The sequence below is a fragment of the Pongo pygmaeus genome, chromosome 7, assembly GCF_028885625.2.
Source record: "Pongo pygmaeus isolate AG05252 chromosome 7, NHGRI_mPonPyg2-v2.0_pri, whole genome shotgun sequence".
Classification (NCBI taxonomy): Eukaryota; Metazoa; Chordata; class Mammalia; order Primates; family Hominidae; genus Pongo; species Pongo pygmaeus.
The window spans coordinates 121,602,267-121,746,445 of NC_072380.2; the positions used below are offsets into that span (position 1 = coordinate 121,602,267).

The window sequence follows — 144,179 nt, forward strand, 5'->3', positions numbered from 1 at the left end:
AGTGACCACAACGTAATGGGGCTAACGTCTTACAAATGTAGTGGCATTTATGCACCCCAATGAACACTACAAAATAACTATAAGGGAAGAAGACACAGCTAAGGTGGTTACCATGGTTCAAAACATTTGGAAGCTCATCTTTTAGAATTCCACTGAGACTGTGGCATTTTTTGGCACTCACATGTGTGGTTGCTTTTTTCCATCATGCTTGGTCAATGAGAAATAAATGGCTCAAGGAGTTGGAAGGATTTCAGAACGAGTCTCTTCTATGCTGTAGGCATCCTAGAGGCCCCAAGCATCAAGACCAAGAGTAGAAGCTCCAAGGACAAAGCATGCAAGTTCAAATCCCAGCTCTGCTCCACGCTAAGTGGGCAATGCTGGGTGAATTTCTTACCACCTGCTTGCCTCAGTTTCCTCTTCCGCAAAATGAGATACTAAGAATAGCTCTACAGCATAGGGTCTGAAGTAGGTCTTAGGTTTCAGGTAGGGTTTAAGTTTTTTTAGCTATCAGGTTAAGATCCCTGGGAGTGACCAGAAGAGAAATATGGTATTGGTGAACAAATACATACAAATGTTAAACTTCTAATTTTTTTCTCACAGAATATTCTTAAGCAATTAAGTCTGAACAGCAAACTACATGCTGTTAAAAAAAGGAGAGCACCTTTACAATTCACATCTTAAATATTTTAAAAATCATAAGTTCCCAATAATGTAAAGAAAGAGCAGAACAGGGCATTTCTAAACTCACACTGCTGCTTTGAAGACAAATTAAAAGTAACTGAACTATTAAAGGGCAGTCTCTAGTTCCTCTTTTCTTCAAGACTGTGCAATCCAAGCTCTATGTTCTGGAATGATTTTGCTGCTTTTCTTCAGTAATTCAATGTACATGGAGCTGTGTCAGCCTGATAGGTCAAATTTAGTTTGAGGGAACAAATTAGAAAAATAGAATCAGTTACTGGATAGTTTTAAAGGCCTTTAACTCGTTTAATTACAGGCCTTACTAAATTTATTAAATCCATCTTTATTCTCTGTTAAGAACTGAATGATTATCCCCAAACTGCCACGTACAAATAGGCCTGCCATCTGCTTTAGTTATGAAACCCTGGTTTAGATAGATCCCTCGGCTCCATGACTCACTCAGAGTTCAGGACAGAAGACTGACTAAGCCTGCCTGCCAGCATAGCGTGGGTCTTGCCATGAAACTGTTCACGAGCTTTAGAAATGTTAATTTGTATTTGAGGTTTTGCAGGAATATGTGAATGCACTTTTTGGGGGGTGGCTATAAAAACAACAGTTTAGACCAAAAGTATTTTTTGTTTGTTTGAATTCCCAGGTAGACTGCGATTTGAAAAAAATGCCATGTGGACTCTTGATGATCTGTGTAGGCACTTTACAACTCATGGCCATGGGTAGCATGTTCTGGTAGCTGACCTTGGCCATTGCCATTTCCTTCATTCTTCAAAAAGATACATTTGCTTTCAGACAACATATCCTTGCCTATACAACATGAATAGTTATTGTTATGAACGTATCTTTCTGGTTATGAACATTGTACAAGCATTACCTGAAAGTGAGCTTGAAGCAGGTAGAGGGGAAATCTTTATTAATGCATAAAACAGGATTCTTTCAAATCTGAGATGAAAGACTGATGGGAAGTATATATTTGCAATGGATTTCAACTATCACTTTTTTTCTTATTATTTGCTCTTTTTTTCAATTTCAAAGTGTTAATCTGATGCTTTGAGAAAGATTTCCTTTAAAAAATATTTTAAGATGTTCATGATTAACTCACTGTAGGAAGTTCAAAAGAAAATCTCTAGTACTGTTTTAAGGTCTAGAAAATAGGAAGAACATGTTTGTGTCTGGCACGATATTATATTTTGACCTTCAGAACACCAGCAGGGATGTTGCTAAGAGGCAATGCAGCAGACTTATATGAGTGTTAGATGAGAGTATAAAAAGATAAATATTTGAGCATCGTTTTCCAAAATGCGTTCTACTGGACAAAGGCACAGAATAATACACAGACAGAGAGAGAGAGAGAGAGAGAGAGAGAGAGAGCGCCAAAAAAGGCAGGAGGGAGAGAAAGAGGGAGGACCATGCTCAAATAAACTTGGGAAATGCTCATATTCTATCCCTGCCAAGAGACACCCAATACACTTTACTATCTTAAAAGAGTATGAAGTGCTCTGCAGTAAATAAATCTGTAATCCATAATTTCTCCAAGTATTTAAACCACAAAATCCTTATCACTTGAGATTAGCAGGACTTGTGTTTTGATTTTTTTTTTTTTTTTTTTTAAGGCAGAGTCTCACTCTGTCAGCCAGGCTGGAGTGCAGTGGGGCGATCACAGTTCACTACAGCCTCAATCTCCCAGGCGTAAGCAATTCTTCCACCTCAGCCTCCTGAGTAGCGAGGAATACAGATGCATGCCACCATGCCCAGCTAATTTTTTTATTTTTTATAGAGACAGGGTCTCACTACGTTGCCCAGGATGGTCTCAAACTCCTGGGCTCAAGCCATCTTCCAGTTTCGACCTCCCGAAGTGTTGGGATTACACGCGTGAGCCACTGCATCCAGCCAGGACTTTGTGTTTTTGATAAAGCACTTTGGGAAATATTCTCTTAATAATCACCAGTGGATTATTGTATCAAGGATTAGAAAATGCAATAATTATATATATAGGGGGCTTTTTAAAAGTAGATTTTATTTTTAAAGGGATTTTAGGTTCACAGCAAAACTGTGAGGCCAGTACAGAAATATTCCACATACATCTTGCACCGTCACATGCACAGCCTCCTCTATTATCAACATCCCCCCTCCCCAGAGTGGAACGTTTGTTACAATTGATAAACCTACACTGACACAACATTATTATCCAGAGTCCATAGTTTTACATTAGGATTTACTCTTGGTGATATGCATTCTATGAATTTGCATAAATGTATAATGACATGTATCCACCACTGAGGTAGCATATAGAATGGTTTCACTGCCCTAAAAATTCTCTGTGCTCCATCTATTTATCCCTCCCACCTCCCAAACTCTGGGAATCGCTGATCTTTCTATCTAAGTTTGCCTTTTCCAGAATGTCATACAGTTGGAATCATACAGTATATAACCTTTTCAGATTGGCTTCTTTCACTTAGTAATATGCATTTAAGTTTCCTTTATGGCTTTTCATAGCTTAGTAGCTCATTTATTTTCAGCACAGACTAATATTCTATTGTCTGAATGTACCACCATTTATTTATTCATTCACCTACTGAAAGAAATCTTGGATGCTTCCAAATTTTGACGATTATAAATAAAGCTACTATAAATACCTGCGTGCAAATTTTGGGGAACGTAAGTTTTTAATTCCTTTGGGTAAATACCAAGGAGCACGATTTCTGGATCATATGGTATGAGGATGTTTAGTTTTATAAGAAACTGTCAAACTGTTTTCCAAAGTAGCTGTATCATTTTACATTCCCACCCACAATGAATAAGAGTTTCTGTTGTGCCACACCCTCATGAGCATTTGGTGTTGTCAGTGTTCTGGAATCTGGACATTCTAACAGGTAGGTAGTGGCATCTCACTGTTGTTTTCATTTGCATTTCCCTGATGATGTATGACGTGGAGCATCTTTACATATGCTTATTTACCATCTGTATATCTTTTGTTGGCAAGGTGTCCGTTCTGGTCTTTTTTGGAGCCCATTTTTAATTCGGCTGTTTGTGTTCTTATTGTTTAGTTTTAAGAATTCTTTGTATATTATGGACAATTTTTTTTGTTATTTTCTTTTTAATTTTAATTATACTTTAAGTTCTAGGGTACATGTGCACAATGTACAGGTTTGTTACATATGTATACATGTGCCATGTTGGTGTGCTGCACCCATTAACTGGTCATTTACATCAGGTATATCTCCTAATGCTATCCCTCCCCCTACCCCACGACAGGCCCCGGTGTGTGATGTTCCGCTTCCTGTGTCCAAGTGATCTCATTGTTCAGTTCCCACTTATAAGTGAGAACATGTGGTGTTTGGTTTTTTGTCCTTGTGATAGTTTGCTAAGAATGATGGTTTCCAGCTCCAGCCATGTCCCTGCAAAGGACATGAACTCATCCATTTTTATGGCTGCATAGTATTCCGTGGTGTATATGTGCCACATTTTCTTAATCTGGTCTATCATTGTTGGACATTTGCGTTGGTTCCAAGTCTTTGCTATTGTGAATAGTGCCACAATAACCATACGTGTGCATGTGTCTTTATAGCAGCATGATTTATAATCCTTTGGGCATATACCCAGTAATGGGAACAATATCCTTTTTTTTTTTTTTTTTTGAGACAGAGTCTCACTCTGTCACTCAGGCTAGAATGCAGTGGTGCAGTCTCAGCTCACTGCAGCCTCTGCCTCCTGAGTTCAAGCAATTCTCATGCCTCAGCCTCCCGAATAGCTGGTATTACAGGCGCGTGCCACCATGCATGGCTAATTTTTGTATTTTTAGTAGAGACGGGGTTTCGCCATGTTGGCCAGGCTGGTCTTGAACTCCTGACCTCAGGTGATCCGCCCGCCTTGGCCTCCCAAAGTGCTGGGATTACAGGTGTGAGCCACTGCTCCCAGCCTATTATGGACTATATTCTTTTATCAGGTATGTCTTTTGCAAAGATTTTCTCCCTGTCTGTGGCTTGTCTTTTCATACTCCTGACAGTGACTCTTGCAGCACAGAAACTTTTAATTTTAATGAAGCTCAGGTTGTCAACTCTTTCATGGATTGTGCCTTTGATGCTGCAACTAAAACGTCATCACCAAATCTAAGGTCATTTAGATTTTCTCCTATGTCTATTTTCTAGATTTTATACATTTGCATTGTACATCTAAGTCTGTGTTCCATTTTGAGTTAATTTTTGTGAAGGGTGTAAAGTTTGTGTCTACATTAATTTTTTTCACATTCAATTATCTCCATAAGTTTATAACAGTAGAATGTTTAAGTTTTGTCTTTAGAAGCCAAGAGACAAGGCTTTATTTTTGTTACCTTCAACTAAGCACTGTCTGTACCCACCTCTGTCATCACAATGATCGCACTCTGGCTTAATGATCTCATTTACCAGTTTGTAAGTGGACAATGACAGCAGTTGTCCCCTGAAACCCAGAACTTACTACAGGACCTTGACACATTACAAACATAATAATGGCTAACACTTATTGAACAGTTACTATGTGTCAGCCCTTGATGTAAATGCTTTAAATGTATTAATTAGCACATTTTCTCCTCACACCAACACCATTAGGTACGTTCTCATTATCCTCATGTTACAGATGAGAAGCTTGAGTTTCAGGGAGGTTGAGCAACTTGCCCAAGGTCACACAGCTAGTAAATAAAAAGGGCCAATGCCTGAGCATTATGAGACACACGAAGTCAAGGCTAAACGAATAAATGAATGAAAAGATATAACATTTACTAAATTCTTACTCTGTGCTAGGCATAATTCTAGGAGTGTTATGTCTGTTATTTTTATTCTTCACAATATTTGTATGAGGTGGGTGCAATTATTACCCTCTTATTTCTTTCAGAGGAGGAAACTGAGCAAAGAGTTTAAATTTACCCCAAATCACAAAACTAGTAAGTGACGGGGCCAGGATTAGAATTGACTCCCAAAGTCATGTTTTTATGCTTTGAATGAATAATTAAGTGTTAAAAAATGAATTATAATACAACTTAGTAGAGAATCACACATCTAAAAAAGTTTTCATAGGAATCACAACCCTACAAAAATAACCTCAGAAAATGTCTGACACAACTTTCAAGCAGCAATAAAAAGTATGGTTAGTGGTCTCCACTATGAAATTCTCCAAATAGATGTATGTGTGGTCTACACTGGAGATAATATTTTGGTGCAACCTTTCTTTGTGGCTGGTATCTCTAAAGAAAAAATCCATTTGATTTGGCCTCTCTTGGGAAAACAGATTTGAAAGATTTTTAAAATCAATCATGTACAAAAAAGAAAGTAAATCATCATAGAAAAATCCCTAGATAATTTTCAAATTTCTTCACAAATAGAACATTCCTATCCTGTATCCTCCACACTTCCCTCTTTAAAAATATTCCTCAGCTCCAAACTTCCCTGAAGGAGCAGGAGCCAGAAATAAATGGGAGCAGTTAAATGAGGAGAGAAAACAAAAAGCATCATTAAAAAAAAAAAAAAAAAACTTTGTATTTTCATCGACAGCACTTAGAGGGCAGTTCTCTGCTACCCAACAGCTGCATAATGTTCAACAAAATTTTGCCTGTCTGGATTTATGAAGTATAAAAAATGGCCATCATAAGATCTGAAAATGATGAGACTAGTCCTGAAATCACCCTGCCAACATTTAGAAACTGCAGTGGAAAGAAAATAAAAATGATTAAATTTTTTGTGGCAGAAGGTGTCGGCACACAGAGCACAAGCAGCCATTTCCACAAGGAAGCATTTCTCATAAGTGCGCCATAGGTGGTGGCCAGGAGCAGGCAGTCAGGGCAGATGGGTGAAAGAAAGCTTGCATTACTTTGGTGCCTGCAGAAGAAAGGAAGGATGGTTATATCCTCACTCTACGTTACACTGGCTCTTTCCATGAATATCAAATCTTGCTACTGCAGTTAGTCTGAGGATGATCAAGCATCTTCTACAGTGAACAGAGGCACTCTGTGGATAATAATTACACCTATTAGTGAGCACACCATGTTAAGAACAATTCTGTTTAGCTGATATATATTCTCCTATTTAATCTCAAAAAACTCTGAGTAGGTACTATTACCAACTTCATTGTACACATGAGGAAACCAAGACACAGATAAATTAATTAGCCACAGTAAAACAGGTAGAAAAGAAAAGTCTGGGATTAAAAGAGAGACAATCTGACTCCACATACCATAGATACCACCCCTCCTTTTTTCCTTTTTTTTTTTTTTTTTGACAGGGTCTTTCTCTGTTGCCAAGGCTAGAGAGCAGTGACACAATCATAACTCACTGCAGCTTCAATCACCTAAGCTCAAGCAATCCTCTTGCCTCAGTCTCCTTAGTAGCTGGTGCGTCCGGAATTGGTGGGTTCTTGGTCTCGCTGACTTCAAGAATGAAGCCACAGACCCTCGTGTTGAGTGTTACAGTTCTTAAAGATGGTGTGTCCGGAGTTTGTGCCTTCAGATGTTCAGATGTGTCCAGAGTTTCTTCCTTCTGGTGGGTTCGTGGTCTCGCTGACTTCAGGAGTGAAGCTGCAGAACTTCGTGGTCAGTGTTTTAGCTCTTAAACAAACCTTCCACAGTGCAGAAGGGGACCCAAGTGGGTTGCCTCTGCTGGTTCAGGCAGCCTGCTTTTATTCCCTTATCTGACCCCACCCACATCCTGCTGATTGGTCCATTTTACAGAGAGCTGATTGGCCCATTTTGACAGGGTGCTGATTGGTGCATCTACAAACCTTGAGCTAGACACAGAGTGGTGACTGGTGCATTTACAATCCTTTAGCTAGACACAAAAGTTCTGCAAGTCCCCACTAGATTAGCTAGACACAGAGCACTGATTGGTGCGTTTACAAACCTTGAGCTAGACACAGAGTGCTGATTGGTACGTTTACAATCCTTTAGCTAGACACAGAGTGCTGATTGGTGCATTTATAATCCTTTAGCTAGACACAAAAATTCTCCAAGTCCCCACCAGATTAGCTAGACATAGAGCACTGATTGGTGCGTTTACAAACCTTTAGCTAGACACAGAGTGCTGATTGGCGCGTTTACAATTTTTTTAGCTAGACAGAAAAGTTCTCCAAGGCCCGCACCCAACCCAGAAGCCCAGCTGGCTTCACCTCTCAATGGCAGTTGCCGGAGGACTTTGCGGCCCTAGCCCAGGCACTCCGGCAGCCCAGAGGGAGCTCGACCCCCGATCAAGCCCAGCAGGCGCCTGCCAGACCGCGCTGAGTGCGGGGCCCGCCAAGCCCGCGCCCACCGGGAACCTGCACCTGCCCTCGAGCGCCGGCGGCGCAGCCCAGGCTCCCGCCCGCGCCTGTCCTTCCACACCTCCCCGCCAGCAGAGGGAGCCAGCTGCGGCCCAGGCCAGCACCGAGAGGGGCCCCCACAGCGCGGCAGCAGGCTGAAGGGCTCCTCGAGCGTGGCCAGAGCAGACGCCCAGGCCGAGGAGGCGCCGAGAGCGAGGGAGGGCTGCTAGCACGTTGTCACCTCTCACTGGGACTACAGACGTATGCCACTACATCTGGCTAATTTTTTTTAATGTTTTGTAGATACGGGGTCTTGAAATGTTTCCCAGGTTGGTCTCAAACTCCTGACCTCAAAGGATCCTTCTGCCTCAGCCTCCCATCTTGCTGAGATTAAAAGTGTGACCCACCACGCCCAGCTGAAATCCACCCTTTTAACATTCTATGCCAGAGGAGTGCAAACAGCAACAGGCTGACCAAATCAGTCCACTGCCTCTTATTCCAGTGGCCCATGAACTAAGAATATATTGTTTTTACACTACTGGTTGGGGGGAAAAATAAAAAAAAGAATATTTTGTGACACATGAAAATCATGTAAGTTTCACATCTCATTGTTAATACGTGGAGTTTCATTGGAACACACTGTCTCTGAATGCTTCTGTGCTACAGTGGCAGAACCAGTAGTTACAACAGGTAGAGGGCCTGCAAAACCAACAATATTTCTTCTCTGGCTCATTACAGGAAAAGTTTTCTGATGCCTTGTTTGTGCAATACTGAGCAAGGGCCTGAGAAGGATATTTCAAATATGCAGTACCCGAATGATGATCTGTCCTTCCACTGCTGTCCAGGTAAACCTTCCATTCCACCTACTTCCGTCGATCTCATTTTCATATCTTTGCTCTTGTGTGAGAATGTGGCACAACAAATTTCTGACCCACCACTGATAAGTTAGCTTATTTTGTCTTGAAACATATGGAGAGAAATATAACTATGATACACCAGCAAAGATGAATGAGGACATTCTCTGCAAAATTGAATTAGAAAGCCAAGTTTCCCAAGTACAGTTATTATGACTTGAAAAAATATTCGGGCCATTGTTCAAGGTGGAAAGGGGGCATAAACATCCAAAATTTTTCCTAATTAGATTTCTCTCATCAAAGAATAAAAGGTTAAGCTCTTGCCCAGAGAAGGCAGTATCTTTAGCTGATCCAGTCACTTAACTACCTTTACTGTAGCTCAGCAATTCTCATCTGAGAATAAGAAAATGCAAGTGAGTCACTCTTGCTGAAGACACCTGTGTGCATAAAACAGCAATCAAGGACAAGGAAAAGGTAATGGGGAAAGTAGTGCTTCAGCTTCCCAGATGGCTGTATTTTAAATATTTTAATAAATAAATTAAGTCCACGTTTAATTTAAACATTAGTTTGATAAAAAATTCAGCTGAATACTTCATGCCTTGCTTTTATCTCCCAGAAATCGCTATAGCAACAGCACAGGAGGCTGACTCAGCATTTCCTTAACCACAGTTAAGTGGGTAACCAATCAAAGATGTGAACTCAATGAAAAGACCATAAAATATACATCATTAAACTGGTAAAGCTCTGGTTTTCTCTTGAATTAATATGCATTCCATAAGAACAGGAAGCAAGTGGGTAAATATGATTATCTCCAAAGAGGAAATATTACCCCGTGCTCTCAAGGGGACTCATCTGAATATGTACAGTGGATTTAAAGGTCCACAAGAGCTTGATTCTTTGACATCATGTGGGTTTTTCTCTCTGTTCCTTTATGCAGCTCTTAACCTCCACAGACTCTCTACTAGCTAGCGGCATTAAATCTTCAATACAAAAGGTTTTTCCATGATGGAGTAAAGCAGCAAAGGAGAAGTCAAATAGAGCAGCCTTGTAGGCTGCCAGTAATGTAGGTAGTGCAGTTTTACAGAGGTGATGACATCCCAGGGGCACAACTGGAGGGTATAACTTCACATTCTTGATCCAGAATATAGCTAAGTCTATCAAGAGAAGAAACTGGCTTCCCTTATGGTTCCTTCAAAATAATTAAATAGGAGATATGGTATAGCATGACTGTGAGCTATCTGAACCTTTGATGGCTTTTTCCTTTGGTTCTCAAGAAGAGTCTAAGATGCCTTCAAAATCAAACATTTAAAAATCGAACAAATTCATTTTATAGATGAGGAAACTGAGGCTGTAAGAATTGAAGTACATGTCCAGGTTCATCCAGCTGATTTATGGGAGAGTGATGTGTTTATAGAGCCTCCAAGTATTTCATTTCCATTACGTTTACCACCCTGCCTCCCTGCTTTTCCAAGCATGGAGCCAATTGTTTCAAAAGATGATGCTGGAACACTATACATTCTACTGAACTCTGGGTTGCCAAAAGCTAGCATTGCTTGTTGAAACACATTGTTAAAAACATGTGTCTAGAATGGCAGAAGACATTCTCATGGCTTTTTCTGTCCTGGAGAGGTGGTGAACACTCAATGTAATATAATCGAGATAAGTGAGGCAAGTTTAAAGTTGCTGCCTACGGCATCACCCTTGAAAGGCAGTGAATCAATCAGTAGAAAATGTTTTGATCTTTGAAGTACACTAAAACTTTAGGTAAGCTAATTCAGCAGAATCTATTAGGAAAAGGCATAATATGGTAGACATTTTCTTTTCAACTACAATAGTATTCCATATACATACTAAATACAGTCTAGCAGAAAAGAGTTGTTTTGGCAGGGTTCAGCATTTCTTCAGTTATTAGGATGTTGTAGAAAAATAGGGAATGTTTATTTTCAAGGTCACTCTCATTACTAGGAAATATGGTAGTAGGGGCTAAATTGGAACAAATCCACAGTTGCATAAACATGCCCTGCCCTCCCACTCCTTCACTTTATTGCACACATTCCTTCCACAGCCTGAAAAAAAAAATCTCACTCTTCTACTTTCAAGATTCAAGTCAAGGACTGGCTCTTCCAGGAGCTTTTTTGATCTTCCAAACCAACTTGGAGGCTACTCATGTACAACTGAAGACCTCGCTGCTTTTCTTCATATTTCTATCACTGAACTTATAAGGTTATATTGTGACTCATATTTTGTGTTTTCTTCTGTCTCTCATTATACTATAAACTATTTGAGACCAAAGGACTCAATTTTATTTACCATTGTTCCCCATAATACTTAGAATATGTAGGTGTGGCCGGGCACAGTGGCTCACGCCTGTAATCCCAGCACTTTGGGAGGCCAAGGCAGGCAGATCACAAGGTCAGGAGATTGAGACCATCCTGGCTAACACGGTGAAACCCCACCTCTACTAAAAATAGAAAAAATTAGCTGGGTGTGGTGGCACGCGCCCGTGGTCCCAGCTACTCAGGAGGCTGAGGCAGGAGAATCGCTTGAACCTGGGAGGCGGAGGTTGCAGTGAGCCGAGATCACGCCACTGCACTCCAGCCTGGGCAACAGGGCGAGACTCCATCTCAAACAACAACAACAAAAGAATACGTAGGTGCACGGTAAATGTTCATTTTTTAAAATAATGTTTTGTGAATGATACTAATTTTTTTATGGTGGGCACATTCCAGCAGTTCACCAATCTCCTTCCTAAAGGCATGCCCTTGAAGACTTTGATATTTTATTCTTTCACATACATTGACATTATTCTTTCATTCTTAAATGAACTAAATCATTTTGCTAAAATTCAGAAGTAGCCTGAATGCTGAAGCTGGCTGTGATTGCCCAGGAGGTTGAAGGTCTCCAAAAGTAGTGCACTTTGCTAGGGATGCTGGGGTGGTGAGAGTTGCACATGTGTTCTTCATCATAGTGGTTTCAAGCTCTTTTGACCCAGATCCACAGTAAGATATACATATTACATTATTTTAACCATGTAGTTCATAGCTTTAGAGCCAGGCTTCTGGGTTTGTGCCCTGGATCTAGAATTTACCAACTCTCTGTCCTTGGGAAGCTGTTTAACCCCTTGGTTTACTCATTTGCAAGTTTGGGTTGGTAATAAGATCTATCTCTTAGGATTGTTATGAGTATTCTCTGAGTTACTATACATAAAGTTCTGACAACAATGTTGGGCACTACCTCAGTGTCAATCATTATATTATTCCTTATTTGCATAAGTGAAACTAGAAGTTTATAAAATAATACCCATATTATCTGAAATCTAAAAAAAAAGCATTTGTCATAAAACTTTAAATTGATTTTACAACCCAACATTGAGTCTCAACCTTCAATTTGAAAATAACAATGCTTATCAATTTCTTATCAAATTTCCAATTTGAAATTAATAATGCTTATCCTTCTCTCTTAGTATATTCATTTTGCTAGAGTTTGGTAAAAACTCATTTTGTTATAGAATGGGCATAGAGACTATAAAATTTCAGTGAGAAAGAGACAGTAAGAGTGGGTGCTTTCATCTCCCTGACTTATTTCAAGGATTTGATGAGCAAAAAAGGAGTTATGGAGCTGAGTGCGATGGCTCATGCCTGTAATCCCAGTGCCTTGGGAGGTTTAGGTGGGGGGATCGCTTAAAGCCAATAGTTTGAAACTAGCCTGGGCTACATAGTGAGACCTTGTCTCTACACAAAGTAAAAAATTAGCTGGGCCTGGTGGCGCATGCCTGTAGTCCAAGTTATTCAGGAAGCTGAGGTGGGAAGATCACTTGAGCCCAGGAGTTTAAGGCTGCAGTGAGCTATGATCACACCACTACATTCCAGCCTGGGCAACAGAGTGAGATCTTGTTTCAAAAAAAAAAAAAAGTTACCCTATTCATTCCCTTCATCATTGAATAGATTTGAATTCTGTGTTTTCCGTGTCAGTTCTCTGCAATACAATGAGCATGTAGCTTCCTGTAGATACCCTGCCACTTCTTGAAACCATTTATGAGGTGGGTACAACTTCAGAAGGCTATGCCTCAAAAACCAGAAGAATTAGAAAACAGTTATTTTCTTCTACTATAATTATAGTAACTGCTAACATTTACTCAGTACCTTCTTTGTGTGAGCTTAGTTCTAATAATTTTAATTCATATTATTCTACTTAATCCTAGAAAAAAATACACAACCCTATGAGATAGCTACTATTATTATTTACTTTACAATGGAAGAAATTCCGGTACAGAAAAGCTAAATGACTTACCGAAGTCCCACAGACAGTAGGAAGTGCTCTAGGACTGACTAATGGCCAGTCAGCCTGAATCAGGAACCACGGGCTTAGCATGTGTCTCTGCAATAGGACTCTGTGCCCAAAGAGGACTCAGGGCCTGCATGGGACATTCTCAGAGAAAGACAAGGCACCTACTGCTGTGTCCTCTGAATTTTCTCTGATGGTACCTTTCCTCTACCCCAATTGGTTGGTCAGGGGCTATTTATCCAACCCGTTAATTTTTTTCTAAATCCTGGGCCTGGCCCTGTTGACCTTCTCTCTGGTCTTGCAAAATTACGCTGTACCATTTCACATGGAATTAGTCACTTTTAACCCTATACACCCTTAAAAATGTGTACATACCTCAATTATGGGACATGACACACTGCAGTATAATTGGCACTTTGCGTAAGTCAACCATGCCAGGCTGGGGACTCCTCTGTGCTGTTCATATTCATATTTTTATCTGCAGTGTCTGGCATAGAGCCTTTGAAATAATTGGCCCTCAATAAGTAAGCACTGAACAAGCATGAATGGACGAACAGTTGACTCTTCACAGCGAAGGTGAGAAATCACTCTGTAATATCTCCTCATTCTTATTTCCTGCCATTCTTCTTCACAGAGGCTTTGCCAGCAGACTGGAAAGTTTATGAGAATAGCTAATAAAATATTTCAGAATTGTCTTGCTTTAAAGGAAATGACTGTGGCAATTTTATAAACTGAGGTGTTTTCCACACTAATGTCTCTTTTTAATTTTTTAATCATTTCCAATATTAAAGTGGCTTCTGATTCTGTAAGATGTTATACTTTTGACTTAGGCAGATCTTGCTTACCTCCTTCAAATAAATAATCATTTCCTATCATTGTCACTCTCAACAAGTTCCCACCACACCCACCTTCTCTGAGGGTGTGAGCCACTTCTGGGACTGTCAGAAAACATTTCCTCATGGAGATGTGGTTTGTTCTGCACATCAGTGCTAGAATAATCTCATCAATAAACCCAAATATTCAACTACTACTAACAACCTAAAAATTAAGTGACTAAATTTCTATCTGTAACTACTGTCCTTTTCTCTTTCAAAAAAATATATTCAGCTTCAATATTCAGTATTCTCCTTTCTGTCTTAAGGTACTACTTAAGCCAACAATTCTTAACAACTCAAACAAATATTTTATAAAGATTTTCTATCACAATTATAATTTCAAAAACATTGGAGCTGGGCACAATGGCTCACGCCTGTAATCCCAGCACTTTGGGAGGCCGAGGCAGGCAGATCACGAGGTCAGAAGTTCGGGACCAGCCTGGCCAACATAGTGAAACCCCGTTTCTACTAAAAATACAAAAATTAGCCAGGCATGGTGGCGGGCACCTGTAATCCCAGCTACTCAGGAGGCTGAGGCAGGAGAATCGCTCGAATCCAGGAAGCAGAGGTTACAGTGAGCCGAGATCACACTACTATACTCTAGCCCAGGCAACAGTGTGAGACTCCATCTCAAAAACAAAACAAAACAAAACAAAACAAAAGTTAGAAATGCAATTCTACAAATGCCCTCATTTGTCATAATTAGGGTGAATGAACAAATTCTTACATTTTTATTACTTTTTAGTCATGAATTTACTGAGGTTTGAACATTTAATGTTATATATTTTATTAACTCAGTTTTAGAAGAGTAAGTGTATACACCAATAATATGGGGCACTAGGATCTTCGTAAAGATATATCGTACCCAAACCACCAAAAAACCCAGCAAGTTTAATCATATTAATTTTATTTTTCATGATCCAAATGTGTTTATACAGTCATAAATATATTACGCTTTTATTATGTGCCAAGTGCTGCACTAAGTACCTGAGATGTGTATGTCATATACACACAACTATTCTGTGGATTATATTTTAAGTCAATCACTTCGGAAAACCCATTCACTCATTTATACAACATTTTGTACTATACACAAACCACTTTCTTTGTGTAGCGATGTGCTCTGTTACATGCTGGAGAACACACAAAATACATTAAGGAAAGTTTTCCCTAAACACAAAGAGTTACTTTCTGCTTTGAATTCTATATATGTAGTCCTTATGTAGATTTGTATGAAAACAAATTTGAGTTTTCTGAACTATAATTTCAAATGGCCTGGATAGCCTTTTGGGTGAAAAAAACAATCTGATGTATAGAGGTGCAAAGTGACTCTTTGGGACACAGTAGAACAAATTAAGTGTATAGATTTTGGTGGCTTTTAATTCCTGCTCTGCTACTCATCAGCTATATAGTGTTGAAGAAATTGTTTAAGTTTAATGTCTCAATTTCCTTATCTGAAATATGGACAATAATAATTCCTTTGTGGTGTCATTATCAGGCTTAAAAGTATAGTGCTGGCCGGGTGCGGTGGCTCATGCCTGTAACCAGCACTTTGAGAGACTGAGATGAGCGGATCACAAGGTCAGGAGATCGAGACCATCCTGGCTAACACAGTGAAGCCCAGTCTCTACTAAAAATACAAAAAATTAGCCAGGCATGGTGGCACGGGCCTGTAATCCCAGCTACTCAGGAGGCTGAGGCAGGAGAATCATTTGAACCCAGGAGATGGACGTTGCAGTGAGCCAAGATTGCACCACTACACTCCAGCCTGGGCGACAGAGCAAGACTCTGTCTCAAAAAAAAAAAAAAAAAAAAAAGTATAATGCATATACAGTGCTTAAGACTTAATAAGTGCTTAATAATCAACAGCTGTTCTTGATCATAATCATCATTATTAGAGATAATATTAATCAAAAATAGAACAAAAAGAAAAAGAGTTGACAAAGTATGCTAACATCTTAAAAAATAACAGTCTTTCTGTTGACACTGTATTGCATCTTTGCAAATGTTATCTTTTTAAATACAAGTGTATATTAGTAAAAGATAAGTTGAGATCTGTATCTTAAATCAAAATAGATGCCAGATGAATTAAAGAATTAAATTTTAAAATGAAATTGTTGAAATATTAGGAAATAAGATTTGAGGTCTGTAGTGATAGAAGAAAAGATTAAAATTTTACACTATGTAATAGTAAAAAGCTCCGTATTTAAAAAGACAATGATATAAAACCACAGATACATTTAATAGATAATTTAATGGATATATCTTTTATATAATGAGTTCAAACAAATAAATAAGAAAGACACTAGCTTCCAAAGGTAAACATGTACAAATATGTCACATAAAAATATTTCTAAAGCATTAAGAAATGTGAAGATAAATTGATTTCAATATTATTTTGTCTGTTCAACAAAGATATATTTAAGAACGGAACGTTTTGTGTGAGAAAGGATACAGCATATGAGGAAATAAATATAAAATAAGTAGCCACATGATAGATTCAAACCTAACCCCACTGATAACTACATTAAGTGAAAATGATTTAAACACTTTGATTGAAAGTCACATGTTATAAGATTGAGTAAAAAAGTAATATTCAACTATATGTTATTACAAGAAACCCATTTAGAATAAATATACAGAAAGGTAAAAGGATAGAAAGGAATACAAATGAAGAAAATAATTATAAGTAAGATAGAGTGACTATACCAATACCAGATAAATAAACTTTAAAAGAAGTTGTATTAGGGATAAAGAGGGACATTTCATAATAGTAAAGGGGACAATTAATCAAGGAGACATTGAATAACAGAGTTCCACAGGACATGGTTCAAGAAGTGACAGAAGTGAAAATAAGAAATAGGAAACTCCACAGTTATCTTTGGATACCTCTGCACAATATCTCTGTAATTGATAAAACAGAAAAATCAATAGCGATGTAGAATACTTAGCCCTATAATCCATCTTGAACTAATCGACATTACAGAATGGTCTACTCAACCAAAGCAGAACACATGGAGCATTCACAAAGGTAGACTATATGATAGTCTATAAAATAAATCTTCATAAGTGGAAAAGGACTGACATCATGCAGAGTATATCTTTTGTCCACAATAGAATTAAAGTTGAAATCAATAACAAAACCCTATATGGAAAATCTGCAAACATATGAAAGTTAAACAGCACACTTCTAAAGACTATGAAAGGAAAACTGGAAAACATATTTAACTGAACGAAAATAAAAATACAACATATCAAAATTAATGGAACTTAAAGTAATATTGGGAGGGAAATGTATAGTTCTAAATGCTTACATTTTAAAAAGAGAGTTATAAATCAGTGATCTAAGCTTTCACCATAAGAAGCAAATTGGAGGGTGGTCAGCGGAGGGAGAGGATCAGGAAAGATAACTATTGGGTACTAGGCTTAATATCTGGGTGATGAAATAATCTGTACAACAAACCCGTTTACCTACGCAACAAACCTCCACTTGTAACCCTGAGCTTAAAAGTTTAAAAAAAAAAAACACTGTCCCTTTAAAATAATTATTTCTCATATCTTTTCTACATGTATGCATAATAAACCATGTCTTCCTCATTTTATATTGTGTGTTTTGTGAACCAAATATTTTATAAGTATCTATTTTTTTAAAGAAGCAAATTGAAGCCAAACAAGAGAAATAATAATGATAATAGAGAAAATAGTAAACAATTAAACTAAAGGTTGATCATTTGTAAATGTCAATAAAATAAACCTATAGCTAGACTTATCATGAAAATAAGGAGATTGCATGAATTGCCAATAGAAAAAATAAGAGTGAACGTCACCATACATTGAGTAGATATTATAAAGAGGGAAATATTCTGAAAACTTAATGCAAATAAAATAGAAAACATTAGCTAAACAGGATAAATTCACTGAAAGACAAAGTAATCAAAACTACTTAAGAAGACATAGATAACATGAATAACTCCAAATAAAAATCACATTTCCAATTAAAACCCTTTCAACAAAGAAAACTCCATGCTCATATGACTTCAGTGATGAACTCTACCAGATATTTAAAGAGGAAATAATACTAATCCTGTAAAAATATTTCAAAATATATAGGAAGTCGGAAGACTTATCAACTTATTTTATCAGATCAGTGTTGACTTGTTACAAAAAACAGACAAAGACATTATAAGAAAAGAACTACGTGAACTGGGTAATTTATAAAGAAAAGAAGTTTAATTGACTCAGAGTTCCACATGGCTGGGGAGGCCTCAGGAAACTTACAATCGTGGAGGAAGGTGAAAGGGAAGCATGCACCTTCTTCACAAGGTGGCAGGAGAGAGAGAGTGAGAGGGAAGTGCCACACTTTTAAACCATCAGATCTCATGAGAACTCACTTACTATCATGAAAACAGCATGGGGTAAATCCATCCCCATGATCCAATCATCTCCCACCAGGTCCCTCCCCTGACATATGGGGATTACAATTCGACATGAGATTCGGGTGGAGACACAGAGCCAAACCATATTATTTTGTGCCTGGCCCCTCCCCAATTTCATGTCCTTCTCACATTGCAAAATACAACTATCCCTTCCCAACAGTCCCCCAAAGTCTTAACTCATTCCAACATTAAGTCAAAAGTCCAAGTCCAAACTCTCATCAGAGATAAGGCAAGCCCCTTCTGCCTATGAGCCTGTATAATCAAAAACAAGTTAGTTACTTCCAAGATACAGTGGGGATACAGGCACTGGGTAAATGCTCTTGTTCCAAATGGGAGAAATCGGCCAAAACAAAGAGGCTACAGGGCCCGTGCAAGTGCAAAATCCAGAAGGACAGCCATTAAATCTTAAAGCTCCAGCATAATCTCCTTTGACTCCATGTCTCACATCCAGGGAATGCTGATGGCAAGAGGTGGGTTCCCAAGACCTTGGGCAGATCCACCCCTGTGGCTCTCCAGGGTACAGCCCCCGTAGCTGCCTTCATGGGCTGGCATTGAGTGTCTGTGGCTTTTCCAGGTGCACAGTGCAAGCTATCAGTGGATCTGTCATTCCGAGATTTGGAGGAAGATGGTCCTCTTCTAACAGCTCCACTAGGCAGTACCCCAGGGGGGACTCTGTTGGGGGCTCCAACCCCACATTTCCCCTCTGCACTGCTCTAGTAGAGGCTCTCCATGAAGGCTCTGCACCTGCATCAGACTTCTGCCTGGATATTCAAGCATTTCCACACATCCTCTGAAATCCAGGTAGAGGTTTCCAAACCTCAATTCTGGCATTCTGCACACCTGCAGGCCCAACATCACATGGAAGCTGCCAAGACTTTACATACTGATTCCAGTGACCAAATCTTTGCCATGGTTTCTATGTCTGAATCTTAACTCACTCAATACACTGCACCACATTCAGCACTTCTAAATTCAGAAACCTGAATAGTTATTTCTCACAGGAACCAGAGTCTTATGCCAGTGCTCGCTGTTGCCAAATTTTCTACAGCTGTCACCTTTCTGAACGTTGGTGATTACTTAAGACCCAGTTTATTTCAGCTGCCTGGCCTTCCCGCAGCCTGGATTAGCCCATACCACCAATTTCCCATCTCCAGACACCAAATTTTATTGGCATGGCTCAGTGGTTCTCAAACATCATTGTACACACCAAAGCTTGGGCTTCACTTTATGACTAATTAGCTAAGAATGTCTGAGAGAGGGACCCACGTTTCCGTAATTTTAAAAACTCTCCAGTTGATTCTGAAATTCAGCCAGGGATGAGAAGCCTGAGAATAGAATGAGGTAAGTGACGGCACAAAGTGTAGGGAGCTCCAAACGACTCAGCTATCAAGATAACATTTTACTATTAAAATACCTTTAAAAATCAAAATCACCGGAAAATAATCCATAATAAACAAAACATCAAAAATGTAAGTAAGGGATTAGCACTTGGAGTCTGAGGCAAAAGGCAAAATTCATAATACTGATCCTGCCTTTTAAAAAAAGAAATGTTCTCCCATTTTTGTGCAGTTGTTTGCACATAGGAAGCATTTATATTATCTGAGTTTACAAATAGAAAACCTACCTTATGAAATCATTGAAAATATAATTTTGCAAAGAGCATGAAATTGATTGAAAGTTTATTGAGAAGATGAAAGTTGATTGATAGTACCGTACTGAATAGGCAAGTCTGGGGTGGTAGACTCAGAAATGCAGCCTCTCCAGAGTTGAAAGAACAAGTTTAGGGGTAGAAGGAAGCGGGACCAAGGAGAGTCTGAGTCAGTGCACAAGGGAGAGCGCCTTTATTAGAAAACCTGCCTGGTGGTCATCAGATGGTTGTCTCATCACCAGCTCAAATGCCTCATGGCCAAAGCTGAGTCACTGAGTCATAAAATCACTCCCCTGTCTCCACAAATCACTGGCCATTTTACACAGCTGACTCTTGTAATATTCTATTACTTCTAGTCAGAATGTCTTCACTTACCCTGCCTTTCAAAGGAAAGCTGTGCTTTTCTTCAAGGCTGTTCCTGAGAACAGATGTTCTCAGATGTTACGTTGCCTTAGAAGCCCTCTCTGTGCCTCAGCTGACTGCCCTGACCACCCACAAATGCCTTCCCTTCATAGTCCAAACCCTGTGATTGCAATTTTTAGTGCATATCTCACTGTAACTGTTTAAAAACCTGCTGCTCCCAATAGACCACAACCTACTTGGAGGTAAAAACAAAATTTTATGTACTAGCTGCCTGACACATAGTAGGAGCTTAATAATGTGTTAAAAAAACAGAGACACAGAAAAGAGGCTCCGAATAATGGCCTTGCCTGTAAGTGTTGAAGAATGGCAATAAGAAAAGAATGGAGTGGAGGTGGAATTAAGACAGCAGGTAGCAGTATATGGCTTCTCTCCTCTCATCTTGACAACTCAACTATAAGACTTGAAGTAAGCTGTTTTTAGGAGGCCTAAAGGCCAACTAAACTCCTTAGGGGAACAAGATGGGAAGATGGGCTTTACGAAGTAAGACTTTTCGAGAGGAATTTTGGTTTAGAAGTGGTGGGGATAGGGTGCAGTAAGGAGGAAACACCTTCATCTTAGAAAGCATTTTTCATTCTGAAAAGCAGGAGGCTAGACAAGAGACAAGCTTTTCAGAGTAATCTCTGTCCTCTAGGCCAGGGAGAAAGGCACAGGGGATATCCATTGTCCAGCCTTCTAAACCAGGTGGAGGAGAAAACTAAAACTCAGACAAAAATCCTGCTTGGGATAAAAGAATGTGCATTTGGCTGGTGCCCTCCCCTGTCTCTCTCAGGAACTTGGGTTTGATGTAGGGGTCAGAACTTAAATGGTGGCAGAAGGCAGGTATGCATGACTGAGAGGTGCTGGAGGTAGTGTGGAGTGAGGAACAGGATGCACGTCCTGCACCAGGGACCCCTACAAACTCCTGACCACAACACCCACTCAGCCACAAATGATTATTTCTGTGAAGAAATGCAAGCCCCTGGTTGCCAGACCTTTCACTTGTTTATGATAACAATCCCTAAAATTTAATACTCAATTTCTCAATTTTGAAAGGTAAAAAATAATAAATTGTGTTAAATCCCTTGGGCTTACCATGTACATGCCAAACAATACATGTCTGAAGGCTGAATGTGGGCTCACAGGTCATTAATTTGTAACTACAAATAATTGGGAAGGAGAAATGGGTATTCAAGGATTCCTCAATGGTTCAACGGGTGAAAGTTCATCCAGAACTTCACTTTCACCTTCATCTCATTGTTATCCATCCTTGTGCATGTTTTTGATATCCCTATGGTCCTGTCTACTCAAAATAGACTCTTCCATTGACCTCTTCTAGAGGTTTTGGTGTTTTTTGTTTGCTTGTTGTTGTTGTTTGGGTTTTTTTTGTTTTTTGTTTTTTCGAGACAGAGTTTTGCTCATCGCCCAGGCTGGAGTACAATGGAGTGATCTCGGCTTACTGCAACCTCTGACTCCCAGATTCAAGAGATTCTCCTGCCTCAGGCTCCCGAGTAGTTACGATTACAGGCGCGTGCCACCATACCCGGCTAATTTTTGTATTTTTAGCAGAGACGGAGTTTTGCCATGTTGGCCAGGCTGGTCTCAAACTCCTGACCTCTGGTGATCTGCCCACCTCGGCCTCCCAAAGTGCTGGTGGGATCACAAGCATAAGCCACCATGCCCAGCCTAGAGATCTATTCTTAATCCACCAGTTACCTTACAGGAAATTTAGCTAAGGGTATTTTTCATTGTCAGTTAATAAAATAAAAGTGGAGAAGCATCAGCATTTGATGTATTCAGTTGGTATCTTGAGAAAAGATACATGTTTTCTGAGCTTCCATTTAAAAAATACAGATTTAAGACCAGGCATAGTGCCTCACACCTGTAATCCCAGCACTTTGGAAGGCTGAGGTGGGTGGGTCACTTGAGCCAAGAAGTTCAAGACCAGCCTGTGCAAAATAACAAAACCGCATCTCTACAAAAAAATACAAAACTTAGCCGAGCATGGTGGTGTGCACCTGTAGTCTCCGCTACACAAGAGGCTGAGGTGGGAGGATCACTTGAGCCCGGGAGGTCGAGGCTGCAGTGAGCTGTGATCATGCCACTGCGCTCCAGTCTGGGTGACAGAGTGAGATCCTGTCCCAAAGTAAAAAAAACAAAAAACAAAACAAAACAAAAAAAACTATAGATTTGCCCACTGGCTACTTTAGAGAAATAATAACGCTGAAGTGTACTTTTCTTCAAAAGATGTGTCTATAAATTTTCATTTCAGAGGTTTGGTAACAGAATGGCACTGGTATAGATTTTTACTAGATGATTTTTCCACCTAGAAATAAAATGAGACAAAACATTGCTAGGTGGTTCTTGTGATTGGAAATCCAGAGGACAGGTGAAGGGGAAAAGCACCCAGGGCCAATAGAGAGATTCTACAAAGTGGTCCAGAAATAAGAGTTGAAAAAACTTAACAGACCCTACGCAGTTTAAATTGATGTTCTTAGCTCAAAGAGGCCTTTTAAAAATAATTGTTATAAGCATCAGAAGATTGCAGCTGAAATGGTTTGAAATCAACTTTAACTAATTTTCCATTCACAAAATATGAGAGGAGGAAGCCAATTGTACTGATTCACTTGAGAAAGAGTACAAGGGTTTTCATAGTAGAGAAAGAGGTTGATTTCAGCTCAGACAGATATTTCAAGCTTCAAGGGCCATGTCTAGACTGAGAAGGATTTGCTAACCCCAAAGTCCTATCAAGCAAGGAGTGTAAATGTATTTCAGAGCAGCTCAGGTACTAGAGTTTCTGCAGAACTTAGACGATAAGCAACGACAAAGCCAGCTGCTTCTAGACCCCTGGCTTATGATTTCAGCTTTCCAAATTAAAGACTGTCTCATCAGCACATTTAATAGTAAATCCTCCAAGAGCAGAAGACTCTGAATCAGTGAGGACTGACTGGCATCTGTGAGAGTGTGTGTGTGTGTGTGTGTGTGTGTGTCTCTGTGTGTGAGAGAGCGAGCGAGCGTGTATGTTCTCATTAGGGGACGATCTATGATTTGACAGCCTCACTGCTGCTGCTCCTGCTGCTGCTTCTGCTTCTGCTGCGGCTGTATGGTTTGTCATTAGTTGGAAAGGGCTGTGAGGGTTTGGAGAAACTGCAGTTTTAAAGATTGAGCACTGCTAAGTGGTCTCCCTCTCAAATAGAGTAGACGAGATTTTCTGCAAGATTAGAAACTTGGAACTATTACCACTTCATCTACCCAGAAAATCAGGCAGCGCTACAGAGGATAAGGTAAGAGAAGAAATTGTCCTCTCTTGAATCTGTGGGGCAGGGGGCATGGGGAAATGTCATCTCAAAGGCTTGCTATTTTATACCAAAGACATCTCACCCTCTGAGCGCAAAAGAGGCAACAGCTAAATTTGTAACAAGCTTGATTATTGAGCTTCTTGGCTTTTTCCTCTGGTATCTTTTTCTTCTTTATTATACTTTTGCCAGGCATCTAAGAGGTGTATTCGTATTTATTTTTCAGTTAGCAGATATTGTTTAGTTTTTTTCAATTGGGCACTGTTTCAAAACAAGGAGTTTATACTGTTTCTATTTCCTTAAGCATTTTATTCTATTAAGAGGGAACTGGTCCCTCTTAATGTGAGCTGGTCAAAACAACTACTCCATTCTACACTAGAGTTGCAATAAAAGAAGTTTTAAGAAGTACACATAAGCCCTATTCCCACAGAAAAATGGGAAGTGAAAGGAGTGGAAGTGAGGGTTATTTGTGATTGGGACTTGATCAGAAATTGTAACACCGTTAATGAATATGTACTATGACCCTTCACAGGGGGATGGAACTGCTGCAATAAAGGTGGGCGCTGGAAAGAAGATGTTTTGAGAAGTCAGTGTTTCCGAGAAACTTTAAGCCACTAAAGATGGAAAACGAGACAGTCAGTGAACTGAACCAAACACAGCTTCAGCCACGAGCAGTGGTGACCTTAGAATACCAGGTGGTCACCATCTTACTTGTGCTCATTATTTGTGGCCTGGGCATTGTAGGCAACATCATGGTAGTTCTGGTTGTCATGAGAACCAAGCATATGAGGACCCCCACAAACTGCTACCTGGTGAGCCTGGCAGTAGCTGATCTCATGGTTTTGGTGGCTGCAGGCCTCCCCAACATAACAGACGGTATCTACGGTTCCTGGGTCTATGGCTATGTTGGATGCCTCTGCATTACTTACCTCCAGTATTTGGGAATTAATGCATCCTCTTGTTCAATAACAGCCTTTACGATTGAGAGGTACATAGCAATCTGTCACCCCATCAAAGCCCAGTTTCTCTGCACCTTTTCCAGAGCCAAAAAGATTATCATCTTTGTCTGGGCTTTCACATCTCTTTACTGTATGCTCTGGTTCTTCTTGTTGGATCTCAATATTAGCACCTACAAAGATGCTATTGTGATATCCTGTGGCTACAAGATCTCCAGGAATTACTACTCACCTATTTACCTAATGGACTTTGGTGTCTTTTATGTTGTGCCAATGATCCTGGCTACCGTCCTCTATGGATTCATAGCTAGAATCCTTTTCTTAAATCCCATTCCTTCAGATCCTAAAGAAAACTCTAAGACATGGAAAAATGACTCAACCCATCAGAACACAAATTTGAATGTAAATACCTCTAATAGATGTTTCAACAGCACAGTATCTTCAAGGAAGCAGGTAAGCAAAACTGAAACTCCAAGTCAATAGAGGAAATGTGGGATAGAGTTCCTTGGAGATGGGAACAACTTTGCCCTGTTTAGCTGATGGTGAAACCAAAATACAATCATGCGAATGTTTCACAGTGTAAGCTTCTGCCTAACATATTAAATCCATCTCTAAAGCAACTGAAGATCTAAAAATAGATAGGGAAAATTTGATAGCACATCAGCAGGTATCAGTTCAGGTGCTATTAAGGTACAAAGAAATACAAACAGAAACTCTAGAAATTCACCTTTAATATGTTTGTGCTTCTCTGGAAATGTTATCAGAATATTTGGACAATTTCTGGCTTCTGTAGGAAAGAATTCTATTGCATGATAAAGAATTATATCTTTAAAAATTCTATTGCACAACAAATATTTGACAAGACAGTTTGAGAACAGGTTAATTTAAAAAAAATGAAACTTTCTTTGCCATTCTATAGTTACTCACAATGGAGACATATACCTGAGAAAGGTTCCTGGACTTATTTTTGGTAGTCTTAGTGGGGAAAGATTCTATCACCCTATCCTCCAGCTCCCTACACAGTGTCCCAGCATGCAGAAGCTGAAAATGCACTTTGCTCAGGAAATGTTCTAATAAAAAAGACAACATCAAGCTCAATTTTTCATAAAGAACGATTGAAATGTTTTTAAAATATTGTTTTTTTCCTGCTAAGCATACCTAAAAATTCTTTTATACTTTTAAATCGCCTGAATGCACATATAATTAGTTGAATAGTGGTTTTACTAGTGAACCAAGTGCAAAACTTTATTGCAGTATTTATGAAATGATATAGGAATAAAATACTTTTATCTCATTTACACATTTATCTATATTTACACAATTGTTCTAGGTTACTTACAAACTTAGCTTTAAGTTTCTTTTCCTTCTTTGTTAAACATAATGAACACATGATAAATATTTATTCTCATAGCTGAAAAAGAAAGCTAAACTTGAAATCAACATGCTGATACTTTTAAATGGTTGAATTTTCTCATATTTCTTGCAAGGAATATAGTTCTTTCTGTGTACATAGCTAGAAACTGAGTGTACTTTGTAAAAAAAAGTATACATATGAATCATTCACACTGTTACTTCATAAACTCTAGCTGATATATGCATTGTAACTGGACACAGTGAAATAAACTGCTAAAAAATTGAAGTGTTTTAGATATGCATGAAGTGAATAATGAGCCATAACTTAAAGGAAACATATACTGCATTTTAAATGGTGCTGTAATACTTGGTTTATATAATACTTATTATTAAAGATAACTAGATGACAGAAGAAAGACCTAAACAACTATTGTCAGCTCTTAGATTTCTTTTGCCTTGGATCTAGCAGTGACACCTAATATAAGGCTTATTTGGCCATTTATTACCCAAAACTTGATTAATGGAAATTTAGAGAGATCTATTGACTATCTTCCAAGACAAATGTTGACAAATATAATAAGAAAGTAAAGAATATGTACATCTCAATTAGACACCAAACATGGGTTAATGTCTGCAGCAAGGAAGGTCAGGGAGTAAATTCATTCATTAGACTCCAATTTGCATTCCTGTTATAAATTTTTAAAACTTGTTTGTCTTGTCTAATGTCCTTTCTTTCCATTACAGTCATTAGTACCTATCAGCATTAATATGCTTTAATTTGCTAATTATGTTACATGTCCACAGTCTCATTTCAAAGCTGTTACCGATAAGCTGTCCTTACAGAGGCTGTATGCCTCTGTAAGACTTGGCTCCAAACAACCTTGGCCTTAAATACCAGGATTCCATTCAAACTCTATAAACTTGGATAAGCAGAACTCTGTGGGCCTTAGTTTTGTCATCTGTTAAATGAGATAAATAGCAATATCCAAGATCAGTGTGAGGATCCATGAAATACGTCATGAAAGATGCCTAAAGTGGAGTGGTGATTAATGCCTGAGTGTTAACTAGGCTCCTTCTTAATTTTTAAAAATATATTGGCAACTGTGAGGGAACTACAGGTTTTTCCTTAAAAATACACATTCACTGCTTTAACAAAGATTACTTGTTGAACAAATGTGTATATGACATGGTAACTTCTTTAAGGAGTTTTTTTAAACAATTAGAGCATTTGGAAATACATTCTGAGCATTTGGGGTTGTCACATTAACACCACTGTCAGTTAGCCTCCAAGAATAAGGAATGAAGTTCCCTTGTTGCAATTACCAATAACACCCTAATTGAGAAACACGGAGTGACATATAAGCCAATAGGATTGTATTTAAGTAATGTGTCTTGTAATTCAACCCTGATTATAGATGGGATGGGAGTTCAGAGAAAAGCAGGAAAATTACCGGGCTACAGGGATCAGAGAAGTCTTCATGGAAGAGGTGGCATTTGAGATGGCTCTGGAAGGATGAAGATAATTTGAAAATAAAAGTCAAGAAGGATGGTATTCCATGCATAAAGGACAAGATGTAGTGGCTGGGATGAGAATGGCATGGGTTTGGAGAGGGGCCAAGAAGGGGCACATAGAGTGGGACTTATGGGATGGAGCGACTTAGTTGTCTGAAATGAATGATGTATTTGTGGGAGTGGTAAAAAGTAAGACTGGATTGATGTGTGAAAGTGAAAGAAGAGAAGGAGACAGACAGACAGAGAAGGCTGTGGAGGATCCAGACAATCAGGCAAAGAAAGGAATTTGAACTTAATGCAGAGGCAACAAAGAATGTGAGTGATGAGCAGGGAGCAGCAATGATGAAATGGTGTTTAGGGATGAGAAATCTGATAGCTGTGGGGGAGGCAGATTTGAAGAGAGAGAGATTGGTGGAAGAAAGACCACTTTGGAAGTTGTTAGTAGTGATACAGGCATGAGGCAGTAAGATCCTCTATCAGGAGAATTTAAAGTAAAGAGTATACCAGAAAGATGTTTCAAAGAAAGAAAGGGTGTGATGTGAACATATTAGACATAAAGGATGAAGAAAGGACAATTCAATATGGCCCCAGGATTCTGAGTCTGGAAGAATGTGGTGCCCCTGATCAGTGGGAATGAGAACAGTGAAGGGGAGCCAGTTTTGTACAAAATTAGTGACCTGCTTTTTTCTTCTTCCAAAATAGTTATTTTCTTAAACCTTTGAAAGGTTCAAACCTCCACCTTCTATTGCCAAAGGACTTTAATTTTAATATTTTCTCTGCATTTTTTTCTTTTAGGAAAGTTTAATTTACAGTTTAATAAATACTCATCTGGGTCAGGTCTTTCTAACCAAGTTCTTAAATTCAAATGTGCATAGCCTAAAAGAGCCACATTTAAAAAGGGAGTAAAAGAGCATTTACATGTAAGGGACAAATGTGAGTTTCTTCCTTGCTTGTTTTTAACTTACATTCTCTATGCAGAAAATCCAGGCCAAAATCTTTGTTTTCTTTTATTCAGAGATTCAATTATATTTTAGGAAACCATCTAAATGTTGGGTAAATTCAGTAAGATAAATTACCCAAACTTATGGCTTGGAATTGTGTAAACCAAAAGGATTATCTCACTGACTAAATATATTGCTTTTATAGTTGGTTGTTTTAATATAAAGGAAGCATTGTTTAAATTATCATATTTGTCTCATTTCAGCTCTATCTACACAGTGTCTCAAGAGTCCCTCAGTTCAGTCAATTCAGGGGTTCAGCATTATGTAGATACAATATCTCTATCATTGACTGTGTGTTTCTATGTAATTGATTGGATTTTTGGTATTTTGAAAGCACAGAAACACCTGAACATCTTAGTAAAATGTAATATCAATAAATACATTCAATTCAAATATGTACTTTCTATAGGATGCAGAAATATGCAGAATATTTTATAGATTTATAAAACAGGCTACCAGTTTTATTTCCAATGGAGTTGCTTTAATAATTTTTTTCTTAATTCCTACAGAATAACTAGTAGAGAAACCATGTAACATAGTCTTAATAGAAGCTCTAAGAGTAATGGCAGAATTTTTACTATGGAATTCACTTGACTCATCAAGCCTTTAAAATATCAGTCTTTGTTTCCATGAAACTATTAAACATCTAGAAGGAATATTGGTAGCCCAAGAAACAGAAACAACTTTCCTTTTTATTATTTATTTATTTATTTATTTTTGAGATACAGTCTCCCTCCGTAGCCCAGGCTGGAATGCAGTGGCGTTATCTCAGCTCACTGCAACCTCTGCCCCCAGGGTTCTAGAGATTCTTCTGCCTCAGCCCCTGAGTAGCTGGGATTACAGGTGTGCACCAACACACCTGGCTAATTTTTTGTATTTTTAGTGGAGACAGGGTTTCACCATGTTAGCCAGACTGGTCTTGAACTACTGACCTCAGGTGATCCACCAGTCTCAGCCTTCCAAAGTGCTGGGATTACAGGCTTGAGCCACCGCGCCCGGCACAACTTTCCTTTTTGAAGTAATGCACACCTTTTGCTGTTATTGGTGATAATGACAATGATGCTATAAAAGCAATCATGTGTATTACGGAAAATATAGAAAACTAGGAACAGGCAAAAGCCATCTCTTACCTCCTGACCCCACCTCTCAAAGACCAAAATCATCATTTTGTTATATTGCTTTTCTTATGTTTTCACTGGATCTTTTTTTAACACAATTATAGTCAAATGTATATGTAGTTTTGGCTTCCTGGTTTTCCACATAAAATTTTGGAAATAATATTCTCAAAGAGAAAGCACAAGGCAAAGCAAAAGAAAATGATCAGGATTAAGTTTGTTTCTCTGAGCCTCAGTTTTCTCATCCATAAAATAGGAAAAACAATGACCTTATAGTGCTGTTGCTGAAGTCATATGAGATATATCACACAAAATTCAGATTTGCTTTCCTCACACCTGTCCAGCCACCTACTCTTCCCTCTCTCCTATGTGTCTCAGTGATCCCCACCTCGCTGGGCACCCTCCTGACCCTCTCTTAAGCACTCCTCAGTCACACAATGCTAATGGAAAATGAAGACACTCAGATAAAGAACTGGCTTCCATGTGTCTTCCCTCTTCTCCCCTGCCTCACTCCAACTCCTACCTCTAGTGCTATTTACTTTTTTTTTTTTTTTTTTTTTGAGACAGAGTCTCACCCTGTCACCAGGCTGGAGTGCAGTGGCGCGATCTCGGCTCACTGCAACCTCCGACTCCCGGGTTCAAGCAATTCTCCTGTCTCAGCCTCCTGAGTAGCTGGGATTACAGGCACATGCCACCATGGCCAGCTAATTTTTGTATTTTTGGGAGAGACGGGGTTTCACCACGTTGGCCAGGATAGTCTCAATCTCCTGACCTCATGATACGCCCGCATTGGCCTCCCAAAATGCTGGGATTACAGGCATGAGCCACCATGCCTGGCCTATTTACTTTTTAAAGAATACATGTTTTGGGGTATGAATGAATGTTTAATTAAATTGGGGGAAGATATTGAACAATAATGACCTACTGCAAAATTTTACTTAATGTTGACCCAGCTCTAGCTTTAGAACTTTTGCTTTCCCTCCAACTCGTTTAAAAAAAAAAAAAAAAAAAAAGACTAAGAAGATAGTTACCGACCAGCCTTCACCTGTCTGGAACTTGGGGTATTAGTTTGCATTTTGAAGAATTCATGAGAGGCTACGTAAAACCTGTAAGACACATAGGAAAGGAGGCACAATGTTGGAATGTCAGGCAGTAGGGCTGGCATTTGGGACCATAAAATCTCATACATTGTAAATGTAAGCAGCTGCCAGCTCCACCTACATCTAAGAGAACCTTTACTCAACAGACTCATTCTTCTCCCCAGGTAGCTTAATCAATGGTTAAGCTCACAAGGCAAATTAATGATATTAAACTCTTCAGCATTAGGCCTAAATTAGAGGTTTCCTGAGAGTACTGAGGCTACAGGCTCATCTTTCATTTTCTTTATTTTTTCATTTCTCAAATTTTTTTAGAGATGGAGGCCTTGCTCTGTCATGCAGACTGGTGTGCAGTGGTGCAGTCATAGCTCACTGCAACCTCTACCTGCTGAGTTCAAGAAATCATCCTGCTTCAGTCTCCCAAGTAGCTGGGACTACAGGTGCACACCGCTGCACCCAGCTCATCTTTCATTTTTAATTGTGTTATTTATTCCAACGTCTGGGTTCAACTATATAATTAATGGTGTAAATATCTCTAAGTTCAGGAGAAAAATGTGTAATTTTTGTGACAGCTCACAGCTAAGTGTGCCATTTTATTTTTATTAAATAGTTTTCTATTTTCTAATTCACATTCTGTATAAGATTTTGTACATATCCTATAAATTGACTAATAATCTCCTAAAGTTGTGTGTTTTGTGTGCTTTTAGATAAGTACACATGGTTTATTCCTAATTTTATATTTGCATAAAAGCTGCAAATATAAAATTAGGAATAAACAATGTGTATTTATGAATAATTGAGCCATAATTTCACTAGCAGAAAAAATAAATTATTCTATATGCCTACAAAAAAGAAAGACCTATGCTCCTATAGAATTCAATCTGATCCACAAGAAACATCATAAAATCAGCTAAACTTGAAGATGACAAACTACTTTATACTTCTTTACATAGCCTCTCACTAATTCTTCAACATGCACACAGATACTCCAAGTTCCAGACAGATGAAGTCTGGTTGGTAGGTATGTTCTTAGTCTCCTTTAGGTTTTTTTTTTAATGAGTTGGGGGAAAAAGCAAAAGTTATAATGCTCAAGCTGGGTCAGTGTTAAGCAAAATTTTGCAGTAGGTCATTCTTATTCAATATGTTCCCTAATTTAATTAAATATTCATTCACATCCAAAAAGCTCCTAGCACTATCCTAGGTATAGAGGCTACAGGGATATATAAAGACAAACTCTGTCTTCAAGGAGCTTAATATGGGCCATGTACACAAATAATTCTGAGCATACCACTACGTTCTATAAGAGAGAACGTGGCGTCAATGAGAGGAGAAGGAAAATGGGCGGAGGCTTTTGGAGTACATGGTATTTGAACTGGACCTATAAAGGTGGGATGAATTCTACAAGCAGCAATAAAGTCAGAGAGAAAAGAAGGAAAGTTCAACAGAAAGGGGGAGGTAGATGGGAGAAGACTGGGCACGTTCAGGGAGGGAATAATCTGGTATTGTTGAAGCTATGGAAGGGAAGTGTCTAGAGAAAGAAGTCTGAGCCAGATTGTGGTCCTGCTACACCTAATTCCTGCCTCTCCTCCCCATCCTGTCCCTTGTCATTCTACATACTTTCTTCTATGCCCATGCTTACAACTTTCACCTGAGTCTTCAGTGTATAGCTTCAGAAAAGACGTCTCCCGACCCATACATACAGTTGCTTTTTGGACATCACATAATTACATCAAATCGAATAGGTCTGAAACAAAACACATTGTTTTGCCTTATAAACCTCTACCTCTTTCTTTCTTTCCTATGTTAGATTCCCAAACCAGAAACCTGGGGGTCCTTCTAAGTGCCTTTTTCTCCTGTTACCCCCCCCCCACCGCCCCCCATAGCTAAGCAATAGCCAGATCCTAGTGATTCCAGCTCATTATTCTCCTGCTGACCTACTTCTCCACTCGCACCGCTGCTGCCCTGGTTCACCGCCTCTCACTGCCCTATTTCACTGCACACCTTACCAACCTCTCTGGCTCCCATGGCACTCTCCTCCAAATCATTCTGCACATTGCTCACTAAGGGATCTCTCTAACACAGAGATACTATCGGCATAATTTTTACAGTCCCCTGAGCGCTGGAGTTTTAACTCCTTAGCATCACAAATAAGAGCTTGTCCCTTTCCTACATTTTCGGCTTCCTTTCACGTGGCTCTCCCAACTTAACACATTACGCTCCAGCAATTCTGAATTATCTGTAGTTCTCTGAACTTGCTGCGTTCTCTCAGCTGGAACACCCTTCATCTGGCAAACTCCCAATTATCTTTCAAGTCATAAATCAAATGATGCCCAGCCACCTCATCAAGCCTTCACTGAATTTCTCAGGTAGATTTATATAGCTACATTCCTAACGACATATATGTTAGGTGTTCTTCCTATGTTTCCACAGTACTTTGCATACACATGTGCTTTAGTAATTCTTGGTCCTCATAATTGGTAGCATGTCTTCCCACTCTCACTAACATCCCAAAGATTAGGGCCTTGTATTCTGGTACCCTCAGCCCTGCATTTGGCATACAGTAGGTTCCCCAAAGTGTACACCCTCAGTGGTGTGTAGCTGCCAAGGAGTACAGGCTTTGCAAGAGCAGGTGATTAGTCTCACTCCCCAACTCCGCATTCAGTGCCATCACACTGGGGGCTTAAAATTGGTCATGGTTGAATTACTTACTTTACAAAATCAGCAAATATGACAAGCCAGGGTCCCCTCTTTTTTTGGGAGAGATGATTGTTAAATACTTATCAGCACACTTTTGTGTTTGTGTGTATGTATATATACAAATATATATGTGTATATATATTAAAAAACATGTAATTTTACAAATGTAGTAAACGAAAGTGTGAAAGAATACATTCATACAGACTTAGGGGCTCGGTGAAGTCCAACACTCTATTTTGCTTCCTGAAAAATTATCCTTGACATGTGACATATTCTTCTCTGATTTTAATTAAAATCTCCTTGTCTTTTATTAAATCCTTTTTGAATTCCCAAAATAACAAAAGTGCAACTTGCCAGTATGATGGTGATTGTGTTAGTGGAGAAGATGTTTTAGGAAGATTTTCCCCCTCCAAATAGGACAGGCTGATTTGGAAACATGGCAAACTCAGATAATTGACTTCAGTGTACAAGAACCTGTTGGCTTTCCCATGAACCTTTAAATTCCCTCCACAATAAAGGAGCTACCTTGGACAGAAGGCATAGAGAGGCAGAGAAATGACCGCCCAGGGAAGGGAAACAAAATGAACAGAGGTATAAAGATGAGAACAAATCCATCTGAGTGCCCCTATGTGACTAATTTTCCCTGAACAGTTTTCACACATCATCTTCTTAAAAATATGTATATATCTCCAAGCTTCTCTGAGGGCTTTCAACACCCTTTAAAATATGACCCTTTCATCACTTTTCTGTCTTTGTTCATCCATTATCTCTTCAATTCAGTAAACATTTATTGAGCACCAATTTTATGCCAGGTACTGTCTAAAAAGAACCAATAATACTCTCTTCTGGAACATTCAGTAGAATATGAAAGATCTACATTAAAACACAAGGTTAAGCTGTGCAGTGTACAGAAGAGACAAGAAAGTGGTACTTATTGTGCGTAAGGTTGAAGAGCAAGCCCCCAGTGGGATACAAGTCACTCTCAGGCTTGAAAAATGAGTAGGCATTCACTAGGCCAACGTGAAATACAAGAAGACCTTCCAATCTGCAGAAGTAGTCAATGAGGCCAGAAAAACAAAGCCCAAGACCACCACCAACACCTGCCTTCTCAGTTTTCTCTTCAAGCTATTGAGCAATGTCAGTGGATATCACATTCTACAGACAATGGTTTCTTCACCTTTGGAGTTTCCATTCCAAATGGGCCCTCAGGGATTTCTGTCTATCCATTTGCAGAAGCATAATCAGTTTCCTCTTTTTATTCCTTAAATTCCTATTTCAAAATTCCCTACTGTCCTCATGTCATTATACATGCAATTCTTTCCTCTGAAATTCCTCCCACATCCAGTATCTCCCTTCTATTTTATGACCGCAGTTCCAGTTCCATTGTGTCCTCTCTGCACTGTAGGCAAGAAAGCTGATCTCCTGCCTTGCCACATGTAAAGAAGCCTCCTTCCAATCCCCCTGCCTTTTTTTTTTTTTCTTTTTTTTTGAGACAGTCTTGCTTTGTCACTCAGACTGGGGTGCAGTGGCTTGATCTCGGCTCATCGCAGCCTCAACTTCCTGGGCTCAAGCAATCCTCCCACGTCAGCCTCCTGAATAGCTGGGGCTACAGGCGTGTGCCACCATGCCTGACTAATTTTGTTCATTTTTATATAAAGACGAGGTCTCACCATGTTGCCTAGGCTGCTCTCAAACTCTTGGGCTCAAGGGATCCTCCTACCTTGCCCTCCCAAAGTGCTAGGAATACAGCCATCAGCCACTGCATCCCCCAACCCGCACCCTGCCTCTTGATTGCCCTCCTCCAGTTCTTCTTGCAGGGTGCTTGCTGCTGGAATCACCTAAAATGCAAACTTGCTACCATCGCTGTGCTGCCTGAAATCCTTCAATCTTCACATTTTCTATATGTTGAAATCCCAAGTCACTATCTTGGCATACTAGGACATTTATGATCTGCTCCCTGCTTACTTTCCCAAACTCATCTGCCCTCTGTCCCGCAACACACCCTCATACAGGCAATTTCCATCAGTGTTACACTCTCTCATGCCTGCCAGCCAGCATGCAGACTCCTCCAGTCTTGAGCACTCGGTAGCCCCTTATTTGACCTCTTTCTTTCTATCCTCCCTGTGGTAGGTCACCTCTCAGAGCAGGCTTTCCTGACCACCACTGGCAGGGTTTGGTGTTTCTCCCTTCCCTTTATATCACTTTGTGCATTCATCTGTATGGTTCACCATTTTGCTGTCAATAATTTTTTCAAATGCCCATTTCTCTCAGCAGATTGTGCATCCCACAATGGCAGAAACATGATCCTATTTATTATTGTGTCCACGGTGCCTCCATGGTGCCTAGGGACATGCTGATAAATTACTAACCTAGTAAAGCCTGGATATACAGGATAACAACGTGGAAGAATCAAATGTGACTCTAAAGATGTTTTTCAGGAAACAGAAAATTGTAGAATTATTGAAAGAAATGGTAAGGGAGACATATTAAACAGAGAGACATCAAGAGGAGGAGTTTTATGGAGGAGTTAGAAATATGGGATTGGAAGTGAGTGGTCAGGATCAGGTAAATTGGATTTGTGAATCAATATGATAATGGAAAGGTGTGGTGGGGGTTGAATTTAAAGCATGAAGAACAGACTGACAAACACTGAGGTCTAGAAGAATATTTACAAATAGGAGGCTAAAATGGGATGGGAGACTTAGCTAGAAATAAAAGGACCTATTTTCTCCTCTTGGACATGGCCAGAGGGCCAAAGACACGTTTTAGTGGATTCTCCCAGTTGGGAGTAAAATTAAAGAAAAATGAGCCAAGGAGCAAGGGAAGACGCAGTTAAAAGAATAAGTTAAAAGAGTAAGTGGATTTATCTAAAACAGAAGTCATGGTCTTGCCACTGGAGTCAAACACAACACTTGAGAGCTGCATGGAAGTACATGAGAAGAACTTGAATAAATTTAAAGCTAAATTAGCTCTGAGAATTAAACAAGGCCACATACATATGCACATGGATTAGGATGCATAATGTGAAACACTTGACAGCCATATTCAGTTGAAATAAAAATAGATAACATTTCAAAAAAGAAAACACTGCAACCTTTCATAAACAACACTGGTGACGACTTTTGGCTATAATCCTTGGATAGATTGCTCTGAACATAATTATATAGTAGCTGCAAGAAAGTAAAGCATCCTATGCCTCTCCATTCTGGGCCTTTGTTGTTTGAGTTTTATGAGGATTTATGACTATGGGGAAACTCAGCATATTTTCTGTGGTCAGCAGCTCTTAGCTTAGAAAATAAGGAAGTGGCTCAGTGAGAGAGGTGGCACCATTGTGAGAGTGAGAGAGGACAGAGGCAGGGTGAATGCAGAGCACCCCATGGATTTTTAAAGATCATTTTTGTGTAGTCAAGTGACTCAAGCCCCTGGCAATGTGCAGAACTGACACCCTGCCACGTTTCCTCTGATAGGAGTTCGGCTTTGTGACTAATTTTACTTGACAAACATTTGAAAGATTATGCACACATAGAATTCAGTAGGGGAGGGCAGGAGAAAGTAATTCACTGGTAGATTTTCTGTTTTATGAGGAAAAATAGGAATAGGCTCTGATTCAGAGTATATTTACAGAAGAAATATTTAACTAGAGATTATAAGGGGCTAGGATGGACCTCCACGGATTTCTTTAGGAATCAATTGGAAATCTCTCTGAATAAGTTAAAAGCAATCGAATCAATACGTTGGCATAAAACAACTGCAGTGCACAGTAGAGGTGCTATCCTGGAATTAAGCACGGTTTTTTTTTGAATTCCAAAATAGTAATTCTATTATTACAATCCCTTCTAGCATGTTATATTATATGGGACAGGAAAATGGTGAAAGTAAGGATCAGATAGATTCAGACAGATTTGCATCTCCTCACCTATGATTTAATTAAAAACATACTAAATGTCAGGGACTTTATTAGCCATTAGGATACAAAAATGATTAAAACAAAGCTTATGCTCACAAAAACGATCACAACCTAATACAGAAGACCGAATAGTAAGCTGATAAAGTCATAAAGAAACAAATGTTATCATAGTAAAAACACAAATTAGTGGCACCTGATCTACATGGCTTGGGGAGAGGCGGGCACCAGGAAGGCTTTCTGGAAAGGAGCACTCTTAAGCTGAGCATTGTGGATTCACAGGCATTTTGTAGGTGAAGGGAAGGAAGATGGTTTATGTACTAGGACCTACACAGGTGAAGACCAGAAATCTAGAAATAACACAATCAGTCCAGAAAATGGCAAGTAGCTCCTTAAGTCCGGGCAACAAAAGAGGAGCCTAGTGAGGTAAGCAGAGATCGGGAAATAGGGCCTTTATTTAGTGTATATATGAAGGATTTGGACAAGCTTCTAAAGGCTATGGAAAGATATTGGGAGCTGACAAGGCAAAGAGTGTTATAACCAGAGTTAAGTTTGGGGAAGACCACTCTGTCTCCAATGTGGCCAAATAATTGGACCAAAGTCAAAGCCATTAGGAGAGGACTGGAACAATATGGGCAAGATATGAATCAATCTGCAAGGGCCTAACGGAATAAGGTAAATAGCATTGAGGATAGGGAAGAAAATGATACATTTGGAATAGAATCAATAGAGTTGGTGTGAGAAGATGTGTAGAAAGTGGAATAGAAAGGAGTCAAAGTGACTTTACTTGAACCATGGAGAGAGAAAGCAGTGTGACTGTTGAGAGCCCGAATTCCAATTTCACCCCTTGGAGCTAGAGCCAGGGTTGGCTGCAGACTATGTGATGTGAACAAGTTAACTTACAACCTTGAGCCTCATTTGCATATCTATAAAAAAGAATGATAACAGTACCTATCTCACAAGGTAGTTATTAGGGTTGAGTGCAAAATTTCATATACAGTACTTCTCACAGTGCCTGGAACATGGAAATAATAAATGTTAGCTACTGTTATTATTAATTGAATAGTGTAACTTATGTAAATGTTGACAACAGTAGAGAAGAAACATATTTCAGTAGGGTAAGCATGTCAGGTTTAGTTTTGTCCATGTTGTACTTGAAGCGTCTATAAAATACCAGGATACAAATAGAAATATAGATTTAAGGCTCAGAAGAAACATATAGACTGGAGATATAGCTTGGGATTAATTAGTATAGAGATGGTTTGTTGAAGACACCAGAGTAGATGTGATCACTAGAGGAAATTTTGTAAAGTAGAAAAGAAACCCTGGTGTAGCTAGACTTCTGGGAGAATGAGATGTAGAGACTTTGAAATAAACAGAGAAGGAATATTCAGAGAGGGAGAAGGAAAACCAGGAGAAAGAGTCACAGAAATCAAAGAAGGAGACTATTTCAGTAGTGGTCAATGATAAATGTAAAGATAAGGACTGAGAAGCACCCAGTTTCTGAATGCAATTTCCATAAGGTGTTGGGGAAATAAATAAGATTGCATGATGTTGGTGAATGATGAATGGAGGAAAAACTAAAAAGAGGGTAAGAATATACTGCTGTTTTAACAAGCTTGATTATGAGAGAGAACAGTAATAACATGGAGAAACAAGGCAAGGTATTTTTTTCTGCTTTATTTTGCTTTGCTTCTTAAGATAGAAGAAATCTATGTCTGTTTAAATTTTGATGGGAAAGAGCTAGTAGAGTGGAAGGAATTATTTGTAGATGCACAAGCAAGACTTGATATTGATGGCGCGTGGTTCCTGAGGAGGCAAGAAGGAATAGGATAGGGCTCATCTTTCTTTTTCTTGTCAGAAAGGATTGTGTCTAATTCACTGATCTGTCTGCAGCACCTAGCACAGTATCTGGTACATGGACATATCCAATACATGTTTGTCAAATAAATAGATAAATGAGTGAAGTAAAGAAGAAATGAATGAGATGCAAAGAAAAGAGATAAGGATGATCGTGGTTGCAGATTAATTTTAGGTAATGAGGAAGAAAGTTGTGAGTTTAGCAAGTTGGTCTGTATTTTCTGTGAGGTAGAATGGAAATTCATTGATTGAGAATGAGGGTAATGGCAAGGAGAAAAGGCATGGCTGTTCATTGTGGGAAATGGGAGAAGTAGGGATGGGTAGACTGATAGGAAGTTCCGTTCATTTTTTTAAAAAAAATGAACTGGTGTGGTAGTAAATTACAGCTGATCTGAATTTCTTTGTGACATCTAAACACTTTCTAGTAAGTCTGTTCTGGGACTCATTCCCAATAAACCATATTTGGATGAGCCACTTTATTAGCCAGTGGTTAGCTGGCATGGTCCTCAAGGTTGTTTCCTTTGCTGTTGCAGCCAGTGACACACCCACAACAGGTACGATTTCATATTTAGCACTCTATTCCCCTTCACTGAGGCAAGGATCTTATAATTAGAGGCCAGACTGAATCATATTGGATGCATATCCACAAGGCAGGGATTTCTTCATTTGCCAAAAAATTCCATCTGAAGCCCTAATTCCAAATCAATAGAAGCCAAGTGCCTCAATACATCCCTTACTCAAAAACATGTGAACAAGGCCAACTTATGAGTAATAACTCTGTCCTCATATCTTAAACCAGGTCTTTCCTTTATCAGCATTCCCTGATGACATGTCTTATGTTCACAGTCCATTTTTTTTCTTTCCCTCAAATATCTTGGCTGTTTCCACTTTATCTTTAAAGAATTCTAGAAACACATTTAGAAGCAATTCAATTAGCCTTGTGACAAAAGCAGTGCACTCCATTTTGCACACAGTACTTGACTTTATTTTGCTACTGCCTTGACCTCAAAGGAATGTGATAGTGTGAGGTACAAGCGCTCTTAATAAACAGGATCGATCAAGGGTGCTTGACTCTTGTTGTTCATGTGCAAGTAGAGTGGCTTTTTTGTGCCTCACCAAAACCATCAAGAGTGCTAAAGGCAAAAGCCAGAAAGCCTTTCTCTATCAATCTACCACTCTTCACACTAGAGCATCATGCAGAATGTTTGGTTGTTCCTTAGGGGAGCTCTCCCAACTCAAGAAGTCTGTTTCAGCCACTCAAAATCCAATGCAGACCCAAAATTGAGGCAGGTGGAAAACTGCCTGACCATGGCTTTTAAACTAATGAATAACAGTTTCTGTTGCTGGCTCCTCCTCAACTGCATCCACTTCCTCAGGATAATCAATTGGGAAAGGTTATTAAATCACACCAGGCTCATTGTTCTCATCATTAACATGTTTTAAATCAGACCAATGCCTATGCATATACCACAGGTAGAGAAAGCAATCTTGATTTTTTAGAAAACATGAACACTGAGGCACCAGAAGAAAGAAAATTCATGTTCTTATATGCGTTGTTAGTCAAAAAACAGAAACTTCTGGGCTGTGATGAAATGAATTATCATCTCAAATAATTTTTCGTGCTCATTAGAAAGATCTTGGTAGACTTTAAGGAAGGTAGACTAGATTTTTGCAAACTGATTCCTAAATATAAGCCCACTGCCAGGTAGCCCGCTATCTTTAAAGAGTTACAGTGGAAAATTATTACAGTCAGAATTCTACATATTCAGTAAGATCATCTTTCTTCTTCAGCTAAAGTGACCAAACACAATTCCAAAAATTAATGCTAGAGAGTCAAGTTGCTTAGTAACACTGAGCAATATAAAATATTCTTTCAAAACCACCAAAAATTTATCATAAAGACAACTTGAAAAATGATGATTAGCAAGGACAAAATTCACAAAACCATTTTTCCCAAAGAGAAATAGAAATGTCTACGTTCAGAAGTCAAACATCTTGGTAAACTGTTATGTAGTACTGCTAGGGGAAATGCTATGCACAAAAGCCTTTGGAATGAGTAGTGATTTCCTTGTATACTACCTGGCCAATATTTTATATTTATTGCCATGTTTATAGTCATTATGAAGATTTGAATGTATTGTATTTTAATATAATACCTTGTAAATTTATATATTGCAAATTTGTTGTTGTCAACATTTATTTCACCCAAAACCCCTGAAGAATAGGACATTTTCCCATCAGTAGCAGAGGTACATCCCAAGACAAATTCTAAAGATGAGGCGACATTGCAGACTCTTCAGAGAGCATAAAGAGTTTTGAAAATCCCCCCAGGTGATTTCTACAACCCTCACAAAACTTCCCCATCCCAGTTCAAGCATCACTATTTAAATATTCTAGCTTAAATTCTTCAGTTAATAATCACATTTGGTAACTGGGCACTGGGGCTCATGCCTGTAATCCCAGCTACTCGGAAAGCTGAGGTGGGAGGATCGCTTGAGCCCAGGAGTTCAAGAGCAGCCTGAGCAACATAGAAATACCCCATCTCTTGAATAAATATATTTAATGCAACAGATTACATGTCTGATTATCTAACAATATAATCCAGAAAATAACCTGTCCCATTTTCATATATGTCCATGTGCTAATTAACCTTTATAATAGGTAATATTACTGAGCTGTTATATGTGCCAGGCATGGTAGTGCTAAGGGATTTTCACACATCATCTCATTTGTATCTATGACATAAGTGTAATTTATCCTGTCATTTTTAAAGATGAGTGCTATAAGATTTAGTGATATTAAGCTCATGGTCACCCATTCAAAAAATGGAAGAGCAAAAAGTGTAATTCCTAGAATCTAATCCAAAGTCTGATGGCAACACTATTCTCTGCTTTCTCCCACACTTGCCAATGGTTCGAACTCTCAGAAATGAGGTGCAGAGATAGAGGCTATATCTGCCCAAGAAAAAGGGAACATTGTCTTACATGTGTGACAATTAAATTCATTCATTCATTCATTCCACAAAAATATGTTGAATACTTGCACATTTCTGAATCCCGAGTACTCTTTTAGACCTTGGGAACACAGCAATGAACAAATATGACAAACATTCCTGTTGCATGGAGCTATCTTTCTAAGGAGAAATGGGGAAACATGGAATAAAAAACAAATGCCCATATTTATCAAGTTGTGACCTGTCAGACAGTGGAGAAAAATCAAGCAAATAAGGGAAACAATGAAATGCTGAAATGAGAGGGGTCTAATTTAAATAGGGTAGTCAGCGATATTAAATAAACAGCCCATTTTCAGAGCATGTTGTTGTATTGAATCCATGTTTTCCTAATTAAATTTTTAGTAGAACTTAAAAAGCCACGCCTGTTCCCTTATTTACTGACCATGGCTGCTTTCTCACTATACTGACAGAGCTAAGTAGTTGTGACATTGTATGTTGAGATTGTATGGCCCACAAAGGCTAAAATATTTACTATCTAGCCCTTTACAGTAAAAGCTTGCTGACTCCTGAGCCATTCCTAAAGAATTTATTTGTGAAAATAATTATATACTTAGTACATGTACTGGTGTATGATAATTGCTCAAAAGATAAATTATAAATACATATTAAAGAAATGTCTTTGCATTCCACAAAATTGCCAAATGCAGGAAAGATCAAGCTTATCACAGGCAGCCTAAACTAACAGCTAGTGCATCCTCTGCCTTCATTTTAACTCTTTATCTCCTAAAGAAAATGCTTTCTGTGTTATGTTGGAGCCTGCTTATTTCAACAGGCCCTAAAAATACCAATTTATAATCTAAAGATGCAGAGTGGCATCATGAGAAATAGCCTTCTACAACTTCATGAGTGAAGGAGGAGCAACAAAAGATTGAATGTGACAGCTGACAGATAGGACAGAGCAAGAATACCTGTCAAACTGAGCTTTGTATCTTTTGGAGGCAAATCCCATTTTAGGTTGGTATATATTAACATAATGCTGATCAATATTCAGTAATAGGAAATAAACTTAGCATAAATCATATTGAGTTAGCATTCCCTTAGCTCTTTATTTTTCCTAAGTTCTTCATAACAATATAGCCAATAATTCTTTATTTCTACAGAATAACAGACTGTTCCCCGAAAAAATTTTCTTCACCGTAATTGCATTCTGCTCTATCAATCATGTCCTTTTCTGAGAAGGAATCTTTACACATTGATTCTAATTTTTAAATGCAAGTATTTTTGATGCCAAACTTGTTTTAGAAGTTAGAGATGAAAATATGCAATACATATCCTGCGCTTTTATATACCAGGAAAGAAACCAGACACAATATAATAATGACATTTGTGATTAGGAATGGAAATGTAAAATGGCAACGTGGAATTCCACAGAGGCAGGACTTAGACTAGCATTCATGAACTATTTTTCTCATTTGTTTATTCATTCATTTCCTGAATGTTTATTGCACCTACTAGGTGCCAGAGCCTCATGTTGCCCCTTGCAGGTAGAGGAGTGGCAACCCTCAAGAAGGCATCATTCTATGGAATAATGGGAGACAATACATAAGTAAGCCAATGAAGGAACAGGATCCTTTCAGGTTGTGACTATTAGCACAAATGAATAAACAGGGAGACATGAAGGAAATAACTTGAAGAAGGATTAATATCTACCACTCTCCAGAATTAATGTCTCAGAATCTGCTTTTCTTCAATTATATAATAAAGAGAATGGAATACCTGCCTCAGAAATACTATAAAAGTTAAATAATTCAATAAAGTCCCTGGTTCTGTGTTTAAAATATAAAGTGTTCAATAGGACGTTATTATTATTTATTATCAAAGGCTTCATCTGTCATTTGGTTAAATACTACCCCTTTCCCCAGTGATGGGAAATCTCATCCCCTTAAATTATGGAAAATTAGCTGTCTTTTATTGAGAACCATACCCTATGCTGGTGCATTACCTAAACTACCTCATTTATTCTTCGTACCTCTTTGTATTTCACAGATGTATATACTGAGGTTTACAAGGCTGAAATGTCTTATCCAGTGCCATACAGATAGTAAGTGGCAGAACTAGATTTAGATTCCAGTGAGGTCTGCCTCCATAGCCTGTCCCCTTCATCACTATACTAATACTACAAACCAACCCTGACCATATCACCCAAAAGAGACTCTGAGGCAGTAATAATCTGTGTTGAATGTTGGAACTCATAGCCAGGGCCAGCATGGTTTGTAGGCTCAAATTATGTTTTTAGTCAAGTAGTGAAGAAGCAGATAAGTGCAAAGAAACTCCATTCGGTCTGCTAGGTTAACACAGAGTGATAAAGCTCGCACCTCTTATCAAGGATGCAGATTTCAAGACAAGATAAAGAATATCACAGCACCTTATATTAGAAAGGTATAGTACATATTACAATGTGTTTTTATATTCTCCTTGTAATGAATCCTCATGCATATATTTTCACACATTAAATGCAGACATTAAGGCTCAAAAATCTTTGAGTAGCAATGGTTTGTAAAGCTGAAACTTAAAATCAAGGCTTCTGATTTTGAGTATCATGTTTAGTTGATCAGAAAGCTAAAATCAGTGGAAAAGGTTGAATTTATGGTTTGCTGAAGGAAAGAAAATGTGCCTATCCCTTGGCTGACTCTGTGAGTTCTTCTAGGACAGCTAGAAAATTAGCTCTGTAACTCGAGGCCTGAGCATAGTACAGGCTGTCTCCCTTGGGAGAGACACAGGTGGAGAAGGAGTCCGATGCCTCCCAGGTGCTCCCAGCTCTAAGATGAGGGACTTTGTCCAAGATTTTTAGAAGCAAGACAACTAAGCACCCTCTTAGAAATCTGGCAGCTCTGAGAGTTTTACTTCTATTTAACGATCACCATCACCTCTCTCCTTCTCCATCATTTGCATTCTACATTTTAAAATATCCCCTTTGATTTCCCAGCCCCTACTGGGTAAGCAGCCGAGGAATCACTTATCTGTGTCTCTGTTTACAATGTCACCCTTACCAGGCTGTATAGCCAGAGAAGCACAACGGAGAAAAGAGGCTGTGAAATCTCTCTCCTGGGAAAGATCAGTGTCTTCAGAGAAGTGTTACAGCTAGCAGCTCAGAGCCAGCCAAGATGCCCAATTAGAAATTCCTAAAAACTAGTTCCAAATGAAAATATAACCAGGAGAGGTAACCATACCCTAGAGAGCAAAGTCAAGAAAATTAAAGCAAGCTATATTAGGGCAGACTTTTCCACAGGCTTAGCTATTTACCAGTAATATACCTAGAAGAAAGAATACTCAGAAAAGGTTAAATAGCAAACTCAGCCTATGGCAGATCAATGGTAGCATTTTTCCAGCATGGCTCATAAAAGAATTCAAAATTACATTTTATTTTCTAAATTTAGATGTTACTGTAATTTGAATCCAAATTCTGCCAGTTGAGTTTTTCTTTCTCAGTATGTTTCCAAATATTCACCTCCTGTGAACAAGAAAACATCCAAGCAATAGGAGAAAGGCCAACCTCTCATCATTCATGATTACCAGACTCCACAAGCAATACTGAAACCTCAGCACTACAATAGTTGCTAGTATTGCAGAAAGTGTTACATCTAATCCTCAAGTCTAGATGCAAATCTTACCTAGCACACAGCTGTTTTCCATTCTTTGAAGAAGAACCCTGAAATCAGAAACATTTAAAAAATATGTTCCATAAGGACTTAGTATCACAGTGTGAATAGGAATATCTTTGTTAGGTGCGATAGGCATAAACTCTTGTATAGAAATGAGTTAGTTTTTCATTGTCCCTGCTCCCCTCCCACATATGACCTCCACCAATTCCAACTTTTAAGCCCAAGTTTTGTTTTTAGGTTTTTCAAATTTCAGGAAAAATATTCCTTCCCAAAATTCAATGCATAATAGTAAAGAGAAAAAGATGATGTTGGAGTCCAATATATCACTTTGATATACCAATGCATCAAAAGTGTGACTTTTGATCACCAGCATATAAACTTTCTGACATCAGTCTTATCCTCTCTAAAATGCAGATAAAAAGTAGGGCCGTTAAGGTTAAGTATAATAAAAAAAAAAAAAGTAGGGCCGTTATGAAGAATATACCAAGCACCTTGCCTGGTGCATACTAAGTATTTCATATATTTTAATTATATTTCTTCCTTTAATCTGTGAATTCCTGTTACTTAGATTAGAATACCTTCAATTTTCATCTAGTTTTTTCCATTCTAAATTAAAATACGTTCAGAAAGCACTGCATAGTTCCTGTCTCACATAGACTGTCACTGATTCTCAGAAAGCAAGGCTCACTATCACTTGGAGCCTCTCTTACACTGAGAAATGTTGGTGCAACTTAGCATTGAACCCCAGTTCCACTAACCAGGACAGCTCAAAGTCCCATCACTTTTCCCACTCTTCATGTGTGTGTGCCTCTCTCTAACATTCTTCTTGAAAGAAAGTACAAGGCTTTGAGGGTTCATCCCACATCAGAGTGAGAAGCAGAGCTTTGTTGATTTTCCACTGAAGTACCTTCACATTTGCATTTGGTGATGCTAAGTTATTTTCCTAGAGAAATGAAGGTGTCACAGAGGAAGGGTCATGTCATGTTCCACATAGCTTTATGTCATTCTGTAACTCCTACTGTCATCTGTGCTATGATATCCGCCTGATGACAGCGTCAGCTCATGCGCCTACTGGTGCATGCAGCCCCCCCGAGATATAAAGTATAGTTTCCTGTCCCCTCAAATGTCTTGCTCGTAAAAGAACCCCACCTATCTTTCTTAGCACACTCTAGAATTGTGAATAAAAAACTTTTTTTTCCCATTTCACTGGATGTGCCACAATTATAAACTTATATTTTAAAAATCCTGTCTGGGTACAGTGACTGTCACCTATAATCCCAGCACTTTGGGAGACCAAGATGGGAAGATTGCTTGAGCCTAGGAGTTCAAGTTTACAGTCAGCTATGATTACACCACTGTACTCCAGCCTGGGTGACATCGATACCTTGTCTGTGAGAAAAACAAAAATAAAAATCCTATGTCACTTTTTTTTTCTTTAGCCCTTCTTCTATTTCCTCAAGCCTTATCAGATACAACCAAAGTTTCTCTATTGTGAATCCCTGCTAATATTTTCTTGAGCATTTTTAATCAGAATAGAGCCCAGAAAACACTCCATAATGCTTGCCAGAAAGGCTATTCTGAATGAAACATTTAGGTTCAGTACTTGACAAGCGAAGTCAAGAACCTATGCATTAGCATCCTTGTGTGGCTTCTTGGCAAGAAATCCATAAGTAATGCACAACACAGAGTATATCAGTCCACGGACTCCCCACCATGAATCATCACTCAGCCTTTATTCACTTTTATTACACAGTAACTGAGAAGTTGATGTCAAGCCCTTTTGTAGCCCCATCATTCAACTTTTAAGCCCCATCAATGATCTCACTCCATGCTATGAAGCACCCCACATTGATTATAACTGTCTTTTAAAAACTGAATGTCAGTTGGGTGCGGTGGATCACGCCTGTAATCCCAGCACTTTGGGAGGCCAAGGCGGGTGAATCACTTGAGATCAGGAGTTCGAGACCAGCCTGGCCAACATGGTAAAACCCCGTCTCTACTAAAAATACAAAAATTAGCAGACATGGTGGTGCATGCAAAGAATCCCCGCTACTTGGGAGTTGAGGCAGGAGAATCTCTTGAATCCAGGAGGCAGAGTTTGCAGTGAGCCGAGATCACACCACTGCACTCCAGCCTGAGCGACAGAGTAAAACTCCATCTCAAAAAAACAAAACAAAACAAAAACAAAAAAACAAAAAACTGAATGTCCAGAAATAAGTCAAAACAAAGCAGAATAATCTGCAAGAAGAAATTCCCAGAGCTTCCAATTAGTGTGGAAGCTTGGCTAAATTCAGATTTGTTTAATTATCATGTCAAGTTCATTCAGCTGGCCCAATTATTGTAACAAAATTTAAATAGTCATTGATCACTTTGCTGAGGGCCATCTGAGAGTAAAATATTCCCAGTTACAGGACACTTTGTTAATATTCACAAATACTGGAGAACATGGGCAGAGTCCAAGCACAGAATGTATTGTTACCCTCTGAAGAATGGCATTAGAATATTAAAGACTAAATGTTTTGTATTCATTAACAAGAAAATATTTCCAGAAAGTATATTTCTGAAAATGAGAGTATTCCAGCCAGAAGAAATACAAGAACTAGCATATTTTTGCTAATTGAAAGAATTCTAAATCGATGCATAACTCCATAATTATGTTTTAACATTTGTGAAAAATAAGTATTTACTCAATAATAATTTAACTGTGCTTTGAGTACTTATGTGCCAGGCATATGTACTAAAGACTTCTCCCAACCTTTTGTGCAGTAGAGATGAAGTGAAGGTTTTTTGTTGATTTACTTTGTGAATGAAGCCAAAAAAGGGTTTTGGCATTATACAAAGTGGGATCCAAAATTGATAAACAGTCTATTCACAAATTAAAGTTATCTGCTTATAATGCTCTCGAAAATCACTCATTATAAAAGAGATAGTCTTCAAATACAAGTTTAATGATAAGGTTGTCACCATCTGGTATATGACTTTGCTTTTTAGTACTAACAGGGCTTTTTCACAACTTAAGATTGCCCTGGAATTTAGATAAGATTCAGACAAAAGTCATATGACCTGCCTAGTGTCTTCAGAGGCAGAATAGGACTGTGAATCCAAGACGCTGAGTGCAAATTCCAACTCTTTCTTCTATACCTACTACATATTGTCATTCAATAACACATAGAAGGACAAAGCCACAGCCTTTATTTCCAAAGCAAGAGTATCCAGATACTAGCAAGACCCATGAGCATGCACAGAACTTTTTCTGAATCATATATAGACTCAAAATTCAGAATTTTTTCTGAATCAGTACAAAAATTTCGACTAAAACTTCTAGGGAATTGAGGTATGAATCAAATCCTTATGACTTCCTAGGCAAACTAATAAGCTAATCTCTGACAAATAATCAAAATGTCCCCAGATACTATGTAACCAGAACCTAATAAATGACATACTATTAACTAGGCTGTGGCCCAAGAAATAAAAGTTTTCACTTTTAAAACTTGATTATTTTTGCATTTTTAATTTTCCTTTTTACCCTCCCAGGAAATAGATGAGTATGAAGGAGTTCCGTCTCCCTTGTTATGAAATCTTTCTTCTTCCTAATCAGTGCTTTCTGAAAGTAGCACTCCTGTTTGGGGGCAAAACCCCCACGATTCCATAGTTACCAATGATTTCTGGCAACAATATTATGTCTTTCAAATAGTTCATAAGCAATATTTACAGTGATTAAAATTCAACTCACTATTTATGTTGATTTTTTGTGATTATCTGGAAAGAAAACGAGAGCTAGACTCAGAAAACCTTGGTTCAGTAGCTAGCTTTGATACTTATATGTATAAGCTGTATTGCTTTCTTTCTCTGCTTCTCTAAGCTCAGTTTTTACTTTCTCATCAATGAAATGGTAATGATAACACTTGTCCTACAAATTTCAGAGGAATATGAGCTCAAAATGGTTCAATTACAATAAAAGAACTTTGTTAATTTCAGAGAATTCAACAATTAACTGCTTTCAGAACTCCACTCAGGATTTGGAGCATTGATGAGAAAGGTGTCATTTTCTCATGCATTTTCTTGATCTCTTAAATGTGTGACTAAGAAATAAAAGAGGCAGATGTTTTAAAAATGATTTTGTGGATATGCTTAAGATGAGGGCACCCCCACACTGTGCACTGGACTATTCACTATTCTAGAACAGTTTCCCTAATTGTCCTCTTCCAGTAAAATTCTCAAAAGATTAATCAAACTAAAGAGCTTCTGCACAGCAAAAGAAACTACCATCAGAGTGAACAGGCAACCTACAAAATGGGAGAAAATTTTCGCAAACTACTTATCTGACAAAGGGCTAATATCCAGAATCTACAATGAACTCAAACAAATTTACAAGGAAAAAACAAACAACCCCATCAAAAAGTGGGCAAAGGATATGAACAGACACTTCTCAAAAGAAGACATTTATGCAGCCAAAAGACACATGAAAAAATGCTCATCATCACTGGCCATCAGAGAAATGCAAATCAAAACCACAATGAGATACCATCTCACACCAGTTAGAATGGTGGTCATTAAAAAGTCAGGAAACAACAGGTGCTGGAGAGGATGTGGAGAAATAGGAACACTTTTACACTGTTGGTGGGACTGGAAACTAGTTCAACCCTTGTGGAAGTCAGTGTGGCGATTCCTCAGGGATCTAGAACTAGAAATACCATTTGACCCAGCCATCCCATTACTGGGTATATACCCAAAGGACTATAAATCACGCTGCCGTAAAGACACATGCACACGTATGTTTATTGTGGCACCATTCACAATAGCAAAGACTTGGAACCAACCCAAATGTCCAACAATGATAGACTGGATTAAGAAAATGTGGCACATATACACCATGGAATACTATGCAGCCATAAAAAAGGATGAGTTCATGTCCTTTGTAGGGACACTGATGAAATTGGAAATCATCATTCTCAGTAAACTATCGCAAGGACAAAAAACCAAACACCGCATGTTCTCACTCATAGATGGGAATTGAACAATGAGAATGCATGGACACAGGAAGGGGAACATCACACTCTGGGGACTGTTGTGGGGTGGGAGGAGGGGGGAGGGATAGCATTAGGAGATATACCTAATGCTAAATGACGAGTTAATGGGTGCAGCACACCAGCATGGCACATGTATTCATATGTAACTAACCTGCACATTGTGCACATGTACCCTAAAACTTAAAGTATAATAATAATAATAAATAAATAAATAAAAGATATATTTACTATCGCTAACTTCACATCTTCTCCCATTTTGGCAAGCCTGTTTGGAGCAGGTTCAAGAGAGAATGGTTGATACATTATGTTGAGAATGGCATGTCACTCCTGTGGCCTTCTTCTCAAAAATTCATAACTCCAGTCTAACCATGAGAAAAACATCAGCCAACGTCAACTTAAAGTGCATTCTATACAATACCTAATGTATTCCTCAAAACTATCAAGACCATCAAAACAAGGAAAGTTAGAAAAACTGTCCCAGCCCAGAGGAACCTAAGGAGCTGTGACACCTAAGATAATGTGGTATTCTGGATGGGATCCTGGAACAGAAACGGGACTTTGGGTAAAATGTAAGGAAATCTGAATAAAGCATGGAGCTAACTAACGCCATATAAAAATGATTGATATGGATTTATTAATTGTGACTAATCTACCATACTAATGCAAGGGGTGAATAATAGAAGGACTTTGGTGTGGGGTATATAGAAACTGTCTGCATTGTGTTTACAACTCTTCTATAAATCTAATACTATTCTAAAAACAAAAAGGCAATATACAGATGTTAGCTAATAGTTTTTGAACTTGTAGTAAGAGTCATAGCAGTAGTTACAATAATAGTAGTTAGTAATAGAAGATTCATAACCATGCTAGAAGAGACAACCCAATTAGCCTGTTTCTTCCATGCAGCACATATACGCAGGGTTGAACTGCATATATAGCCCGCTTGAGGAACTATAATCTTAATTTTAGCAATAAGAAATTTGTCCAATTCACATTTATAAAAGATAACTCCCTGAATAGGATGCTTATCTAGAGGCTTTATAAAGATGACAAAAGGGTGTGTTGAGAAGGACTGAATCCAAACTTTTGTGAGAGGTTTATGCCACTTATTCTACATATTTAAATACAGTGGAGACTGAAAGACATATAGCAGAGTTTGGTATCAAAATTTCCAGCTGATATTCACAAAGAAGGTAACACTTAGCTAGGGTGGCCGAGGACAAGCCATCAAGCCTAGACCCTCCTGTTCTCATCTACCCTTCTCCTCAACTATCTCTGCCGGCAAACTCGCTCTCTAAATAGTAAATTTTAATCCATTAATTTTTGCAATTTCTTTTGCTTGCCTTCAATACATTCTACAAAAATGGCTGCCTGCTTCTATGTTGACTAAAGTGGCTCCACAGAACCGACATTTTCAGAACTCAACATGCCTGTACCCCTTTTTGCAGCTGTATCTCTCTTTCTGTAGGGAAGACAGAAGGAATGGAAGGCAAGCACTCCATGGAGTGTGACATCACCTTATCATATAAAAGTAATGGCTTTGTAGTGGTTTCCACAAGATTACTAGAAAAAGAGATAGTGCCACTTCATTACATGGTCTGCAATTGAAATTTGCACATTAAATTACTTCTAGTCCCATGATATACCCACTGTTACACTTCCAGATTGTCACACATACTTAATCTCTGCAAGAACAGTCTTCTCGTCTCTCTTTATCTTAAGATTTTAACTGGACCAGAAAGCCCCTGCTAATAACTTCTCAACCCCAAGTTTATATCAAGGGTTCTCTTAGAACCAAAACATTCCTCTGTATTAGCAGTTGTCATATTGTATTATAATTGTTCATCAGATTTAAGGTACATGAATGCATTGCCATGTCTCTCTGGATCACTGTCAAATTATCAAGAACCAGAACATTGACTGATACACAGTAGGGATGCAAATGCATAACTTAGAATGGATGGATAGATTCCTTCCCAATCAAAAGTATAGTATAAGATCATTTTTACTCAAAGATTGTGTCATGCTATTTCTCAAGGACCTTTAAATCTTAGGGCAGAGGCTGCTGTAAAGAAGCTGTCTTTCATATCACCATACACCCTATGCGCTACTCTGTCAAAAACGTCAATGCTTGAAAACAATGAGGTTCTTAAGATGTATTTCAAATCTACATTTTTGTCACATTCTCAGGATAAGGAATAATAGAGGAAATAAAATTTCAAAAACCACAGTGAAATGACATGAGTATAAAAGACAATCTTCAGGATATTTGTTTTCTAGGTGTTTGTTCTTACATTGAATGAGAGCTGTTAAAATCCAAGCTATAGATATGGTGAAAACTTGTGAACATTTAAAAAAGTGATTAAATAAAAAATTTGAAATAAACTATAAAAAGGCATGGGTAGGATTAAACATACTCTCTGTCACCTCACAGGAGGTATAGATTCCTCTGGGTAAACCCTAGAAACATCATTTGTTCGTTTTCACATCTCCTTAACATTTTAAAAATATATTTTAAACAAAAAATTGAAATGTATTAAGGACTCATTTTATTAATTGACCTAATCTCCATTTAAGAGAGTTTAAAAATTATTAAATAATATGTTTTTGCAAAAACTCTCTAACAATATAGCAGAGTATTAAAGCACAGCAAATGATCATGGTTACGTATTATTATTATACTTTAAGTTCTAGGGTACATGTGCACAACGTGCAGGTTTGTTACATATGTATACATGTGCCATGTTGGTGTGCTGCACCCATTAACTGGTCATTTACATTAGGTATATGTCCTAATGCTACCCCTCCTCCCTCCCCCTACCCCATGACAGGCCCCAGTGTGTGATGTTCCCCTTCCTGTGTCCAAGTGTTCTCATTGTTCAATTCCCACCTATGTGTGAGAACATGCAGTGTTTGGTTTTCTGTCCTTGCAATAGTTTGTTGAGAATGATGGTTTCCAGCTTCATCCATGTCCCTACAAAGGACATGAACTCATCCTTTTTTATGGCTGCATAGTATTCCATGGTGTATATGTGCCACATTTTCTTAACCCAGTCTATCATTGATGGACATTTGGGTTGGTTCCAAGTCTTTGCTATCGTGAATAGTGCCACAATACACATACATGTGCATGTGTCTTTATGGTAGCATGATTTATATTCCTTTGGGTATATACCCATAATGGGATGGCTGGGTCAAATGGTATTTCTAGTTCTAGATCCTTGAGGAATCACCACACTGTCTTCCACAATGGTTGAACTAGTTGACAGTCCCACAAACAGTGTAAAAGTGTACCTATTTCTCCACATCCTCTCCAGCGCCTGTTGTTTCCTGACTTTTTAATGATTGCCATTCTAACTGGTGTGAGATGGTATCTCATTGTGGTTTTGATTTGCATTTCTCTGATGGCCAGTGATGATGAGCATTTTTTCATGTGTCTTTTGGCTGCATAAATGTCTTCTTTTGAGAAGTGTCTGTTCATATCCTTTACCCACTTTTTGATGGGGTTGTTTTTTTCTTGTAAATTTGTTGGAGTTCATTGTAGATTCTGGATATTAGCCCTTTGTCAGATGAGTAGTTTGCAAATATTTTCTCCCATTCTGTAGGTTGCCTGTTCACTCTGATGGTAGTTTCTTTTGCTGTGCAGAAGCTCTTTAGTTTAATTAGGTCCCACCTGTCAATTTTGGCTTTTGTTGCCATTGCTTTTGGTGTTTTAGACATGAAGTCCTTGCCCATGCCTATGTCCTGAATGGTATTGCCTAGGTTTTCTTCTAGGGTTTTTATGGTTTTAGGTCTAACATTTAAGTCTTTAATCCAACTTGAATTAATTTTTGTATAAGGTGTAAGGAAGGGATCCAGTTTCAGCTTTCTACATATGGCTAGCCAGTTTTCCCAGCACCATTTATTAAATAGGTAATCCTTTCTCCATTGCTTGTTTTTGTCAGGTTTGTCAAAGATCAGATAGTTGTAGATATGCGGCATTATTTCTGAGAGCTCTGTTCTGTTCCATTGGTCTATATCTCTGTTTTGGTACCAGTACCATGCTGTTTTGGTTACTGTAGCCTTGTAGTATAGTTTGAAGTCAGGTAGCGTGATGCCTCCAGCTTTGTTCTTTTGGCTTAGGATTGACTTGGCGATGCGGGCTCTTTTTTGGTTCCATGTGAACTTTAAAGTAGTTTTTTCCAATTCTGTGAAGAAAGTCATTGGTAGCTTGATGGGGATGGCATTGAATCTAAAAATTACCTTGGGCAGTATGGCGATTTTCACAATATTGATTCTTCCTATCCATGAGCATGGAATGTTCTTCCATTTGTTTGTATCCTCTTTTATTTCATTGAGCAGTGGTTTGTAGTTCTCCTTGAAGAGGTCCTTCACATCCCTTGTAAGTTGGATTCCTAGGTATTTTATTCTCTTTGAAGCAATTGTGAGTGGGAATTCACTCATGATTTGGCTGTTTGTCTATTATTGGTGTATAAGAATGCTTGTGATTTTTGCACATTGATTTTGTATCCTGAGACTTTGCCGAAGTTGCCTATCAGCTTAAGGAGATTTTGGGCTGAGACAATGGGGTTTTCTAAATATACAGTCATGTATGTCATCTGCAAACAGGGACAATTTGACTTCCTCTTTTCCTAATTGAATACCCTTTATTTCTTTCTCCTGCCTGATTACCCTGGCCAGAACTTCCAATACTATGTTGAATAGGAGTGGTGAGAGAGGGCATCCCTGTCTTGTGCCAGTTTTCAAAGGGAATGCTTCCAGTTTTTGCCCATTCAGTATGATGTTGGCTGTGGGTTTGTCATAAATAGCTCTTATTGAGATACGTCCCATCAATACCTAATTTATTGAGAGCTTTTAGCATGAAGGGCTGTTAAATTTTGTCAAAGGCCTTTTCTGCATCTATTGAGATAATCATGTGGTTTTTGTCTTTGGTTCTGTTTATAAGCTGGATTATGTTTATAGATTTGCGTATGTTGAACCAGGCTTGCATCCCAGGGATGAAGCCCACTTGATCATGATGGATAAGCTTTTTGATGTGCTGCTGGATTTGGTTTGCCAGTATTTTATTGAGGATTTTTGCATCGATGTTCCTCAGGGATATTGGTTTAAAATTCTCTTTTTTTGTTGTGTCTATGCCACGCTTTGGTATCAGGATGATGTTGGCCTCATAAAACGGGTTAGGGAGGATTCCCTCTTTTTCTATTGATTGGAATAGTTTCAGAAGGAATGGTACCAGTTCCTCCTTGTACCTTTGGTAGAGTTTGGCTGTGAATCCTTCTGGTCCTGGACTTTTTTTGGTTGGTAGGCTATTAATTATTGCCTCAATTTCAGAGCCTGTTATTGGTCTATTCAAGGATTCAACTTCTTCCTGGTTTAGTCTTGGGAGGGTGTATGTCTCCAGAAGAAATTTATCCATTTCTTCTAGATTTTCTGGTTTATTTGTGTAGAGGTGTTTATAGTACATTCTGATGGTAGTTTGTACTTCTGTGGGATCAGTGGTGATATCCCCTTTATCATTTTTTATTGCATCTATTTCATTCTTCTCTCTTTTCTTCTTAGACCTATGGTTACATATTTTAAAATAATTCCTTCCATGCCTGAATGTATTCAAGTTTTTTCTTAGGGCCACTTTATGTCACATAGTGCACTAAATCCCTGAAAGTAGGGAAATGAAGAAATTTACCCATACCCTGAAGGAGTTTACTATTTATTGGAGAGATGAACAAGTATAGGTCGCTGCAATGAAATGTTTGGGAATGATGTCAAAGTATGCCTGGAGGCGCTGTGGAAATGCACAGGAGAGATACTAACCTTGAAACAGGTTGCTCTTCTCCAACACAATGAAAGTTGCTGCCTTCACTGTCATTCAGTGAAAAGAGACAGGTAGATGTTACTTGTGGATTCAACATTTTCCCTGACAGTTGTAGGGAAAGATAAAGGTAGATGAAATTCAACCTTTCTTCTGAAATTTAGCAGCAGTAAGTGTTGTTGGGTTTATAATTGAAGAAGTTAAGTGTCTGGGTGATCATAATGGAAATAACACAGTAGAAATGTTATCGAAAATGCAAGAAACGTTCATGGAAAGGGCAAAATATAAAGGAAGGAGCATGACCTTTGTCTTAAGTAGACAGATTTGAATCACAGCTCTGTCACTTACTACTCATGTGTCTGTAGACAAATCATATAAATTACCTAAACCTCAATTTCTTCATATGCAAAATGAAAAGAATACTAGCTTACTCATGGAATTACTATAAGCATTAAATAAGATTATGTTTATATGGCATTTTTCAGATTACCTGGGCCATCTTAAAGGACTAAAATGTGATGGTATAGTTCTAATTGTAAATTAAACTAGGTATTTCAATGTAGGATGCTTTACCCCTGACAGGGAGTGGGAGAATGTTGACAAGTGTGAAGCAGTGATCTGATTTCAGAGTGCCTGGAGTACCAAGCAGGGAATAAAGGCAGGGATGTGGTTCATAATGACGAAGATCATGGTGATGATGACAGTGAAGATGATAATCACTACATCTCCTTCCAAAGCTTAGAACATTTATCACTTTGATTTCCTATGACCAATTATTGACTTACACATATATTTTTAAAGTCTACTTAGGAAAAATCATGTTTCAGTTAACCCCTTTGCTAAGGAGACCCTCTTTGGCTCTAAAAGAAGTCAGAATCTCTGGAATGTCTTACTTGGTTTTATATGAACCAGTGTGAAATCACATATTCTCACTGAACAATTTTTCTACTCCTAGTGGTAAAATATGTAGCCTTAATATCCTACATGCATTGAGTCAGAATGAAGCTCAGTGACCAGTGAGCAATCTGGGATGTTGACCTCATCCTACCTATTGTCTTACTTCCTGTGCAATGCTTATACTTAGGAGTGGCTTCAGCATTAGGTAAAATTCCAGCATTTGCTTTCTCCCCCTTTCACCTCCCTTTAAACTGAAAGAGTGCAAAAGCTTTGAATTCAAGCTCACTTGGATACTAATTCCAGCCCCGAGACTCTACAGCTTCCACCAAAGTACTTAACAGCCTCTGTACCTGTTTTCTAATTTGAAAAAGTAGTGGGTACAATACCTATTTTAGGAGGTTTAAAACTTTTTAAACATGATAAATAACAAACACCTTGGATAGTGTCTGGCACATAGCAGTCAGTAAACATTCAATAAACACTGGGTTTTTTGCATTATTCTTTTCATGCACTGTTACCTCATTTGATTTAGGAGGGCAATGTTGGCTCCGTTTTACAGATGAGCTATAAGATAGGTTAAGATAATTTCTTAGGCCACCCATAGGGTAAGTAAAGAAGGGATTTGACCCTAAGTCTCCTAATGCTTGCCACAGACACTTTTGGTGCCCTGTGCTAATATCCTCTTAACAAGACTCTGATTTCAGCCATAGCTGCAGTAGATGGTTCCTGCAGTGGGAAATATCCCACTTCAGGCATCCACTGTACCATTTGTCTCTCCTCTTCTTGGTCTCAAGTGTCTCTCTAAAGGCCCTAGGAGTTTTCAGGCAAGAGAATCCTGGAAGTACACAGGAGTTAAAGTCCTTAACAATATCTTTAATGAATGGACACTGGCATTCATTCTTTTACTTCTGACAGATAATTCTCAATTGCATTACTTGAGCCAGAGTTGGCTATAGGGGGAGCTATCTCAATAACACACCCTACTTTGGCTTTTCCTTGTCTATAGCATTCTAATTAATAACCCTTAATCCTGCTTCCTGGGATCACCTCCCCAATAAATGACCTGCACCTAATTCCTTGTCTCAGACTACATTTTGGGAACTAAAGGTTTGGGTGAGAGAAGAAAGGGGGTTTTGTTTTCATTTGTGTTTGTACAGCATTTGTTTCATTTGTGTTTGTACAGCATTTCTCTCTATTTCTCCCTAGGTCACCAAGATGCTGGCAGTGGTTGTAATTCTGTTTGCCCTTTTATGGATGCCCTACAGGACTCTTGTGGTTGTCAACTCATTTCTCTCCAGTCCTTTCCAAGAAAATTGGTTTTTGCTCTTTTGCAGAATTTGCATTTATCTCAACAGTGCCATCAACCCGGTGATTTACAATCTCATGTCCCAGAAATTCCGTGCAGCCTTCAGAAAGCTCTGCAACTGCAAGCAGAAGCCAACAGAGAAACCTGCTAACTACAGTGTGGCCCTAAATTACAGCATCGTCAAGGAGTCAGACCATTTCAGCACAGAGCTTGATGATATCACTGTCACTGACACTTACCTGTCTGCCACAAAACTGTCTTTTGATGACACCTGCTTGGCTTCTGAGGTATCCTTTAGCCAAAGTTGATTCATGAATTAGAAGAAAATGGATGACAAAGAAAATGAGAATCTGTGCAGTCATCAACAAAAGGGAGAACATGGCCAATAGTCATATGTGAAGACAGAGCAGCAGATCAGTCTTTGTCAATGCTCTAACAAGTTCTGGCCCTAGATACTTTAACCCATGAGGATGATTCAGACTTTCCTTCTTACAAACTAGTATCACTAAAAATGGAGCAGATCTGTGAAATAGCTAAATGATAGAAACTTAAAGTTTAGCCCTTTTCATTTAACTTAAGAAATTCACTACATTTTCTGGACTTATAGAGTTTCAACAAAATCTAGACATCAATTTACATTATTCATAGTAACCTTATCAAATGTCACTTTTCAACTTCCCTAATTTATTTATACATTTGATAATTTGACAACATGCAGATTTTTAAATGTTTGCATTTAGTATTCATTTTAACATAGTACAGGGCTAGTTCATGAATATCTGAAATTAAAGGGAAAAATATTCCAGAAACATTTTATTTATTGAGTAAAAATAAGATTTCAGACATACATGTTAACTGTATTTTAAAAATTGCCATAATGTTCATAAAATTCTGAGATGATTTTTATATCTTAGACGGTAGATAATCATCATTCAACTTTAATGTAAAATAAACCTCAAAATATCTGAAATTATTAATTAAGGAGAAATGTAGATTTTAAGATAAATCCAACTCTTATCAACTCTTCCAGCCTCCCACATGTTGGGTGGAAAAAGGTAAAAACCCAGATTAAGTAACTGTGAAGATACAAACTAACATACAATTAAATTTGAAAAGTATAGTCAAGACAAAAGCAAGTATTTATAATTAGATTTTGCTTCTTCTCTGACGCTTTTAAGCAAGAAAATCTTTTTGAACATTCTTGTTTATAAACTACTCAGCCATGTCAAGCAAATCATTCAAGCAAAATCTAGCTCAAAAGTCTGAAACATTCTTAAAAGCTTCGTTGTTATTCTAAGTCAGCCAAAATCCTTGTATCCCTCTTCCAGATGAAGAGCTCCCACTGAGAATTGTAGTCTATGGATTTTACCTCGGCTGCAATTGTCTTTCCTTCCTATCTGCTTGTCATTTGTAGGTTCTTTTTTTGTTTTTCTCAAATGCTAGTGATATTTTGTATACAGATTCTAAAAGCAATGCAAAATTCTATTGGCTTTATTTTCAGCAGAGTTAAAACTGATTTCATCATATTATCAGTATGTCATCTTTATATTTGTGACTGACATCTGCTATTCCAGTGATTATTGGAGACTTGTGAATGAATCTGTCCAGGACACTTGTCAGTTCCTACCTGAATCTCTTACCTACTGAGATCTGGCCAACCAAAATCTCCAAGGGCAAACATTGCCCTTGGTGATGGTTCAGTAGTCACTAATTTTTAATGAGTAGATCAAAAAGTACCCATACCTTTACATGCCCACAGGCTGTCATTTCCCCTCTCCAGCCTATATCCCTATTTTATGGACTTTTCTAGAACCTAATTGCTAATGATAATTATACCTCCCCATCTTCTTAATGAAGAATATACCATTCTACTTCTGAAACTTGTTTTTATGTGCTGTTTCATGGAGACTATGCTATCCAGAACCTCATTCTAGAGTATGCTTTTTTTTGGAAAATTGGCCTTATCTACTCCAGCAAGACATTTTTATCCTGTTACTATAACAGTAAATGAACGCAAGCAAATATTTGCAGGAAATACCCTAAAACCCTACCTGCATGACAGTAAGCAATCTATGTTAACTGACTTTTCATTCTGGTGTAAATATTAATCTTGGCATCATATAAATAGAGCACCAGAGTGACCCAACCCCAAATCACACAAGCACATGTGTGTTTATAAACACATATCCACATGTTCATAAACTGGTGAAAAAGGGGATTGGAATATATGAGATTTTTTCATTACAGAAAGGAACTAATATCATTGGGCATCTACTATGTCTCAGGTATGCTGGTAAGTAGTCAATCAACATTATCTTCATCACAATTTCACTATAGCTGTGATTTCTCTGATGATTAGACCAGTATTCCTATGACCTAAGTCCTAATTATTAAAAATGTATGGATTTTGCAGAATGATTATATCAGGTGTTAAAAAATACAATTAGTTTAACATGATATACAGAGAATACAAAGACGCTCTTATCTTTGGAAATTTAATGTATGGGCTGAATTCTTCCACTTTAGTTTTTAAAAAAGTTATTTCTCAAAAATCTGTTAGTTTTAGACCACATGGGAAATTCGTAAGAACTCAGTTCATAGTGTTTTAACTCTAAAGCAAATGCCATTTTAAAATTAAATGTTCCTATGTAATGTCCAATAGATATTTGAATTTACACAGAAGAGAAATAACTTTTTAAAATATTCTTTATCACACTATACTCAATCATAAAATATTTCTATAAATAATCAAAACTTAATATATTACCAAATGAGAAATAAAGAGCTAGATTAAAATTTGCTGGTGAAATGAAGTAATGTTATTAAGAGCCCTCCTTAATAAAAATTCCCTGTGTTCTTTTGTTACTTCCAATTTCATTAATTGCTGAGGGTCTTTGGTTAGATCTCACACCTGAGGTAATTGAGTAAAGGGCACAGATCATGAATAAAATGAACAAACATAAATTCCCTCTTAGGACCTAAGGGCTGTGAGTATATTTCTAGACCTTAACATATGAGGCAAATATTCTAAATGCTGAAGAAAAATAAGACAAGTCCAAACTCTACAGTCATTCTTAAACAAACTGAATGTACAGAACAATACACCTTGATAATATACCAAAATAAATGGCTGATTTGGCTAAACAATTAGCAATGTCAAAGGAAAAGCTACAGCCATAAAACTTAGTTTAGTGCAACTAAGTCTTGATGGATATTTGAAGTGTTTTATTTTCAGAAGACTATGTTGGAATAATAAGAACAATATGTCTTAGTAAAAGTTGGGTCGACATAGTTCTGGTTGGCTCTTCAAGAATAAAAGAATTTATATCATTCTAAACTATGTTAAACCTGTAAACATGATAAAGAGAAAATATTAACTTTCTGAAGGAAAAGATTTTATGTGATTAACCCATCAATGTATAAATTCTATAAATATTATATTTAATATCATCTTTACTTCTCAATTGCAATTAAAACAGGGATTGGAATATTTATATATGAAGTAGGGAAACTCGATGTGAATGAGAGTATACCTAAGAGGAACTAGTCAGTTCCAGAGTCAAGAAAAAATGTTTTCAAATGTTTTAAGTCACTCATTCCCCTAGGGGGAAGCAAACATGAATATCTCCAGCAATTTATTTCTTATGTATCCTTAGCTGTCTACAATAAATAGCCATCAAAACCAAGATTTGACTGAGTCAACATAAGCTTTCAGAATAATACACATGAAGAAATCTTACAGAGCTCTGTGGTCATAAGTATTTTTCTCTCTCTTCCCTCTCCCCACCAAACTCTCATCACTCCACAATCATCACTTTCCTCATAGCAGGAAGATTCATCTAACTTCATTCAAGACTAAACCTGGACATGAAATATCTTAAGTAAAAATACAAATGTTCTTTCAAACATATTTATGTATAAAAATATGTCATTGTGTTGCTTTCATTTTAATGAAATCACTTTTAAACATAGAAAAACTGATGCTTTAAATTAGAGTTCTCTTTATGTCCTCATTGACATGGTAGGAATCATGTACAGAGTTGAGAAGTTGGCATTTTAGAGGTTTCGGTCAGAAACTAATCAAAGAACACTCAATATGTGCAAAATTGCTGCAGAAATTTGTTTCAGCAGACAAACTCTCCCCTTTCTTATGAAGCTCACAATCCTATGAGAAAAAGAAGACCAACATGTCATCACCTGAAGATATAACTGTTTGGAAATATTTAGAATACAAATCTGAGATGTCAGAAATATAATTTAAAGAAGCAATTGTTAATGGTCCATTTGAAATATCATAAGATGACTTTTAATACAAGGATCAATTTTACATATTCTCATTCTACTTTATGGACTCTAATGAGAAGTATCTGTTAACTTAATTCTTCACTGATTACACAGGAAAATAAGGTCAGATAAGACCCTGTACTATTTTTCTGATATGTTCTGTCTATAAGTATAATCTCATCACTCAACAGCAAACCTCATTTACAGAAGTTTCACACCGGAGAACAATTTTGTTACTGACATAGTTAACACCAAATGATGACAATGCTGACATAAACTAAGTCTACAGGGTTCTGCTTCCAGTATTCAAATACAGTGCTCCTCCATATCCTTTGGCGATCCATTTCAAGACCCCTAGTGAATGCCTGAAACCTAGTACCAAACTCTGCATATACTATGTTTTCTAGATCTGATAACCAAGATGGCTACTAAATGACTTGCAGCAGGCAGGCAGAGTGCACAGCATGAATACACTGGACAAAGAGAGGATTCACGTTTTGGGTCGGATGGCACAAGATTTTCACGTTTTGGGTCGGATGGCACAAGATTTTATCATGCCACTCTGAATGCCTCTCAATTTAAAACTTATACATTGTTTATTTCTGGAACTTTCCATGTAATATTTTTGTGTAGAGGTTGACTGCAGTTAACTGACACCGCAGAAAACCAAACCAAACTGTGTATAAGGGGCAACTATTGTAACCTCTTTTGACAAGAGGGATCATGAATGTGTGTGTACAATGTTGTCGCGTCTATTTCCATTCTTCTACACCAAGCACATTCATGATAAAGCCAATATAAAGTTATTAATTCATATTTTGGAAATGACATCTGGAAAAATAAAAGAGCTAAATGAAGTAGTACAGCTAAGACAGTACATTGTCCAGAATTTTCAAACCTGGATCCAGCAAGGAAACAAAGGATAGTTTTAATGGCCAATAAACAGTGAATTCACACGGATTGCCTGCCTGGCCTCATGAAGAAGCATCTGGGTTAAGTCCATACTACCGGTTCTCAACTGGAATAATGGAAATGAAAGTACTTCATAAATTATTAAAGTTGAAAGAGTGGGATAAAGAGTGGAGTCAGCTGGAGCTCTTTCAATGTATTTGAGCCCTGAAGCAGCACCCATAAGTGGCTATTTCATTCCTCACAGAATAATGAACTTAATTCTTGTGCATGTGGCTGTTCTCTGACTTCCAGAAACAAGAGAGTATGAACTTCCTCAAGAATGCTGTGGACTGATATTGATAAAGATGGAGGCTTTTGATAAAAACAGAAATAAATACAAGGCAGCAGAGTAAGACTCCATCTCACCAGAGATCTGAATTCAGAAGTCAATAAGAACATTATATTCCTGAAATGGCACAAAATGCCCTAGTAAGGAGACCAAATATTTAATTCCTAGCTAAGAATAATAAAACATTCCTGCTTTCATATACATAAGAGTTACCTGGGAGCTTATCTTAAAATGCACTTTCTTTTGGTCTTGCCCTAAGAAATTCTCATTTTTTAGATGATTTTGATGCCTATAGTCTTCTGAGCACACCTTGAAAATCACAGAGCTTAGGCCCTCAGATACAGCCTTCAAGGCTCTTATCACATAATTCTTAATAAGCAACTAAACGGAAAGATCCTTGAGGGTAATTCTACTTTATCTTTGTATTCCACAAATTATCTAAACTATTATTTAGTTAATTATTTATTATCTATTGGATGATATCCCTAAACATCTGTAAAATGAATGAAATCAATCCCAGCTCAGAAATACATTCTAAACTTTTGATAATACCCAATTTGCCTATAGATCTATCTTCACAATCAGATAACTCATTGTGCTTATTTTTTAAATAGTTTTCCTGGTTCATTGAAAGGCACTGCATGAAGTATGCCAGATGATAGTCAGAACAATCCCTTATGTATGTAACATGCATGACAATTTCAATGGTACTCTCATGTCTATCATCCAATTTAATAATGAGAAAAAGGAAGACTAAAACATTGTTTCTGCTTTCAAGGAGATTACAATTTAGTGATAACATATTAACACAGAAACATACCAGAAAAGAAAGAACACATAATTGGAAGTCAAATTGTATGATTTCAGACTATAAACAGCTGAGTTCTTCAGAGGGAAGGGGGCTTCCATGGGGCTTGGAGTCGTTAAGGAGGGCTTTGTAGAGAAGGTAAGACATCCTTCAAGGATAGATTTGATTTAGATAGTTAAAGAAAAGATGAGCCGTGTGAGAAAAATAAGATGAGTAAAGGAAAGGAGACATAAATAAATCTTAAAGCAAGGCTCTTGATATTAATAATGTATATCCAGAGCAAACCCAATTCATCAGGGATTGATTAAGGAAGGAAGCTAGTCCAAAAAAAAAAAAAAAAAAAAAACCCAACAAAGGAAGGGACCAACCTGTACTTATATTTGGTGAGGAAATGTTCACTCATACTCTACTATAAAGTAGAAATGTATATAAATCTGCTATGTTTATTTTCTAAACTTTGTGAATTTCATTATCTATAGAAAATACAGTATACTATTTGTCTTATGTTGTAATTCTATAAGTATTCTTATAGTCCTAATTTTCCAAGTGAAAAATACATGTATATATATTTATCTTTTTTCTATATTATATTGTCATCATATATTTAAAATATTTATATATGTGTATATTATTCAGGGGTCCTAAATGACTCTGGATTTATCCAATTATGCTACATATAGAGATCAGAGCTAGCTCAGGGACCTAGGCCCTTCATGAACCTAAGTTTCAACATTAAACTTGAAACTGAGAAACATGTAGTGATTAGCTTCAGGCTACTGTGATAACATTGTTGACTTGCATGTTGCCTATGACATGTCTTGGAATGTTTTGGCTTCCTTCTATCAGCTTTAGAAAGTTGTATGTTGACTCACTTCATCATTTGGGAATTAATCATTGTGTCCTTGTGGGGCAAACACTCTTTTTTAAGAAAGTGCAGTATTATGTGCTTTACTGTGAGAAACTGTGTGTCTGTTCCAATATTGTATGGTGAGCAATAAAGCATCAAACTGAAAGACCCGGCTCTTTAGCTTTCTTTTTCTTCCAAATTATTTCATTTTTGGTGTGATTGGACCTTAAACCACTTGCCCCAAAGACTTCATTTTAATTCAGTGCCACTCACATGTACCACTGGTGGTTTTTCGAAATAATGGTAAGTAATACACAAATAGACATTTTAAGTTTCATAATAAATTGAATGTGTCCATCCCATCCACTCCACTTAACTTCCCATTCTACTGATACATTTATTCTAAAAGGTGAGATAACGTAGACGAATCTACACAAATAAACCAGTGGGGTAGTAGCCACTTGCGGTTCCTCATGCCGCATCTCCTCTTTGGTCCCATGATTTCAGGACAGCTATGGTAGACCATTCCATATACATTGCCATTCTCCCATCTTCAGCAAACTAAAGTAGCAGAGTTCTCCCAGGCTGTGTTACATCACTCAGTATAAGCACAGGTAGCCAAGGATTTCAAGGGAGTTAATGCCGCTAGGGACACCAATCAAAAAGTGGGGAATAAAAACCAATAGAAAAATGTTCCAGGCTCTTACCTTCTAATGGAATATTTCTGAGGCATCTTCAAAATGATTCTTCAAAAGGTCCTCAGCATTACTGAGCCCCTATTCTTCATACTGGAAACCAACTCACATACCCTTCACCACTTTTCCTCCTTCCTTGTCCCACTGCTTGAACTTCCTCACTTTTACAAAGCTGAAAATATTGTAGGTTGAAGATGTATTTAATACACTAAACTAGTGAACACTGTAGCTTAGCCTAGCCTGCATTAACTATGCTCAGAACACTTACAGTAGCTTATAGTTAAGCAAAATCATCTAACACAAAGCCTGTTTATGAAAGAGTGCTGAATATATCATGTAATTTATTGGATACTGTACCAAAGTACAGTTTCTACTGAATCTGTATTGCTTTCATAACACAGTAAAGTCAAAAATTCATAAGTATTATGAGTCAAACTATGGAAAGTCAGGGAACATTTGCATTTCCAATCAGAAGTTGCTTTCTAAACTATTGAAGAGGTAACATTGCATATGTATGTCAGTTAGAATACTTCTAATATAGCAAAAATTTCATGAATTGCAGAAAAAAATAGTTGTTTCTCTATACTCCTGAACCATAAACGATCTTGTCATTTCAACTCAACTTTGTTCAAATTCTCCCGTGTGTAATTTATAAGTATTTTACTCTTAGAATATAATAATTGCATCTGTAAAATAGAGATAGAAACACATCTAATTCATGAATGAATTATGAGAATTAAATTAAATTACACTTAAAAGTAGTTATAAGATACAAGGCCCACAGTTTGCACTCAACATTTCCTAACCATTATTAATCAGACTCAATAAAAGGAATTGCAACCATCTGAAGCCATAAATACTCATGGAGAAACGCTGGGTACAAGGCACCTTCCTTAGAGCTACAATAAGACAAAAGAGGAAATAAGAATTTTCCTCAAGAATCTTACAATCTGGCTGAAGAGACCAAATACAAACATTTTAAATTTAGGTAACAGTACAAGGTTTAACTAGCAGTCTAAGACACCAAGAGAAGAAAAAAAGAAGTACCTGATAAATTCCCCAATCAGTAACATAAACAATAATGGTCATGAAATTTCAGAAGAGAGAGAGAAATTACTCCAGTCTAAACTAGTATCTTATTTTGTTACCTGCTACAACAAAATATCAGAGCAGAGTAGCTTATAAACAACAGCAATGTATGTCTCCCAGTTCTGGAGTCCGGAAAGTTCAAGTCCAAGTCACTAGTACATTGGCAGTCTGGTGAGGTCTGCTTCCTAGGTTCACAGATGGTGCTTTCCTGTTATGTCCTCACATGGCAGAAGAGCCAAAGGAGCTCCCTTGGGGCTATTTTATAAGTACACTAATCCTGTTCATGAGGGCTCCATCCTCAAGATTTAATCATCTCCCAAAGGCCCCACCTAATACTGGCACACTGGTAATTAGATTTCAACATATGAATTTGGTGGTGGTAAGGAGCCACAAATCTTCAGATCATAGCAGCTAGCAAGAAAAGACTTTGAGGAGGCAGTGAGATATGTGCTGAATGTTAAATGGTAGTAAAATATGAAAGGGCAGAGAAGGTATGGGGTGGAGTAGACAGAAAAGGAGACATTCAAAAAATGCCTGAGCTAAAGTAATGAGAAGGAATAAGATGGTGTGGAGACAGACAAGTGAGATAGAAACTGGAAACTTGTTTACCATAGAATATCAAGAGTGGAATAGCTCTAAAGTCAGGTAATGCTCATTCAAAAAAGGAAATTTAGGGCCAGATGCAGTGGCTTACTCTTGTAATCCCAGCACTTTGGGAACCGAAGGCTGGAGGGCCACTTTAGCTCAGAAAATTGACACCAACCTGGGCAACATAGGGAGATCCCATCTCTACAGAAAATTTAAAAAGTTGCCAGGTATGGTGTCATGTGCCTGTACACCCAGCTACTCAGGAGGCTGAGGTGGGAGAATAGCTTGATCCCAGGAGGTTGAGGCTGCAGTGAGCCATAATTGCACCACTGCACTCCAGTCTGGGCAACGAAGTGAGAACTTATCAGGAAGGGAAGGGGAAGGGGAAGGGGAAGGGAAGAAATTAAGAAAGAAAGAAAGAAATTTAGCTGGACTATGTCTTACTTTCATATGAAGATATTTTTTCTGAAAATATAAAGCATGATAATAATAATAATAACACTTTTTTGCTTAACTTTTTTTCTGGTTTAGAATAATGGTAGTAGTATCTTGGCAACTTTTCTGTAAATCTAAAATTATTCCAAAAGAATATGTTTACTAAATAAGTAAATGTTGGTAATAGAAGTCCAAAAGAAAAGTAGTTTGATCTAGAATATTTCTACTATAAGGCCCCAGATTATTTTGGCACTAAAGTTTTTTTTAATTAACCAAATGGCAAAATTATTTAAATTCTCTTTTCAAAATGACTAACAATGTTCGTAATTCTTAAATCATAATTTGAGTGCAGCAGGGCATTTATTGCAAGGATCTTTTTGAATGACTATCCCTTGAATCAGTCAGTTTCATGTTTTCTTATGTAGCAATATAAGCCAGAAAAGTCCATCTCAACTCCAAATACACACACACACACACACACACACACACACACAGCCAAATTACAGAATTTTCAGAAGTATAAATCATAGGAAGCACAGGGTCAACACAAACATCTTTCTTCACTTCATACACACATTTACTCACCAACTAAAATATATAACCTACCTACACTCATGACTTCGGTTATGCTTCTCCAATATGAAATGAACACCATTTGACTCCATCTTATTAGCAGTTTCTGATTTCATTTCATTAGCAGTTCCTAATGACTCTGGCTTTGCCAAGTTAACCTCAGAGAAACTCCATCACTGATAATTAAATGGATTTCAACTTTTACTCCACACTCCATACCTTGAATGTTAAATGTCTCATGCCCTTGGCTATTATGACAGGTGACATGGTTGTAACAACTTCTAACTTTTAAGGAAGACTAACTCTTGAGCTGAAAAAACTGTGAAAAATAGACAATAATACCAACAATTAGAATAGTTGTTTGGTTAGCTTCTAAATCCTATTTGTCATGGTTGGATAGATGTGTACAAAACTATTTTGAGACATTACCCCAACAGACAGATAAAGAGAAGAAAAATAGAATTTAAAAAAGATCAGTGAGAAGTCTTCCAAATAGCATATTCTGGGTTAGATTTATCGGGGGAATGGTTTTTAAGAGTTTAATATTAAATATTTCATGTGAGTACCATTATTTCATTGACAATCAGTCATTTTCTTGGGGAGGAATGCAATTGGCCACCAAAAGGATCTGAGACAATTGAAAGAATCTGTCCCTTTGCTTGGAATATTGAACACATTTTTTTAATGCCAAGATATGAAGGATGTGAAAACACTGATTTCCATGGCCAGGTGGCAAACTACAACTTGGGCAAATTGGGTGGTTGCTGAGTTTGCCATTACTTATTGATCATCTAGGCTATATCTCATAATGCCCTTCTGCTTGCTGATCAGAAATGGCAATGAAGATGATTAGTATAAAATGCTGTTCTTTAATTTCTTATGTCAGTTGCATATATTTGGGATTTTTATCAAAATTTAATATTGCCATGGATTATGACTGACATGATATAGTCAAATAGAAGAGCTAGAGGGTTTGGGACCTAGCATCAAAACTGCTACCTACATGAAGCAGACACTAAGAAGAAGGTTTTGAGGTGATGGTCATCTATCTGTGGAAGCAGAGAAAGAATTCAGTCCAACAGGGAAAACGTCAAACACATAATCAACTGAAGGCAACAAATAAGTCGTCAGATGGAGACCATTTATAATTCCAGGGAATTTTCCAAGACTGAACAGTGTCTGTGCTTAAAACAATTGACTGTGCCTTCTGAGAATGTAAAATTAGTAAGCATTTCTGTCTTGGTTTTATGTGCTTTGTATAGAGGTGATGTCTAATGGCCCTCTCTTCCTCTCCTCAGCCTTGAGTTTTATTCTCCTCTTCCAAACCATCTCAACCCCTACCTCATGCCCAATATACAACTCAAAGAGGTAAAACTTAAAGATGGGGGTGAGAATATTTGTTTCAAACATTCCTTGGTAATAAAATATACCAATCATTTAATAATTTTCTTTTCTTAGATTGAGTCAAAAGTGCCTGCTCCAAAACCTCTGGGACAAGCTGCTGTATCAAAATGTCACAGGAGCTACAAGCTTATTTACCATGATGGCCTCAAGGCAGCTTTAAAATGTCTTCTGACCTTTCTCATCATCTTTCTCTTTCTTCTCTACCTCCTTCTCTACCATTATTTTCTTCCTATTCATTCTCTTTCTGATCCTTCACAGAGCGTTATTTAAAACATGGTACTAAAACATCAGGGAGGGACAAAGTGGGCTTGTTAATAAGAGATTCTTCATACTTTAATCAAGCAATATTTTCCTAATTAGGGAATATTTCCCAGAAAAGATTCTAAAAGCTTATTCAATTTACCACTGCTTTGACCAAAAAAAGCAATCTATGTCAGAACTTAAATTTATAATTTTTAACATTAAAAACACATAGACATAAAGCTATACTTTCTCTGTATCTGTTATTGCAGAATGAAGTAAAGATCTTTATTCAATTAAAGATTGACTTTATATATTTAAGGAGGATTAATGGATAGATTGATGAACAGATAGAGAGATAGAGAAATAGATCAACCCAGCCAGAGAGATAAGCAGATATTACTTGAATATTTAAGTTGCTAAACAATGAATTAAATGCTCTTTAAAAATGCTTTTAGGGTTACTCTTGGCACACTTTTTCCTCCTACTATTCTCACTACAAGTTCACTTTCTAGAAGTCTCATCGAAACTTCCACAAGTTCACAAGTTGCCTTTCAGACATCCCTCATCTTCCACTCTCACCCCTTGTTAAAAAAAAGGGCAACTAACTCATTCCATACACTATTATCTGCCAGAAGCAATTTCTACATTTATTCTTTATTACCTCAGTAGGATTTCACATTCTGCAAGCTTCCATTTTTGAAACAACACAAAACAAATAGAAAGTTTTATCTCATCAGATTTTAGAAAAAGTCATCAGATGCAAATGTGCTGAAATAATGGAAATGCAGCGAAAAGAGTGATCTCTGCCAATAATTTGGCATTAATGCAAAGTGCCCTAAGGCAAAATGTAATGCCTGTGTTTTCAAGTGAATTGAAATCTGAAGTCCCAAATACATATTTGTACTGTGTGAAATAGGAGGAAATGTAGTTTGTACTCCCCTGGACTTCACCAGCCTATGGACACAAACTAAGTCACATTAGGGTTAACACGCAATTTCACTGGGTGGCTAACCTCCCTACCTAAAACAGAGAACCTCAGCCTCCCCTTCAGATATTTCCTGCAGGGTGGGTATCACGCTGCTCAGGGCTTATCTTGTTCTTCAACCTCAGCCTACTTTTTGACTCAAAGCCACAAAAGGATAGCCTTCTTGCTGCCATGGCTTCTGGTTCCCCTCATGATAATGCAGCTTTGCCCAAGGAATCATCTCTTCTGACTTCAAAAGTTGCAAAAATTTCCATTGTCATAAAGAACTGCACTTATTTCCCTGCTCCATGTAAATATCCCCTATGTCCTATGTCATATCATCTTTTGCCATAACCTTGGTTCTAATGTCACTGCTTTTTCACTGTGCATAAGAATGACTCCTATGAAAAATAGGCTGCCAGCTTCCACCTGCAAATGCTCTCTTGCTAGAAGATCAAATCCAGCCTGGGTCCACCCTGTCCTCTGCCTCCTCCACCTCTGCTCTCAGACACTCAATCACAAAAAACTTCCATCTCTAGCATATCTTCCCCCCTAATATAAGTCAACTCACAAAGGTAAATAATGGCAGGCACCGGCTCGCCAGAACAGCAGACTGAATTGCAGTATTGGTTCAGTGAAAATTACGATTGTATTGAAAACAGGCTGTTTGAGAAACAAAGTAGATGTGCTAGTTTCCTTCTTCTTTTTGGAACATGGAAGAAGAGTAAATGTCAAAGGAAAGAAAAACTCAAGGGATCCCTAGCTTACTTCAAATCTGAGTTCAACCCTACCCGAACAAGAAGTACTAACACCAACTAACATCAGATATCATCACTTATGGCTTCAGAATGTCTTTCAATCAGCAACAGCCTCAAGCAGTCAGATGACACGAGTGAGGCGCAGAGCCAGAATGAAACAAAACATATTTGGCTGTCATTAGACTATAAATGACTAAAAAGAAAAATAAACTACTTAGTGTGGCCAACTGACATCTGATAAAGCTGAGGTGGAATTTTGAAATCAAACAGGGAGATTTAACTGTTAAGATCCTAAAAGCAAACATATTCACTGGTCTTTATTCTGCCTTCAGCTGTTATTTTGAAATCCTGTAGACTGGACTGAGATTACAAAGCATTCTACCCAACAAACCTAGACCTGCTAACTTTTTTCTTTCTTTTTTTTTTTTTTTTAGTGCATTTGGAGGGAAGCCACAGAGTCCACACTCCACTTTCCACAGCTGTTAACTGATGGATTCACAAAATTCAATTTTGTGGTGAAAGGCTGCAGCCTTTTTCTCTCCATGTTTTAGAGACCATCAAATTATTCATTCCCTCCTTTCACAGTGATCTCAGGAGACAGTAAGGTCTAAATCTCCACCTGAAGGTAAATAAACAGAACTTTCATAAGCAAATGAAGAATGCAAACCAGAAGCTTAATCTTGGTTTGTACATGCAAATCAAAAAGCAGTAGCTCAGCCAGGCTTCCTGAACCCAGTAAGATCAGAGTCAAGTAAACATTCTTTAAATGGAATCCTGGAAGCTTATTTCCCTCTTTGTGTATTACCTCTCCTGGAGAAATTTCTCCAGCAATTAAAGGTGTCAAATTCATGCAGACTGCCTGTTACACAGAGGAAACTGCACACAGAAAATTGGGAGACACATCGCAGCATCAAGTACTGTAATTAAGAAAATTGTTTTTATGCTCTTCTATGAATATGAATGACTGAATAAATGACGGAGCAACACCACAGCCTCTTCATTACTAAGACAGCCAGAGACAGAAGAGGCTCCTGGGTCTTCAGGAGATCTGAGAAGGGTTAGAAGGAGGAATAGGGTCAGAAGCCAATTGATCTCAGTAAAACATACGAGCCTGTACACTTGCAAACAGAAGATAAAAATAAATGAAATGTGCAGCACAGGTGCAGGTGCTGAAACATAGCCTGAATCAGAGATAGGAAATAAACTGTCACAGCCGGAAGGTACCTAGGAAAGGCGTGGGATCTATACTGTGAAAGTGGACTGTCAGCTCCCTGACCTCAACACTGCACTTGATCCTGCTCTTAACTCCTACCCTACTAGCAACATTTACAAATTTCTCTGTGTTCACCTCTTTGTGCTTCTCCAGAAATCAGGGCTAGTGTAAACTGGAAGTTCTAAAAGGCCGAGAAAGAAGCAGAGAGGCACTGAACTGGGCTCTCAGAAATGCCCATGCCTACCTGGCAGAAATGGGGAAGGTCTTGGTCAAGAGTCACCTTTGGGAAAGCATGGAGGAGGAACTAAAGGCTGAAAAAGGGGATTTGAGAGGCAAATGGAATCCAACATACCAGGGGCAAATGAACAGCCAAGGAAGAGGAATTAAGTCCCCTTACTTGGGTATTGTTTGCAACAAAAAGGAATAGTTGCATGGTTCTAGCTCACAATTTCCCTGTCAGACTTGGTGACATATTCCAAACCAATCTTCAAATTTATTTTGCAATGTTCTGGATTTCCTTGAGTTCAGTCTTTCAGATTAAAGAGGTCTTTGAAGATACAATTAGGAGCATTTAAACTTATGCCTCTGGTGTTCATTGCAAGGAAATATTTATAATAGATAGCAATTAGAAATAATTTCAAAATTCAACATTAGAAGATTAAGTAAATTATGATAATTCTATAGATGGAATATTATGGGATCATTAAAATTATACGGTAGTAGTACTTAAGATATAAAGAGCATTTGTGTAATATTCTGATTTTATATACATGCATATGTGTGTAATTTCAACTTGCATTATTTGTATAGAAATTTTTAAAGCCCTTTATTTTTATCAAGCCGAGACTCACTTGAGTAGCCCTTTTGGTTGTTGCGGTGTAGGAAACCAAAACCTTTTGTAACTTGAGCAGGTCATGATCTCAGAAGTTACTTGGGATCCCAGAGAATTTCTGAAAGTCAAAGGAACACAGCCTCAACACTGTTGACTGAAAGAAGAACTTGGTCTGATGGGGCTTTCTGGAATTGCTCTGGTCAGGTTTCATTGGCAAGACTAGGAACAGGGCACCTGAAATAAATTTACCTTGACAAAAAGGTAGCTGTCTAGGCTTTTGACCCAGTCTTAAGAACACAGCCTAAGAGTATATGTGGAAAGGCTGGTTCTAACACTGCATGCAGCTGATTTTGGAAATTCTCTGGAACCACCCCTTTGGGATACAGTGGCTGTGCACTCGGAAACATTGACTTAGCTAAGACAATAGTCCTTGGGAATCCAAGTGTAGAATTTAGATGAAGCAAAATATGAAAGACATGCATGCCATCTGCCCTTTCAATTTAGGACTGGCCAGCTCCAGCATATGCGCCAATTGAACCAGTTCTGAATGACTCCACAGCTACTGCTTAAAAAAATTCAATAGTTTTTGGGGAACAGGTAGTATTTGGTTACATGGATAAGTTCTTTAGCAACGATTTCTGAGATTTTGGTGCATGCATCATCCAAGCAGTGTACACTGTACACTGCACCCAATGTGTAGACTTTTATCCCTCATCCGCCTACCACACTCCCCCCAGGTCTCCAAAGTCCATTGTATCATGCTTATGCCTTTGTGTCCTCAGAGTTTAGCTCCCCCTTATAAGTGAGAACATACAATGTTTGGTTTTCCATTCCTGAGTTACTTAATGGTCTCCAACCCCATCCAGGTTACAGTGAATGCCATTATTTCATTCATTTTTCATGGCGGAGTAGAATTCCGTGGTGTATACATATACATACACACACACACACACACACACACACACACACCCACCACCCCACATTTTCTTTATCCAGTCATTGATTGATGGGCATTTGGGCTGGTTCCGTATTTTCGCAATTGTGAATTGTGCTGCTATAAACATGCGTGTGCAAATGTCTTTTTCATGTAATGACTTATTTTCCTCTGGGTAGATACCTAGTAGTGGGATTGCTAGATCAAATGGTACATCTACTTTTAGTTTCTAAGGAATTTCCACACTGTTTTCCATAGTGGTTTACTAGCTTACATTCCTATCAACAGTGTAAAAGTGTTCCCTTTTCACCACATCCACATTAAAATCTGTTATTTTTTCATTTTTTAATTATGGCCATTCTTGCAGGAGTAAGGTGGTATCACATTGTGGTTTTGATTTGCATTTCCCTGATAATTAGTGATGTTGAACATTTTTTCATATGTTTGTTGGCCATTTGTATATCTCCTTTCGAGAATTGTCTACTCATGTCCTTACCCCCCTTTTGATGGGATTACTTGTTTTTTTCTTGCTGATTTATTTGAACTTCTTGTAGATTCTGGGTATTAGTCCTTTGTCAAATGCATAGTTTGTGAAGATTCTCTCCCACTCTGTGGATTGTCTGTTTAATCTGCTGATTATTTCTTTTGCTATGCAGAATCTTTTTAGTTTAATTAAGTCCCATCTATTTATCTTTGTTTCTGTTGCATTTGCTTTTGGGGTTCTTTCTCATGAAGTTTTTGCCTAAGCCATTGTCTAGAAGGGTTTTTCCAATGTTATCTTCTAGAATTTTCATGGTTTCAGGTCTTAGATTTAAGTCTTTGACCCATCCTGAGTTGACTTTTGTATAAGGCTAGAGAAGGGAATCCAGTTTCATTCTTCTACATGTGGCTTGCCAATTATCCCAGCACCACTTGTTGAATAGGGTATCCTTTCCTCATTTCATGATTTTGTTTGCTTTGTCAAAGGTCAATTGGCTGTAACTATTTGGATTTAGTTCTGGGTCCTCTATTCTGTTCCATTGATCTATGTGCCCATTTTCATGTCAGTACCATGCTGTTTTGGTGACTATAGCCTTATAGCATAGTTTGAAGTTGGGTAATGTGATGCCTCCAGATTTGTTCTTTTTGCTTAGTCTTGCTTTGGCTCTGGGGGGCTCTTCTTTGGTTTCATTTGAATGTTAGGCCTGTTTTTACAGTTCTGTGAAAAATGTTAATGGTATTTTGATGGGAATTGCATTGAATTTGTAGACTGCTTTTGGCAGTATTATCATTTTTACAATATTGATTCTACCCATCCATGAGCATGCAATGTGCTTCCATTTGTTTGTATCATCTATGGTTTCCTTCAGCAGTGTTTTGTAGTTTTCCTTATAGAGGTCTTCCACCTCCTTGGCTAGGTATATTTCTAAATATTTTATTTTTGCAGCTAATGTAAAAAGGGTTGAGTTCTTGATTTGATTCTCATCTTGGTCGTTGTTGGTGTATAGCAGTGCTACTGATTTGTGTATATTGATTTTCTATCCTGAAACTTTACTGAATTCATTTGTCAGATCTAGGAGTTTTTGGATGAGTTTTTAGCATTTTTAAGGTATGTGATCATATCATCAGCGAAGAGTGACAGTCTGACTTCCTCTTTACTGATTTGGATGCTCTTTATTCCTTCCTCTTGTCTGCTGTTCGAAGTGGTTGCTCATAAGATGGCAACCAGCAGCCACTGGAATAACATGGTCTCTTGTTAATATCCAGAGGAGGAGAGAGAGAGGAATCACTGTTCAAGAATGGAATATGTCTTTCACATTAGTCTGATTGAGCCAACTAAAGTCAGAAGCCCATTCCAACATCAGTAACAGTAGTGGTCTAAGAATTACCTGGGAGTAGCTTACATATCTAGAAAATTGCAGAGTCACTGTTATATTTGGTGCAACTTGGGAGAGCAACTTTCTAAAAGTATAAAAATATTTGTCATCAGTATGCAAGTAGTAAGACCAAAAAAAAAAATGGCTGTATTGAGTTTACAGATTACTGAATCAGTGTCAGTAGTGTTGAGCCAAAAGTTACACTCCTGCTAAATTCAAAATACTCCCAGTGCACTCACACAAAGATTTCATCTTTTAACTTTTCCTTCATTGTGTGTGAGCTGCCTACAATGAGGCATTTAGGCCTCTCCCTCATGAAAATCAATTGCTGGTGACTCTACCCTGTCACAGCGGCATGCCCATGAACTTAACTCCCCATGTGTACACAGATTTGGTTTCCATCTGGGATCCCCACTAGGTTAGCAGCCTCCAACATTAAAAATGGAATTGAATCTGAATGATTCAATAGACTGCATATAACCAAGTCTAAATGATTGTAAATGATTGTTCAAGCTAAAATTCATTTCCCAAATGGTCAAATTGATGTCATCTAATTAAAGCATGCCATGTTGGACTTTAAAGGCCAGTTTTTTATAAGACTTTGTGATTTAAGGCAATTAATTGAGTTTATAAATCTTTCAGACGTCAGTTGCCTGAGAGTATTAGCTTCTGAGGGTTAGTTTAGATTACACATTCTCCAGTTCATAGACCCATGCCAACTGGAGTCAGTGAATGTATAAATAATGAAAGCTCATTTATTAAGTAATAATTTATTAAACACCTATGATATGCCAGGCACTGTACTAGGACAAGGCCATTCCATTCTCAATTGTGAATTGACATATATTTAGTTAACACTGAAATAATTTTTTTTAACATAGAGATCTGCAAAGTGCTTTGGAGCCATGCAGACTAAGTGGTACATTCTTTCTGAAGATGTCAGGACAGCCTTTACAGAGAAAGCAACATTCAAGAAAGGTTTTTAACATGAGTAAAATCTTGAGAAAGAGAAAAGAACCAAAAGAAAGTATTTTCAGGAAAAGGGAATTTCATGGACAAAAGCATGGAACTCAAACAAGTATAACAATTTCACAGAATGTTAATGGGAAGAAAATTTGTTAAGATAATTTTAGGAAAGGAATAGATAGGTGACGTGGAAATCAGTAAGCAACTGGATTGAGATACTAAAGACATGTATCGGGCACCTGCCCCGATAATCACGTAGGTTCTTTTCTATTTTTCCTTAGCGTCGGCCGGCTTGAGAAATAAAGGGACAGAGTACAAAAGAGAGAAATTTTAAAGCCGCGCATCCGGGGGAGACATCACACATTGGTAGGATCCATGATGCCCCCCAAGCCACAAAAACCAGCAAGTTTTTATTAGGGATTTTCAAAAGGGGAGGGAGTGTGCAAATAGGTGTGGGTGACAGACATCAAGTACTTAACAGGGTAATAGAATATCACAAGGGAAGTGGAGGCAAGGTGAGATCACAGGACCACAAGACCGAGGTGAAATTAAAATTGCTAATGAAGTTTCGGGCACCCTTGTCATTGATAACATCTTATAAGGAGACAGCGTTTTGAGATCAACCCGTCTGACCAAAATTTATTAGGCGGGAATTTCCTCTTCCTAATAAGCCTGGGAGCGCTATGGGAGACTGGGGTCTATTTCACCCCTGCAGCCTCAACCATAAGAGACAGGCCATGCCCAGGGGGACTGTTTATAAGCTGATACCTCCAAGCGTGTATTCTCTAACTCAGGGACATTCCATGCTGAGAAAAAGAATTCAGCGATATTTCTCCCATTTGCTTTTGAAAGAAGAGAAATATGGCTCTGTTCTGCCCGGCTCACCAGCAGTCAGAGTTTAAGGTTATCTCTCTTATTCCCTGAACAATTGCTGTTATCCTGGTCTTTTTTCAAGGTGCTCAGATTTCATATTGCTCAAACACACATGCTGTACAATTTGTGCAGTTAATGCAATTACTACAGGGTCCTGAGGTGACATACATCCTCCTCGGCTGACAGGATTAAGAGATTAAAGTAAAGACAGGCATAGGAAATCACAAGGGTATTGACTGGGGAAGTGACAAGTGTCATGAAATCTTCACAACTTATGTTTAGAGATTGCAGTAAAGACAAGCATAAGAAATTACAAAAGTATTAATTTGGGGAACTAATAAATGTCCATAAAATCTTCACAGTCCATGTTCTCCTGTCATGGCCTCAGCCGGTCCCTTCATTTGGGGTCCCTGACTTCCCGCAACAGACATGGGTTAGAATTTTTATTCTGTCACTTAATATCTAGGTCTTTCTTCAACTGTAGATTATGGATGTTAATCTACCTTAACTGTTTCACAAAATAATTGCTGACCATGCTGCAGCAGGTAGAACCCTTGCCTTAAGATTTAGCAAATACTGATTCTCCAAACTGTGACACTGGCACCTAAGAGGGTACCTTGGTGGGACCAATCCCAGCCATCCTTTCATCTACTGTGAGGAGGGATTTGGACACTAGTCTGTATTTATGTGTTATGATACTCTGCACCAATACTCAACAGATACAAAGGCTGGAACATTTTTGGAATAGTTGATTTATTATTAAGACAAAAATAGGTAAAGGTAATACTTGACGGAATCCTAGACATGGTTAAAAAAAATCTGTATGACGGTTTGAGGCCACTTCAGAAAATTTGAATATGGAGTCAATAGTACTGTATCAACGTTAAACTTTTTCATTTTGACAAATGTACTGTGGTTATTTAAGACAATTTACGTTCTTAGGAAATGCATGATGAAGTATTTAGGGGTAAAGGAGCATGACGTCTTCAAAATACTCTCAAATGGGTACAGTAATTTCCTGTTCTCTTCTTGCAATGTTTCTGTAAGTTTTAAATGCCATTTTAAAAAGGAGAAAAGGTGATTAAGGTTTCATACCATCCAATAAGCCATTAATTCATTTGTCACATCCACCTGGGGACAATGATAATAGAAGTGACTCCAAGGGAATTTTCAGAAACTATGAAAGAAGACATCTCCTTGGGCAGGCAAATCTTTGATCCTTTCACAAGTTGATAGCTGCCCACAACATCACTACTACTACTAGTGTTAACTCTGTCTGCCTTGAAAAATTGACTGAATTTTTGATATAACCTAATTCTTACTGTGAATTGTTACTCACTCAGTTTGAACTGATTTTTTTTTTTTTTCAGAGTGGTCTAAGCATCCTTCTTTGAGTACACGTCTTCCCCAGATTCCTGGTGTTTGGCAAGTCTTATCACTTAATAAGAAATCATGAACTAATCTGCCACTTGGTAGGATAAGCTACTCAGATTTTTCATTCATTGAAGTCCTCTAATTTTCAGTTTCAGTTATAAAATGGAGATATTAATTCCTGCCCCCTTATCTTAAAGGACTGCGAGGAGCACAAATAGGAACAATGTGTATGTAGGTTTTTGCAAACTCTAAAATCTGACACGTTAGGAATTTGTATAATTTAATTGTGATGTCAGAATCAAAGGCTCACATGGAGTTTAACCCTTCCTATCCTCTACTCTGGATTATTCCTGGGGCCTGAACCGTATTGAATTTTGAGGTACCTTGATTCCTACTATTAAACTATCTCATGGAGCATTTTTCCTATACAAATATAACAAATGCTGAACATTTTCTGTCCACAGTACTACATGAAATGTAATGCAGATAAATTACTGAATGAATAAATATTTTAGAGCAAGCTAGAATGACACCACCTCAAAAAACTAACAAAGAATGTTTGACTTTCTTATGCACATTGATTTGAGTTGTACTTGGTTTCAGAGATCACTAATGAAAAATTCATTTTACATTTATGTATTTAGATTAAGTATGGCTTGGTCTACTTCTTAAATCCCACACATTTCATCCCAAGGTAAATTTTTAAAGATTAAAATAAATCCTATGATAAGAGGGTTTTTGTTTTTCTAAAATATTTTCATTTTTAAAAATTAAATAACAGCCTGGCATGGTAGTTTATGCCTATAATCCCAGCACTTTGAAAGGCTGAGGCAGGAGGATCGCTTGAGGCCAAGAGTTCAAGACCAGCCCTGGCAACACAGTGAGATCCCATCTCTAATTTTAAAAATTGGTTAATTAATTAAAGAAGTAGGTAAGGAACACAATATTATTGAAATAAATTTTTAAAAATCAGACTCATGTAGAGTAAAAAAAGGTAATTACTATTAACAGTGTGATATGTAGTTTTTAGCCTTTTCTATATATTCAGAGAGAGAAATAGAACAGATATATAGCTTGAGTTTGTTTTCTTAAAGAATGTTGTACTAAACATGCAAATCTGTAACTTGATTTTTCTTAAGTTAATCTTATAGTATCTAATGTCTGTACTTAAAGATAGTCCTCATGCTTCCTTTGGAAATAATTTTTAAAAATCTCTTAGAGAAGGTCCGTACATCATTCAGGTTGAAGAACATTGGTCAACTGCATATTATTCTATTGTGTGGATGTACCATGATTTACTTATATCCGTCTATCAATGACACATGGGTTATCCTAGCATTTTACTATCACAAACAATGCTTCAGTAAGCATTATCATGAAGTTTGTTGGGGTTTTTTGTTTCTTGCATTTCTTCCAGCAATCCTATAGGATATAAACCTTAAAAAAGAAATTGCTGAGTCAAACGGCATATGCATTTTTAATTTTATTGCTATATTGACTTCCAAAAACACTACATCTATTCGTACCCCTAACCAAGAATACATGAGAGTAATCATTCCTCTATACTTTCACCCATGCTAGATATTATCAGTCTTTCAAGATTTTTCTAAATGGAAGGTCAAAAGTCACATTACTTTATTTATTTATTTATTTATTTATTTATTTATTTATTTATTTTTTGAGATGGAGTTTCCCTCTTGTTGCCCAGGCTGGAGTGCAATGGTGCAATCTCAGCTCACCACAATCTCTGCCTCCCGGGTTCAAGCAATTCTCGTGCCTCAGCCTCCTGAGTAGCTGGGATTACCGGTGCCTGCCATCACACCTGGCTAACTTTTAAAAATATGTTTAGTAGAGACTGGGTTTCACCATGTTGGCCAGGCTGCTTTCAAACTCCTCACCTCAAGTGATCTGCCCTCCTCAGCCTCCCAAGATGCCAGGATTACAGGCGTGAGCCACTGCACCCAGCCAAAAGTCACATTATTTTAAATTGCAGCTTCTTTATTTCTCCCTCTCCTCTACTTGTATATTTTTCTGTAAGTTTTTTTTTCATGACCTTTGTCCATTTTTTTAATTGTTTGAGTATTCTTAAAACTTTATGGAAGTTTTTTATATATTTTAAATATCCCTTGTATATTTGTAGCATATTTTCTTTTATTTGGTAGTTTGTTTTTTAACGTGCTTTTATATCTTTTTTTTTTTTTTTTTTGAGATGGAGTTTCGCTTTTGTTGCCCAGGCTGGAGTGCAATGGCGTGATCTCGGCTCACCACAACCTCTGCCTCCCAGGTTCAAGCGATTCTCCTGCCTCAGCCTCCCTAGTAGCTGAGATTACAGGCATGTGCCACCACACCCGGCTAATTTTGTATTTTTAGTAGAGACTGGGTTTCTCCATGTTGGTCAGGCTGGTCTCAAACTCCTGACTTCAGGTGATCTGCCCGCCTCGGCCTCCCAAAGTGCTGGGATTACAGGCGTGAGCCACCACACCCAGCCTTTATGATATCTTTTATTGCACAAAAGTTTAATTCTTTAGTTTTCAGGTGATATTTATGTGAATGTGAGAAATTTCTAACCAAACACAAAGAATCAGAACCCTTAGGACCAGTGATCCTAGTAAATCATTTTACACAGACATTCTAATGGAAAAAGGCAAGATAAAATTCCCTTTAAATAATATCTTAATTTCTTCAAGTTTTAACATATGTTCTCTTCATTATCAGAAAAAAAAGTTATTTTTCTTTTTCTAAAAATATTAGCCCAGAACCAGAGCACAGATATCTATAATAATCCATTTTCATTGGAATCCATTTCATTTTGCTTTTTTGCAATTAGTTTGTACATATGTTGACCCTTCCTTCTTTTCCATTTTCCATTGCAATTCTCTCCCTCTTTGTACCTTTTCTAGAAATCTGAGAGTATTTTTCAACCATTCATGTGGTATGTCATGAATAAGCCCTAAAGGTTCTAGTTCAATGGCTAGTGAAATATTTCCAAATAGAAAAAAAGATAAAATCTTGCATGTTCTTACTCATATGTAGGAGCTATAAAAAGTGGATCTCATGAAGACAGAGTGTATATTGGCAGTTACAAGAGGCTGGGAAAAGGAAGAAGGGAGGATGAAGGGGGGAGTATATATATGTATTTATTACCAATGAATTGTACGCTTAAAAATGATAAAGATGGTAAATTATATATATAATAAATAAATATCTGCTTCTGCAGAAGGAAGAGGAATAAAGAGCTTCCAGTAAACTTATTAGACATAACTTATTTCCTTTAGATGGTACATATCTAAAATTAGACGGGTTTTTTACTCTTGGCCTGGCCCAGGAGTGCCACAACCACAGAGTGAACGTGGAAGAAGTATTGATCCCGTCTACCATGGTTCAGAGATGCATGTTTGTATTTTACACTATGTGTGTCACATGGTCAGAGCTAGTGACAGGCAAAATTAGGAAGGAGGCCATGTTTGTCTTAGCATCATTTTGCTATCTTCCTCCAAAAGTCCCGCCCCTCTGCTCCTTCCCTTTGCCCAGGCGAATAAAGGGACTCCAAGCATGGATATCCAACCAGGATAACTGATATGGTTTGGCTCTGTGTCCCCACCCAAATCTCATCTTGAGTTGTACTCCCATAATTCCCACATGTTGTGGGAGGGACCCGATGGGAGATAATCGAATCATGGAGGCAGTTTCCCCCATACTGTTCTCATGGTAGTGAATAAGCGTCACAAGATCTGATGGTTTTATCAGGGGTTTCTGCTTTTGCGACTTCCTCATTCTCTCTTTGCCTGCTGCCATCCATGTAAGATGGGACTTGCTACTCCTTGCCTTCCACCATGACTATGAGGCTTCCCCAGCCACATGGAACTGTAAGTCCAATTAAACCTCTTTCTTTTATAAATTGCATAGCCCTGGGTATGTCTTTATCAGCAGCATGGAAATGAACTAATACAATAGCTCTCTAGTTTCACCCTGATTCCTCTCTCTGACTAAATTTAAAAAATACTTATTTCAATCGGACTGTAAGCTCCATAAAGACAGGGATCAGCTCTGTCACTGAATACTCAATGTTTACTGTATAGCAGGGGCTCCATAAATATTTGTAAAATTAATGTTTCAGATTTCAGGCCTTTTTAAATGAACAGGGATTTACTCCTTGCACCACAAAGTCTATTCTCAGAATGATTTATTTCACAAAAGTGCTTTAGAATTCAACAACAGCTTAGTCGAAAGGAGAAAAACTTTAATATAGACATTTCAAATGTAAAGGCAATTAGACGGGCTCTCCAATGACCTATACCATATTTTAGACAATGATCTACTTTTCCTTCCAAGCCAAGCTCTAAACTCAACTATCCTTCTTTTATTTTTTATTTTTATTTTTTTGAGACCACATTTCACTGTTGCCCAGGCTGGAGTACAGTGGTGTGATCAAGGCTCACTATAGCCTTGAACTACTAGGCTCAAGCAATCCTCCCACCTCAGTCTCCTGAGTAGCTGAGACTACAGGCAGGCACCACAATGCCCAGCTATTTTCTTTTTCTTTTTCAGAGACAGGGTCTCACTATTTTGCCAAGGCTGGTCTCAAGCTCCTGGGCTCAAGCAATCCTCCTGCCTCAACCTCCCAAAGTGTTGGGATTACAGGCATGAGCCACTGCACCCAGCCAACCATGTATCATTTATTCATGTTCTACAAACCTGCTATTTTTTGGAAAGTGTCCTTTCATGGCACGATACACTTCAACACTTGTAAGCATACACAGCTGGAGTGCTTTGCTACATTTCTATACATACATGTTTGTACATGCATATGTAACATTTAATGGATCAGAATGACCAAAGGAAGGAGGGAAGGGAGGAAGAGAAAGAGGGAAGAAAAGCAAGAAGTAAAGAAAGAAGGAAGGGAAGGAGAGAGGAATATAACTTAGAAACATGAGTTTAGGTTACTTAGACATTAAGTTGGATCACACTTTCTAATTATTTAATTTGTAAACCATTTTATTGACATATGATTGATATATACAGTTGTAGATATTTAATGTATACTTTTAAAGACACTATGCAGGTGTTAAAAATGAAATAGGGCAAAGCAAAGGAAAGCAAATCTGTGGAATTATAATATGAATACACTGATTAGCAATTGCTAAATAATGCTGTAGCCTTGAACATTCATATATGTGAAAAAGGAATGATTTGAGGAAGCAAAGTGATGAAGTAAAAGGTGCCTGGTTTTAGAATCAAACAGGCTGGATTTAAACGCTGATTCTGCCACTAGTTTTAAAATCCAACTCATCTCAGAGCTTCTATCTATAAATTAGGGGTGATAAAATTAAATAGTGTATATAAAAAGTGCCTGGATCATGGAAGTGTCAATAAATAACAGGCTTAATTATGTTTAAATATTTGGTTATTTACAGACAAATCAAATGTCAAACAAAAGATTAATGAACTTTTTTCCCTAAGCTGATCATTCAAGTACACTAGATCCCTTCTGAAATACCATTCATCAGAAAACAGAATTTGACACTAGCCACCCACGAGTTTAAAGGACCGCTGCAAGACGCATTTCTACCCATAACATTTTCTGTCTCTGTCCTGACTCGAGAGCATTTGTCAGGAGATATCATTAGAGTTGGCTGGAGTTTCATGAAGATAAAAGGGAAAACACTTAGAACTACTCTGTAATGAGCACATCAAATGCTCATTTATTCTGTACAACAATTCTAAGAGGTAGATATTATAGTCCCTGTGTTATGTATGAGGCAACTCTATTCTATTGAATGGAAGTAACTCATCCAAATTACCTAAATTCTGTCAGCTTGTCAGTGGTAAAGACAGGATTCAAATTAGGCTGACTGCAAGCCTACTACCTTTCTGTCACATAATAATGCCAATGAGAGTCAATCTCAAACAGGAGGTCTTCTAGTTTTCAATGTAACAACAGTTCAGTGCATGCCAAGTTTAGAGAACAGACTTTTAGGCACCATGAAATCAAATGAGATAACATTAAAAGTTTATTTCTGATTATTTCAGGAGAATTTTAAAGATCAGAACTCATAATAGAAAAAAAAACAATAATGTTGCCATGATGCCATAGAATGTTTGGTAGCCATGAGTGCTAAATCTAATTGTCTTTTTTATTGTAGTCTTGCAAACTGTTTGTAAAACTCTCTGTGACATAGGTTCAAATTCTCTGTTTTCCAGAGAATGTTTTTCTCCCAGTCCATTTCAAGACGCAACAGATGTTCCTTCTAAATGATTCATTACTCGAAACTTAGAGAATGCCTTTCAGGAAGTCAGTTTCTTTACTCTCTCTTCCTGAGCATCAGTTGACACATTTTTAAAATTTAATTTTGTGGAAATTTTTTTAACAGCCCTATTGATGTATAATTGATATATAAAAATTGTACATAATGTATGCAATTTCATTAGTGTGAATATATGCATATATCTAATACATTTTATGTAGCAAGTTTTGGCTTTTTTCCCACTTTTCTCAAGACAGTGAAAGGTCAGAATGTGCAGCACTCTGTTATCATTCATGCATAATACATCCACTGGTCATTCCTAAGCATTCATCTTCTGAGGTACTGTTCATAAAATATCTACACAATTACCCCATAGAAAACAAGTCTTAGTCTGTTGTTCATGTTAAAACAGCTAAAACCCAAATCATAAAGTTTCCAATATTGATAACTTTAAAGTTTCCATTACAAATATCTCCACAGGGTTTCTCTAGTTGTTTCCAGAATGCATAATCTTTGTGTTTTTGCATCAGAAGTTCTGTTGACTAGGACTATTGTAGGCCAGTTCTTCACATTTTCTTCCTTAAAATCTTAGACATGTTGCAAGTTGGTATTAAGGCAATTTAAAGTGAATGAATGGATGCCTAGATAGCTTCAGGGAGGTATTAAATTAAACAAACAAAGGATGACTGTAATCCCAGCACTTTGTGAGGCTGAAGCAGGCAGATCATGAGGTCAGGAGTTTGAGACCAGCCTAGCCAATATGGTGAAACCCCATCTCTACTAAAAATAGAAGAATTAGCCAGGCATGGCTGTAGTCCCAGCTACTCGAGAGGCTGAGGCAGAAGAATCACTTGAACCTGGGAGGCAGAGGTTGCAGTGAGCTGAGATCACACCACTGCACTCCAGCCTGGGCAACAGAGCGAGACTCCATCTCAAAAAAACAAAACAAAACAAAACCAGAAACACAAAGGATGAGCTATTGCTTAACAGGAATTCAATTACATGAAGGGTAACTGAAATATCTTTAAATAATGAAAATAATAATATGAGGCGCAATTACTGAAATACTATGTGTTTAATATACCAAGTGCTATGTATAGCATTTATCTCACTTGATCCTTTTAAAATTTTGGTAATATTATTATTCCCATCTTACAATTTAATAAAATGAGACTTGGGAAATTCAGTAATTTAACTAAGCTTCCACATCTAATAAGTGATAAAAGCAACATGTAATTCTAAGTCTGTCTGACTCCTAGGCTCAGGCTCTTAACCACTATGCCATACTACCTTTCTAAAACTTTAGTGTGTGTGTGTTTGTTACCCTGTGAATACCATATTTACACTGTGTGTCCCTTAAAAAACAATTAAGATATCTTGAAAAGGAAAATTTGGCAAAGCTGGAGATTATTTGGTGAATGAGGTACTAAAACCATTTCTACTACAATCAGGAGTTGTCCACATTAAAGAAAGCAAAATAATTTGAATTTTTCCTTTATATAAGCTCTCATTCTTGCCACTATTTTGTCTTTCTATCAGAACCAAGCTAGAATGCATTTAAAAATAGTGCTGCCATAATATATACAACATTCATTTCACAAACATTTTCTAAGCATTTACAATGTGCTAGGTCCAGTATTAGGCCCTGGGGATACATGCATGCAGCCTACACAGTCCTCCTAAGGAAACAAACTGTTACGTATATTTAGGGCTTGTTCTAAGTGCTAGGTATTTATATTAGTCCATTCTCACACTGCTATCAGGAAATGCCTGAGACTGGGTAATTTATAAAGAAAAGAGGTTTAACTGACTCACAGTTCCGCATGGCTGGGGAGGCCTCAGGAAACTTAGAATCAAGGCAGAAGGCAAAGGGGAAGCAAGGCACCTTCTTCACAAGGCAGCAGGAGAGAAGTAAGGGTGAGCGCAGGAAAAATTGCAACTTTTAAAACCATCCGATCTCGTGAGACTCATTCACTGTCATGAGAACAGCACAGGGGAAACCACTTCCATAATCCAATCACTTTTCTCCCTCAACAGTTGGTGATTACAATTCCCGAAGAGATTTGGGTTAGGACCCACAGCCAAACCATATCAGTGTTTAAACTTAAACAACACAGCGTGCCCTCATCACATACCCTAATCATCATACCTGAACAAGAGTCAATTGATCAGAAAACATTTGCTAAATCCCTGCTATGTACCAGGGACAGTATTAGGTGCTAGTAATACAATGGAGAACAAGTTAGACACTACCCTTACCTTCACGGGGGTTACAAACTAATGTGTGTGTTTGGGGGAGGTGCTTCAACAAGGCACATAGCCCAGTCTTGAAGAGGGGATGAGAGCAAGTAGTAGTAGTTACCCATATGGATGTGGAGAAGGGAATAAGCCTCTTCACGCAGCAGGAAAAACTTCACTCTGCAAAGTTTCCGAGCTAAGACAGAGCTCGGTGCCAGTATGTCTGCAGTACAGAATTTGATGCGAGAAAGGAAACGTATTCAATTGATATTATTTCCATCCAATCATTCAATTCATATTAGCCATATTAGAGTTTGGACTTTATCATGAGAACAATAGGATGCTATAACAGGTTTTAAGCCAAAAAAAAAAAATAAATGACACAATCAGATCTACTTAAAAAACGTATTCTAGCTGCAGACTAAAGAATGAATTAGAGGGGAGCTAAACTCAGGGTAGGAAGATCAGTAGGAGATATTTGTAATAATTCAGGTGAGAGCTGTTCAAAGCCTAACCTAGAGTGATGACCATAGGATTAGAAAGAGACAGATTTCATAGATATAAATGGTATACAATCCAAAAGGATAGCTATATAATTCCATGTATGTCATAAAGAAAAGGGAAAATTCAGGATTAACTTGCAGATTTATGGTTGGGCTAAAGAACAGGGAAGGGTTCGATTTTGCATATATTCAACAAATATATATTGAGCACTGCTTTTGGTGCTGGGGAGAAATGGGTGCTGGGAGAAATTGGCGTGGAAAACAGCAGATAGAATCCTTGCCCTGCTGTGTCTTACAATCAATACCCATGCTGAGATATTCAAGCAGAAATGTTGGACAGCTGTTCTCGGTGTTCTAGAGAAAAAAATATCTGCTAAGGAGTGTCATTTTAGAGATCTTCCGACACATCATATTTAGCTTTATTAGAGACTAATTTAATTAATTACTATCTGTGACTTTCTGTGAATCTATAATTATTGCAAATAAAAAGCCAAAAAGAAAAGTTTTAAAAATAAAGGAGGCTTAGCTTGTCTATCCCTAAAGGAAGGGAGAGAGAAGCCCTGCCGAATTCTGGGGCATGAGCCTTGCAGACCTAGAGAATAGCACTCACAAAGTCCCGGAAGCACTTGGCGCTTCCCAGGAACAGCAGAAGCCAATGAGGTTGAATTTCACTGAACAGCCGGGGGCCATGAAGGGATGAGAACCAGGAAACAGGGGATACAGGCCTGGCGCGGTGGCTCACACCTGTAATCCCAGCACTTTGGGAGGCCGAGGCGGGCGGATCACGAGGTCAGGAGATCGAGACCATCCTGGCTAACACGGTGAAACCCCGTCTCTATTTAAAAAAATACAAAAAAATTAAATTAGCCAGGCGTGGTGGCGGGCGCCAGTAGTCCCAGCTACGCGGCAGGCTGAGGCAGGAGAATGGCTGGAACCCGGGAGGCGGAGCTTGCAGTGAGCGGAGATACGCCATTGCGCTCCAGCCTGGGAGACAGAGCGATACTCTGTCTCAAAAAAAAAAAAGAAAGAAAGAAAGAAACAGTGGGTACAGACCCCCTGGAGTCTTAGGGCTATAGTAAGGACTGGACTGTCTTCTGAGTAGGTTGGGAGATGATTGGAGATTTCTGAGAGGAGGAGTGACATGATCGGACTTAAGTAACTAAGGATCATTCGCTCCTGAATGAAGAGACTTCAAACTGTTAATCCGATTGTTTATATTGGGTAGCCCACTGTCAGGGATTACTAAGTGATTAAATGCTTTTTCACCTCTGTCCTTCCTCCCTTCTCTCTCCCCCTTTATAATGTCTCTCTATATAGAGTCAGCCTAGAAGGGCTGCCTTTGCAGCTTTGTTCCAGAATCTGACAGGGACCAGAAAAGGCACTGCAGATGAAGCTGGCAGGTTCTAGACTGATCACACTCTCAGGAATTAGGGTAAAGGTGTCCTCTGCAATCCCCTCCACAATGTACAGGCAGTTTTCTAAAGGTAGGGACTCAGGGCAAGAGTTTCCTTCAGAAGAACGTGCTACACACTTATGTCCCTGGGAGGAGTACGGTGTCACTCAGGAACATGAATGCATCAGTGAGTTGGGGTGGGGGGTTTGTGTCACACAAACAGTGAAAAAAAGCATCCCACGCTTGGCTGGGAAATAAAGGAGGATTAGTGAAGCTGCTTTTCAGGGGAGCTCAGGTCTAGCTGAGGTATGCAGGGGGATTTCTAAACATCTAGCTAAGTGGAGGAAGTCTAGTAGTGTGAGACAAAGTTATGAATAATCAAAGCCACAATGTGTTTTGCCCTGAATTTTCTCTAAGGTCATGATACCCTTAGGGTCAGGGAGCTGGGAACCCTGAAGTTGCTTTGAGCATGGGAAAGTTCTACCAAGAAAGGATTTTTACTTGTGCCTACCAGGTTGGAAGTACATTCATGTATATATATTTTTAAACCAAATACAACCGTTATTGTTTGCTTACAGATACAATTCAACCATAATATCAAATAGGGCTATTTTTTATTGTTAGGTTCTTTGGTTTGGTTGGTTGGTTGGGTTGGTTTGTTTGTTCATTTGTTTGTTTTTACTGCTTTTGTACTTTCCTAGATTCTTAAAGCATGCAGCCCCTGAAGTTTCTACGAGGATCCCTCTCATTTCTAGTGGGGATTTCATGTTGTCAACTCTGCTACATGTTAGAATCAACTAGGGAAATATTTTTAAAATATTGATGCCCCAGACTTCATCTCTAAAGGGTCTAATTTAATTGATCATGGGTGGACCCACAGCTTTAGATGATTTTTTTAAGGCTTGCCAAGTCATTCTGAAGTTCTGCCAGCTTAAGAATTTACATACCAAATAAACATGTCAACCAGGTGTCAGGCAGATAATTTCTGGATTTTGGCTTTCTTATTGAATTCTAATTAAATTAGTGTTTACACAGTTCTTTGTAATTTTCCAGTAAAAGTCATTCATAACCTTTTTCTCCCTAGGGTACTCGAAAAATGCTGGTTATTTCTCAAATGGAGGAAAATAGGATATTAAAATTTCAAACTGCAAAATTGAGCCCATAAGTTTATGGCTTGTTTATGCCTTGAGACAATAATATTTCTATTTCCTTTTGTCCTCATTCCCTTCTAAGGCTTAAAACTATCTATCTGCATCGTAGCAGTATTTGAGGCTCTAAACAAAGTGACTTGTAGGATCTATTTTGTTGTTTTATCATTAAAAATGAAGAACATCAGAATAAACAGGAATATAATGATCAAGGAACAAATGTATGTACATCAATTGATGATAGATAGATGCTGTTGGCTGGGGTAGTGCCTGAGAGAAGAGTGACAGATGGCATGTGTTGATGTGCACAGAGCATGAGGACTGAGGACATTTTTTTTTCCTTCCAATTAGCCATGTCTTCCTTAAAGGAGCAGGGTCTGAGAAACAGGTCCGATGCTGCTTTGGAAAACTCTACAGTCATTTGACAGCCTGGCAGCATGAGTAAATTATTCACAACTTGCCCCCATGCTGTGATGTGGCTTGCCTCAGACCATTATACATCTGCCTCTGACTAAATGCCTTCTATACTTCTATGCTCTGAGGAATAATTAAGAATGTCCTTTGAAACAAATAATCTTGATGTTCCTGTGATAGGAGTCTTTAGGTCATCCAAGGATCTGTGCATTAATCAAACCAAAAGAAACCTGTAGGAATCATAACATTCATAATAGCTCACATTTATTGAACACACTATGTGTCAGGCTTTTCGGTGAGCATTTAATATGCATTATCTCATTTAATTCTCACAACCACCTAGGATGTAGGTATTACTTTAAGCCCCGTTTCAAGATTAAACAGAGTAAGTTTTCTAAGATCTGTCGCCATGTGGTGACACTGGTGGGCATCCCAGTGTGTGTAGCCTAGTGCTAGATGGGTTTCAAAGTTGGAGAATTTATGTTAATTCTCTTGCATTTAGAAACTCATATCAAAAGGATGTTTCTCCCACCAAGGTTATATAGGTCACTGAGGCAAGAAATTTCCTGGACTCCTGTCAATCAACCAGAAAACTAAGGCACTGGTTCTCAACTTTGCTATATGTAAGGCTTACCCGTGAAGTTTTAAAAATAAGAATCTGTGGTCTCAACCTCAGAGATTCTGATTTAACTGATGTAAAGTGGGGCTCAGGTATGAAGATTTTTAAACATTCTCCAGGCAGGACAGCTACAAGATTTGTAGGGTCCATTGAGAAAACATGCGGTTCTTATTTTAAAATTTTAAGAGCGTTAAGATGGTAACAGCAGACCATTAAACTGAGTGCAGGGCCCTTCTTTGAATGACGCCCTGTAGGATTGCACAGACCACATACCCATGAAGTTGGCCTTGCCCCATGTGATGCCAATATGCTGAAACTTTGAAAACCATTGGACCAAAGGGTTCCCTTGGCCAAGCCCCACTCCTGTAGCTTGGTTGGCTCTTCATCATCATCACTGTCATCACATGTATTAAGCTGTTTTTTTTTTTTCTTTTATTATTATTATTATTATACTTTAGGTTTTATGGTACATGTGCGCAATGTGCAGGTAAGTTACATAAGTATACATGTGCCATGCTGGTGCGCTGCACCCACCAACTCGTCATCTAGCATTAGGTATATCTCCCAATGCTATCCCTCCCCCCTCCCCCCACCCCACAACAGTCCCCGAAGTGTGATGTTCCCCTTCCTGTGTCCATGTGTTCTCATTGTTCAATTCCCACCTATGAGTGAGAATATGCGGTGTTTGGTTTTTTGTTCTTGCGATAGTTTACTGAGAATGATGATTTCCAATTTCATCCATGTCCCTACAAAGGACGTGAACTCATCATTTTTTATGGCTGCATAGTATTCCATGGTGTATATGTGCCACATTTTCTTAATCCAGTCTATCATTGTTGGACATTTGGGTTGGTTCCAAGTCTTTGCTATTGTGAATAATGCAGCAATAAACATACGTGTGCATGTGTCTTTATAGCAGCATGATTTATAGTCCTTTGGGTATATACCCAGTAATGGGATGGCTGGGTCGAATGGAATTTCTAGTTCTAGATCCCTGAGGAATCGCCACACTGACTTCCACAAGGGTTGAACTAGTTTCCAGTCCCACCAACAGTGTAAAAGTGTTCCTATTTCTCCACATCCTCTCCAGCACCTGTTGTTTCCTGACTTTTTAATGATTGCTATTCTAACTGGTGTGAGATGGTATCTCATTGTGGTTTTGATTTGCATTTCTCTGATGGCCAGTGATGGTGAGCATTTTTTCATGTGTTTTTTGGCTGCATAAATGTCTTCTTTTGAGAAGTGTCTGTTCATGTCCTTCGCCCACTTTTTGATGGGGTTGTTTGTTTTTTTCTTGTAAATTTGTTGGAGTTCATTGTAGATTCTGGATACTAGCCCTTTGTCAGATGAGTAGGTTGCAAAAATTTTCTCCCATTTTGTAGGTTGCCTGTTCACTCTGATGGTAGTTTCTTTTGCTGTGCAGAAGCTCTTTAGTTTAATTAGATCCCATTTGTCAATTTTGGCTTTTGTTGCCATTGCTTTTGGTGTTTTAGACATGAAGTCCTTGCCCATGCCTATGTCCTTAATGGTAATGCCTAGGTTTTCTTCTAGGGTTTTTATGGTTTTAGGTCTAACATTTAAGTCTTTAATCCATCTTGAATTGATTTTTGTATATGGTGTAAGGAAGGGATCGTCATTGTGAGGATTCTGTGATGCTTGCAAACAGCTTAATATGGTGGATCCCTTCCTTACACCATATTAAGCTGTTTGCAAGCATCACATAATCCTCACAATGACATTGTGAAGAAAGAATGGCAAGTACATCCCAGTTTTTCAGATGAGGAAACGAAGGCTCTGCTAAATTTAGTATTGTGCCTGGAGTCCCTGAGGAGTCAGTGCCCCTGCCTACATGGAGCCCAGGCCACACAGATTCTGGATCCCATACTCCTTTTTTTTCTTTCTTGAGACAGGGTCTCACTCTGTCACCCAGGCTGGAGTGCAGTGGCACGATCTCTGCTCACTACAACCTCCGCCTCCCAGGTTCAAGCAATTCTCCTGCCTCAACCTCCTGAGTAGCTGGAATTACAAATGCCTACAACCATGCCCAGCTAATTTTTGTATTTTTTGGTAGAGAAGCGGTTTCACCATGTTGGCCAGGCTGGTCTGGAACTCCTGATCTTAAGTGATCTGCCTGCCTCAGACTCCCAAAGCGTTAGTATTACAGGCGTGAGCCACTGTGTAAAGCCGTGGATCCTGTACTCTTAATCATTACCTGACACTGCAGCATTTTGAATAAGTGGTTCTTTGTGTAATAATTATCTGTGTGACCCCCCAGATCCCAAATTTTGGAAAAAAAAAGATACTCGAATGGAAACAGATTCATGTCTAAAAATTTATATCATGTAATTGATTTCCTTTACACCTGAATGTGCCATTGTTTGCTGTTTTTTTATGTTTTAATTTTGCCATTATATTGCATACACACTGGCTGGAATATACATAGACATGCATATACATAGGCAGAAATATAATTTGTATGGAATCTGACTTGTAAACTCAGAAAGGGATTTACAAGCCCCCAAATCTAAATCTTCTCCAGCTTTCCTAACTTCAAAATCCTCTCTGAGGTGAATGGCAGGTAGGAGGTGTGCAGGGTCACTCTGTGACTGAGAGAGAGGACAGATTTTTTACTTTGAGGAGTCATAAATAGCTTTGCTCACTGATTTGGTATACTGCACTCTAAAAATAAAAAGAAGATTCTGAGAATAAGCAGATGCTCACCCCAGGGATCAATACATTTAATTTAGTCCTCAGGGAGAGTTTTTAGTGCTCTATTTTGTCACACTTAAACATATTTGTTAAGAGGAGCTCAGTTCTTCAAGCTCCCTCTCAAAAAAAAAAAAATCATATACCTCCCTCCCCACTTTCCACCCTACGCTGTGTTGTGTCACTGCTGTATCTTATTATAGCCATTATCTCACCGTCCTGCAATCATTTGTTTTATGAAGACTTGCCTTAGACCATGAACTCCAGAATGCAAGAACTGAGTTCTATTCATTTTGTGTATCTTTGGCTTTTTACACAGTATCTGACACGTACTTGGCTTTCAATGTTTACTAAGTGAATGAATGCAAGCACACATAAATGACTATCTTTCAAACAGAGTTCATTATGAAATTCATCCATTCCACTGCAATATGAAAATGCTTCAAAGCATTTAATTCTTTCCTCCCTTTTAGTGACTTACTTCTGCAACTACTTTCTATCATTTTTGACATCATTTCACTCATTTTTATTTACATCCCTCTGCAGATTCAAACGAACTCCTTATTTTTGCAGTCGTCATTTGTATTTTATGGAAATTCCTCAAAGGATCTGCTTGTACAGCTTGAGTTGTCTTAGGAACTACTATTTATCCTGGCTTTCAGAAGGATTTTGATTCTTAGCACAAGGCTGTGTCATCGGAAAGTACAAATTCATTATTATCCAGGCTCTTGACTGGGGACTAGATATCTCACCTTTCCAATTTTCCTCCTTCCCTAGTTAAATTATCTCATATTATCATCTCTTATACTTTCCATTATAATTCCTAAAGCATAGACTATCACATGAAGCAGAAATTTGAATACACCCTCATAATCAATCACATGGCATTTTCTTTTTTTTCAATTTTTTGCCTTCTACTTTTTTTTTATTATTATACTTTAAGTTTTTAAACTGTGCACAACGTGCAGGTTTCTTACATATGTATACACGTGCCATGTTGATGTGCTGCACCCATTAACTGGTCATTTAGCATTAGGTATATCTCCTAATGCTATCCCTCCCCCCTCCCCCAACCCCACAACAGTCTCCGGTGTGTGATGTTCCGCTTCCTGTGTCCATGTGTTCTCATTATTCAATTCCCACCTATGAGTGAGAACACGTGGTGTTTGGTTTTTTGTCCTTGTGATAGTTTGCTGAGAATGATGGTTTCCAGCTTCATCCATGTCCCTACAAAGGACATGAACTCATCATTTTTTATGGCTGCATAGTATTCCATGGTGTATATGTGCCACATTTTCTTAATCCAGTCTATCACTGTTGGACATTTGGGTTGGTTCCAAGTCTTTGCTATTGTGAATGGTGCCACAATAAACATACGTGTGCATGTGTCTTTATGGCAACAATCACATGGCATTTTCGTTGTAGGCTGGTTATTCATTAGCTTAGCCAAGCCCATATTTTGCTAAAAGATTTGCAGATTTAAGATAATATCTAGTATTTGTTATCTAGTTTTCTCAGCATTTTTCAATCTGTGAGTATTGCCTAACAGAGAGTCAAGTGTCCAAACTTAGTCTTTACTCTAGTGGTCATTGATACATAAAGCCCTGGGTTATGGATAAAGCTTCTTACCCCCAGAGCAACACTAGGTTCCATGTCTATGTTTATTTGCTTCTGTGATTTTAACATTTCCTTCTCATTTTCTGGTCCTTCAAGATTTTCCATACTTTCTTGTGAACTTAACACACATTTTCAAAATGTCTTGCTGTGGCAGAGACAGCTAAATGGTACCTTAGCCCACAATACTGCTCAAAGTGGAAGCCCCCATTTTGTGGTTTTAATTATGACCAGGATGCTGGTTTTAATTCTTTCCTACCCCCACCCCCATGCCTTCTCTTTGTTTCTTTGGAAGATTCCTATTTATCCTTCAAAACCCAGTTTAGAAACCCTCAGCTGGGTTAGACATGAATCTGTTCCCATTCGTAGTATCTTTCTTCTTCTTCTTTTTTTAAATTTGGGAACTGGTCGGGGGTGGTCACACAAGAACACAGTGGTTCACAAGAAAGAACCACTTATTCAAGATGCTGCAGTGTCAGGTAGTGATTAAGAGTACAGGAACCATGGCTTTACACAGTGGCTCATGCCTATAATCCCAGCAGTTTGGGAGGCCAAGGTGAGCGGATCACTTGAGGTCAGGAGTTCAAGACCAGCCTGGCCAACATAGCAAAACCCCATCTCATCTAAAAATACAAAAATTAGCCAGGCCTGGTGGTGTGCACCCATAGTCCTAGCTACTCCAGAGGCTGAGGCAGGAGAGTTGCTTGAACCTGGAAGGTAGAGGTTGCAGTGAGCTGAGATCATGCCACTGCACTCCAGCCTGAGCAACAGAGCATGACTCTGTCTCAAAAAAAAAAAAAAAAAAAGAAAAGAAAAGAAAAGAAAGAAAAGAAACCACCTCATATTGAAGGCTTTCTATATAGAGAATAACTTCTTCCTGTGTATGCTGTTTCTGTAATTGCACAAAATTCCCTTTTTTCACTTAGCATGTCATATTGTAGTCTGTTTGTTCACACGCCTGTTTTAATCACTAAAGTATAAGTTCCTTGAAGGCAGAAGCTAAATCTTACCCATCTTTTTATCACAAATTCCTAGTACAGTACCTAGCAGACAACCAGCAGTACCAACCTTTTTGGCACCAGGGACCGGTTTCGTAGAAGACAATTTTTCTACAGATGGTGAGGGGATGGTTTCAGGAGAAACTGTTCCACCTCAATCATCAAGGCATTAGTTAGATTCTCATAAGGAGCTCACAATCTAGGTCCTTTGCATGTGCAGTTCACAATAGGGTTCGTGATCCCATGAGGATCTAATGCTGCCGCTGATCTGACAAGAGGCAGAGCTTAGGTGGTAATGCTTGTTCACCCTCCGCTCACTTCCAGCTGTGAGGCCTGGTTCCTAACAGGCCATGGACTGATACTGGTCCATGGCCTGGGAGCTGGGGACCCCTGCAATAAAGAATAAAAATTATCTTAGAAATATTTTAAGTCTTGTTGCTTTCTTTCTTTCTTTCTTTTTTTTTTTTTTTTTTTTTTGAGACAGAGTCTTGCTCTGTCACCCAGGCTGGAGTGCAATGGTGTGATCTCGGCTCACTGCGACCTCCACCACCCAGGTTCAAGTGATTCTCCTGCCTCAGCCCTTCAAGTAGCTGGGATTACAGGCATGTGCCACCACACCCGGCTAATTTTGTATTTTTAGTAGAGACGATGTTTCACCATGTTGGTCAGGCTGGTCTCGAACTCCTGACCTCAGGTGATCCGCCTGCCTCGGCCTTCCAAAATGCTGGGATTGCAGGTGTGAGCCACTGCACCCGGCCAGTCTTGTTGCTTTCTTAATGTACATTGCAACAAAACATATTGCCCCTTCTACTGCTGACTCAGTAAACTTATACTAGGCAGACAGTGGACAGATCTTCACTGTGGCTATTGTTCAAAGAACAGGGCAGCTCTTTATATACCCAATCAACCCCACTCCAGTGCTTAGAATACCATAGATGGGCCCAAGAACAGTTAATAGAATCAAGTAATTCTGCTTAGTCCTCTATTTTACACACCCCCCCACACCCACACACCCCTCCCCACAAACATATACACATCACGGTATAACAACTTTTGATGTTCAATTTCCAAATGACTGTAGAAAAATTATTCTGTAGAAGATAGGTAGATGACAAGGCCCTTCCACTACAGTCCAAGATTTCTATGATAAGAAAATTTCATGGCACTATGGAGCACATGGGAGGAACCCTTCACCTATCCTTTATAGGGTGAGGATAATTTTTCTGGAGAAGTGAAGCTCATACTGAACCCTGAATAAGATGCCATCCAGATGGATGCAGCTGACCTTAACATTCTGATACATTTTTAAATTCAGCTTCATAGAATAGCCCTCAACATACCTCTAGAAACCATAACTGTCAGGACACCAAAGCTTTAAGAACAGTAGAAGTATACCCCATCACAATAATAACGTATTTTAGCTGGTCCAACAGAAAGTCAGGAAAATATTGTCTACCACTGGTTTAGAACTTATGTTCGGTTTGTCCATAGACACTGGTTATTAACCCCTAATCCTCAGATTTCACATCGTTGTTCCCAGACCCCCAATCTCTCCTGGCTCAACTTGATCTTCATAAGATTTACAGTCCAGATCATGGTACCCCGTCTTCCAATCTTAGAATAACATTTTTGTTTTACTACTGCCCTCTTGATGCTTTAAACTTGTAAGAACCTGCCCCATTATATGATTGAGATTGAATACTAGCCTTTTATATTTTTTATTTTTGCAGGTACATAGTAGGTGTATATATTTATAGTTTACATAAGATATTTTGATACAGGCATGCAATGTGTAATAATCACATCAGGTAAATAGACTATCCACCACCTCAAGCATTTATCCTTTGTGTTTCAAAAAATCCAGTTCTATTCTTTTTACTTAAAATTATTTCTTACCATAGTCGCTGTTATATGAATACTAGCCTTTTAATGATTTATGCTATGTACATCAAATCACATGCCTATCCTAGAATACATACAGCTATATTGCCTTACTTGCCTTTTCTATCCAGGGCAAGTAGCATCTGTTTATAGCCTAGGACAGTGGTCCTCAAACTTTACTGTGCATCAGAATTACCAGAAAGGCATAAATTGCTAAGCCCTATCTCCAAAGCTGCTGATTGAGTAGATTTGGGATGGATCCCAAGAATTGCATTTCTAACAAGTTCTCATGTGACTCAGATGCTGTTGCTCAGGGAACCAAACTTTGGGACTCACTGGTCTAAGAATTAAAGGAAGAGGCTATTATTTCTCAAACTATATATATGTTACCCTCTGGAGATCCAAAACATAGTCTCAAGGGCCTGAGAGTTGTTTATAAAATTTTTAACTTTTGTGTATCTATTTTGATAATAATCTGAACAAAATTAATACAAACTTATTTTAAAACATCTAGATAAGCATCATATTGCTGACTATTGTAATATAATTTCAGTGCCCATGTTTGCATTTATGATTATAATTTCATTGATGCCAAGTAGTACTACTTTAATTGTTGATAATAAACTAGCTAATAAGAACAGAGGTAGACTAATTACATAAATGATGTATTCATACTCAGTGAAAACTCACTGTAATTATGAATGCTATCTGAATAAAGATTTGGCAGTAATTTGAATAGAGAAACACGTTAGAGAAAAAGGATTGGCACAACTGAACCAGTGCACAAGAAAGCAATGGCATGTCCAATTCAAAAGAAGCCATGTGGTAGCAGTCAGTGCTAGATTCCCTAAGTGAATGATGCTTTAGTTTCAGAAAAATGTTAGGTATCAAGTAAACTCAATATTATTATTAAATGTATTGGAGTATTGTTTGAATGCAAATAAATGATTGAATATATCACTTTTCATTGAAATATTTTAGCATAATTTGGGAACTGTCACTTAGTGTTAGCAGGCTTATCATAATCTTATCAGTCAGCCTCCTGGATAAACTGCAGGCGAGCCTTCATGGAAAAAAGCTAGCTCTAAACTCCTAATTATTTTAATAACAAGAATCTTACTATTTAATATTGAATTCAAATGGATGGGAAATTTAATTTTTAAAATTCTATCTATCTGGTGACAAAAACTAAGGAAAGGGAGGGGATTTTTTAAAAGACAAAAGGAAAATGTAAATCACAAATAGGTAAAAATGGAAAATAAGAGAAATGAAAGACTGAGAAAATGACAAAAAAAAAGACAGAAGGATTATGAAACAGAAAAATGTAAGTCAGTGGAAATGTGCTTGGGAATAAATAATATATCTCCAAAAAGGTCAAATACATATACTATGCCTCATATTTGATGAGAATATAAAAATCTAATTATTATGACAAGGTTTGTACAAGAAATTCATGAATCTTTTTCTTTCTGCTATGCAAAAATTACTAAAGTCAATATAAACTTTGTTCAAACAAGCCTAAAAAGCAACATGTCAGTTTCCATACTGAGTAAACAAATGACTTTAGTTTAAAGGAACAGATACACCAATGCATAAATGTTTTTGAGTCTTTTGTATGTCTCAGGCACACTGCCAAGCATCAGGCATACAATGGTAAAAAATTACATATAATCATCATTTTAACGGAGTTCACAGCATTGAAGAGGCTACAGGCAGCAACGGACCAAGAAGTTATAATACATTGGCAATCACTTGGGTGGAAGAAACTCAAAACTACAGAAATATTGGTAGGGATACCTGTCCAGATTTAGAGGGTCAGAAGTGCTTACATTAGGAAACTGGGAAGAAAAGGATTAACAGCAGGTTTATAATCTATTTCTTCCTCCAGGAGAAGGAAGAGATTGCCAAGAATCAACCTCTAGGAAGAGATGCCACAGTCAAACCCTTTGTAATCACACTAATGATAGAGCTGATAGTATTTTCTAGGGGGAGAGTCCTTTCTATGAGATGTCCTAACTGTGGTCTATCTAGGTTGCTTATTATAACTAAAGCTGGAATTTATGAGTTTATGAAACATAGCTCACTAGGAAATGTCATGTAAACCGTCGAATAAAAGAGATATTCCATTACTGAAATGACTCCCTTTATACAAGTAATATCACTCAAGCTTCATTTAGGTCCTAATGTGTTCTAATACACATCCTAGTATGGGAAGAACAGACCTGGGTGACTTTGTTGACATGCTCAGACTTCTCCATGTTTCACTTGAGTGTTGTGATTTCCCATATGCCCGGAATTTGACAATTCAACCTTCCATGTTATCTCAGAAATGACCAGCTATGACTTGAGAAGTAAGTAGAAGTTAGCCAGATAAAATCATAGAAAGGAGTGGGGATGGAGATGGGCAAAGAGTGAAAGAAAACTGAGTTTATAGCAGAGTAAACATCTGTAAAAGAGCACATTTAGGAAAGGTGAACAAGGTTTAGCTAGAGCAAAGAGTGAAAGCTGCAGCAAGCAGAAGCCAACTAGCAGAAGGCCGGTGGGCCATGGAAGGGGTTTGTAATTCATTCCCAAGCAATTCAACCCAATTGAAGTGGTTTAAAAACATAAATTATAGGATATGGCTTGATTTTAGGAAGAGTACTCAAGCTATAGTTTAGAGAATGCATTAGAGAAAGGCAAGAAGTCAAGATAGGAAGCTATTAAAAGAATAATATTGTACCTAGACTAAGTACTGCAATTGAAAGATGAATATTTTCATTCCAAAGAGTTTATCTAACATAAATGCATACAATGTATGCCAAAGGAAATGGACAAGAGTGATTTTAGAAGTATTATTTACAATAGCCAAAAACTGGAAACGACCTAAATATTCATCAACAATAAAATGGATAAATACATTGTGGAAAATTATACAATGCAATATACAGCAATGAAAATGAACAAACTGCTGCTACTCAACAACAATAGGATGCTTCTCACAAATGTAGTATTGAGCTAAACAGGTCAGACACAAATAATGCATCTTCTATGCTTTTATTTACATAAAATTCAAAAGCAGGTAAAATTAATCCATAGTATTAGAAACTGGGGCTGGGCACAGTGGCTCACGCCTGTAATCCCAGCACTTTGGGAGGCTGAGACGGGCAGATCACGAGGTCAGGAGATCGAGACCATCCTGGCTAACACGGTGAAACCCCATCTCTACTAAAAATACAAAAAATTAGCCAGGCGTGGTGACGGGCACCTGTAGTCCCAGCTACTCGGGAGGCTGAGGCAGGAGAATGGCGTGAACCAGGGAGGCGGAGCTTGCAGTGAGCGGAGATCGCACCACTGCACTCCAGCCTAGGCGACAGAGTGAGACTCCCTCTCAAAAAAACAAAAAAGAAAGAAAGAGAAATTGGACCAGTGGTCCTTTTGAAGGTTGAGTGTTATCTGAGGAAGGAGTGGGGCTAAGGGATTCCTAGAGTACTAGTAAAATTCTGTTTCTTGATGTGGGTGATGGTATCACTAGTATTCACTTTGCAGTAAGCTGATAAGCTGTATGCTTATTATTTTTTTTGCACGCCTCTATATGCTTATTATTTTTTTGCATGCCTCTATATGTATGTTATATTTCAATATCAAAGTTAGTTAAAACAAAAGCAAAACAAAAACATAGACCATTAAGCTAAGATTCACTGTTCTAGAAGAAAGAATATAAACAATCCAGTAAGAAAACAGTGTCAAATTTTGGTATTTTTGTTCCAAAATATCTTGAAAGTAGTGACTTTCCAGTGCAAGAACCAGGCATTTGAAAGAGATAATAGTTTTATGCTGCTTGGTTTTTCTGTGGGAAGTTTCTGGTGGACTTAGGGGAAATTCAAAAAGCTTGGCTTTATTGATTAAGAGAAAAGATTGGAAAACTCAAAACACAGAGCAGAGAAGAATGTGTGATGGCACAAGAATATCTTTCTTAACACCCAGATAGGTGGTTAAGACCCGTTAAGCGCTATGGAGAAAGAGGACAAGAACTTAAAAAGAAAAGCAAAAGAGAGATATGAATGTGGAGCACCTGAGAAAGCTTCTGCCACACTTCCCTACTGTATTTTAATCCCAGGTGGCAGATCAGTTTAGAGGGATCCTAGGGTGGAAAGGATATAGCCGTTCTTTCCAAAGTTTAGCCCAAAGAGAATGCATATCTCTAAGAGAAGCCTTGCATTCAAACAACACCAGAGAGTGGATGAGCAATGGGTGTGGACCTGGTACGTTCCCTCCAAGTCTCCTTCAGACCTAAAGCTGCATGGAAAACCATCTAACCATCGCTCAGGTCTCCAAGAGACAGATAAATTAACAGTAGGCCAAAAGAAAGCTCATGCCTGAGGTAAGGCTAATACATACCATGGTATCCAGCTAACTAAAGGCTGTGGTAGAAATGACACTGTCAGCAGATGCAGCAGTCCCAGATGCGAAGCCTCAGGACCTGCTAGCACAAGGCACCCATCAGTACAGGCAAGCAAGGTCAGAAGATGATCTTGGATCTTCATGTCACCCACTTCACGATGTCACATAGGGCAGAATCTCCCCTAATTCCAGACACCACTCAAGGAGATGCGGGAAAGAAAGGGGAGGAGGGAGGCTACAGAGCCTGAGCTCTAAACTGGCAGTGACTGAGTTTCCTTAGCTTAGCAAAATGATGAAATGATGTTTTTCACCACCAAGCAGAAATGAGGAATAAAGTTTCATGTTTGCACCTGAGTCTGTGACTATAAACAGTTTAACTGCTACACATAAAAAAGATTTACAAGCAGTTTGTCCTTCATAAGGACAAGTAACTTATTCACATGCAAAATGCTAGTTAGGTAGAGCTGAGATTCTAATGCCATTTACTCTCACCCACTCCCCATCTCTGGACTAAGCCACCATTGCCTCTGACATCGTCCACTGTGGTATCCTCATAACTGCTCTAACCTACGTACGTTTTTGCCTTCCTTTAATCCATTCTCTATACTTCAGCTAGAGATCTTTTCAAAAAGATGCCATCAACGCCTTGGTTAAAACCATTCTATGATTTTTCAGTGCCCTAAGGATACACATGAAAATGCTTTGATATGCAGACAAGGTCCTGCATGGTCTGCCTCAAGCAGGCCTCAGCAGCCTGGTCTACCATGGACTCTCACTCTTTCTCCTCTCAAACTGTACTGGCCTTCTTCCATACTCTCAGTCTCATCAGGCTAGTATTTATATTAGACTAAACATGAGCTTATACTGATATCTCCAATTCTAATCCATTATCACATGGATCATTCTCCTCTTGTTTATCTATATCCCCCCATTCCAGTAGTGACAAACCCACCATTTACATCTATTTGCTTGGTTTTTCAATTCTGATATACACATATAGTGACATCAAATTGTTACCTCATACTCCTGTGGGAAACAACTTTATCAATTAGAGTACAGTGCTTATGTGCAGTTCTTTTTGCCCTTAGTCTTATAGATTCCACTCATTTCCGGTGTTAGGTTGGCACTCTTTTTCCCCAGTACCTTCAATGCAGTGGTTGTTTCATACATTTGTAATACAGTTAGATTCTGAATTCCATCCTGGGATCTGCTGACGTTTTAAATAATTTCTTTAAAATTTGCGTATGTCAAGAATAATCAACATCATCATTTATAAGTTCTTACCAGTTTGATTTCTGCTCCAGCTAAGCATATCTCTGCTATAACTCCCCAAATTTACCTTTCTTTCCAGATTGAAATATGGTACCCTGTGAACTCAGTTCTCTGATGGGTCCAAGAAAAGTCATTAATGTTCAGCTTGTTCAATTTTTTTTCTTGTTTTAAAGACAGAAATGAAGATTTCCAAGGTCTGTACGTGTTGAAGCTAGAAACACTGTATTCACTTTTTAATGTCCATCTTTCTCCTTAAATTCTATGTTCTGTGAGAATAAGATTATGTCAGTTTTGCTCAACATTGTATTCTATTACCTAGTTTGGGTTCTGGCATATAGTAAATACTCAATAAATATTGGTTAAATGAATGGAAAAATGAATAACTCAAGTCCAAATACAAGTCCAATAAACTTTCATCTATGTCACATGTGCTTCCCTGGTCCTATGCCATTAAACAGTCTTTTTTATTAATCCATGTTGGTTATTTCACAGTGTCCCTTTCAGTCATACTTATAACTTCTCTATTAGTGACAATCTAAGTCTTTATTCCATGCCTTTTTAGGGAAGAAAATGTCACAGCCTCTTTCCAGATCCTATTTTTATCATCATCATCGCCAAGAATTTTTTCAGGCAATAACTATCTACTGGACTTACTGGGAACACTGGTGCTTTAACCTCATAATGATTTTAAATAAAGAATATAAAACCAAGTTTTCCTCTGTGCTATATTGAGAGAGGCAATATGCCTCTGCTATTTCCTGATGTCTAAACTTCCTGACATAACAAACTTTCTTTGAATGAGGAAATAAGCCACCTTCAGGGCTCTGCAGTTTGAGCAACTAATCAAAGCTTTAAACTATACAGATGCTGAGAGCAAAACATGTTTTCATGTGTGGTAGAATAATTATCTTGATTTGTTTGCCACCAATCAGTTGATAGTTAAAACTTTATTTGTAAAGCCTATAAATACAAGAGCTATGAAGAGATTACTGAGCAAGGCAGGAAAACCAAAGATCTCTATAATTTTTCTTTTCTTCTACAATATATTATTTACACATACATAAGTATGTGTTACTTATGTGTTAAGTATGTTACTTAAACATTCTCTTAACTTTAATAAACACTCCTTACCAAAGCTGGGTGTATTAACTTTTCTCAAGTAAACTATATAAGCCTCTAAGGAGACTCATATGTTTCTTCCAGGAGTATATATTGATGTAACCATTCTGGAGATTATGTATCCAAAGATTTCAATTTTAACACACAAATACCTCTTCTAGAAAAAAACTTCCAAGGAAATAACTAACAGAATATTAAAAGATCTAACTATGTAGGTATTAATCACATATTTGTTTACAGCTATGAAAAAATTGAAAACAACTTATTCAACTGTACTAGATTGATTAAACTGTGATTCAATCATACAATGGAACATTCTACAGCCATTAAAAATTATGTTGTAGATGTACATTTATCAACATAGAAAGATGTTCTTAATGTGCTGGAGAGTTAAAATTAAATTACAAAACAGTTTACACTGTATAATTTCAAATATAGATGGATTTATTGACACAATAAAGGATAGATAAAAAGATGATTGATTGATAGATACTCCAAAAGTGTTCACAAGTTATTTCTAAATGAATGTATTTATCTCCTTCTTTCTTACTACATTTCTTGTTTTCTATTATGTAGATGTATTTTGTGTTTTTTTAAAGAAGATGTACTCAAATATAATCATTATCTTAGTACCATAATTTGGTTTGTTGCCATTTCCAGTTGGCATTTGTATCTTGGTATTGGTACACAATATTGCTAGAGACCTTGATTGTGAAGTCATGAACATTATCTTTCAAGGACAGATATAACTAAAAATGGTTCTTTTGTTCTTTCTCTTTCAAAGATGAAGTTAAAATATACAAAGAAGGAAATAGAGCAGAGTTTGAATATCATACTGAGAAAGCAATGGCAAAATAACAATATTTCTGTGGCAGAAAAAAAAGCTAGATTTGGGACGGGTCGGGTATAGATGTAGTAGTCACACTGGCTATAATTTTAAGAGCTTTCATTTTCAGATTCTCAACTTTCATATGCCCTTTTTCCCATCATCAGGTAGATTATCTTCCCCACTTTCCCTTTCAAAATGACTCTTCTCCCATTTTACAGAAGAAAGACATCCCTATGACTCATCTGGAATCTCATTATGCCATTATCCCAGGGTATAGAAATATCTAGGGCATCAGCAAAAGTTAATTAATGTAATGTATGTAGGAAAGCCTCCTTTGTTGATATATCAAGACCCTGTCTTCCCTTTTTCTCTGTCTTATCTGTATTTCTGACAAAACTGAAGCATGTAACATTAGAAATGGGATATATTGACGCTTATGAAAATGTTTTAAAATTAGATATACAGTGGCAGCCTTCACCTTTTCCTTTCCTTAGACCCTTTTCAAAGAATGTCTTGCCCCCGAGGGAGAATTTGAGGAGAGAATATTGAAGAAAGCATTGTCAAGAAACATTAAAAGCTAAAACTCCTTTTCTAAAATGAGCAATTTTTCAGATATTTATAATATTCATAATGAAAGACATGTTGCAAAACACTACAGCTTAATGACACTAACCCTTCTTAAGAGTATATTTTCTGTTGGGAAATGTTTCTCACTGACATAGTATGTAGATATATACTTAAATAAAACCAAAGTTTATAAAACAATACTTACTCTTAAAAAAAAAAAAGAGTATATTTTCCAGGACTATTCAATTTTTTTCTACTTTTGTGGAAATTACATCTACAGATGAAGATTTTATGTGATTTCTTTTAGATTCACTATGCATTATTAAACAAAGTCATTAAAGTGTATTATATCAAATCAGATCTTAAAATATTTATTTTAATTATATACTACTTCATTTTATAAAGTAGTTAATATCTTCTATTTTCTATTATATAGTACGCAATTATACGATAGCTGCCATATCAATTTAGCAATAAAACATTTTTCTTTCATAAAATACATAGAAAATATATTTTGTCAAAAAACTGATGATGTTATGAATATTTATATAATATACTTGTTTAATAGTTCCCAAAATCTGATACTAGAGTTCAATAAATATCTACAAACTCATTGAGGTAAGGAATATCATGGTTGATTTATTATACTCCTTACTTCGCAGCTACTTATTTTTGCTATCCATCACATAAGATTTTGGATATTGTATATTACATTATTAAACATGAAATTTTAAAACATATATTTTGTTTTATGATTCATAAAAAGTAAAACATTATTTTAGATCCTACAACATCTTAAATGAGACTCAGCTGTTTGGAGGGATCTATCTTACAGGATGGAATCCATTATTTGGTTTTCAGTGCCTTTCATAATAGTGAAAATGAAACACGTGTTAATCCATTTACTTGAATAAAGAATAAAGCTAGATTTTTTCTAACAATGAGTATGCTTGATTTGGTTGACTGGTTTACTAATGAGTACTGACTTTGCTAATTTGGTTATAGAGTGGAAATTTTCTATTAATTGAATGAACTGAATTTGAATTTCCAAGTTTTTGATAAAAAATACGTTTAAAACATGTAGAATATGGGAGACACAGCATTTTGTCAAATGTATGGCAAAGGTATGTAGAAGTTATTACTACCTCATGTCCTAATTCTTTCTTGAGTGTATTGAGTTAAACTATATGCTTCTAAGTGCAAAAATAACAAATATAATTAATACCCATCTGAAAAGTATGGGTAAAGCACTTCTGGTACAGTTCCCGGAAATCAAGAAAATGAATGATTCCAACAACTGTGTAGCAAATCTTTGCAAGTGAATTGATTTTCAGTTCTTTGCTCTCAACAAAATTGAAGGTGGATCTAATAGAATATTCAGTTAATAAATCATCAGATGTGCTTTTTGATGCTAGACCACTTTGAGATGGTTGTCATATAACTCGGAAAGTGTTCAAAGAATTAAGGAAAATCAGTATAACAAAATCCATTCTATTGCCATCTACTTATCTATGTGAATTGATGCTGAACCTTCCCTGTTTCACTCAAGCAATGAGTCATATTCATCTAGAGTTGCATTAACTAATTGAAAAAAGGTGCCATTCATCTCAGTAAGTGCTTAATTAAATTGTCTTTGTTTAATAATTATCATATTATTTTAATCAAATTGCATACTCATAATGCAATGATAATATGATGCCGCACATATGTTTCAATATAATAAAACATTTTAATTTAAATTTATAAACATAGTTTTGTTAAAAACAAGTGTGATGGGGGATCAATAAAATAATTTTAAGGACAAAAATATGTTTTCTTAACATAAAACTCTATGGGGAAAGTAGAATAAAATGTAGAGCTCAAGGAATACATGATGTTCAATTTCTCACAATTAAAAATTTTCTTGTATTTTTAAAATGAATGGTGATGGCTATCAAATTGCTAGGGTATTTAGATTGGATTAGATACAATTAAAAGAGCATTTTAACAGTTTCATTTAAAATATTAATATTGAAATATTTTAGAAATTGCATCTCTGCACTTCCTTAATGTTTAAAAATTAAAAATAACTATTAAAAATTAACTACCTAGTCTAATAAAGACATCAGACAAATCTCAGTGGAAGGGCATCCTACAAAACAACCAATAGTCCTCAAAACTGTCAAGGTCGTTAAAAATAAAGAAAGTCAATTGTAGATCAGTGAGTACAAAGTTTCAGTTATGCACAATGAATAATTTCTGGAAATCTGCTGCACTCCATAATACTAATAGTTAACAATTTGGTATTGTGCACTTTAAACTATGTTGAGGATAAAGCTCGTTAAATGTTCTTACCACAAGCACAAACACACAAAAGAACACAAGGAAATTTTGGAGATGACAGGTTTATGTGCACGTACCATAGGTAATCCATGTAAGCACATATCTTGATTGTGCTGGTGGTATTATGGGTGTATGTATTTGTCGAAAATCATCAAAATGTTTACATTAAATATGGTGCACATTTTTGTGTATAAATTATACCCCAAGAATGCTTAAATAAGTAAATAGAAATTACACGTTAATTTTATTTTTATATATGTTACATAGTAAGTAAAATATATCTAATTGTAAAAAAAAAAGAAAAAAAAAGGGAATGTTTGAGAAATTGTCACAGCCAATAGAAAACTAAGAAGTGTGATGACTAAGTGTGATTTGGTATTTAAAATGGGATCCCCAAACAAAAGAGGACATTAGGTAAAAACTAAGGAGATCTAAATAATATTGGCTTTAATTCATAATAATGCATCAATATTGGTTAATTGCAATAAATGTACCATCTTAATGGTAAGATGATAATAATAAAAAAACTGGGTACAGGATTATAGGTATTCTCTGTACTCTGAATGTTTTCTGTAAATATAAAACTGTTCTTAAAAATAAAATTTATTAAAAATTAATTACTAAATTAAAAATAGGTATAAAACTAAAAATATTCAAGAAGGGGCATCATTTAAAACTATATATATTTACTGGGTATCCATGAGCAAGCTTTTTTTTTTTTTGAGACGGAGTTTTGCTTTTTCGCCCAGGCTGGAGTGCAGTGGCACGATCCTGGCTCACTGCCAGCTCCGCTTCCCGGGTTCACACCATTCTCCTGCTCAGCTTCCCGAGTAGCTGGGACTACAGGCGCCTGCCACCACGCCCAGCTAATTTTTTTGTACTTTTAGTAGAGATGGGGTTTCACCCTGTTAGCCCGGATGGTCTCGATCTTCTGACCTCGTGATCCACCTGCCTCGGCCTCCCAAAGTGCTGGGATTACAGGCTTGAGCCACCGTGCCCGGCCAACAAGCATGTTTTATGTACACAAATTCTTGCCTCTGCAAATTTCTAACTATATTAACAGAAACAAACGGCCGAACCTGTCTCTGCCTCAGTTTCCCCATGTAAAAAATAACGTCTTAATAGGGTTATTGAGAGGACTAAAATAATGCCTTTAAAATGCCTAGCATACAGGAAACACATAAGAGCAGTTGTTATTGCTATTATTTTCATAAACAGATGAGTCAAATCCAGTAGTTTCAAGTAGTAGTTTATAAGTAAATTTGATTTTGTAGCTGAGAGACAGTTACGAGTAGATGAGACCAAGCAACCAAGGTGAAATGTTCAAGAAATATTCATGTGCACATGCACACAAACTTCCTCAAGATCTGAGCCCCACACTTACAATATGCTTCTGTTATTCTCCAGTACTCCCTGTGTCTAAGCCCTGGCACCAAACACAGCCTGAGTGCAGCCAAAGGAAAGTTCAGAATCTCCCCTTAGTGACAACCCTGGGGAGTACCCAGACACAAGTCAGGAAACCATCTCACAGCACTAAGAACTGTGAAGTCAACCTCTAGCGACCTTTCCTTCTTTGAACCATCAACCTAGGACTGAAAATTAGATCAATGAGATTAAATCACTTGCAATCAAGATATTGAGAAAAAGGCACAATGAGGGCAAGGTAAGTGTGCAAAAAGCATTCAAATTAGCCACATAGCAGAAACATTTAAAATAGAGGAATTTCATCTGGATGGTTTCATGCCTGTCTCCCTTTTCAGAACGAAAACTTTTCAAAGGTAGAAACGGTGGCTTTTAAGCTCTTTCTCTCCAACGATAATAAGCACAATGCCTGGTTGACACTTAATAAATAGTTGCCCCCAAACACAGTATTTATCTCAATTCAGTTTACAAAGATAATAAAATCACATTTTTATTCTCTTTATTATATGAACTGATAGTGATAACAATGTAGCATGCTCTTACATTGGCAGTTAAAGCTTTCAATTTACAATTGCATCTGATATCTTATTTTTATAGGTGCAGATACTTTGTAGAAAATGTAGAGGATTTTTTCAATTTTATGTAGAAAAATACAAATATTTAAACATCTGCCACTTCAAAAGACATCAAATATGCTGTTCTCGTGATAGTGAGGGAGCTCTCATGAGAGTTGTGGTTTAAAAGTGTGGCACTTCCGCTTCACTCTCTCTCGCCACCTTGTGAACAAGGTGCTTGCTTCTCCTTTGCCTTCCTCCATGATTGTAAGTTTTCTGAGCCATGTGGAGCTGTGAGTCAATTAAACCTTTTTTATTTATATATTAGTAAGTCTCAGTTATGTCTTTATAGCAGTGTGAAAATGGAATAATATAGGAAATTGGTACCGGTAGAGTGGGGTACTGCTATAAAGATAACATGAAAATATGGATGCGACTTTGGAACTGGGTAACAGATGACTTTGGAACTGTTTGGAGGGCTCAGAAAAAGAGAGGAGGATTTGAGAAAGTTTGGAACTTCTTGGATACTTGTTGAATGCTGATAGTGATGCAGACAATGAGGTCCAGGCTGATGTGGTCTCAGATGGAGATGAGGAACTTACTGGGAACTAGAGTAAAGGTCACTTATGCTATGCTTTAGCAGAGAGACTGGCACATTTTGTCCCTGCCTTAGTGATCTGTAGAACTTTGAACTTGAGGGAGATGATTTAGAGTATCTGGCAGCAGAAATTTCTAAGCAGTAAAGCATTCAAGAGGTCACCTGGATTTTTCTGAAGGCATATAGTCATATGCATTCACAAGGAGATGATCTGAAATTGGAACTCATGTTTAAAAGGGAAGCAAAGCATAAAAGAGAGAGAGAAGAAAGAAAGACTGATGAATAAGGCATTCTATAAGCCCAATGATGATAGTTTTGGCAGAATCAATGCTTATAAGGAAGGCAAATCTATACTCAAAGTGTCTATTCCTGTAACAAAATGCTACCCCTTCCATAATGAAAGCAGTCCTAGTGATCATTCTGGGAAATGATACCTTATCAGTGACTTACTATTGATCTCCACTGCTGGCATATTGGACATTCAGCAGTAGTTCTAGCCACATCCTAGGTTAATGGAAGTCTATGTTACTGAGCCCATGCATAACTTCCATCCCTGTCACCATGGCCACTTTGTTCATGAGCCCACTGGCGATGACAGAAGTGGCTGGAGAAAGAAGCTGACTGGTATCCATAAAACAGGTCATCCTATCCAGTTGATTATTAGAATCCTCCCCTGCTGAAGTCACCCTTTGGTAAGCATTAACACAAAACACAAATATCTTCACATTTTTTGCTCATTTAGAAAGATCTATACACATACCTCTTCCCCAAATTTCCTTGTCATCAATTTTCCAACCATGTGCTTTACAAGTCCCTGACCATCCAACAAAACCATTGGGCACAGGCCATGAATTGATATTAATTGCACATATGTATTTGGCCACTTCCTCTTCCAAGCAAAGTAAACAACCAAATGTGTTGCTCAAAGTTCTGCCCGCTGGTTTCCTCCACCAATATGCTTCAGGGATGCCTGCGTATTTTCCAGAATCATCTGTAAATCAGGCCCAAGTCTTCTCTTCTTCTGTCAACAGATGATAGGGAAATCTCCATGGGCCCAGAGGTACAGAGAGAAGGCAATGTAGCAGAAGTGGGGGCCACTTCTTCATGTAACTTATTCGTGCCCTCAGGGCCTGCTTGGGCCTGATCATGGATATGTTACTTCCAGCTGACAATGGAGTACTCCTGTGCATGCTCAACTTCATGGTTTGGTGGGTCAGATAACACCCAGTTCATGATGATGAGTAGCTTAGTTTGCATGGTAACTTCATGGCCCATGTTTAAGTGTTCAGTCTCTACTAAGGTCCAATATTAAACCAACAGCTTCTTCTCAAAAGTGGTGATCTGCAGAAGATGGCAGGGCTTTGCTCCAAAATCCTAGAGCCTTCCAAAGACTCCTAAGGGCATTCCTATCTGCCACTGACACTTCCAGCATCATTGGATCTGCAGGATTAGATAGACTCAGTTGCAGAGCAGCTTGCACAGCAGCCTGAACCTGTTGCAGGGTGTTGTCTTGTTCTGGAACCCACTCAAAACTAGCAGCTTTTTGGGTCACTTAGTAAATGGGCTATGTAACACACCCAAACAAGAAACATGTTGCTTACAAAACCCAAAGAAGTTTAGTAGGTGTTGTGTCTCCTTTTTGGTTATAGTGGGGGTTAGGGGAATGCAGATGCAAAAATGTATCCCCTAGTACCTGGTGTGGATGTGTTAATTTTCTTAAGCAATGAAACCACATCTGGTGTTGTAGCTGCAATTGGAGTCACCATCTTGTTAAGCCTGCAATAATTCACTGTCATTCTCCAAGATACGTCTGTATTCTACACAGATCAAGAGTTGAGTTGAATGGGGGTGTTATGAGAATCACCACCCATTTATCCCTGAAGTCCTTCATGGTGGGACTAATCTCTGCAATCCCTCCAGGAATGTGGCATTGCTTTAGGTTTACATTTTTGCTACGTGGTGGCAGTTCTAGTGGCTTCCACTTGGCCTTTCCCACTATAATCGTCCTCACCCCACAGGTCAGGGAACCAGGATGGGAATTCTACCAGCTGTTCAGTATATCAATTTCAATTATGCATTCCAGAACTGAAAAAATAAAACACAGGATGGGTTCAGAGACCCACTGGCCCACTGTGAGACAGATCTAAGCCGTGACTGTGATGGAGCACAGTAATGTTTTGAATCCCTTGAAATTAGGGTCAGCTCAGACCCAGTGTTCAGTAGTCCCCATGAGTTCTGATTATTTCCTTTTCCCCATTGCACAGTTAAAAGGCTATAGGTGTCTTTGTAGAAAGTTGGAAGAAAGATTAACAGTATACATTTTTGGTGGTGTACTGGGGTCCTTCCTCAAAGGGACCTCCCTTTCATTGAAGGAGTTTAGGGTCTGTAAACTGGCTCAAATCTGGAAATCAATTGAGTGACTATTGCTTTGTTCTTATCTCAGTTTAGACTTTTTTTCACTTGGACTAGAACTTTTCTGTTTATACAGATCGAGTAAGAATTTTAGAGGTTTCTTATCTATTTCACTTCTAGGAACACTATGATCAACTAGCCAATGCCATAGGTCTGCAAGTCAAACTATTCCAATTACTGCTTTGACTCTGCTGTTCAATGCAGTAACCACATCCACCTTGCCTTTGATAGTTGAGTGCTGCTACTTGGGCCTTGTCAAACCAGAACCTAATTACTCTCCAATATGGTTTGGCTGCACCCTCACCCAAATCTCACCTTGAATTGTAATAATCTCCACATGTAAAGGGTCAGGCCAGGTGAAGATAATTGACTGATGAGGGCAGTTCCCCCATACTGTTCTGAAAAGTGAATATGTGTCACGAGATCTGATGGTTTTATAAGTGGGAGTTCCCCTGAACAGCTCTCTTGCCTGCCACCATGTAAGATGTGCCTTTGCTCCTCCTTTGCCTTTCGCCATGATTGTGAAGCCTCCCCAGCAATGTGAAATCATGAGTCCTTTAAACCCCTTTTTCTTTATAAATTACCCAGGCTCAGGTATGTCTTTGTTGGCAGCGTGAGAACAAGCTAATACATTCCCATTGCATTTAGGCTTTCTAATAAGTGATAGCAGTCCCCACTGTAAGACCTTGCCTACAGAGAAGGGGAATCATGGAGCTCTTCAAGAATCCCAGGGATCCCCTCACACATTTATTTCTTACAGATGTCACAAAGTGTACATCTTCTGGACCTTCTCAGTGTGGGTGTGTAGGTATTATATGACAAATCCACTCTAGCCTTCCAATTTTCCTGTCTTTGAATCTCTTTCTATACATTAAACCAAGGCAGGTTCAGCATTCATTCATTTTGGGACAGTTTTTGGTCCATGTTTGAGTCAACCAACCAAATTGTTAGAGCCCTTCCTAACTCCATGAGCTGCAACATTAAATGTAGAATAAATCTCTGCATAGTGAGCCTATATACAACTTCATATAACTCTAAAGTTGGATTGGTCTGATCCAACTTAAGTTCCTTTTGCCATTAGATCACACCCTCAATATCCATTCCCACAGATGTTCCCCAGATTTGTCTCTGTATAAATCAGAAAACTCAAGTAGTTCTTTTGAAGTGTGGTATACCTCCTCATGGGTCACACTTTGTACCTCACCTTTAGGGGCCTGCTGGGACTTGAATCTAGTTAAAAGTCTAGAAGCAAAGAAGGGTGGATCCTAAAAAGAATCAGCATTGTCTTGCAAGTTGACTATCTTAGGGGTAGCCATTATAGTTTCCTCAGGCAATGCAGGGTTAACCCCCACAGATGGGGTGGAGAGGTTGGAACCAGTTAGGATGGGGAAGCCACTACCACTGAGGGTGGGGAGGCTGATTCTACTGAGCATGAAAAGGCCACCTCCACTGAGGTTGAGGGGATCTCTTTTACTGGCAAAGAAGACTCATCAGAATTTAGGGGCTTATGGGCCAGGCACGGTGGATCATGCCTGTAATCCCAGCACTTTGGGAGGCCAAGGTGGATGGATCACCTCTGAGGTCAGGAGTTCGAGACCAGCCTGGCCAACATGGTAAAAACCTTCCTTTACTGAAAATACAAAAATTAGCTGAGCATGGTGGCAGGTGCCTGTAGTCCCAGCTACTCAGGAAGCTGAGGCATGAGAATCACTTGAACCCATGAGATGGAGAAGTTATGGTGAGCTAAGATCCTGCCACTGCACTCCAGCCTGGGCAACAGAGTGAGACCTGGTCTCAAAAAGATGAAAAAAAAAAAAAAAAAAAACAAAGAATTTAGGGGCTTACATTGTCATTAATCTTATACTATACTTGCATTATTACTATCTATCACTCCAATAATTCATTTATTTTATTGATATATTTCAGGGAAGTTGGCAGATATCAATTTATCTATCAAAAAAAATATACATCTAGTTTAGAGCAAAAAAGAATTTGGAGGCTTAATGTCCTCAGCATCATCAGAGTCTTCCTATACATTTCCATTCCAATGTACAAGATACCCCTTATCCCCCAGTCAATGTCATCACTTTAACAGTAGACACTCTTTCGGCCTGAGAATTTAAATTGTGTTGTAATTCAACCAATCACATGGTGAGATTCTGCATTTGATTTTCAGCAACCACCGCTGTGGCTACAAGAGATAATGGTCTCCTTCAGTAAATAAACAGAAACTTTCAGGTTATCAATGTCGTGCTTGAGGTGGGAATTCAAATCCCTGAGCTCATCCTCTTCTTCCATCACTTTGTTCATTGATGTTAGTAGCAACCAGTCAACCTCACTGTAATATTACATGATATTGTAATCACACAACGTAAATATATTAGATTTCGAAAGATGTTCAAAAGTATTATATACATAATCACTCAGTACCTTGTTTCTTATAAGTGGTTGATTCAGAATATCTAATGCAGATATTTTGCATATCTCCATTGCCAGATCATGACATGGACTATCGGTGCTCCCTTCACTACTGGAAATAGAGTCATTGGCATCGTTAAATCTATTCAGATCAGAGAGCCAACTTCAGAAACCCAAGAAACAATTTTGAAAACTCATCCTTAAAATTCTGTATCTGTGGAACCACTCTCAATTCCAAAATCTGTATTAGTCAGGGTTCCCCAGAGAAACAGACCAATAGTACTCCAGAGAAACAGAACACACACACTTGCATATATAATATATTATATATATTATATATAATATTATTACAAGAATATATGTAATATATAATTATATATTATGCAATATATTATATATTCTTATAATTTATAATAGTATAATTTATAATAGTATAAATATATAATTTATAATAGTATATAAGAAATGTGTGTGTGTGTGTGTGTATTTACTATAAGAAATTGGCTCACACTTACAGAGCTGAGAGGTCCAAGACCTGTAATTGGAAAGCAGGAGACCCAGTAGAGATGATGATATAATTCCAATTCAAGAAATCATTGCCAAGACCTGAACATGATTTAGTTTTGGAAATAAGATGAACTCTTCTAAAATTCAAAAGGCACAAGTGAAGAGGATGCCAGTCTCCTCCTTTGCTTTGCTGTTGCTTTTGTTTACATGATCAACTAAGATTGTGGAGACATTTGTATTTTCGCTGGCTGTGTTAGAAAAGGTCTCATTGTCCAGTCACTAACTTCATGTATGTTGAAAGGCAACATATTGCACATCCATTTCACAGGTACAGATACAGATGGTAAGAGGCGGTATGGCTCTAACTCTGGCAGCAGTAGAAACAGCTTCCTGACTCTAGTGGCAGCCTGATTGTGGCAATGGTAATTTACGCTGAAGCCAATAACTTCCTGACCATAGGAAATGCAGCAACATTTTTTTCATTTTTCAAAAAATTATATGTATATGTAATGCATACATATGGTAAAAATTAAATAGAACACAGGGGCTAAAAAACATGATAAAAAACAAGAGTCCCCCAGCCCTCCCTCCTAGACAGTGGCCTCCTTCCCAGAGGCAACCTCTTTTAACTATTTCTTGTTTTGGTTCTTCTGGAGGTAACTCCCACAGTCTAGACTCATGGAGGTGAGGCAATCTGGATATTGGCATAAGGGTTTTTAGTTGTCACAGTGATGGGGTGTGGGGGGACTACTGGCATTTAGTGGGCCCAGGAGAAGGTGACAAGTCTCCTGCAATGCACAAGATGGTCTTGAATAATGAAGTAATGTCCCCATTTCTCACCCTGTTTATTGTCCTCTGGACATTCACACAGACAAAAAAATCTGCTTCTAATCATCAGTATAACATGACTCCATTTCATACATAAACATGAGATATTTTGGGGTGGTTTTAAGACATGTTGATTTTTCCAGGGATGCAATTATCTTATAAACCTGGCAAAGATTGTACTTTGTTTTGCTGGGAATTTTACCAATTTGTCCACCATTTGGGGACACTGTGACATGGATGGCAAGGCCACTCTTGATATTTGAATTACAAAACAATACATCTTCATAGTTGGGCCTTTTAGCTGTCCCATTCATGGGGATTCTATAAGTAGATTGCTCATTGGGTGACTTCATTACATCTTCAACCATCATTTTACCTGAGCACTTACACATCAAGATAGACACTATTTGTGCAATTATTTTCAGTTCTCTTTTATAGTTAATGAATTATATGGAGTTTTTTCTTCAATTTGCTTTTTTTTCCCTCAACTTTTATTTTAAGTTCAGGGGTACAAGTGCAGGATATGCAGATTTGTTACATAAGTAAATGCATGCCATGGTGTTTGCTGCCCAGATCATCCCATCGTCTAAGTAGGAAGCCCAGCATCCATTAACTATTCTTCCTGATGCCCTCCCTTCCCCCACCATTCCACTGACAGGCCTCAGTGTGTACTGTTTCTCCCCATGTGTTCTCATCGTTCAGCTCCCACTTATAAGTGAGAACATGCAGTGTTTGGTTTTCTGTTCGGCAGCAACATTTTTAAATGTCCAATTTTGCATGTGGCTTTGGGATTCGTTCCTGAAAGCTCAACGTAGAATTTGTTGCTTCATCCCACTCAATAATTTCGTAAGCCATTTAACACCCTAGAATAAATACCTTCTTATATAAATTAGCTAGAGTGGGTTTGCTACGTAGCTAGAGTAATTTATTTTTTCCACAACAACTGAATGCCAAACAATATGGCCACTAGCATTATTACATGAATTGTAAATATCCTTTTTGCTTTTTTTTTTTACAGAGGAAGAAATAAAGACTTGAAGGAGAAAAAGGATTTCTCTCTGGTTGTGGTTCATAGGAATTCAAGTTGTATATGACCGTCATACCTCCATATCTTGTGTGTCTCTTTCTGCTCCCCCATACACTAAATATACCTCTCTACACGGTGCCCAGGGAGGAAGCTGGTAACATAGCTTCATGGGAACAAATCTAACTTAATAACTGAGAAGCTATGCAACATACATCCTGACTATATTTAGACCTCACAAAGCACAGCAGGAGCATTTGTTTATTTACTTATTTATATACATATGTTCATAGCACCTTTATTCATAACAGCAAAAGAAAACTGAAAATAACTCAAATGTCCATCAACTGATAAGTGAATTAACAAACTGTGGTATGACCATACAATGCAAATACTGAACAATAAAACAGGAACTAACAACTAATACATGTAACAATATCAGTACCGCAAAAGTATTACGTTAAGTGAAAGAAGCTGGACACAAAAGACTATATCTGATTCTGATTATTTGAAATTCTAGAAAAGACAAAACAAAAGTGACAAAAAGCAGATCAATGGTTGCCGGGGGTAGAAGTGGGGGCAAGGGATTGACTACAAAGGGGAAAAAGGGAAATTTTTAGGTGATAGAAATGTTCTATATCAAGACTGTGGTGGTGGTAATTACATGACTATACATTTGACAAAATTCACTGAATTATATACTTAAATTGGTTAATTTTATTATATATAAAATAATATCTTAAAATTTATTATATATACATAATAATACCTAAAGTTTATATGTATCAAAATGGAACAATGGTAATATGATTTACTTTGTATGCTACATTTCCAAATATTCTCCAGTGGGGATGTTTTGTTTTAAAATCAGAACCAAAATCCCATTTAAAAACAATTAGTGTATTATAAATATGAGTATACATAATCACAATGACTTATAAATAAATACAAACTCAGAGCTAAGAATAAAGGGAAATTTACCACCATTTACTTTGGGTAAAGGAGTACTAAAATTCCTCCTAAAGCTTTTGTATAATTGATAACTTTTAGGGGAGGACTTTGTTTTAAAAATGCAGTAAGAATAGAGAATACCTTGCAATAATTGGTATAAGTTTATCCAGAGCTTTTGCCCAAATTAATGAACTAGGAAGGCATCACGTGCTCACTTTTCAAAGATGCCTTTGAAAGGTTATTCAGTAGTTTATTTCTTTTGTTTTTTTTCCGGTAAGTTTCTGTTTCAGGTGGCTATTTTTTTTTTTTCAAGAGTTATTCTCTGCTGGAGCATTTAAATTGAAGCTACGAAACCAAAATTGAAAGGCTGCTAGTTCTGACTTAGTTATTTCATCCAGATTATGCTACCTGTATGAGCCCAAGAGTCTCTTTTTCCATTAAGGAATTCATGTTCAAATTGTGTTTTTAGGGTGTATATGTATGTATGCCAGCAGCAAAAGGAACAGGCTCACGGGAAGTGAAAGACAGTAAGAGAGAAGGTTTGCATAATCTAACCTTGCCAGGCCCTCTCGTCCTCTTGGGTTGCTTTTATTCTCATCTCAGCTCTTTGTCCCAGGTTTTTCCCATCTTCATTTTTCTTCTCTCTATGCCCTCAGATTAAACGTCCACTTCACTGCTCTTTCCTCCCTCCTCCCCATCTTTATTGCCTTTTATCTTATTCTGTCAAAAGAAGAAAGCATAATAGCAAAACAAAAAAGTTCTGTAAAAGAAAAAACAAGCTCCTACTCCTACATCTAATATCTAATTTTCTTCTCTTCTACCACATTCAATCATGTTTACATCTAAAAAAAATTTACACAGATAGAAGTAATGAAAAAGGAGAAAACATAAATAAGAAAAAGAGAAAGTGGTATTTAGATGGTTTCTACTATGTGCATTTATTGCTAGATAGGAATAGTTGTTTTTATTATTGTTGTTGTTGTTATTTGAATTAAACATGGGATCATTTATTTAGCATTTATTCCATTCCTACTTTATGTCCCCTGACTGTGGGTTAAGAACTAGACAGAAAATAATAAATGAGACTTAGTGTCTGCCTTCAATCAGCTGGTAAGAGAAACATATTCATACAATTATGATGAAATATGTTAAATCTAATACTCCAGTTTGAGCTAAAAATCTCAGCATCATCTTTAAATCCTCTGAGGAAGGAGCTGTACTATCCTGCTTCGCCACATAGGATAATGCTCTTTCTAATAAATTCTTATTGGATATTCAGTGCCTCTAACTTAAGCAATTGCACTCTGAAAACCCCTGGAATGCCCATTGCTATGGAATGTTTAGGGACACTCTTTTTGGTCTTAGCTAGCCCACAAAGTGTTCCCTAGTGGGCTCATATTTCATAGTAACACAGTATTGGTTAATCATTTTTTATTCCTTTCTTTCCCTCAGCAGCCTCATACCTAATCAGTGAGTGAGTCCCATTGTTTCTATCTCCAGATAATATTTTTAATTTGTCTACTTCTCCTTGTCATCACCAATTAAAAGGCCCTAAAAGAAAAAAGCTACTGTTATTCTGTTTTAGACTGCTGCAACAAACTCTAACTGGTCCCCGTGCTAGTTATTTTCTGTTTATTATCCCCACCACCTCCTTCAGATCCAGTTTCAATCTTCTGTGTATTCTGCTCTGTGTCCCAGAAGTCTGATTTTACAGGCTGCCTCATCCAGACTCCCTTGCTGGCCAGATTCTGGGTCAGTGTGGCTGAAGGGAGGCACCAGCAAGAAGTCAGTGATATGGTTTGGTTGTGTCCCCACCCAAAATCTCATCTTGAATTGTAATCCCCATAATTCTCATGTGTCAAGGGCAGGAGCAGGTGGAGGGAATTGGATCATGGAAGCAGTTTCGCCCATGCTGTTCTCAAGATAGTGAGTGAGTCTCATGAGATCTGATGATTTTATAAACATCTGGCATTTCCCCTGCTTGCACTCACTCTGTCCTGCTGCCCTGTGAAAAAGGTGCCTACTTCTCCTTTGCCTTCCACCATGATTGTAAGTTTCCTGAGGCTTCCCCAGCAATGCCGAACTGTGAGTCGATTAAACCTCTTTCCTTTATAAATTACCCAGTCTCGGGTAGTTCTTCATAGCAGTGTAAGAATAGACTAATACTGTCAAGAAGTGGGGAACAAAAGTCAAGATATTTCTTCCCCTCTCTGTTCTTCCTAGGCACCACAGCTCTGGCAAGAGTTATGTCTCTCCCTAACTACATTTCTTGCAGGGCAACCACTCCTCACAGTTCTAACTCTCATGGAGTTCTGGATGCATAACTTTGCCTCCTTCCTCCTTCAGGCCTAGGAGAGATAACAGCTTTCTGCTGTTGTCAGTCTTTGGGAGCCTCAGTATCATTTATGGCTTCCCTTGAACCTGCCTACTCCTCTGTAATAATTCTTCATTAAAGTTTATTAAAGCCTTCTGAGTAATGTTCATTAGATCATGACCCTAATTCATATAGTCTCCTTGTTTCCACTCCTGCCTGCTTCCAATCCATTCTCTACACAGTAGCCCAAGCCAGACAAATGCAATCACATCATGTTGCATTTACAGGATATGATTGCACCATGTCTGGTAATGATAACCTGGTTTATTCTTCCTGATTTTTAGCCCTCAGAGGCTCATTGGTTCCAACCCAATGTTCTAACCTGTTCTCCAGCTTTCTATCAATTGTCTAGTAGTGTCTAATGGATACTACTCAGAAGGCTTTAATAAACTTTAATGAAGGAATTATTCATAGAGGAGCAGGCGGGTTCAAGGGAATCCACAAACGATATTAAGACTCCCAAAGACTGGCAATGGCAGAAAGCTGTTATCTCTACTAGGCCTGAAAGAGGAAGAGGAAAAGTTATGCATCCAGAGCTCCATGAGAGTTAGAACCATGAGGAACTGTGAGGAGGGATTGCTCCACAAGAACTGTAGTTAAGGAGAGATAACTCTTAGCAGGGCTGTGATGCCCAGGAAGAATAGAGAGGAGAAGAACATGTACATGCAATCACATCACTCTCCCACTTAAAACGTTCCACTCATTCCCCATCACACTTAGAATAACTCTTCACCATGGCCTACAAAGCTCTGTAGTCCTGCCCTCCCTACTGTTTCTAATTTCTCTGACCCTATTACTCTATCTTTAGTTCCATAAACATGTTGGGTTCGTTTCCTACCTTGGGGCTTTGGCAGTAGGTGCTTCCTCCTTGTGAAACATTCTTCCCCATAATCTTCATGCAATTGGTTCCTTCCTGTCTTTCAGATCTCATCTAAAATGTCATCTCCACACTGAGGTCTTCCCAGAACAAAAAACATAAAATAACCTCTCAATAACCCTGTTTCAATCTTCTATACACAATTGTCATTTTCTGATGTTTGTTTGGCTTATTTGTTTATTGACACTGCTTCTTCATCCACTAGACAGAAATTGTATCTGGTAGTCTAAAACAAAAAATGGATAATTGGATCCAATTTGGAAGACAGCAGCTCAGATAATTTATAGAAAGCTGGAGAGCAGGTTTGGAAATTGGGCTGGAACCAAGGAGGCTCTGAGGGCTAAATGTCAGGAAGAATAATTCAGGCCATCATCACCAGACAGGTGTGCCCAGCACACCTGCCTGAAACCAACACAGTACCTTACCAGCACTGCCACTAGATGCTCTCATTGCTGCTAGATACTGCAGTTGCTCCACCATTACAAAGTTGGGTCTCCTGTCCTTGAGCTGAGGGAACAAAGGCATCTTTGTTCAAAGGAGGCAATTGAAGATATGGTGGATAAAATGAATTTGAACTCTGTTACTTACAGCTCTGGCTGTGGATGTAAACTGTACAGGTCATCTTCTTCAGATATAAAGCAGGGAGCAAAAGGATATGGTTCTGGAAGAAAAACTAGAAGATACCCCTTAAAGCTCACCGCTTTTGCCCTTCAGCACTCATTCTTTTCCTTTATCCTGTTTGAAACTTCTTATCTTCAATCCAGGTGACTAAACTCCCATTAGAAGCTGGCATTAATTTGGTTACACTACCACCTGAAATTTAAAACATTAAATATCACCAATATTTTTCATATTCGATAGTAGGGGGAAAAGACAGATCATGAAGTTATTAATTTATATAAAATACAGGTGCTCAGTCCCCACTCTGGTAGCTGGTTAGGAGATCTAAACTGCCTTCTTCCGCTACCCAGTTCATGTTTCTTTCACCCTTAGCAAGCACCTTGGCTGCAAAGGGATTTTTACTTGGAAGGGTTATTTGTAGGATCAAAGTGGTTGGTTGTGTTGTCATCTTGAGATTTTTGCTATTTTCCATTTGACAGAACTATTAGACGACGGAGTGTTAACAGGCATCAAAGAGAACCTCTGAGGTTCTAAACATAGTCCTAGTTATGTGAAGATCATGGGCAACAACAATCCAGAAAGGGGAAGAAGCCATTCCAGGAGGTACGTTTACATATCCTTCCTTATCTTCAATCTTCCATTTGTGTCCTTAAGTGCCTGACCCCCTGGCCAGCCCATTAGGCCTTGCCTACAAATCAGTGCAGATCTGTAACTCAGGCTCTTTGTCCTAACACAAAAAGTGAGCAACCAGATGTCTCACCTAAAGTTCTGCCTATTGGCATGATATGCACTTTCACCACCGTCTTTTGGAGTCTCTCTTAAGTCAACTATAGTGAAACAGCCATCCACTCCTGCCTGGTGCCAGTATACCATGCAGATACATCAGCAGGCCAGGCCCACCTTTCTTTCCTCCTCAACAAATAAGCCACAGGAACTCTCTGTGAGGCAAAAATATATGAGTTGGGAGAGAAGCAGCAAAGCAGAAGAAGATGACATGAGTCTCAACACCCGCTTATGCAGTTTCTTTGTGCCTCTGGGTCAACTTAGATCCAATATCTATTAGCCATTTCTATTTTATAGTAAAATGTTGCCGATATTGGTCCAATTTTATGATTCAGCAGATCTGATAACACTAGTTAATGTATAGTTTGGGGAAAATAGTAACATCATGTTCCATAGTCAGGCTGCAGTCTTTACCAGAGCCCAATAACAAGCCAGGAACTGTGTTGTTTTTGTTATTTCCCCCTTTGCTGTTGTTTTGCTTTTTGCTGTTTATTGTAGGTAGCACTTATATTTTTTCTCACACAATGATGTGTTGCTTGGGCCTAATGTTCTTAACAGCAATAGAAAAACAAAATGGTTCTTTTAAAGAGTTCTGAATTATGTGCAAAACTTTACATTAGTTAAAAGGATAAATTTATGGGTGTAAATGCAAATCACTTCTCAACTCAAGATAAATAACAATATATGATGTTGTGGTGGGAAAACATTAGGTAAGAAAAGAAACTGGGTGCTAGGACTTGAATTTTTCCAAACTATTCTGGCTGTTGAGACAGAAATGATAACTGATTCTGGAGCTCTTGCCAGCTTCTAGAGAAATCTTGAATTAGCTTTTACACGCCAAAAGTCAAACCATTAATATCCCACACAAATCAGAAAATTGACAGTCTTTCCTTTTCCTAAGCCAATGGCTTTCTTCTCCTATAAACATGCTATCTTTCCTTCACCTCAGTCATGAAACAATTAAGTCACATCTTGTAGGAGTATAAATCAAGGAAATGCATAGGATATGCATGTGTATATATATATTTTTATATACACATGTGTACATATATGTATTTATATATACATGTATACATATATCAAAGCAATCATTGACTGAAATACAAGGTCAAATCAAGAAGGCATTTTATCCTTCCAGAGACCAGCAGTAGTTCAGTCACTAGATAATATCTTCTGGAAAATTTGAGTATTTCTGTCTCCCTCATTGCAGTCACTCTAATAATGTCCACAGCATATGAGGGACTATTTCAAGGTACTCATGGAGGTACTCTGGTTCTTCGCATGCTTTAAATTTTATATCACAGCTTCCAGTTTCTCTTGTTTCAAATGTATGTTTTCTAGGACAATCACAAGAAGCCAGATGAATCCACAAGATTTATCATCAATATTTTCAACATAACAACTAAGTTGTTATGACTCCACCTCCTGATCTCCCAATGTCTTGTCCTCTACTTGCACCTTATCTGCCTGCATTTGCCAACACTGGTGATAATTGAGTAATGCTGATGCCACTGTATGCCATAATTTACCCATGTGTCATTCCCTTAAGCAAGAAAATTATCTTTCCATTCCTAAAATATGTGAACAACTGAATTTTAGAATCCCACTTTAAGGCAAGGAGCAGAACATTGTTTCACCATTCACTGAGTGACCAGGTGGTGCAGCCATGGTTAAAGACAGATAAGTGTCATCCAGGAAAGAGAACAGTTGAACAACATGCACAATAGGCTCAAGTAATACGGCATTTACTTAAAGCCAGAGGAGAGAAAAGATATACAAAATCCAGTTCCTTGCAATGTGTCAGTCCCCCGTGACCAGCAGATCTACTCTGCAGCCTTCACAGGCAATGGACCTGCACACATCCCACTCCATGCTGCAGTAGAAGGACTCCTCCCCCTCTTCTATTGGATCTAAAACACAGGAATCGGGATTGTGCCTGAGGCCCATTGATATATGTATTAAGCAGGACAAAGGAGTACACATTGAGTCTAAAACAGGGAAAAATATTCCCACAAAAGGCAATAAGCTTAGCACAGGCTGTGAGGACTCTTAATTACTGGTAAAGAAGTGTTTCAGGCTTGCTATGGTTTGAGTGTTTTGTCCCCTTCAAAATTCATGTTGAAACTTAATCCTCAGTGCAAACTTAACCCTTAGGTGAAGGCTGATGGGAAGTGTTTAGGTCATGAGAGCTCTGCTCTTAGGAATGGATTAATGGCACTATAAAAAGGGCTTGGGAGCTGGCTTTCACTCTTTCTTTCCCTTCTGGTCTTCTGCCATGTGAGGAACAAGATTCTTCGCCTCTGAAGGATGCAGCATTCAAGTTGGCATTTTGGAAATGGAGACTGGGCTTTTATCAGACACAAAACTTGCCTGTGCCTTGATCTTGGACTTCCAATCCTCCATAACTCTGAAAAATAAATTTCTGTTCACTATAACTTACCCATTCTCAGGTATTCTGTTATGGCAGGACAAAACAGACTAAGAAAAGGCTCAACACCCATTCTTATGTGGCCAAGAAGGGTTCAAAAGACTATATGCACACGATTGCCTGTACAACTTTACTAGTAGATTATTACCAGCCCTAGGTCTGAGGAGCAAGGTGAAGGAGTGATTACTGAAACCTGGAGACAAAGAGAATGCTGGAGAGGGTTGCCTTACAGAAGCAGTGATCTTCAGTCAAGGGACTGAAGTAATCTCACAGGCAGGGAAATAGCAAAAAAGTCCCTCAATCTCATTCTCTTCCTTTCAGTCTCCTACCAGTATTTCAACTGAACAGACTTCCCTAGATGCCAGAAGTCAAGAAACCTGATGATGTACTCCATACAATTCAGCCTTCTCAGGCAGACAGCAGGGTACAGAAGGTTGTGAAAAATAGATTGAGAGAGGTAAAAAAAAAGTTATCTAAAATATGTATCCACAAAGCTTAGAGCAAAGTATTTCCTAGTACTGCACTGTCATCTGTCTTTGCTTAGTATAAGTAACATGAAGACATTCTCCAATGCATAAACTGTTATCAGCTGAAAGGAATATTCTCTCTGGTTCTCAGTAGTCAACATCCCAACATACTCATAATTGATGAGGCATCCAGATCGCTTCTCATCTTTGCTGTTGCAACACTTTTGTCCTGACGTTGAGGCTCCTTTAGGTCCTCTGGCTCTTACTCAGATACTTCCACTCACATATGAGAGACATGGAAACATTTTGCAGTTCTCTAGTTCCACTGCTCTAGGTGGAAGTAAATTGGATAGGGCTACCTTGGGACCTTTTGACAAAGATATACTACACTGCCCTCTCCATTCTGCCTCTCCTGAGCCATACTGAGTATACAAACTGAGTGAGGGAGTACTTCTTGAGAGTGAATGTCTTTTTCAGGTTATACACAGAAAGTGATGGATGGGTATCTCTTGCATGGGACCCCATGGAAGGGATCCTGTGACTCTATCTGGAGTTCTACCATTCTGCTTCCTACCTCTGGGGGATGAGAGGTGAAGAGTGGGTAGTGTGAAAGTGCAGCATTCAAGCCTTTTATCTGGGACATTCACCTGTACCTAATTTTATATCTCCATTTCTAACTTTCTTAAATATTCTGTGTCAGGGATATTTTACAGCCTCTGGGAAGGGGGAATAAGTTTGGCTTGGAAAAGATTCTTCCAAATTTACGTTTCATGGTAAAATCTCCACTTTTGATGTCAAAGGACAAAAAGTCACTTCTATTGTTCTCCTATCCTATGGCTACCCTTCTTCCAGCAGTGAATATAGATTCTTATAGCTGTCTATGGTGGGGGCAGAACCATTGCATATAAGTAAGTGTGTAGAGAAAAGTACATAAGCTAATAATTCACAATATTCACCAAAGGTCTTTTCTTCAAGACTAACATGTACACACCAATCCTTTCTAAAGACACAGATTTTCCCTCCATTTTCCATAGTAAACTGAACAATTATTATGAAGATAACAGCCAGAATTTCTCCAGCACTTATTCTATGCATTACATTTAAGTATTTTAATAAAATAATTTAATGCCTATAAAGTCCTTAGTAGAGATAAGTCTAATAAATGTGAAGTCTCTCCTTCCATATACTATTTACATTGTTGGTATTCACCTCATTGAAAATAAATATTGATATGAATAAACAGGTAAAAGACACAAGAATAATTACATAGCAAACTGGAATTCCTAATACTTTAACATTTAAAAACTTCTAAGTAACTTAAATAAAATAGAAGATAAAGGTAGTGATTTTTACTTCAGTCTTAGTCATGCTTCCACCACTTAGGGGACCTGCTCCTATTAAAGTTTAATAACTAGATATGTCTTAAACATAGTCTTTTGGCAACACACATATTCTCTGCAGTGCCTCAAACCTGATCATGTTTTAAAGGGATGATACTTAACATCTATCATTTTGATAGTCTACTTTAAAACATACATTGCAATAGATAGAAATAACATGAGTTACATTTTAGACATAAATGGCTTTTTAAATAAATGTCATTTTATAATTAATTTTTATAACCAGAATTTTGTTTGAAGAAAATATCTTCTTTTTAAAATCTGTGTATATTTCGATAGAATTCCTGGTGTCAAAGAACAAAATTTCCACAAGTTAAGTTTTAAATATCTAATTGGATTTTGTGATTCATGAACCAGGCCAAATTCAGTTTACAAAACAGAAAGGTGCTCCACTGGGTGCGGCAGAACAATGGCAGCTTTAGCAGGAACGAGTAAACAGTATAGGGCAAAGGGTGGATTGGTTATCATCGGGTTATTTCCCTTGCAGGAATGTCAATAAAATCTTGTTGGCTTAACTGGATTTGGCTATTATCTCTCTCCAAACTTCTTGGAAGGTCAGGTCCTACAAGCAAACAGCTTATATTTCAGTTTGATGACATGGAACTTCGCATGAGTGACTCCATTTGGGTTCGTCTATTGGGGTCTAGAGCAGAAGTTCAGTCCAAATCAATGACCTCCGTAGATTTTATTTAACACTAGAAACCTAGCCTGCCCTCCAAATTTACCATGTTCATTAACCAAATCTGCATTGTGTACTTATGTAGGTCTCCTATGTGAAAGGTACCGTGCTGAGCATTTTGGAAGAGATAAATAAAATGTAAAAATTAGTCCTGCCCCGAGGGGAATGACAAGTTAGGGAGACAATATTTTTACATATGAAAAGTAAATAATATCACAGCGTTTTTAAAAACACCATGAAATCAACAATACAGAAAGTTGAACAGACAACATAGTTTTAGAGTGGTAAACCCAGAGTTCACAGGTTGCAAATCCTATAAGCCACAGTATCCTAAGAAAGCTTGATCTCATTTATAAGACAAAATAATAAGATCACATGTTTACTGTGTGTCAAGCACTATGCTCAATGTCTCACAAGTACTTTATTAGTTTTCATAATCTATCCTGTGTAATCCATACTGTTATCACCATTTACAGTGGTAAAAAAACTTGCACAAGTTTACATAGCTAGCTTAAGTGGCAAAGCTAGGAGGCAAACCCATGGCCCGTACTGTTAATCAGCACATTACATCATCTAGTAGTGTTTACTTGGACTCTGAAAGACAAGTGAGACTTGGGCAATAGTTAAAGGCTTAACATTATTACCAAGTCCTAGAAATGTAATAATTATAATATAAATATTATATTTAACATTCATATGGTATATGTAATATTATAATATAATTAATATTTTTATTTGTTGTCTCAGTACAAAAAAATCTACAAAGTAGATACTATTATCATTTCTTTCCTACAGATAAGGCAATTACCACTTAAACAGGTTAAGTAATTTTCCCACATGACACAGCTAGTTAACAGTAAAGAAAATAAAGACTTCAATCCATGCAGTCTGACTTTCTATCAACATGATAAGCTTTGACAAACAAAGCAGAGTAGGAGAGCATTTAGGCAAAAGTAGTAGATAATGTAGAGCCAAATTAACAGCTAGAGAGTTAGGTTGGATCAGTTTCCAAAGAGCCTGGAATGCTGAGATAAGGAGTTTAAATTTCATCTGGTTGTCAACAGGAAGCTACTGAAAGGCGTTAACTGGAAATTCCCACCTATAGGATGGCTTCTAGGTAAAATTAGTGGAGTCAGGCTGTCTATGGGCAAAATTTATGCCAAATCCTCTCACTGCTTTCTGGTAATGGTAATGAACAGTAGATCTGGGGTGATGCAGTGCCAGCTGGGAGAATTAAACAGGGCTAAGACAAACACTCTCTGCTATGGGATGACAGCTCTCTGTGTGTGGGAGGCACTGCCTTAGATAAGAGAGAATACCAAGATCTTTCCCAGATAGCTCCAGCCTTGAGGGAGCTAGCTGTCTGTGATACAACAGCTTTTCTTCTTGGTCACTTGTAATACTTCTAACATCAAGACCCAATAGCCTCCTTTTCCAGAACTTAAGTGAGCCTGACCATGATCCTTTCAGACTCAGCAGAATCTTTTCAGTTTCAACTTCTTTCCTGCTTAGCCAATAAAAGCCACTGATCTTTACATCCAGTCTGTGCCTCTTCAAACTTAACCGCTCACCTTGCTGCCCTAAAACCTTGATCAGCCAGACCCTTTCTAGTCCTGGATTATCCCCGCTAGTCGCAAATTGCCTTCATTCTACGTTGATTATTTTAGGATATTAACTCTGGTGGCAGTTATAGAACAGGCTGGAAGAGGAAGACACATGATACAAGAAGACCAGATGAGAAATTACTATCATTGTTCACACGTGAGACAGGAGCTGCAACTAGAATGATGGCAGCGTGAACAGGAAGTTGCTAAAGACTTTGCAAAGACACAACAGGATCAACTGACTAGAGGATAGAAGTGAGAAAGAAAATGAAGAATTCAGAGATTAAATTGCAATTTCAAGTCCAGGTAAGCTGAATAATGGTACCATTGAGATGTTAGGTTGGAAGGATGAGAATTCAACTGTAGACATGTTGAGCTTTAATGTGGCCACTGAACATCCAAATGCAAATCTTCACTGGGCAGCTGAGAATGAAGAACTTGAGCCCAGGAGGGCCATCAGAGCTGGAGCTATTGATTAGGAATTGTTTACATAGTGAGGATCAGAGAAGCAAGGAACCTGAAAAAGCTTCTCAAGGGAAAAATGTTTAACCATGTAGCTTCCCTATGGATTTCCGCTAAAATGTCAGAGCACAGTAGGCCCTGTTATCCTCTTTATCTCAAATGGATTCTTTCGCATTTGAGGCTCGGATGAATGTGTGTGAGGGGGAGAAAATGAGGAAATTGAGAGATAACGAGTATAACAACAGCAACAACAAAGTGCTCCCTCCAAAAATATTTTCTCCCCCATATCCTCAATTATAAATCTTAAAATCACATTCCCACTTTCTGTTATAATAATAATACTGTTGTTTTAAAATAAGCTCTCTCAATTTTAATCTTCTTATTTTGACAACAAACTTGATTATATATTATGATAACAGAGTGGACTGATCTAGTTATCCAATCATCCATTCCAGAGAAATATAATATGTACAATATGCATAGATTAATAATTTTTAAATAACTATAAAAATCTCTATAAGTATTACTTATAAGAAAACATAAGAAATAGTATTTAATCTTTCTTTGATAATTCAAAAGGCAAAGTAGGATTATGAATTCCTCAGGGTAATCACTGAGGCCACAAATTTTCACTGGGCTAGGAATGTATCAAAGCATGAGATTCATTGGATTTTCTGATATAAAAAATTCTAGCTCATCATTTAGTCCCTACCTGAGCCAAGGAGACAAATTAGCTTGGCCACAAAAATGTTCAGGGAAGGTACAATTATGAATCCTGTAGAAAAGAAACACATTTGTAATGGAGTCAGCTTTTGCCTTATCAAATATCTATTTAGTATGATAATTAGAATGCTGTCACTCACTTTAAGATTGCATCTTTTGGTGCCCCCATTAAATGCAAAAGCTCTTAGTATGGGACTACTGTTAATTTAATTGATTGATCATGCATTGTCTTTTTAAGCATCTCTTAAGTATTCTTGATTAAAATATATGACATTTAAAAACATAGCTCAGGTATAAAAATATAGATTTTTAAATAAGTTCTACAGTTTTAAGTTCCCTTTGAAAAGAAAAAGTGATAAAATTGGCAAACCTAAGGAAGCCTAAATGGGACTCATCACTACTGGTTGGGCGACTTTCTGCAACCTTCATTCTAGGAGAAAAGGAGACATTTCTCTGAAACTTGAAGAATTTAACTATTTTCCTTCAGAATGAAATCCTTTTTCTACTGCTTCTCCAGCAGTACAAAACACACTAAATCAACACATGGGAACAATAACATTTAAATCCATGCAGAAATCTCAGGTTAGAAATAACAAATAGATAACCTAAATCACCACCACCACCACCACAACAAAAAACCCAGAGGTTACCACCCACTCACCACATAGAGTGAAGGACTGGCAATAAGGTTAGTCTTTGCCTAAAAAATCAAAATTTTAAAGTACTATAGGCAGTCCTTCCTTAGTTATCTGAAAATATGTACAAAGTGAGTACACAGTTCAGAGATGCACAAATTTGAGTTCACACAGTGCCCACGCAAATCAAGAACTGCCTATATTTCAAGCAGAGGCTGAGATGTGAGCTGAAGGATAAGAATGCCAACTTACTTTACATATTCAAATGAAATAAATGTGTTTCCATTGAATGTCTTTCTCCTTTGCTCCTGAGAGTGCAGGGAGGGAAAAGAAGAGAGAAAAACTAGCTAGACATCAAGATGCCAGGATGTCCCATAGAATGTCAGAGCCTTTAAAAATTGCTCAGAGAAAAGACTTTTGCAAATGAAAATATCTAACAAATAAATTTAAAGTTGTCTGTCACTCTAGACTTGTATTGTCCAACATGGTAGCCACTAGCTATAGGTGGCTATAAAGTACTTGATATATGACTAGAAAGAATTAAGAAGTACTCAAAATGTAAAATACACACTGGATTTTAAAGACTTAATACGAATAAGAAGACTGTAAAACAAATCTCATTAATAATTATATTTTATATTGATCACAACTAATTATGATATTTTGGATATGTTGGATTAAATAAAATATACTGTTAAAATTAATTTTACCTTTTAAAAATGTGGCTACTGTAATATTTCAAATTACATATGTAGTTCATATTATATTTCTATTGGACAGTATTGCTCCAGTAAAGCCTGCTACACACCTTGTGTGAGCAGGTTTTGGTGAGAAACAAAAAGGCATTAAATCAAGAAAGCACATATGAGATGGGGAGACCATCACGAACTGAGTAAAAACACGCACAAGGCACAGCCTTAAGAGCTCTGTATATATTGATTTACAGAGTCTTCATTACAACTCTTTGAAGACCTCAGTTTTCAAATGAGCAGACCGAGGCACAGAGAGGTTAAGTAATTTGCCTGGGGACACACAGCCAATCAGTGGTGGAGGAAGATTTGAATCTATGCAATCTGGCCCTGGAGTTCATATTCTTTTACAACTGCTTTATTTAATTACTTCTCTAGCAGCTGCAGAGCTTAAAATAAAAAAGGACCATGAGAATGTAAGTGTCCTGAGAAAATGCAGAAACATACAGGGAGCAGTGAAACTTTCCATGTGTCTTGTGATGAGTATTTGAGCTAACCTTCCAAGACCTTAAAGGGAAGAATAGTATTCTCTAAGACTTGGATAACACTGAAGTTAGGTTTGCTATAGGCCTTCCATAACTCAATGAGCTTGAACATAAACTTCTTTAAATACTTCGTTTTATTCCCTTCCATTAAGGAGGCCCTATGTTTGGGCCTCACTCTTGGTGTAATCACACTTTCTTATTGGTCCTTTCCACTTTCAAGTCCAATCTGAGCTTTCTCAGCAAGCTAGGTCTGCAGAAAAGCTCTTCCTTTCTAAGCTCCAAATCTAATACTTTAATTTCTTTTTTATTAAAAATTTTTAAATTCTTTATTTTTTAAAGACAGGTTTCTAGAGCAGCTTTGGGTTCACAGCAAAATTGAGAGTAAGATACAGAGATGTCCTATATATGCCCTGCCTTCACACATACATAGCCTCCCACTATCAACATCAAAATCCCCCACTAGAGTGCTTCCTTTTTTACTAAGGGTGAGCCTACACTGACACATCATTATAACTTGAAGTTCATAGTTTACATTTGGATTTACTCTTTGTTGTATATTCTGTGGGTTTGGACAAAAGTATAACATGTATCCATCATTATATTATCATCCAGAATATTTTCAGTGCCCTAACATCCTCTGTGCTCTACCTATTTATCCCTCCTCCAGTGTCCAAACCCTGACAATCCCTGTTCTTCTTACTTTCTCCATAGTTTTTCTTTTCCAGAATGTCATATAGTTGGAATCACACCATATGTTCCCTGTTCAGATTGGCTTCTTTCAGTTGTAATTGCAATTAAGGTTACTTCTTGTCTGTTCATGGCTTGATAGCTCATTTCCTTTTAGTGCTGAATACTATTCTATTGTTTGAATGAACCAGTTTATTTATCCATTCATCTACTGAAGGACACCTTGGTTGCTTCCAAGTTTTGGCAATTATTAATAAAGCTGCTATAAACACCTCTGTGAATTTTTGTGTGGACATACATTTTCAAGTCCTTTGGGTAAATGCCAAGAAGCATGATTGCTGGACCATATGGTAAGAGTATGTTTAGTTTTGTGAAAAACTTCAAATTGCCTTCCAAAGTGGCTGTATCATTTTGCATTCCACCAGAAAGGAATGAGAATTCCTGTTGCTGCACATCCTAACCAGCATTTGCTGTTGTCAGTGTTCTGGATTTTGGCCATTCTAATAAGTGTGCAATGGTATCTTATTGTTGTTTTAATTTGCATTTCTCTAAAGACATGTGACGTGGAACATCTTTTCAGATGCTTATTTGTTATCTGTATTAGTTTGTTCTCATGCTGCTAATAAAGACATATGCAAAATTGGGTAATTTATAAAGGAAAAAGGTTTAATTGACTCACAGTTTCACATGGCTGGGGAGGCCTCACAATCATGGCGGAAGGTGAATAAGGAGCAAAGTCACGTCTTACATGGTAGCAGGCAAGAGAGCTTGTTCAGGGGAACTCTCATTTATAAACCGTCAGATCTCATGAGACTTACATTTGCCCCTTTAAGCCACAGCTGGGGCACAGAGCACCAAGTCACGAGACTGCACAAAGCAGCAAGGCCCTGGGCCTGGCCCACAAAGCCATTTTTTCCCCGTAGGCCTCCAGTCCTGTGGTGGGAAGGGCTGCACGAAGGTCTCTGACACGCCCTGGAGACATTTTCTCCATTATCTTGGCAATTAACATTTGGCTTCTTATTACTTATGCAAATTTCTCCAGCAAGCTTGAATTTCTCCTCAGAAAATGGGTTTTTCTCTTCTATCACATAGGCTGCGAATTTTCCAAACTTTTATGCTCTGCTTTCCTTTTAAACATGAGTTCCAATTCCGAATCACATCTTTGTGAATACATTAAACTGAATGTTTTTAACAGCACCAAAATCACCTCTTGAACACTTTGCTGCTTAGAAATTTCTTCCTCCAGATGACCTAAATTATCTCTCTCAAGTTGAAATTTCCACAGATCTCTAGTTCAGGGGCAAAATGTAGCCAGTCTCTTTGCTAAAACATAGCAAGAGTCACCTTTACTCCAGTTCTCAACCATTTCCTCATCTCCATCTGAGACCACCTCAGCCTGGACTTCATTGTCCATATCACTATCAGCATTTTGGTCAAAGCCATTCAAAAAGTCTCTAGGAAGTTCCAAACTTTCCCACATTTTCCTGTCTTCTTCTGAGCCCTCCAAACTGTTCCAACCTCTGCCTGTTACCCAGTTCCAGAGTCACTTCCACATTTTGGGGTATTTTTACAGCAGCACCCCACTCTACCAGTACCAATTTACTGTATTAGTCTGTTCCCACACTACTAATAAAAACATACCCAAAACTGGGTAATTTAAAAGGGAGGGACGTTTAATTGACTCACAGTTTCACATGACTGGGGAGGCCTCACCATCATGGCAAAAGGCAAATGAGGTGCTAAATCATGTCTTACATGGCAACTGGCAAGACAGCTTGTTCAGGGGAACTCCCATTTATAAAACTACGAGATCTTATGAGACTTATTCACTACCACAAGAACAGTATGGGGGAAACTGCCCCCATGATTCAATTATCTCCACCTGACCCTGCCCTTCACATGTGGGTATTATTACAATTCAAGGTGAGATTTGGGTGGGGAAATGGCCAACCAATATCATCTGTGTATCTTTTTTTGGTGGGGTATCTGTTATGGTCTTTGGCTCTTTTTTTCAATTGGGTTGTTCTCTTATGGTTGAGTTTTAAAAGTTCTCTGTATTTTTTGGGTAACAATCCTTTATCAGATATGTCTTTTGCAAATATTATCTCCCAGTTTGTTGTTTGTCTTCTCATTCTCATGGTAGTACTATAATTTAGATAAATGTTGTCCTTATAGTCAAATGACCCACTACTTAGCCCTGTTTCCTAGAGTCTAGCTTCTAAGCTCTGTGAGTAGCCTTTCTTCAGATTTATATCCACTGAGCTTTAATCTCATCTGTTCTGCTTCAGTTTCTCTTACATAGAGCTCCTATTTCTAAATCCACAGATCTACTATGAGCTCCTCATTTCTTTAGAACATTGCTTCATAGTATTACCATCATGGTACACAACTCTAAGGCAGGACCCTAGAGGAAGAAGTCTCCAGGAAACAGGGATCCAAGGACCAGGAAAGGACTAATGCTTACCAAGTCTGTGGGATACCCAAACCTAGAGAAATCATATTAACCAGGAATAATAGGGAGGTAACAGTGAATAGGAAAAGGGCTCAGATATTGTTAAATAGGATTTGCTGTAACAGGCCCTAGTCCTTAAAAACCTAGAAGGGATTTATTGGTGGAAGTAAATAGGTAGACTTGGGCTGCCTTCTGATGAGTAAGCATAAGTCTTTCTGAGTGAGGTAACTTTCCTTAGAGTTACTTGAAGTACTAATAGAGAGTGGCTTCATACTCTATATACTAATGAAGACATATATTTCTTCCCTTTTTTGTTCCAAATTTAGATGTAGCCTTGTGACATCCTATGAAGGTAACAAAGCCCAAGAGAATTCTTGAACTGAGTTCTTGCCATGAGTTTTTTTCCCATTTCAATTAATAATGCCACTGTTCACTATTACTCAGGTCAAAATCTAGGCACTGGCCTTAATTCCTCTTTTTATTTTATACCCCATCCCTAATGCATCAGCAAGTCATGTTAACCCTCCCTTCAAATATTTCTGAATTCTAACCATCTAACCATTTCTAACCACCTCCATTGCTCCTCCCACTTAGTATAAGCCACCATCCACTCTAACTTGGAATATTTCAATCACCTCCTAATTGATCACTTGGCTTCCCCTCTTGCTTCTCCAATTGTGTTAGGCTGTTCTTGCACTGCTATAAAGAAATACCAGAGACTGAGTAATTTATAAAGAAGAGGTTTAATTGGCTCATGGCTCTGCGGGCTGTAGAGGACACATGGCACCAACATCTTCTCAGCTTCTGGTGAGGCCTCAGGAAGTTTCCAATCATGGTGGAAGGCAAAGGAGGAGCTGGCAGGCTACATGGCCAGAGCAGGAGCAAAAGAGAGATAGTTGGGAGGGGAGGGGACATACACTTTTAGAGGAACAGATCTCGTGAGAACTCACTCACTTTCCCAAAGACAGTATCAAGGGGATGGTGCTAAACCATTCATAAGAAGTCCACCCCCTCGATCCAATCACCTCCCACCAGGCCCCACCTCCCACATTGGGGATTACAATTCAACATGAGATTTAGAGGGGAAACAGAAACTCTATCAGCAATTTCCAAACATGGGCAAATTGATCTCTTAAAATGTAAATCAGATTATACCATTCCCCTTCTTAAATCCTTCCAGTATCTTACCATGACACCCATAATAAAGTCTAGGTCCTTAACACGGCACACAAAAGCATTCCATGTCTTGTCTCCTACCTACCTCTCTGACCTAATCACTTACCACTCTCCAGCCACACTGACCTTCCTACTCCTCAAAATGCTAGACTCATTTGTATTTCAAGACCTTTATACTCATTCATGCCATTCAGGTCTTTACTTAAATTTCATCCCCTTTAGAAATTAATTCCCTCATCATCTTATCAAAATTGGCTCTCCCCTTGCTCCCCTCCATCACTTTCGACTCCTTAGTTTGCTTTATTTTTTCATAATACTTACCATCCATCACCTGAAAATAATTATTTATTTATATGTTTATCTACCTTCTCATTCCCCATGCCCACCCTCAGGAAATTATAAGCTATTGCTTTGTTCAAGAAATACTGTTGAATGAGGAAATAAATGAGTTTTCTAATCCAATAGAGTCAATTAGTGACAAATTAAAATTGATTTTGTCTTAGAACTTTCAGAATAAGCATCTAAAAACTTTTAAAAATGCTTAAAGAGGAACGCTTTGATTTCTCTATCTAAAAAATGGTCTTGTGTGGGTTTTTGATGGATATAAAATGGAAAAATGATTGAGACTTATTTTTACCCTAAATTAAAGGAGATTAGCATTTGACTTTTTAAGTGTGCTAACTGATGGAAGGCAGAAGTTCAACAGTACATCTTGAATATTTACTATGTGTGAGACATTTTTCTAGTTACTAGAAACTAGTTCTTGGAGATATTGTAACGAACAAAGCAGATACCATAAAGTTTGTCTTCCTTCCTTTACCCTTGCATTCATTTTTCATCTCAGCAATATTCTTTACAATGAGAGTTTGGACTAATGTTTCCCCTTTTTATTATATTTTTTAAAGGAGGCAGTGGAGCATAATGGATGAGAGTGATGCTCTTGTTTTTAGACTGTGAGAATGTGGCAAGTTACTTGGCCTCTCTGCACTTCAGTTAAATGGAGATGAAAAAAATAGTGCCTAACTGATGTTATTGTGAAGATTAAGTGTGTTAATACATGAAAGCCCTTGGAACAGTACTTAGCAATAATGTGGTGTTCAATAATTGCTAGTCACAATTATAATCATCATAATAAAATATTCTATATAAGGCTTGTCTATTAGTATTATTGGACAAATGTAATGTTGAACTATCTTGTGATAACATGGATGGATTTTCGAATTCAACATCTTATTTCAAACTAATGTGGAAAGCTTGAGTTGCGAGCACATAAATAAATGTGAATAGGGATACAACCATTGAACAATAAAGAAGGCAGGGCAAAATGGGGACGTGTATAGGCAGGTTGGTAGACTTGTTAGCGGAAAAATATTCACCTTGAAATAATCATTCAGCAAATATTTATTAAGTTCTTACTATGTGTCAGGCATCATACTAGGTGCCCCTAGCCTAAACAATAGTGCTGAGCCATACACAATCCCTGCTATCCTGGAGTCTCATTCTAGAGAGTCTGAGGTGAGGCAAATGAGTGAGGAAGAAACTAGGGAAGGCTTGAAGGGAGAGTAAAAAAATTGGAAAAAAATTAGGGAAATATGAAGTTTTGATGCTACGTTGAGAATATATTTGAGTTTTAAATGAATTTAAAGTATGGCTAATTTGGTCCAGTTGTATAATTTCTCAAACAGCATTCAGCTATTCTGGTACAAGCACCAAGAAGGTCAATAGTTGAGTTCAAGCAGTGGTTGGCTGGATTTTGGGCAGATGACTTTCAAATGAGAAATTCTAACTATTGGTCATAAAATGTAAGCTGGGTAGGCAGCAGTGATGGTAAGAGAGTTAGATGGGAGAAAAATGATAGGGTTAAAAATTAAAAGTCTAGATGGTGTAAATTAAGAGTTTCGGTAGGAGTAATAGAGTGAGGCAGCTGGACGATGAAAAGACTACTTGAAGACTTTGAAGGTGGTGCATTTACTGGGGATAAGGTATTAAGGGACAACACAGAATTGTGAAGCTAAAATGGAAGCAAATATCATTTTGGGAGAAGGTCAAGAAAAGTGGGCTAAGATGCTGGATGGGTCACTCAGAGGTTATTGAAACTGCTGAGAATAAAGGCGGGGTAGGCATAGAAGGGAAGGAAGTGAACCAGAAGCTCAAACTCAGGTATCTACTAAGACCACATACATACATGAAGCAGCCATGAGATCCTGCTCCTCAGCCTGCTCCAGCTGAATGCTGCCAGGCAGGAATGTGGACTCAGTATTGCCAAAGTTTATATCTTTTTCCAGAAATTTTTTTTGAACCACTTTGTGAAGACATGAATATATTGCCTATCCCACAAAATCAGCACCCATTCATTAAGAGTAACTGAAAAAATTGAGTCTGAACAATTTTTAAAATGTATCATCTTGCAACAGACCTCTTCAAAATTGCCCAAGATAGTTTACCCCAAGTCTTCATTTTTTTCTCCCAAATGTATTCACCCAAATTCTTTACGGTTTATTGGAAATGAATTCAATATTTAAAGTGCTACATCTATGAACTCAAAGTTCACATAAAATCTATATCAAAGACCGGAAGTAAGTAGGATCGTTTAGTGGTCTAGCTCATTTGCTTCTCCAAGAAGCATAATTTTTCATGAGACAAGAATTTATCCAACATAATGTTAAACACATGAAAGTTCAGTGATTACACAGCCTTTCTTTGGGGTCTCCACTAGTCAACTTACAGTTAATATGATTTTTAATTTACTTTGGTGAGAGTTGGTTATAATTCTCAAAGTCATTTTTTCCCATTATATTCCTGTTGTACAGATCAAATAACCTAAATCCTTTTATTTTCTCATCCCTTTTGTTTTTTAACTTTTGAATTGTTACCCTAGTTCCCTTTTAAGCTATTGGGGGGTATAGAGGGAGACAATACTGGAGCCATCATGCTTACCTTCCTAACTAATTATGACATCTCTAATGGTGTTATCAGGTAAAACTCAGAATCCAGGTTCAGCGTGTTTCACTCTTAGTTCCCTCAAAGAGAATTGTTGGCTTTGGGGCCATAATCAGTATTGGGAACACTCTCACCTACTACCTGGCTGAGTCAAGAGGTAAGTAAACTTTTTGCTGAAACAACAAAGAATGGGACACAGAAAATAGAAATTTTCTTTTTCACTTTCATAGGTTGAATTTATCACTCTGCAAAGCAAAAAAAAAAAAAAATTGTCTGATGATACCATAGCTTTTCTAAAACCAGAAAAATTATTGCACAAAAGTCTCTGAGTTGGAAAACAGTTTCTTACAGATCTGGAGTTGTGCTGTAGTCATTCTATTTTTTGATGATCAAAGTATCCTTAGCCAATCAGCTTCCCTCTAGTAGGGTCAAGGAAACTAATCAAACCCACATTATAAACAACACTGAGAACAGAAGTAGAAAGAAATGAGGAAAGCAAGCATAATGTATAATTGCTATTATTAACAGATGGTGGGAGAAAGGATGCCTCTGCTTAGCAGAAGGTCTGTTTAGTGTTCTAAGATCATGATGGCCACCAGAGACACGGCAGAAAGTGAGGGAAGCAGCCTAGTTTCAGTAATAAGCTCAGACAAGGAAGCAGTTTGTACCCATATCCCGCAGTGTGTAGAAGACATTCAAGAGGTAACTTTTAATTTACAAAGCCTTAGCTACCTCTGGCTCCTTTTGCATGGCAACAGCAGGTCGAAATTAATGGAGGAGTTGTACTTTCAAGCAGCAGGTC

The 144,179-nt window shown here is 37.9% G+C and overlaps 1 protein-coding gene across 1 annotated transcript; it reads left to right on the forward strand.

The window, feature by feature from the left end:
- Nucleotides 1-23,431: 23,431 nt before the first annotated feature.
- On the forward strand, nucleotides 23,432-61,315 carry TRHR (thyrotropin releasing hormone receptor). Its single transcript, XM_054499877.2, has 3 exons — nucleotides 23,432-23,730; nucleotides 24,275-25,151; nucleotides 58,795-61,315. Exons 2-3 carry the CDS (start codon nucleotides 24,363-24,365, stop codon nucleotides 59,200-59,202), a joined length of 1,197 nt encoding a protein of 398 aa, XP_054355852.2. The 5' UTR covers nucleotides 23,432-23,730; nucleotides 24,275-24,362; the 3' UTR covers nucleotides 59,203-61,315.
- The last annotated feature ends 82,864 nt before the right edge of the window (nucleotides 61,316-144,179 follow it).

What these genes read in the sequence shown, in the direction of transcription:
- TRHR (XM_054499877.2), top strand. Translation starts at nt 24,363, where the DNA reads ATGGAAAACGAGACAGTCAGTGAACTGAACCAAACACAGCTTCAGCCA. An exon ending in CAGTATCTTCAAGGAAGCAG is followed by an intron (nt 25,152 to 58,794) that starts GTAAGCAAAACT and finishes ATTTCTCCCTAG; the next exon opens with GTCACCAAGATGCTGGCAGT.